Source organism: Sapajus apella, unplaced genomic scaffold (assembly GCF_009761245.1).
Source record: "Sapajus apella isolate SASKATOON/1434 unplaced genomic scaffold, GSC_monkey_1.0 scaffold102, whole genome shotgun sequence".
NCBI lineage: Eukaryota > Metazoa > Chordata > Mammalia > Primates > Cebidae > Sapajus > Sapajus apella.
Window position 1 is genome coordinate 2,806,589 of NW_022437042.1, and position 144,179 is coordinate 2,950,767.

Consider the following 144,179-nt stretch of genomic DNA (forward strand, 5'->3'; position numbering starts at 1 on the left):
CATCCTCTTTCTTTTCTTTAATCTGCATTAGTGATATCTCCATGCCTTCTTTTTTCCCTTTATGACTGTCCTTGATGTGCATTTTCCCCAAATTTCATCTGGATGTGCACTAGGCCAGAAGGAAATGACCACAGAGTGTGCTATCCCCCCTAATCTTCAACCAGGGCTGGCCATCAACTTGCCAGTCCTACAAGTGTAATGACCTCACTTCTAATGGAGTGCACTGAATCAGTGCTTCACCATTCAAATGGTAATTGTTCCCTCTCTCAGATTCTCCAAATGAAAGTCCTACTTTAGCACCCTGTTAGCAGCAAATGGAGAAGTGGTAGCCATCCTTCCCAAAACCTACTCCTTCTCTATTTTCTAGTTTCAATTCATTTTGTTTACAATAACTTTGACTATTTCTTTAAACAATTTTTTATGCAGAAGGTATTTTAACCAGCCCAACCCTCTAAAGGATGTTCTGTGAAGTCCAGCCATTCTACAACACTGTGAGGGGAGCCCTGTAATCTGCTCTTGAGAATCCACCCTGCTCCTTATTTTGATATTCTGTAAGCGGTTCTTAATAAGGATGCCCGCTGAGTAGCACCAAACAAACAAGACCAAAAGAAACCTCCATAACTCCTGGTAAATAAGCCACACAGAACACTTGATTTTCCCTAAATAGAATCTTGAGTGTCTCTTGGATGAAATTTTTTAAATAAAAAATAAAAACAAATCCTTATTTAGCAGATATAACAAAAACCATAAGGAAAGAGTAACCAGCATGCTCAGAACAAGTCCAGCTACCCCCACAAAATAGACTCCACTGCTTTTGATCACAGCCACATTCCTCTGGGACCCTGGAGACTACACTTGCAAAGAGCCACAGGTTTTTGGGGCCTGGTGAGCAAAGGTCAACAGATGACAAATTGTGCGAGGCCCATAGCCCAAAGAGCCAGTTAATAGCTCTCCAACAATGGCCCTTCTGGAGGACACTGGCCCCATTTTTCTCTTGGTCCCATTGTTCTGCCCAGGACCCAGGGTTTCAAGGGCAGGCTCCAGCTGCCTTTGATGACAAGACTCAGTTGTGAGAAACCACAGATGGGAAATGGTGGCATATGCACTCTGGGCCGCACTTACAGAGGCCATTACAGCAGGGATATTCAGCACCCAGCCATCTGACCACTGCAGGAGCAGAGCAGAACCCTGCCTTTAGAACAGCTCTCCAAGCAGCCCCTCTATCACCAACTTATCACTGTGCAGTACTGTGCCTCTGAATCTCTTTTTGTCTCTGCCTCTCCACCCCTAGCCTGATGCCAGATGCCAAGGCAATAGCCACACTTGTGGGGCCAAACCAGGAACCCACATGTTAGTAAAGCAGCTGATTCTTCCAGGTAATATAGATCCAGCTATAAATATGGAGGTCATGAGGAAGGGCACATAGCTGGGCAAGAAATGCAGCAAAGTCCACTTTTCCTTAGGCATGTGGGAATCATATGCTTTGCTGATTGCTGTGACAATTTTTTTTTTTTTTTAAGACAGGGTCTCACTCAGTCACCCAGACTGGAGTGCAGTGGTGTGATCTCAGGTCACTGAAACCTCCACCTCCCAGGCTCAAACAATTTTCCTACCTCAGCTTCTCAAGTAGCCTGGGATTACAGGTGTGTGTCACTATGGCCTGGCTAAATTTTTGTATTTTTATTAGAGACAGGGTTTCACCATGATAGCCAGGCTGGTCTTGAACTCCTGACCTCAAATAATCCACCCACCTCAGCCTCCCAAAGTGCTGGGATTACAGGAGTGAGCCACCATGCCCAGCCTGCTGTGAGGAATTTTTAAAACAATTTTAGATTCGGTTCACTCTGATTCCCAAGTTTCTACTGCTAACTACTATGCACACAGGGAGATCACATTGGTTTTTATTATGAGTGTAAGTCAGGAATTGATTGAAAAGTAATAGATCTGTAATAAACTCTCAGACTGGAATACAAAAATATTTTTATTCCCTTAGAGCCAGACCTGAACCTCAATGAACTAGAACCTTCTTGCCCAGTGTCTTCAAATAACCAGCAATTTTCTCCTGGCTTGCCTCAATCCCTTATAGGAAAAATGAGCTATCTCTTGTTAAATCACAAGAGAGAGGAAAAAAAATTGAAGTGGGGAACATTTTGAGCACATTACATTCAGCACAGTCTTTATTTCTCTGTCTCTGGCACTTGGTCATTGGTTGTCAAATCTGAGTGGGTACTGGAATCATCTGGAGTGCTTGCTTAACAAGAAGAGTCTCAAGTTTATCTTCAGTCATTCAACTGGAACATCAACTAATATCCAGAAAATACCTGCTATGTGCTAGGCACCCTTGTAGGCACTAGAGAGGCAACACTGAAGAAGAAAGCATCCCTGTCCTCAAGAAGCTTATGATTTAGTGAACAAAACAGGCAAGAAAAAAAAAAAGGTAAGAGCAGGCATCCATGGGTGCTATGAAGTAGATACAACATGGATGTGAAATGGAGAGACTAGGGTGGGGTTATGGTTTTAGATATGGTGATCAAGACAGGATTCTTTGGGGAGGTGACATTCTGCTGAGGCCTGAATGGATAGAAAGATCCAACCATGGAAAAGGTGTTATATCAGAAGGACGAGCAAGTGCAGAGACCCTGCTGTGATAAAAACGTGCTTGGTCCATTCAAGTGTAGAAGGACAGACAGGGACAGGTGCAGTGACTCATGCCTGTAATCTTAGCACTTTGGGAGGCCAAGGCGGGAGGATCACTTGATCCCAGGAGTTTGAGACCACCCTGGGCAACAAAGTGAGACCTCATCTTTACAAAATATGAAGAAAATTAACAGGGCATGGTGGTGTATGCCTGTAGTCCCTTCTACTTGGGAGACTGAGACGAGAGGATCGCTTGAGGCCAGGGAGAGCTCCAGCTTGGATGACAGGGTGACAGAGTGAGACCCTGTCTCAAAAAAAAAAAAAAAAAAAAAAGAAAGACCAGAGAGGTCCAAGAAGCTGCATTTTCAACAAGTTCCCTCCTCCCCCAGGTGATTCTGAGATGCAGGCCAGTTTGAAAATCCTTAGACTAGACAGTCATTCAAAACCCTGACCCTGAGGCTTGAAACATCACCCTAATCAGTAAACCTGTGCTAAGTGCTGTTTACTGAAAAGGGAAAGATTTCCAAAAATAACTCCACTAGAAAGTTCCATGGGAGAAGAGATTTTGTTCATGGTGCCTAGAATTATGCCTGGTACACAATAATATCTGATGAGTGAATGAAGGGACCAGTGAATGGCAGCCAGCACCAAAAATCTCCTGATGCTGATGAGTTCATTTTCAAAAAACCAGAATTTTTCTCAAACAAACCTTCATAAAAAGTGAAATAAAAAACTGTTTCTTCTTGCCCACTAGTTGCCTAAGAAAGCATTATGAGAATCTCCTACTTTCTGGGCAGCCATGTCCAGGGTAGTCACTGCGTTCTGAGGTAGGAGCTCAGTCTCACTGTGGAGCCCTGTGGGCTTAGAAGAATCAGAACTGATTGAATCAGCTGAACTCACAATTGGGATCAACCAGCTGTGACCACAGCCAACTGGGCTCCTTGGATGGCCCACATCGGAATTTGTTGATGCCAGATGTCACCTATAGACTGCTGGGAGCCTGGCCTATTCACTCAGGAATCCTGGCCAGGGCTGCTATAGGGCCTGCCCAAGCCTCCTGGAGTCTCTGCATGATCCAATTGGGTAACCAGGGTCTGAGTCATGTTTTGGGGACTCCCACCTGCCCCTTTATGCATCTCTCCCAACACCTCTTACCTCAGGCAGCCAGGACCACGTGGGGCAACTTTAACCTGGACCAGTAGTGGTACCTGGTGCCATACATAGGCAGGGTTGTAAAATCTACACTCCAGATCTCTTCCTCTCCCTGCTGCTTCCTTTCCCAAACAAAGCCTTCCTGTGGAAGCTTCCACTTCTGGAAGGATGGAATAAATGTACTACTTTTCCCCATTCCTCCCACTAAATACAAATAAGAATGCTAGACTGTATATACCTTACATACATTATATACTTTTTAAAAGAGAAAGAAAGAAAATTCAAAGGTGAAGAGAGGGGCCAGACATGTGGGGTCACACCTGTAATCTTAGCATTTTAGGAGGCCAAGGCAGGAGAATCCCTTGAGCCCAGGAGTTTGAGACCAGCCTGGGCAATGAAGGGAGACCCTGTCTCCACAAAGAAAAAAAAAAAGAAGAAGAAAAAGAAAAAAATAATAATTATCCATGTATGGTGGCACACACCTGTAGTCCTAGTTACTCTGGAAGCTGAAGTGGGAGAATGGCTTAAGCCAGGGCAGTCAAGGCTACAGTCAGCTGTGATTGCACCATTGCACTCCAGCCTGGGTGATATTTCAAGGCCCTGTCTCAAAACAGAAACAAATAAAAAACAACAATGACAAAGAAAGGGTGGAGAGAAGAAGGCAGACTAGGGACCTTAGGACATAATGAACAATAGTGATGAATTCCCTGGGTTTTCTTTTCTTCGGGGGTGAGGGGATGGATTTGTATTTGGGTTTCTCACAGTGGTTAGAGTCACTCTGTCTTCAGAACAATCATGGCACAGAAAATGTGTCACCAAGACTGCCCAGAAAAGTCTGACTGAATCTTATTGCTGGTCATATTCACAATATTCACAATAACTGACAAAAGGTAACATTCCTCACACAGGAATATGTTCACATTTGCAAATCTTCCAACTGGCTTAGGACCAAATCTTCCACCAACCGTTTCATCCACCTGGAAAACCAGTCTCAATCACATCTCCCTGGTCCCCTAATGATTCCTTCAATGCCCTATTAAATCTCTCTCTGAGCAGGGTAGCCTCCTATAGTAGAGGCCAGACTGTGACTTGGGAATCAAGCCCAGCTCCCTAGGTTGCAATTTTCTTCTCATGCCTTTTGGGGTAGGATGCTGCAGTGAATCCCACAGTTAACACTCGACCAGTTCCCCACTCTAACTGGGGAAAGAAATGAGAGGGTCAGTATTCATCCATTCGATTGGCTAACTGAAAAAGGATTCATTTTGGTAAAACTTCAATGAGTCATTTGGGATTCTTTAAAACAAGTAGAAGGAAAGGCATCTGACAGCTGTGACATGTTCCAGCCATCTCTGGCCACATGCCAGCTTGCTTGCACCCACTGGACTCAGCAGAGGGAGGCAAGCCCTGTGGTATCTCCAGTGCCTGCAAAACCCCTCCTGGCAATTCTGGGCAGGGCTGATATCTGAGCCACAGCTAGTCCACGCCTGTCATTAAAGATCCAATCAAGCTTCTGTCTGAAATTCTACTTTCTTCTGTTCCGAGTGGTTGTAGACACCCCCAGAGGCTGGTACCAAGGACCAGGAGCAGGCAAAGGAGGCAGACAGGCTCAGAGCATGTTTCTATTTACAGGGAACAGAACACAGGTCTCCATGTGACCACGTAGCAGCATGTAAACTGCAGTGATTCTGAATAAATATTTGTTTGTGGGTGGTGGTGGTGGTGGTGATTTGTTTTAAACTGATCACTTAGAAGAAATACCTTGGTTATCTGTGGTTTTCATGCCTTGTCCCTGCCCCTGCCCCACCCCTTTTGAGTGGGGTGACTCACTTTTCTTTGTAGAGACTCAATGGCACAGGTAGGAGGTGAAGGCAGTCGGCAGGAAGGCCTGCAGGATCCTTGTGCCTGTTGCTGGGCTTCAGGTCACCATTTTGATAGGAAGCTTTGAATGGAGGCAGCAAACCGCTGAAATGAACATTCCCTGCCCAGCCTGGTTCATATGAAGAGTCTGGTTCTTCCCCGAACTCTTGAATGATGACGATATTCAGACAAAGCATTGACGTTATGGAAGAAAGAAAATCCTCTACTTCGAGCGCAGTATCTCTGGCAAACACAGCAGCCTGCAGTTGACAATGCTGCGAATACACGCAAGCACACTGTCAGACATTTGTTCCGTAAGCAGTAAATATGTAAGATCAGTTACCTAGAGACAGCCATCTGTGCTCCAGATGTGTGGTTCATGTGGGGAGAATGCCACTCAAAGTATCTCCACAGGAAAACAGGGCTCAGGCTCACACACAACAGACAGATACACACAGCTCACCCAAAATGTCACTTTGTACAGACTTCACTGTTCAACATGGATTTTGGTTTTGTGGAATCCAAATGCAGACACTCATTTACCTCACAGCCTTGAATTGTCTGCTAGAGGGAGAGAGAGAGAGAGAGAGAGAGAGAGAGAGAGAGATAGATGATAGACAGATAAACACGTGTGTGTGTGTGTGTGTGTGTGTGTGTGTGTGTGTGTGTGTGTGTGTATGAGAGAGAGAGAAAGAGATTTATATAGAGGTACAGAAAGCTGCACCTCTATCCACTGCCACAGCTCAGGGTCTCCTGCTCACAGAGGTTCTAAGACAGCCTCCACTCCAGCCTTCACATAAGACATCACCTTCTGGCTCCACTGCAGCCAGGCTCTTTGGAAAAGAGCCACAAATGTCATTTTCCTGAAGATAATTCTTACCTGCCCACTGGTGAAGGTTTTGTTTTCAGCTGTTGTTTGTTTTTAAAAGAAAAAAAAAAAAGGCTGTATAATCTTTCACACCAGAACCAGTCTGCAGCCAGCCAGAGCCTGCTGAGAAGGGGCCCCTCAGGGATGCACAGAGCACATATCAATCTGGTCACATGGAATTTCACAGATCAACAAGCCCCTACCAACTTATCAGACAACTGTGCAGCAGCTCTCATTCTCCCACAGGAGTAGCTCAATGCTGGCTCTGCAGACACTGTCAGCCACAGGTGACAAACCCAGGCCTCTGTGGGCTTCGTTCTTCACCCTGTGCCAAGATGGGCTGCCTTTCCTGGACCGAGACAGCGACATTCTCTTAAACCAAACTCAGAGCACAAATCCACTCCATCGCCAAGTATCACCTCAGGGCACAGTCCCAGCCTTCTTCCTCTGGGGCTTTGAAAATGTATCTCTCTGACCCAAACAGGTAGGTGAGGTAGGACCTTAAAGTCAGAAAAAAGGGGATGCTGATGGGGTATGAGGAATGAATCACAGAACCACCTTCTCAGCTCTCCACGACACAGTGCCTTTGTAGGGGGAGAGGCATTCACATCCCGAACTGTACCTGGAGATAGAGGAAAATGCAGGAAAGGAGAGGGAAAAAAAGGATTCAAGTGGCTGTACTGCTTTCTGTGAAAGTCATTTAATGCTTCTCTTATGGTTCTCCCCTACCCTGGTTGCTTTGCCAAGTTCTTGGGTGCTGGCCGGGTCTGCTCTCACTTGGGGAGCCACTGCTCTGGGAGTTGGGAGAGTCCTGCTTGTTGATGGTGCTCTGCAGCAGGCGTGCGGGTGGCTGCAGCTGGTGCAGATGCCCAGGCTCTCGAGCCTACTCCTCGAAGGGCTGGCAGAGGCCTTCCTCCTCATCACCAGGGGGTCACTGGGTTTTCTTTCTGCCTAGTATATCTCAGACTTTGGGCTAAAGAAGCCAACAACTGAGAAAGGACAAGAGATGCAGTTAAAAAAAAAAAAAAAAAAGACAAGCCCTATGAAAAGCCTGCTCTCTGTCCCTCTCTAGCCAAAAGACCAGAAAAGGGAGAGACTATAACACAATTTTTAAAAATGCTCCATTTGCTCTATTCTAGCCAAACACAACAGAAGGACTGTGGCCTTAATCCCCACCCATGCCAGCAGAGGCCTAGAGAGGTGCCTAGACTTCCACCCTCATTAAGCTGTAAGACGTGCTCCTACCTCTCACTTCTCACCTCCTACCTCTCACCTGAGGAGGCCTAGTGGAAAATGAGGAATTTTACCGCAGCTCAGCAGTAATAAGGTCTCCCCATATCATGGCGTCAATGGAAGCCACATAAGAATGCAGACCGATGTATAAGGAAGAAATAAAACTGTCCCCATTTGCAAATAGCATGACTATCTACATAAAAAATCCCAAGCAAACTACAAAAAATCTCCTAGAACTAATAAGTGAGTTCAGCAAGACCACAGAATATAAGATCAACAAAGAAAAATCAATTATATTTATGTATATTAGCAATGAATACATGGATACAAAAATTAAAAATACAGTATTATTTACAGTCTTGTAAAAACTGAAAATACTAAAACAAAGCTAACAAAACATGTACAGAATTTGCTTGCTGAAAACTACAAAATGCTGATGAAAGAAATCAAAGATCTAAATAAATGGAGAGAAATACAGGTGTTCATGAATTGGGGATGATTCAACATAAAGATCTCAGTTCTCCCCAAAATTATGTATAAATTTAATGCAGAATCCCATCAAGCTTATTCAAAATATATATGAAGAGACAGAGGAACTAGAATAGACAATACAATTTTGATAAAGGACAAACTGGGAGGAATCATTCTATCTGATTTCAGGACTTACTACATAGCTACAGTAATCAATACAATGTGGTATTAGCAGGGGGATGGACACACTGATTAATGAACAAAATAGAGAAGCCAGAACCAGACCCACACAAATATGCCCAATTGCTTGTTGACAAAGGTGCAAAAGCAATTCAATGTAGAAAAGATGGCCTTTTCAACAAATGGCATTGGGACAAATGGGCATCGATAGGCCAAAAAAGATAACGCAAAATGGGCGATGGATTTAAATACAACATGTAAAACTAGAAGACTTAGAAAAAAACAGGAAAACATTTTCAGGATTCAGGGGTAAGCAAAAGTTCTTAGATGTGACACCAAAACCACAATCCATAAAAGGAAAAATTGATAAGTTGGACTTTATGAAAATAAAACCTTTTTCTCTGTGAAAGACCCTGTTAAGATGAAAAGACTAGGAAAAAAATCCAATAAACAACTAATATCTAGAATATATAAAGAATTATTGCCGGGCGCTGTGGCTCACATCTGTAATCCCAGCACTTTGGGAGGCCGAGGCGGGTGGATCGCCTGAGGTCAGGAGTTCGAGACCAGCCTGGCCAACCTGGGGAAACCCCATCTCTACTAAAAATACAAAAAATAGCTGGGTATGGTGGTGGGCGCCTGTAATCCCAGCTACTCGGAAGGCTGAGGCAGGAGAATCACTTGAACCCAGGTGGCAGAAGTTGCAGTGACCTGAGATTGCACCACTGCAGTGCAGCCTGGGCAATGCAGAGCAAGACTTCGTCCCAAAAAAAAAAGCGGGGGAGACTCTCAAACTTAACAGTAGAAAAGCAATCCAATTAGAAAATGACCAAATGACACGAACATATACACAGATGGCAAATTTGTATATGAAAATAAGTTCGCTAGCCATTAGGGAAATAAAAATTAAAACCACAATGAGATACCTATCAGCAAGGTTAAACTGAAAAAAAACATATAGTGACAACACAAATGCTGGTGAGGATTTAGAGAAACTGAGTCATTCATACACTGCTGGTGGGGATGTCAAATGATACAGCCACTCTGGAAAACAGCTGGGCCATTTGCGCTTTTTGGGGAGAGGGGAAAGTTTAAGAGAATCTTTAATATACAAGTAGATCCTCACAGTAATTTGAAAAATTATGAGACCATATGGAGAACGTTCAGTAATTTCAGATTTACTTTGTAAAAGCACATTGACAAATATTAAATGTTATACTTGCATTTTTTTCTGTAGAGACAGGGTCTCACTATGTTGTCCAGGATGGTTTCAAACCTGTGGCCTCAAGAAATCCTCACACCTCGGCCTCCCAAAGTGCTGAGATTAAATTACAGGTGTGAGTCACCACGCCTGATCAAATGTTATGTTTACATTTCGAACACTGTCATATTAACAAAACAACCAATGTTAAACACTGATCTCTTTTGCCTGACTTGGATTTAGATACTGGGTATTTTATATTTTATAGAAAGAAACTTTCAAAGTTCGTCAATGTATGTACTTATAGTATATATCATTATTCCTCACGAAAATTTTCATGAAATTTAAAATGCTGGTATTAAAGGTTTTTTTTTCTTGACTATTTTAAAACCAGTTTGGATTAACCTTCAGATTTTCAGGGCATGATCAATATGCAAATAGAGAACCCAAGAATGTGTTTTAACACATTTAGGGTAAGTTTGTTTACAGTTGTAAAAAAAATACCTTCAACTTTTAGATATTAAAAAAAAAAAAAGCCCTAAGCAAACATAAAAGTATTTGAGTCGTTACTTTTTAGTAAAAATAATATATCGTGTCAATTTTTAAATCAAATTCTCAAAAGCATTTAAACATTTGTATTTTATAATTGTCAAACAATGCATTTCTGAAGTGGAAGAAGATACAAGTAAGCTCATAGAAACAAAAACTCTCAAATTTTCCAAGTTCAAAAATGAGAAATTTGTAAATTAAGAAATTATTGATGTTTGTTGGAAAATATGCCTTACTTTTACTCTCAGCTGCTTGATGTATAATTAACTGCTTGACATAGAATTAACTGCTTGACATACAATTTAATACTTTAAAAGATTGTATCTAAGTTATTTAATAATATTTATAAAGTATTACTTCTCTCTTTCTCTTTTTTTTTTTTTTTTTTGAGACAGAGTCTCACTCTGTCACCCAGGCTGGAGTGCAATGGCACGATCTCGGCTCACTGCAACCTCCACCTCCCGAGTTCAAGCAATTCTCCTGCCTCTCAGCCTCCTGAGTAGTGGGATTACAGGCACATACCACCATGCCCAGCTAATTTTTGTATTTTTAATAGACAGGGTTTCACCATGTTGGGCAGGCTGGTCTCAAACTCCTAACCTCATGATCCACCCACCTTGGCCTCCCAAAGTGCTGAGATTACAGGCATGAGCCACCACAGCCAGCGAGTATTACTTCTCTGGACAGACATGTTTCACACAACAGTTTTCAACTGCTGAGAGGAATTCACTTGAAAATTTTAACCATAATTTAAGATTGATTAATGAATTAACAATTTATTCAGTAATTTAGATGCAATAAAGACTGATATAAGGAATAATCTGATAATTGCTCATTGTGCAATTCTGCCCATTAATACTGAACTGACAATTTGATAGATATTCCACTCAGTTGAATTACATGATTCATGTGAGAGATTGATAAACAATAAAAAAATAGGTACAATGTTAAGCTTTTTCCTTTTTCTTTTTTTGTTTTAACAGCAGGTCAATTATTTAGGAGGTTGGTTAGTACAATCTAGGAACGTAGCAGAAAAGTACAAAATGTCACATAACACCAGTGCCAGTACTTGTCCCATTATGGTTTTAACTAAGGATATTATTAATTGTTGTGTTGTTTTCTTCTTTAAAACATAAAACAAAGCCATTAACTTGAATTTGAGATATATACACAATACATATGCAACTGTATGCAAAATACTTCTTATGAGTAGCATTACATTTTAAAATACTGAAAACACTACCTGTGCTGATTTGTATTTTGATTTAATAGAACAAGAAGAGAACAACGTTCAACTAAAGAAGGCTATGCTGATAATAAAACTCTTAAAATTCAAAATGTCTTCCTCTCCCTTTGTATTTACCACAGGCTACACAATGTCCTGAGAAGATTCATTATAAGAAAAATGTCAATCACAGCTTTCATAACTTACTTTTGAGGGAACTAATGAGAAAGCAAATTGGAAGGTGAGACTTCATCTGCTTTCAAATAAGTGGTCTTAATTTTTCTTCTTATAGAAAATGCTTACATTGGTTTATTATTAAATATATCTAAACTATTAAATTTCATAGCTTTCATAAAGGTCAGCATATATACCAAGTCTATGAGAAGAAGTGAGCAAAAATCACCTAATCTTAAATGGTGACATATCCATTCAAATCCTACCTTTAATGGAGGTTAGCTTCAAAAAATTGGGAGATTTCTGCTACAGTCATGCATTCTTTATTATCTTGTTAATTAGCAAAAATCAGCAATCCAGTTTTTCTTAAGTCCTCATGTGCTAACATTTTATAGAGTTCTTCTCTAGTTACTGAAATCCTGTCTGTACCGTCCACACAACTATTACAAACTCCGTGTTAGTATAGTAAGCATTCCAGGAAGAAAGAAGAGACTCTTGACCACCAATATTCACAGTAAGAAACATGTATTATTAATCACTATCTCCTTTACATTACTTCCTATTGTATAGGAGTTATGTACAACTTCACTCACAGAAAACTGGAAAAGAATGATAGTTTTCCCTGCGTTATCCAGCCCCACGATAATAACTTTGTGCTCCTGGTGACTGAACAGTCTCCATGTTTGGTAAAGAGAATTCCCACTCTCGGGCAGCAAACCTCCTTCCAGTCCCCCTAGACTGCCTGGCACCCCCATCTCTGGCTAAGTGGGAGGAGAGAGCCATGCTGAAGTCTCTGCCTCTGCTACTGGGGCTCCTCCGCTGACCACCAGAGGCCTTGCTGGGGCTGCCTCAGTGCAATCCCCTGGTTTAAGGATGTAGCCACCGTGTTGTCTGCCATGAGCCTCGAGGGCAACCATCCTCCCCCAGGTGCTCCGGGCAGCTCCACTTAGGCCATTGCTTTAAAAAATTAAACATTCTTCCTAAACCATACAATTACTATATGATCCAGCAATTACACTTCTTGGACATCTCTCCCAGAGAAATGAAAACTTATGTTCACATAAAATCCTGCACACTAATGTTCATAGCAGCTTTATTCATAATAGCTCGGAATGAGACAGGAGAATAAGGTCTGGAGGCAGGGAACGTAAGGCCGTTTCATGCTGACTTCCTATAACAAAATTGAAAGGAAAGCCCTAACTTTTCATGCCTAAGTAAAAAAGGACCAGAGGCTACTCCCTTTGCAAACCCCCACCGGCAGATCCAGATCGGAAATTGAAAGTACCTCTGATTGCTTGCTTTTTGTGGCCAAGTCTTTGTATGCATAGAAGTGCAACTTTCAGTAACTTCACTTTGGCCTCTGGTTGCTTTCCACAACCAATCAGATATTTGCCTAGGACAGTGACCCTTGTAACTTCACTTCAGCCTCTGATTGGTTGAGGAAAGCTTCTGCAACCAATCAGACTAATTGTGGGCTACCACTTCATTTACATGAGGTAAACACCAAGTGGCCAATGGGAAAACCTCTAGAGGGGATTGGGATGTGAGAAGATTCTGTATCTGGGGCTCTCGAGCTGCTGCTCCGAGGCTCCCAAACTGTGGAGTGTACTTTCTTGTCCTTTTTTTTCCTTTTTTTTTTTTTTGGAGATGGAGTTTTGCTCGTCACCCAGGCTGGAGTGCAATGTCGCAATCTCGGCTCACTGCAACCTCGCCTCCCAGGTTCACTCGATTCTCCTGCCTCAGCGTCCCGAGTAGCTACGATTACAGGCACCTGCCACACACCCAGCTAATTTTTGTATTTTTTTTAAAAATAGAGATGGGATGTCACCATGTTGGCCAGGCTAGTCTCGAACGTCTGACCTCAGGTGATCCACCCGCCTTGGCCTCCCAAAGTGCTGGGATTACAGGCGTGAGCCACCGTGCCTGGCCCTGTGGAGTGTACTTTCATTTTCAATAAATCTCTCCTTTCGTTGCTTCATTCTTTCCTTGCTTTGCTGTGCGTTTTGGCCAATTCTTTGTTCAAAATGCCAAGAACCTGGACAACTTGCAGTCAAGACCCTCTACCCGTAACAAAAGCTGAAATCAGCCCAGATGGTCTGAAGCAGGTGAATGGTTAAGCAAACTGTGACACATCCATACCATAGACTACTACTCAACAATTTAAAAATAAAATGTATTGATACATGCAACAACCTGGATGAATTTCCATGGAGTTACGTTGTATGGAAAAGGCCAATCCCAAAAGGTTACATACGGTATGATTCTATTTTTGTAACATTCTTGAAATGACAAAATTATAGAAATGGATATACACCTAGTATGTACCCATGAAAATTAAAAATATATACAGAAGTGGAGAACAGATTAGTAGTTGGCAGAGGTTAAGAGGGGGATTGGTGTGGGAGGGAAGTAGGTGTAGTTATAAAAGGGCAACATGAGAGTTCCTTGTAGTGATGGGATGTTCTGCATCTTAATTGCATTAACATCAATATCCCACTTGTGATAATGTACTATAGTTTTGCATGATATTATCATTGGAGAATACTGAGTAAAGAGTACGTGAAATCTTTCCATATTATTTCCTACAACTGCATGTGAATCTATCTCAAAATAAAAGTGTAATTTAAAAAGAAAAGGCCTTTCAGCTGGGCACAGTGGCTCACGCCTGTAATCCCAGCACTTTGGGAGGCCAAGATGGGAGGATCACTTGAGGTCAGGAGTTCGAGACCACCCTGCCCAACATGGCGAAACCTTGTCTCTAGTAAAAATACAAAAATTAGCTGGGCGTGGTGGCACATACCTGTAATCCCAGCTACTTGGGAGGCTGAGGCAGGAGAATCACTTGAATCTGGGAGGCAGAGGTTGTAGTGAGCTGAGATCGCACCATTGCACTCCAGCCTTGGCAACAAGAGTGAGACTCCATCTTGAAAGAAAGAAAGAAAGAAAGAGAGAGAGAGAGAGAGAGGGAGGGAAGGAAGGAAGGAAGGAAGGAAGGAAGGAAGGAAGGAAGGAAGGAAGGAAGAAAGAAGGAAAGAAAGAAAGAAAAGAAAAAAAATAGAAAAGGCCTTTCTGTTTATCCTCTTCTCTTGGACTTGTTATGATAATCCTTGCTGAGGTGTCAGTGGGTAGTAAAGGCACTGATATTATCCCACCTCTCACTTACATCTCAACAGGGCTTCCTGGAAATTGTAGAAGGCCAACATTTTGTAGAAAAAAAAAAAAACTGCCTTTAATTTAAAATAAAGATACCTTGAGTCCTGGTCTTAATATGCTTTGCAACATTGGGCAAACTGCTTAGCCTCTCTGAGATTTTATTTCATCATCTGTAAAAAACAAACAAAAAAAAAAACTTTGAGGGTTAAGTGAAAACACTTTATAAATTATAAAACAATACACAAAAGGAAGGTCTTCTTCCCTCTGTTCCCCCTTTCCTGCCCTCATTAATTCAGCTTAAAAAAGGGATTGTGTCTTAGGTCTTCTTGCATCCCCACGGCTTAGCTTAAGTCTCTGCTCTGAGGAGGTGTTTCGTAAATGCTGGTTAATGCTGATAATGGTAGGATGCTTAAAGCAAGGGTTTGGCTCTAACAGATTAAACGTGGTTCAGCCCCTAGAGCCCTTCATAGCATCCTACCTAGACAGTGCCCTGCCCTGCGCATAACTTCACTCACAGATATCAAGGGATGGAGAGAGTCAAAGCCCATGGAACTGGCCAGCTGCCATTTTGGGGAACCAGAGAGGTAATGGCTAGAAGAAAAAAGCTTCTCACTTTGACCAAGAACTATCCTACTCATTATCTCCTTTGCTCCTCACCATCCTCCTGAGGCAGACATAGCATAGATCATCCCCATTCTACAGTTTGCAGACACTGAAGCTAAACAGGACTGTGACTTGCCCAAGGTTCACACAGTGAATGAATCAGTGACACAGCTGGCGACAGACTCACCGGCCAGATATTTTCCACAGCACAGATGGTTACCAAATAGAAAAACTAAGACAAAGAAAATGCAGGCCTTTCCTGTCCCAACTCGGAGCCTCTACCCAGAGAATTGTGCCTGGGCCTTGCCAGACCTCTCCACACAACATCCCATCTAAACAAGCTGCTATTGTTGCAGGGCTGCCAGCATTGGGATGCTGCCTGAGACAGCTTCCCTCCTTCCAAGCTCTGAGCTCTCAGTGACCTATTAAAAGGCAGAGAAATCAGTCTGGGATTTGGGTCTCTCCCGAGCAGGTGGTGCCTCTCACAGGTGGCTCTTCAGAGCCTTCCCAGGCACTTCTTCCAACCTCTCCTCAGTGATGACAGCTGGGGGTGGAGTGGGCAGGGAAGCTCACTTCTCATCTGTCTCTGAAGGCCCAGAATGTTCTAAGAGGCTCCCCAGGGTCTAAAGAGAACCAAGTCAGGGCCTCCCTGGAAGGCAGGCTAAGGAGAAGGTAGCAGCTCCCCTCCCTGTGCCCTGGCCAAGGTCTGGGGTCTGGATGCTTTTCCCAGGGACTTTATCTCTCCACTGCTGCATCCACCGGAGCTCCAAGATAAAACTAAAAGGGAAACATGAACATGCAAATGCTGCTTGGGAGGGGTAGTGTCAGAAGCATTTGTTTGGATTAGTTCATCCATTTGCAGGTTGCCAACTTGGAAAGTGGAGAGGAGCTCTGAGGCCAGGATGAGATGAATGGCGGAGGAGCGGGGTTTGAGGTTGCAGTGAGGGCTCCTGAGCATCCAGCCTTTTAGTCAGCAAGGCATTAGGCAATCCCTTACTGAGTGCCTCCCTGTGTCTGGCCCCATGTTGTGTCCCAAGGTCCACGGTTCCTGCCCTCCTATTGCCCTCAATCTAGAATGAGGGGACAGAACTCCCAGAGGAGACATGAGGCAAGAGGTATGAAGACAAGAGCATATACTCAGGCCAGTCAGTTTTGGCTTCCAGTCATCTTGTGGGACCTTCAGCAACTGGCTAGCCATTCATTTGTTCATGCATTCATTCACACACGAACCATTCCTTCACTTAGTAAGTACTCATGGAGTGCTTATTATGTGTTGGGCACTGAAGATACAGCAGTGCCCTTCTGGAGCTTACAGCCTAATGGGGGAAAAGACAAAGGAAGGGAGTGCGGAGGAGGTGGAACTCCTTTAGATAGGGTGTTAAAAGAGGCCTCTCATTACCATGAAGTCACACTTTAAGAGTTACCCCTTAAAGATCCACAGATGCTTTCCAGTGACCACTGCCAAACCTGAAATTGAACAGCATCATGAAGAACCTGCCAACATTTTGCAGACATACAAGACTCAAAAATGGGTCCCTAGCACCTCGTAAAAACCTTCCCCCTTACAAGGCCTCTCACCAGCATACAGGGAGGTTTGAGTAGGCTTGAAGGAGGAAGGGCATTGCAATGGGGCTCTTGTACATCCAGCTGTTCGGTCAGTGTGTAATTTAGTACTTGCTTACTCCCTAAAGCTCCATAAAGTTCCTCCCTGTCTTAAAGGCACAGTAACTTAGCAGCAGTCGGCTTTACTTTCCTTCATTCATGTGTTCAAGAAGAATCTACTGAACATCCACAAAGAGCTGACAATCTGGAGATTCAGGGGTGAACTAGATAGCCATGGCCTCTCTAGGAGCTTACAGTCTAGCCCATGGGAGAGACAGAGATTAATTAATTGCATGAATAACTAATTAATAACAATTGTACTAAGTGCTTTAAAAGAGACTATAATAGGGAGAACATCATTCAATGGAGGCGTCAGGGAAGGTTTTCCTGAGGAGATGACTTCTGCAGCTGAGGCCTGAGGGATAAGCCAGATTTGGCCAGGTGAGGGGGTAGGAGAGGAGGAAGTGTTGACTTACAGACATGTGGAGGAATGCGGAAGTGCAGAGGCCAGATAGTGTGGTACTTTGAAAGAACACACCGGCTGGGGCTGAAGCAGGAAGAGAGACTGAAGATGAGTTCTGGGAAATAGGTAAGGAGGGGCCAGACAGGCAGAGCCTCACATGCCTTGATAAGGACTTGGGTTTCATCATAAGAAATTTGGGGAGTCACTGAAGGGCTTTGGGCAGGAAGCCAAATCAAGTTTGCATTGTGGGGGCAGCATAGTGAAAGCGCAGAGACAGCTGGAAGGCTGCCACAGTCATCCAGGTGGGAGATGATGACAGAAGCTTTGATTGGTGTGGCGTGGTAAAGATGGAGAGCAATGGACAGAGTCCAGACATATATTTAGGAGATGGAATCAACGGAACATTGTGATGGATTGCCTATGGAGCTTCAGGGAAGGGAGGCTTCCTTCCCATTATCTAGAGTGGAGCTGAAGACACATAGGAGAAAATCTTCAAAATCAAGGGCTTGGTAACGACTTGGATGGATGTCACAGACATTATGCTGAGTGAAAAAAGCTGACCTCCAAAGGTTGCATACCATATGATTTCATTTATATAACATTCTTGAAGTGATAAAACTATAGAGATGGAGAACAGATTAGTGGCTATCAGATAAGTGGTATTCTGGCCAGGTGAAGAGAATGAAGTGAATGTGATCACGCCACTGCATGCCATTGTGGGTGACAGAGTGAGACCTTGTCTCAAAGGAAAACAAAAGAGGAAAAGAAAAGAAAGCATTCAATAAAATGTAGCTACTATTAAAACTAGGTACAGCCCCCTGTTTTCAGGAAGCCTCCAGTTCACCCCTGTGGACAGGGAAATAAAGGAACCTGTGCCTAGGGTGACATTCATGAGTCCGGGAGACTCATAGTGTTAAATAGAGTGGATGGGAAAAGAATGGAGAAGGAAAGGGAAACCATGAGGACATTTTAAAGAAAAAAACCAAGTGTAATTAGGCAAATTAGAAGTTGAGATTACAGAAGGAATATCCTTAAAAGTCTTTAAAAGACTGGCCTGCATTTATTGATGTGTTCACAGGTTATTAACCCTTTAACTGAAAACCTGAGGGGCAAATGTCAAGGAAACTTCAGAATTGGAAGCCCCCTTAATGGCACGTCAGTGGAAATAACTGTGTCCTACTAGGGCCATATCACTTCTTTAACAACTCCCTCCTGACCAAAATACACTTTAAAAAAAATAGACTATTTTTAGATATATAGAATAGTTTTAGGTACGTAGCAATACATAGGAATAATATATATAATTATAGAACAGTTTTCCCATAGATTTTCTGTCCTTTAGCTTAAGGCTAGACTCCCTGTTACAATCCTAATCTTACCTAAGTGTAGATTTTCATAGGGGGAGACTACAACATCTCTCACATGAGAGAAAAAGGGAACAGGGAATATGGGTAAGAAGAGGGAGAAGTCTTCTTTTCCTGTATAAGTCTGCCAGGGCCTGTATGGACAACTTATCATGTCAGGTGCATCCTTCACCCTTCTTATTCATTGCTGAGAGTTCGATTCAACAGGGCAGAGCAAGCAGGCCCATGATGATGCAGAGGAGGGGGAGGAAGAGAAAGATGATATGAGCTACCATGTTTCAGGTGTGAGAAACTATGCATGCATTTTCTCTCATTTTCACAGCAAATCTTACAAAGAAGGTAGTACGTTTAGCACTTTTTAAAAGATGTAGAAACAGCTTCAGATAGGTCAAAAAGCTTGGCAGAGCCAGGTTAAGAACCCAGGTCTACTCTTGTCCCAGATGTCCACTTTGAAGGAGACCATAATAGGGAGGACTTCATCCGATGGAGGAGTCAGGAAAGGCCTTGCTGAAGAGGTGTCCAAAGGCCTCTTCTCCGGGCACCCTCTCCTTCCTTAGGAGTCAGCCAGCACTTGCGCCCACACGGCTTTTAGGCTCCCATTTCCCTGGTAACAGGCAGTAAGATGAAGATCACATAAAGAGTCAGAAGGTGATCAAACCCCAATTTGGTCATGTGTTTGGATTCAAATATTCTGTTCCATCAAGTTAGGCACTCCCCCACCCCCACCCCAGAAACTGAGGAGGCCTAAAATCTGCACAGGGTAATTTCAGAGTGCCTATCCCTCCCCTCATCTGCTATACCTGAACTTCCAGCCTTCCTTTAGCCTAGCCCTCTTTTCTCCTATGTGAGGTAGGGACCCACTAGGTCCTCTAAGCTGTCAACATGCAAATCTCTCCAGGAGAGACTGCATGCCATGGTGACCTCACAGTGAACTCCAAGTGAATCCCAAGTAGGATAGAAGTTTTTGATGGATGTGGAGATAAAGAGAGATGGATAAGTTAGAAGGGAGGAAGACCATAATAGAATGAGGACAGAACTGAAGAATGATGTTGGGGAAGGACTGAAATTGAATGTACTTGGTGAATGTTTCAGAAGGGAAAACCAGACCAGTGTCTCCTAAGGTAGCCAAACAACAGGCGTAAAGTCTTGATGCAAAGAAAACCAATAAATGAAACCCAGCACTGAAAAAATGACAAGAAAGAAGAACATTAAGTTAATTGTAGTTGCCTCTGGGTTATGGGAATAATGGATATGTGTGTGTGTGTGCGCACACACAGTAATATAAAATAGTACAGTAATATATACATTAAGAAAGAGAGGCATCCCCTGGCACCCAGAAGCTGGTCTGGTGCCATCAGCTAGGTCTTGGTATTGGTGGCAGCTATTCCTGCACTTACAGCTGGACCATGGTGATTTCCTGTTGAGCATGAACAATCTCACAGAATAGCAACATCAGACAAGGCCACTATCTGACAGCAATCAACCAAGGCAAAAACCAGACCGCACCATAATTATGTCTTAACAAAGACTAAACATGAACATTGTCCAAGCCACATAAATAATCAAATGTCCCCCTCTCCTGGCTAATAAGAGTGATTGTTGCTGCTTTGCTGCTTCTTTGCCAATTGCAGCTTTAGTCTCGCTAGCTTTCTCTCTCTCTGGATACTCTCTACACAAGAATACGTAGTCACAGAATTTGCTCCACTTCCTGATAGCATCCGATTTAGAGCCAACCCCACCTTTCTTAAATCCTCCCAAAATAACAGAACACAAGCCCAAGTCCTATAAATGCTTTCTACTCTCTTCTTGAGATGGCCATGGTTTCCCATAGTGTGTATTATTCCTTGCTGCTGGAGAGTATGGAGTATGTGTGCATGATAGACAGATAGATGATAGATAGATAGATAGATAGATAGATAGATAGATAGATGTATTTCACACAAGCATTTTTTTTCTATATGATTTGGTCTTAGTTTTAAACTCTTCATTTAACATTAAAATGGAGCCTTAGTTTGACTTCTGAAAAGCAGAATGAAGTTAATAGCAAAGGCATGGGATCAACCCAGGTGGACATCGATGGTGGATTGGATAAAGAAAATGTGGTACACATACACCATGGAATACTGTGCAGCCATAAAAAGAATGAAATCCTGTCCTTTGCAGCAACATGGATGGAGCTGGAGGCCATTATCTGAAGCAAACGAACGCAGAAATAGAAAACCAAATACCACATATTCTCACTTAAAAGTAGGAGCTAAGAATTGGGTACACATGGACATAAAGATGGGAACAATAGATACTGGGGAATAAAAGGAGCGGGGAAGGGAGGTGGGAAAGGGTTGAAAGACTACCTATTGGGTACTATGCTCATTATCTGGGTGACAGGTTCAATTGTATTCCAAACTTCAGCATCTTACAATATACCTTTGTAACAAATCTGCACATGTTCCCCTTGAATCTAAAATAAAAGTTGGAAAAAAAGAGTGAAGTCTCATTAATTGAAAGAGCCATAACTAACAATATTTGATGAGTACTGTAACAGGCAGCTGAGATTTACCTTGCCCCAACTATAAAAAATGAAGAGCAAGTTATGAAAATTAATCACCTGAATAAAAGTGGCTGTGAGACAGTTCAGCTAGTTTTAAAGTAGAATCAATTTGCATGCTAATTATGTGCTAATTACTTTATTCATTAACAAAGGTCAAGGAAACCTCTACCTAGTTATATCCTGTTAGGTGTTAGTTTTGGTTACTGTTTTACTTGAAAACAGTCTATAAATCAGACTTCTTACCTTTGTAGCGGGCCTTTACCTATTAAATTATTTTGAAACAGCAAGGCCAACTACCCAACACACACCATCAGAGGTCTCCAGCTGATTCATGGAGCAAAGTCACATTGAGTCAATACAGTTATTCTGGCCATTTCAGCAAAGGAATTTGCCATCTTGTCTCAGTCTATTTGTGCTGCTGTAACAAAATACTTAAGACCTGGTAATTTATAATGAACAGAAATTTATTTTCTCACAGTTCTGGAAGCTGGGAAGTCCAAGATCATGACACCAGCATGGTGTCTGGTAAGGGTATCTTCCCATGGTGTCCTCACAATGTGGAAAAGGCAATCGCCATGTCTTCACATGGCAGGAGAGCAAAAGGGGCAAAAGGCAGCTAGAGCCTCCCTTAAAGCTTTTTTTTTTTTTATTTATTTTTAAAGATGGGGTCTCACCTTGTCACCCAGCCTTGAGTGTAGCATGATCCTCACATTCAAGCAATCTTCACAACTCAGCCCTTCCAAGGAGCTGGAACTGCAGGCACGAACCACCATGCATGGCTAATTTGTTTTATTATATTTTCTGTAGACATGGTGTCTCACTATGTTGCCCAGGCTGGTCTTGAATTTCTGGCCTCAAGTGATCCTCCTGCCTCACACTCCCAAAGCACCAGGGTTATAGGTGTGAGCCACCACACCCACCCAGCCCCTTCAACATCTTTTATAAGGGCCCTAATTCCATTCACCTCCTAAAGGCCCCACCTCACAATATTATCACATTGGGGATTAAGTTTCAATGCATAAATTTGGGGGAACACATTCAGACATTGCACACCTCTTCAACATTCAGGGCAGTTGTGGGCCCTATCTTTCACTCCTCTCTAATCCATGGTTTCTCAACTTTGGTGTTATTATTTTGGGGTGAATAATTCCTTGTTGTGGAGGATTGCTTTTCTGCCAATTACAGCTTTAGCCTCACTAGCTTGCCCTCTCTCTAGATAAGATTTATTGAAATACCTAGTCATAGAATTGACCCTGTTTCCTGATAGCATCCAATCTACAGCAAACCCTAGTTTCCTTAAACCCTCCCAAAATCACAGAACACAAGATCTATATATTACTGTACTATATTATATTCATATGTACACACACATTAACATATATGTATGTGTATATATATATATAATTATATCCATATTCCCATAACCCTAAGTCAATTACAGTTAACTTAATGTTCTTCTTTTTCATTATTTTTTCAGTGCCAGATTTTCATTTACCTAAGGGGCTGTCGCCACAATATTAATATTCATTATAGGATGTTTAGCAGCATCCCTAACCCTCTACCCAATAGATACTAGTAGCACAACCCTCTCCTAGTCATAATAATTAAGATTGCCCCCAGATTTTTCCAAATGTCCCTCAGGGACAAAATAACCCAGTTGAAAATCACTGTTAGAATCCCCCAGTTTTGCTGAGTGACTTGCATTTCTGATCTCTTTTGACCACCCCCCACGGCACCCCCCCCATATGGTTTGTCTGTATCCTCACCCAAATCTCACCTTGAATCAATTGTAATCATCCTCACATGTCAAAGGTGGGACCAGGTGGAGATAATTGAATCATGAGAGCGATTCACCCCCATACTGTTCTCATGGTAGTGAATAAGTCACAAGATCTGATAGTTTTATAAATGGGAGTTCCCTTGCACAACCTCTCTCTTGCCTACCACTATGTAAGATGTGACTCGCTCCTCATTCGCCTTCCTCCATGATTGTGAGACCTCCCCAACTACGTGGAACTGTAAGTCCATTAAAACCTTTCTCCTTTAAAAATTACCCATTCTCAGGTATGTCTTTATTGCAGCGTGAGAACGAACTAATACAACCCCTCCCCACACACACACACATACACACTTACATAAAATAGATAACAGAGAGTCATCTGGAGTCTTGACCCTAGGCTTATTGCTGCCTCCACACAGATGAAAGGGCAGCATACAACCAGGGCACAGTTGGAGAAATGAGGCTCAGATAACCCCCCAATCAGCCTGCTGGAATAGAGGAGGATTTCCAGGTGTCTATCTGTCACTGGTCCCTTTGCCTTTGAGGGGACTCCAGAGGTGCCCCTTGTTTAACCACCTTCCCCCTCTACAATTATAGGAGGGACTCCTTGCCTCCCAGCTGTTTAAGTGCTCAGTGCTAGAAACCTACTCTGTGTTGGCGCTGGGTTAAAGAGATGGGTAAGGCAAACAATCCAGACAATCTCAATACAGTTTGACTGGAAATCTGGGAAAGAAAAGCCCAACGAGGCTGTGGGATCCCCAAGAAGGAGACCTGATCCAGCCTGGAAAGTCAGGAAAGGGGACCTGCAGGAGGTGACATTTAAACCAAGTTATGAAAGAAAAATGAGAATTGGTAAGGCAAAGACTGCACTGGGCTGAGCTGGACAGGGATAGGGTCAGAGAGGGGTTTAGAACACATGGATGAGATAGCAGTGTCTGTGTGTGGAGGGCAGTGGCAACTCCAAGTTGTTGGGTATTTCCCTAGTTTGAACAGAGGCAATGAGAGATGGAGCAGAGTGGTAGGCAGGGGCTTGCTCACAAAAAGGCTTGTATGCCACGGTCAGGGTGGCATTCTTTATCCTGAAGAGTTGCAGGTCTTGAGGAACTCCTAGAAACGTTACTGGATAAGCTCCACTTGGTCATAGTGTATTATTCCTTTTATAAGTTGCTGATAATATACTGTGGGTCCCATCTGATAATATACTGTGGAGCATTTTTGAGTTTATGTTCATGAGGAACATTGGTCTGTAGTTTGACTAATTGACTGACTGATTGCCTGCTTGATTGATTTTTGGACTAGCTTTGTCTCTTTTTGGCATCAGGGTGATGCTGGCCTCATAAGGTGATTTCTATTTTCTGAAAGAAATTATGTAGAACTGCTTTTACTTTTTATTTAAATATTTGTTAGAATTTATCAATGAAGCCATCTGGACCTGGGCTTTTCTTTGTGGAATGTCTTAAATAACTAATCCAATGTCTTTAATAATTATAGAGCTATTTAGGTTATCTAATTCATCTTGGGTAGTTTTAGTAGTTTATGGTTTTCAAAGAATTGGTCCATTTCATCTTTTTTTTTTTTTTTTTTTTTTTTTTGAGACAGAGTCTTACTCTGTTGCCCAGGCTGGAGTGCAGTGGCTCGATCTTGGCTCACTGCAACCTCCGCCTCCTGGGTTCAAGTGATCCTCATGCCTCAGCGTCTCGAGTAGTTGAGATTGCAGATGTGTGCCACCATGCCCGGCTAGTTGTTGTATTTTTTGTAGAGACAGGGTTTCACCATGTTGGCCAGGCTGGTCTCGAACTCCTAGCCTCAAGTGATGCACCTGCCGTGGCCTCCCAAAGTGCTGGGATTACAGGCAACAGCCACGGCATCAGGCCCCCTCCTATTTCATCTTAATTGTCAAATTCATGTGTACAGTTGATGGAAGTACTTCCTTATTATTCCTTAATGTCTTCAGCGCCTGTGTTGGCATCATCTGTTTCATTCCTGGTGCTGATCATTTCTGTCTTTCTTTTTTTCTGTGTCGGTGTTGCTACAGATTTGTTATTTTCATTGATCTTTTCAAAGAAACTGTTTTTGATTTCATTGTTTCTTTCTATTGTTTTTCTATTTTCAATTTCATTGATGTCTGCTCTTTATTATTTCCTTCTTTTTGTTTGCTTTGGGTTTATGTTACTCTGTAGTTTTTTGAGGTAGAAGCTTAGATTATTGATTTGAGATCTTTCTTCTTATATAAGCCTTTAATGCCATTGTAGGGACAGAAAGCGGGTGATCCCTTTTCTCCCCATTTATAAAAGATAATGGCCAATACACCGATAACAAAAAACAGGTTAACAAGGGAAAAGTATAACAAATTTATTGCATGCATACGTGTGCATGGAAGTCATACAAAACATGAACTCAAAGAGGGACCAGATGGTTGAGGCTTAAAGGCCCTCTTCATAGGGGAAAGGGAAATGGATGAATAAATAGGCCCAGTGCTCAGACAACGGTTTGTAAATGATTCTCTTGGGAAGATGAGGGGCAGAACTGCACAGGAACCAAAGTTGTTTTATTACGTGAATAGTCTCCCAGGTAATCTCTGGGAGCAGTCCTTGGATGAATCCATGAAGGTTTGTCTGGGCACGGTGATGACCCTCAGTCTCTTCTCTTCTCCGGTGGTTGATCTTTCCTGGTTATTTAATCAGATCCCTAGGGTGGAGGTCTTAAGACAATTGCATTTCTTTTGGAAAGAAGCTTTCTTAGGCAGATAAGGAAACTCCAGAGAGGGAGAGTCCTTTCCTGCGCTTGGGGAAAAGGGATCAGAGAGAGAGGGAAGTGGGGGGTGGCAAGCAGGGGTTGTTCAGAAAGACCTTGGCTATGAGGCTTATTTCTGAGGCCTTTCAATTTTCAAAGCACTGAGCATGCCAAAGAGCTATGTTCTGGGGAATTTTTTCTGTACCCCAACACTATAAATTTCCATCTCAGCTTTACATTTACCACAACCCACAAATTTGATATGTTGTATTTTCATCTTCATTCAAAATATCTTCTAATTTTCCTTGAATCTTTCTCTTTGACCCATAGGTCACTTAGAATTATGTGGTTTACCTTCCAAGTAGTTGGAGATTTTTTTTTACCTTTCTGTTATTGATTTCTAGCTTGATTCCATTGTAGTCAAAGAACATATTCTGTTATTTCAATTCTTTTAAAAGTTTTTATTTAAATTTGTTGTTGTTGTTGTCGTTGAGACAGAGTCTTGCTCTGTGTCCCAGGTTGGAGTGCATTGGTGCAATCTTCAACTTCTGCTTCCCAGGTTCTAGTGATTCTCCTGCCTCAGCCTCCCAAGTAGCTGGGATTACAGATGTGTGCCACCACCCCCAACTAATTTTTGTATTTTTAGTAGAGATAGGGTTTTGCCATGTTGGCCAGGCTGGCCTTGAACTCCTGACCTCAGGTGATCCGCCTGCCTCGGCCTCCTAATGTGCTGAGATTACACGTGTGAGCCACAGTGCCCGGTCTAAAAAAAATTTTTTAAGATGGGATTTCACTATGTTGCCCAGGCTGGACTTGAATTCCTAGAATCAAGTGATCCTCCTGCCTCAGCCTCCCAGGTAGCTGGGACAAGTAGCTGGGACTATAGCATGTGCCATCATACCTGGTTCTTAATTCTTTTACATTTGTTGAGACTTATTTTATCATTGTTGTGGTTTGGATGTTTGTCCTTTCCAAAATTCATGTTGAAATTTAATTGCCATTGTAACAATATTAAAAGGATTAAAAGGTAAGATTTTAAGAGGTAATGAGATCACAAGGGCTCTCCCCTCATGATGGAATTAATGCCCTTATGAAAGGGCAGGTTTGCCCCCCTCTTGCCTTTTTCCTTTTTGTTCTTCTGCTATGCAAGGAATAGCATTCCTCCCCTCCAGAGGATGCAGTATTCAAGGCACCATTGTGGGATCAGGTCCTTACCAGACACCAAACCTGCCAGTACCTTAATCTTGGACTTCCTAGTATCCAGAACTTTAAGAAATAAACTTCTGTTCTTTATAAATTACTCATTCTCAGATATTTTGTTATAACAGCACAGAACAGCCTACAACAATGACTCAGGCTGTGACTTATCTTGGTGAATGTCCCATGTGCACTTGAAAAGAATGTGTATTTTTCTGTACTGATTAGAGTGTCCTTTCAGTGTCAATTACATCTTACTTGATTGTTGATGATGAGTTCATCTATAACCCTTGCTGACTTTGTCTTAGTCATCTACATTTTTACCCAGATTTAGGGAAATGAAATGCAGCCCTCACTGGATACCTGCTGCTCTGGGGATTGAATGGGAGATGAAAATCTGATTTAAGGAGTACCAAGACAAAAGGTCTTCCTGTGTTCAAATTTCTCTCACACAGAGGTGCAGAATTTGATAGTGTTCGCTGACGTAAAGCTTCTTCTCCGGAAGGAGGCACCTGAGCTTAGATACATTTGGCTGATTACGTCTTTTCCACCCACACAGCAGGATATTGAGATAGGCCTGAAAGAGAGGGTTTTTTTTTTGTTGTTGTTGATTTTTGTTTTGTTTTGTTTTGTTTTGTTTTAGACAGAGTCTCTCTCTGTCACCCAGTACAATTATGCAATTTCGGCTCACTGCAACCTCTGCCTCCTGGATTCAAGCAATTCTCCTGCCTCAGTCTCCCAAGTAGCTGGGATTTCAGGCACCCGCCATCAAGCCTGGGTAATTTTTGTATTTTTGTAGAGATGGGGTTTCACCATGTTGGCTAGGCTGGTCTTGAACTCCTGACCTCAGGTGGTCCGCCCTCCTCGGCCTCCCAAAGTGCTGAAATTACAGGTATGAGCCACCATGCCTGGCCTGCAAGAAAGTTTTGATGGGAGGTGGGGCACAAGCAGGGGAAGCATTACACTGGAGTTTCTATTACAATTGTTTCTATCAAGACTTTGCCTTGAGCCAGCCCCTGGCTCTGTGGGCCTGTGGGAGCCTGGCATGAAGGCCCTCAGAATGCTGGCAGCTCCCATAGGACACATGAGAATAAAGGAAACCTTGATGTTCCTTTACTGATGTGATCCAGGGGCTTGCCCAGGGTTGGTCCTGCCCAGCCCCATGTCCATGCTCATTTGGGCACAGTTCCTATGGGTTGGGAAGCCCATAAGATAATCCATCTGAAAGATGGCATCTTCTTTTCTTTCTTCCCTGGGGCAGTGCCAGTAAAAGCACCATTTCCTAATCACATTTATTTGCTCCAGCACCAAAGAGCAGGCTATCTTCTTCTCCCACCAGCGCCTACACATGGGCCTTGTACACCCCCAAACATGAACCTCCAGTCACAGTCTTCCCTCTGAGCAGTGGGGTGGGGGTGAAGGTGTGACGAATGGGTAGGGGGATGTGTGGAGAACCCCATATTCTCTTAGCTAGATCTTCCTCTCTTCCTTCCTTCCAAATTATGGCTAGAGCACAGGTAGGGACTTCCAAGGGAGCTGTTGGGTGGGGTTGGGTGCAGATGAAAAAGTAATCAAAGACAGTGGTTCTTAATGATCAATGGATCCCAGAACCTTTGAGAAATTTGATAAAATAGTTTTGGACCTTTTTCCCAGAAAAACAATGCCCTTGGGATGCACCCACAGTTACGCCTTCAGTTTTAGGAGTGTTTGTAACCTCCTAAGAAGCAGTCCTTGGGGCCCATTTTAAGAACCTCTGGATTAGAGGAAGTGGCAACCTATCTGTCCCTCTCCCCCTTCAGATGGCAGAAAGCCTCCCTTCTCTCTGACTAACAAAGCATCCCCTCTGTCTTCTTGAATGACCAAGATTACCTCTTATTGTTATATTCAAAGGCAAAAGACAATAGCCAGATAGTAAGGCTGTAGCACTAGCTATTAACCTGGAACTTAATTACCAAAGAATGATTTTTTCTCTTAGTTTTATGTCCTTTAGCCCACATTTGATCTCATTGACTTGTGCTTCCAGTTCCTAGCCATTTGGGCTGTTTGTGGGGGTTGAATTTTCTGGATATTATTATGTCTACAGAGAGAGTGTGTTGACTAGGGTATCTTGGGTGACTGCAGATTTATGCAAAGTGAGATACAGGGAGTAAAGGGTGCCACACGCTTGAACTTGGCTGCAGCACCAAGGGAACTTTAAAAATTTGTAGGTATATTGGGCTTGGAAGGTTTGGTGGGGTGTCTGAATCTCTGTTAATTTTTATTTACCCCACAAGGTAAATAAAAATTATTTATATAGTATGACCCAAGATCAAAACGCATCTTGCATCATTTTATGATGTTACTTAGTTTGTACTTTTAACCTTCTAAACCTCAGGCTCTCTCAACGAAGAAAATTCTTTTGATTGTTTTATCAGGCAAAAGGAACCAGAAAAAATAACTTGGGCTTCCCCCTCTCTCTCATCTGTCAGCCCAGTAGGCATTCTTTCAGGGAGATCCCAAAGACTGTGGCTAAGTCAACTTGATTTGCACATATTTCTTCCCATTGCCATGTCCAAATCATTCATCACGGTTGTCCTATACATGAGGCTGCCGCTCAGGCCCAGACTCCCAAATAGTTGTATGCAAGTAACTCCATCTCCTGAGGCTAGGAGGTACTTCTGAAGGTAACAGAAGAATCCATCTTCCTGCAGATTTACTGGGTATGATGTCAGCTTCCTTCCCATCTATTTCCACCACATGCAGACGTCTGTGCGCTGGTGGCTCTGAAGGATAAACAAGGACTATGGTCAAGTTGAGGGAAGCAGTTGAATACCGTGGTGCCATGAAATGCTGGCCTCAGACCCTAGAGCCAGATAAAGTGTAATGGGATCTGTTTTATAGAGTAGTACAGTAAATAAAACCATTTCAGGACAGGAAGTGAAAACCATACCATCCTGTATCTCATTCAGCTATGCAATTTTTCTTTTAAAATTTTTTATTTTTATTTTTTACTTTTAAAATTATTAGGGTATTTCTATGTTTCAAACCTCATAGAAATGTAGGATATTTCTATGTTTCAAAACTCGAAAGACATTCAGGGAAAAATCTCCTTCCTATGTCTGTTCCCACCCAAGTTCCCTTACCAGAGGCAAGCACTATTATCAGTTCCTTCTACATACTTCCATTGATAGTCTATTTCTTTTTACGTTTTATTACCTCCTCTCCAAGTCTGGATTGAGATTTTGGGGCGGCATTTCTAGTTTGCTTCTGCAAACAGAGAAGTGTTCTTCACTCGTAACAATAGGTCACAGAACAGGTCACAGCCCGCTCTCCAAGGCTTACCATCTTATGAACTGCATTTTAACCATTTTTATTCCATCCCACAAGAACTAATGCTTTGCATCCTTCTCCAGCCCCTGTGAGGGACCCCAAGCTGAGTAAAGCCTTTATCACTGCCCTAAGGAACTTCTTTGTTAGTTGGGGAGACAAGACTACCCATCTGAAGCTAATGACAGGAGCAGATGGAGTGCATTGGGGATTCATGCGACTGGTTTTTTGAAAATCTGAAATGCCAAGAGGAAAAGTTTGGCTTTCATACTGTTGATCTTTTAACTTGGAGGTTAAATGTTTTTGGAGTCAGAGTAAATCTTGGCTTCAATGCTAGCTCTGGTGCTTGATTAATTCTCTTAAGCTCTCTGAGCCCTCCTTTTTTCCTCTGTAATATATAAGGATATCGTTTACTACCATGGATTGGAGGAGATGATAAAGTTGCAGCACCTGGCATAAAATGGGTGCTCAATAAGTGGGTTGATTGTGCTTTTTGCAAGAGAAACTACGCGAAACTTGGGGCCATTAGGACAGCATACATGCATGTGCATTTGTGTCCATTTGTGTGTGGTAGGGAAGTCTATGAGCTCTAAGGCACGTGAGCAAGAAGAGGCAGGGAGAAGGACCAGATGGCAGCTCTACTGATGCATGGCAGCTGATGCTGAATCTGTGTGGTTGAGCTTTCCGGTTGACTGCTAAGGCAGGAATGGGATAGGGTATATTTGACAGCTTCTGGGCATGATCATGACATGCCAAAAGTAATGTCTGACAGGATTCATCTGGGAGTGGTGTGGAGGCTGATATTTAAAGAGGCAGCACTAGAGGTAGGGAGTCCAGTAAGGACGGTCATCAAGGTGATAGATTCTTAAAACTGGTGCCTTGTTGGGTATGAAGGAAATGGATAGTTAAAGGTGGCCATAGAGTTTCCAGCCAGGGGAACTGGATCTGTGACACTGCCTTTAAGAGAAAGAACAAGAGAGGGAGCTCAGTTTGGAGGGGAAAGAAAGGGCAGTCTGTGTCCTGGGGACAGCAAAGCAACTAAATGAAGCACAGCACTCCACTGGAGAAGGTGGCTTGAGACTAATTCCTGCAGATAGAAGGAATGCAACTAAAAAGGTTTCATATTTTAAGGGGATCCTAAGATTGACCAGCTACCCAATTTCCTCATCCTCCAGCATTCTCTCTTTTTTCCTTCTCCAGCATTCTCAACAGAAGAAATCTGCCTTAAAGGAGAGAGGAAGTAGCAGAATGTGACTACGTTGATTTGAGATTAGGTACTGTCTAGATTGCCATGGTAACCAGGACAGGGAACGTGATGCTTTTGCCATCAAGCATATCTTCACGTTCTATTCCTTTATACTGCCTGCTAACTTAGCTACTGAGCAGCTCTGTTTGCCTAGTAGTCTGAATTGGGCAAGGAATAGACCCGGGGCTGTACCCTGACATGCTGTGGAGAGATTCAGAAGGCCTCAGCTACCCGACACTGCACTAACCCTCAGGCCTGTCCCATGATTGCACCATCCCAGGTCTGCCTGGTCACTGGAGCCTAGATTGGGTGACAGAGTGATAATTTTTGTGGTACCAACTTTTCAAGTGCTCATAATTATGGGTATATTCCTAACTCCACTGTCCTGGTGGCCTCTTCTCTTGTGTTTGTTGCCTAGAAAATGATGTAGACAGAAGTGCTCAGAAGACAACATAGAGAGCTCATTACTGGAGCATGACATTCAGATCAAAGAGACTGTGTATTTTCCAGAATAGGCAAATTCATAGAGATGGAAAGCAGATTAGTGGTTGCCAGAGTCTAGGGGAGGAGGAATAAGGAGTGACAGCTAATGGGTACAGGGTTTCCTTTCGGGGTGATGAAAACATTCTGAAATTGGATAGTGATGATAGTGGTTGGCCAACTCCGTGAATATACTAAAAAAACCATAAATTATACAGTTTAAAGGAATGAATTTTATGATATGTGAATTATAGCTCAGTAAAGCTGTTATATAAAAAAATCAGGTAAATTTCTGCATTCGTGTCTCATACAAAGCCCTTAAATATGTATACACACTGGGAGTTGGCTGCATTTTCACTGTCAAATTGCTCTTAAGAGTTGATTATTAGCCTGGTGTGGTAGCTCACACCTGTAATCCCAGCACTTTGGAAGGCTGAGGTGGGCAGATCACCTGAGGTCAGGAGTTCGAGACCAGCCTGGCCAACATGGTGAAACCCCATCTCTACTAACAATACAAAAAATTAGCCAGGCGTAGTGGCACATGCTTGTAATCCCCGCTACTTAGGAGGCTGAGGCAGGAGAATCACTTGAACCTGGGAGGCAGAGGTTGCAGTGAGCCGAAATTGCGCCACTGCACTCCAGCCTGGGTGACAAGAGTGAAACTCCATCTAAAAAAAAGTTGATTATTAATTGCTATATTAATATTAATATATATTATTAATATATTAATTGCTATATTAATATTTTACAATAGCTTTTAAATTTTCTAAATCCTCTTTTGCTCAAACTAAAAAAGCCTAAGGATGGAGTAAAGGAATGTGGATGGAAGGCTATTTTCTCTGATGATAAAGCTATAGGGTGAAAAAAAAAAGATTTCAACTAAATCTACCAAAACAAAACCAAAAGCCCAACAAACTCCATGAAAGTGATTGGTGCACACATTTCAGAGAACCTAAGGCTTCACTGGCCTTGGCAGTGTTTCTGAGGAGCATTGATGTAAGGATGAACTGTGTTCCCCTTATTTTCCTGAGATTCTAGGCGTGAGCATGTCTTTCCTTAACATCTGGCAGACATTTAATTCACCTCCCCAGTTCAAATGAGCTATCAAGGGTGTTCTCAATGTGCAGTCCAGCACACATCTTCATGTACACTGTGGGGAATATGTCCCCTCAGAGCTAAATGAAATTCAGTTCAACAATTGTTTAGCCCCTACTATGCACAAGGCACCATAGAAGAACAAAATAGCTTCAGGCTCTCTTCTTCCCCTCGCTGTGTAATTGCTCTCCAGAACAGTGTTTAGTGGGTGCCAAAATACTCCAGGGAAAGGGAAAGGTGTGATGAGCACACACCAAAATCAGGCTTCACTCCCGTTTAAGACTAGCTGTGCTGCTTTGTCAGGCTGGGAGTCCTGAAACGTTTCTGTGGGATAGTCATGGTAGGATAATAGTTCATAGTCATGCTTGGACACTCTCATAAATTGATATTAATTTATACCCACGAGACGTGTCTGGAAAATCATTTTGACACTGCTGTCAACACTGAGGGCTACCTGTCTCATGAACCTAGAGAACGAATGCAGTGCTGTATTTGCAAAGCCTTCAGACCCTAAAGAGGGCTCTGCCGCAAACTCAATGTGTGGCCTCGGCTAAATCAGCCATCCCCCATTTCTGGTGCATTCTCCTTTCTAAAATGAGGGAAAGGAGTGTGACTAATTTTCATCAAAGGCTCTTTCCAGTTTGGCCATCTTAGAGTTTATGGAACCATAGCTAGTGAAGTGTATCAACTTAGAACAGCAGAGATAGGAGGACGTTAATGCTGAGACCAGGATTAAGAATCAGTGGGATATTTCCAAAGGCCGAGAAAATAGAGGCAGGAAGCAAGAAGGTGTGGCCTGTTCAGTAAGAAGTTTGCATAGGCTGATTTCCATGGAGAAATAGGCGGATGCTGTCTTGGACATTTTTGCCAGCCCTCGATAAAGAAGCAAGCCAGTGGAGATGGGAATCATTTCAGTGATTGGTTAGAAATCTTTCTTAAGCTCATAATGATTACAATAACCCCAGTGAGGTTGACCTTAGAAGTTGTCTGTGTTTAGGACTGTTAAGAGCAAGAAGATTCCTTTGTCCCTCATCAAATGACTTTTTTCCCAGCTTACTATTTGGAAACCAAACCAAAAAAAAAAAAAAATCTCACACTCAACCAACAAATTTCAGTAATATTAACATTGATGGGGAATGCTTACTGTGGGCCAGGCTCTGTGCTAAGAACTTTATTTCCTTCCAATATCTCATTTAATCCTCACAACAACTCTGTGAGATAGGAAATATTACTGTGCCTTTTCTGCAGTTGAGGAAATTGAGGCACTAGTCTGTGCTTAGTGCGTTTGTGGAAACTAGAGGAGACACCGGAAAGTAAGGCATGGGACAGTAGAGTCCCTAAAATCTGGAATAGTTCTATTAACAAAAATCATGTCAGTTACCCAGGACAAAGTCATCAAAAGGATTTGAGGAACCAAGGGAGAGCACAGACCGCTCACTGGTGGAAAGTTTTCATTTTCTTGCTTGAATAAAAATCTTCAATTTTTAGACTGTCCCCAAAAACAGACAGCCATGGCTTATCTCAAAATTTATGTAGTGTGCCTTTAACAGTTTTATCGTGTTTCCTACGATTACCATCTTCTACTCTTTGGAAAACAGAGGGGTGGTATGAGACCTTCTGTCTCTGTACCTTCCTCATATGCCAGGCTTTGCCTTCAACATGAAAAAAAAGGGACACCTTCCCTGGGGAAAGGGGACATGTATTTCCAAAAATGGAAGGAAGAATCTAACTGTGCACCCCCCGGCCTCCCGCCTCCGCTGCGCTAGCCTTAGCCCCAAGCATGGTCACAGCAGATTGCTCATTCTTCAAACGTATCGTGTTCTTTCCATCTCTGTGCTGTTGGACAGGCTGTTCTCAAATCCTCTCAATCTCTTTCCCTTCTCTGTCAAACAAAAACAAATTCAGCCAAGATCCATCTTGGGAGCCCCACTGCCCATGCACCCCACTCCCTGACTCCCGGAAGAGTGGATTTCTTTCCCTTTTCCTTGGCCACTAAGGAGAGCATTCGGGTATGGCATGATATGGTCAGTGCGTGCATGGCAAACCAGCAATTAGGCTGCTCTCTTCAACTGTGTAACCTCTCCAACACACACATATACCACATGTACACATCTTACAGAGTACAATAGAGTATTGCAGTTAAGTGAGTGAACTCGGGATCCGGACAACCTGGGTTTAATTCCAAGCTTTGTCACTAACTAAATGACCCTTGGGAAAGTGCTTGAGCCACTCCCTGACTCAGTCATCTCAACTGTAAAATGGAGATAATAATAACACTCCCCTCAAAGAGTCATTTTAAGGACTAAATGAGATGATATACATGAAGTGCACAGCACAGTGTCTGAAATATAGCAACTGCTCCATCGGTGGTACCTGGTATTATTATTGCACAGAGCTTGGTGCATAGAGGATGCCAAATACATATTTGAGTGGGTATCTGAACACAGTAAGGGAATTTGTTTTTAGGGGATTTACTTAGGGAGCGGTCAGGGACAGCTGGGCTACTCAAGGAAGCTGTTTCCCCTGACCTCATTATTCTCTCACTACACTGTTTTTTCCTTCAGTCCATATATCACAATGTACAGTTATTACACGAGTTTGATTACTTATTTGATGTTGATGTTTCCCAATAAACTAAGTTTCATGATGCCAGGGTCCATGTATGTTTTAACCACCACTATGTCTCCTGTACCTACAACAGTGTCAGGAAGATGGTAGGTGCTCAATTAAAGAATTAAAGAATAAATGAAACTGAGTTAAAGAATAAATAAAGAAGAATTCAGGAGTTACATGGGATGTAGGTGGGCCTGAAGGATGAGTAAGAGTTGAGGGCTGGGTGCGGTGGCTTATGCCTGTAATCCCAGCACTTTGGTAGGCCGAGGTGGGCGGATAGCGAGGTCAAGAGATCAAGACCATCCTGGCCAACATGGTGAAACCCTGTCTCCACTAAAAATACAAAAATTAGCTGGGCATGGTGGCACATGCCTGTAGTCCCAGCTACTCACGAGGCTGAGGCAGGAGAATCGCTTGAACCTGGCAGGCAGAGGTTGCAGTGAGCCTAGATTGCATCGCTGCACTCCAGCTTGGCGACAGAGTGAGACTCTGTCCCAAAAAAAAAAAAAAAAAGAGTTGAGCAGGTAGGCAAGAAAGCTTCTAAATGAAAGGGAATCCTTGGAAACTCCAGCACTTGAGCACTTGGTGGTGAAGGATGCAGGGAAGAGTGTGCAGTAAGTAGATCCCTTGGTCTGGAAGAGCAAGAGACTGCTTCTGTAGCTTTGTTTATATAGGGGAGTCGTGAGAAGACTGGTAGGAGGATGTAGTAAATGGCTTTGAATGCCAGGCTATCAGGGATTCATTCTATTAGCTTAGGCTTTGGCCTCTATTCGCATGCAAATATTCTTGGGGAAAAGTATATATTATCAGCCAAGTATAATTGTGCATAAATTAGTGTACTTGCTCTTTGCCTTAGAAAAAATTTTGCTAAAGGGGAAAGTGATACCAGGAGGCCCTTTCTTTCCCTTCTCTGTCAAACAAGGAGGAGGCCTTGTTCCAGGAGGCCACTGGAAAGAGAAAATAGTGCCCTGAGATAATCAAAAACATACAAACGGTAAAGGGAAGACAAACCTTACCCACCTTCCAATGTTGTGTTGATCCAGAACCTGAACCTCAAACTTCCTATAGTTTGTTTCATCACAAAATGACTCCTCTTTATTTATTTATTTTTTTGACTCTTCTTTATAAAAGGTGCAGACAGGGAGTGTCGGTGTTGTGGAGGTTTTAATCACCGAATAAATAAATCTGTTTACCTGTTATAGGTCTGATGAGTGTTTGAAATTCGTTCATCTGGATTATCTAATTTATTATCATATGGTTTCCTGTGTCATTAAAAAAAACTTGTAAACATCATTTCCGATGGCTGCATGACATTCTATCATATGGCTGTCCTATAATGTAACTATTCTCTTAATGGTTATTCACAAGGCTGACATGAATAATATCTTTGTACCAAAATCTTTATCTGTACTACTAGTATTTCCTTAGGAAAAATTGCTAGATATGACATTTTTAGGACAAAAGACCCAAACTTTTCTTAAGTTTCTTTCATCTTGCCAAATTGCCACCCAGAAAGACCAGAGCAATTTTTCCTCCTCACCAGTACATGAAAGAGCTTTATAATGTTGAGGGTCATGATTTTTAAAACATCTTTGCTGCCAGGCAAAGAAAGACAAATACCACATGTTCTCGCTTATGTGTGGAATCTAAAACAATCTAACTCATAAAGGCAAGAATAGAATGGTGGTTACCAGAGGCTGGGGGTGGCAGTGGGGGCTGAGAATGGGGAGATGTTTGTCAAAAGGTACAAAGTTGCAGTTATGTAACTGCCCTAAGGGTTCTTCCTGCCCACTGCAAAAACAAAATAAATTCAAGACATTGCAGTAAAGAAAGAATTTAATTGACGAGAGAGAGGCGGAAGTGTTGGAGGTTAGGGGTTTTTCACATATAGTTTGGTGGGCAGGGGGATAGGGATGCGGAGTGCAGTTGGATCAGAGATTATTCACAGGGAATCTAAGCTGTCTTCTTGCCTCGAGTTGCTTCTGGGTAGGACCACAGGCGGGATTGACAGGTCCAGGTGGAGCCATCAGTGTCAGACATTTAACAAACCTGAAAAGACGTTTCAAACGGCCAATCTTAAGTTCAGCAATAGGGATGTCATCTGCAGCAGTAACTGGGAAAGTTGCATATCTTGTGACCCCCAGAATAACGGTGGGTAATTGTTTATGTCTGCACTTTAGCAGAATTCAGCCTCCTCTTACCCTCTTAGCCTGGTGGTCTCTCTTTAGCTTTACAAAGGCGGTTGAGTTATGGTGAAAGACGATTATCATTGAAACTATAAACTAAATGTCTCCCAAAGTTAGCTTGGCTTAAGCCTAAGATTAATTAAAAGCAGCTTGAAAGCTAAAGGCAAAAGGGAGGTTGGCCAGATCAGATCTCCAGTCCCCCACCATGCTGCCATAATTTTCTCGCTGATATATTTTTTTGCAAAGGAGGTTTCAGTTGGGAGAAATAAATGGTAACTTATTTCAGTACATGATGTGATTGTTTTATCCCAGATCGCAAATCATCCCTATACCATTTATTGAATAATCCTTCCCTTTCCCATTGAAATGTGATCTTTCCTTTACCTTATAAATTCATATGTATATGTATACATGTGTACATATACACACATATTTTTGCTTTATTTTGTTTCTGTTCTGATCCACTGATCTGTCTCTTCTTGCATCACTGTCACTCTGATTTAAATGTTGCCGTTTTATAATACATTTTGGTAGCATTACCTCTCTGCCTCAAACTTTTATTAGCTATTTAACTTAGTTCACATTTCCAGACAAATATTGCAATCATTTTGCTAAGAGAACCGGTTCCTCCCCAGAGCCTACCTAAGTTACATGTTTTGGGTGCTGCGTAATTCATCTAGTTTGATCATGAGACACACTCATCCTCATAATTAGGAAATGCAAGAACCCAAATAAGCCAGGCTCTAATTGTACCTTTAGCTTTCATACCGTCTTTGGCTCCTAAAGGGAAAAATCAAAAGAGGGAAAATATTTTGTCTACACTTCTCTGAAGAGCTGAAATGAAAAGGAAATCATTTACCATGCCAATCATATTTTTAAAATTTTTTTACAGAACAATTGGAATGTAAATCAATCATTTTCAAAGTATATTTTTCCCTCTGCCCAAAGTGAAATCACTCTCTAAAGTGACAAACATTAGTGTTTTATCTATGTATTTATTTTCATTTCATTACTAACATCATGGAATTACATTTACAAATGCTCTCAGCTTTGTCTCTCTGTCTGTGGAAACATGAATTATTTAGCCTTTTGGAGCCTCTGTTCCCTCAGATGGAAAATGGCAATAATGACCCCATTGTGCAAAATGCCTGGCTCACAGTTGGCCATCAGTAAATGTCGTCTATATTATATAATTACAACAGGTAGTAGAGCATTTTGGTTCAGAGTACAGCATCTGGAGCCAGGCTTCTTTGGTTCAAATCTTATCTTCACCAGTAATGATTTTCTGATCTTGGATAAGTTAGCTAACCTGAATATGCCTTGATTTCTTCTTCTGTAAAATGTGTTAATAAAATTACTTGCTTCATTTGTTGTGAGAAATGAGCTCACTCTGTCAATGAAGAGTCAAACTGTAAAATAACATTTCAAGAGATGTATTCTGAGCTAAATATGAGTGGCCAATGGCCCATGACACAAGCCCCAGGAGATCCTGAGAACATGTGCCCAAGGTGGTTGGGCTACAGTTTGCTTTTATACATTTTAAGGAGACATATCAATTAATTCATGTAAGATGTACATTGGTTCTATCTGGAAAAGTAGGGATAACTGGAAGCAGGGGCAGGGGTGAGGGGGTTGCTTCTAAGTCATAGACGGATTCAAAGATTTCTGATTGGCAATTGGTTGAAGGAGTTATCATCTAAAGACCTGGAATCAATAGAAAGGAATGTCTAGGTTACTATAAGGGATTGCAGAGACCAAAGTTTTGTCATGTAGATGGAGCCTCCAGATAGCAGGATTCAAAGAGAATAGATTGTAAATATTTCTTATCACACTTAAGAGTCTGCTCTCTCAGTCTTTTTTTTTTTTTTTTTTTTTTTTTAGACAGAGTTTTGCTCTTGTTGCCCGGACTAGAGTATAGTGGTGCAGTCTTGGTTCACTGCAACTTCTGCCTCCCAGGTTCAAGTGATTCTCCTGCCTCAGCCTCCCAAGTACCTAGGATTACAGGCATGTGCCACCATAGCCAGCTAATTTTTGGTATTTACTAGAGATGGGATTTTACCATGTTGGTCAGGCTGGTCTCGAACTCCTGACCTCAGGTGATCCACCCACCTCGGCCTCCCAAAGTGCTGGGATTACAGGCATGAGCCACTGTGCCTCTATCAGTCTTAAGGTCTCTATGTTGATATTAATGCTAGTCAGCCGTGCCTGAATTCCAAGAGGGAGAGGGGCATAATGAGGCATGTCTGACATCCACTTCCCATCATGGCCTGAACTAGTTTTCCAAGTTAATTTTGGAACACACTTGGCCAAGGAGCGGGTCCATCAGTTGGTTGGGGGGCGGAGGTCTTAGAATTTTATTTTTGGTTTATGACTCTGTAAAACACATAGAACAGTTTCTGGCATATATGAGGCACTCAAGCTATTCTTGTTGACAGTATCCTTGGTGATGGTGTTTTTGGTGATCTTAATCCTTATTATTTGGGCAATGATACAATCAAGAACGAATTAGCTCATAGCACCATCTAGTGCTTATTTTGGAAAATGCCAAATCTCTTTCCCTTAACAGTCATTTGGTGAGGAGAATTTTTTAAATTCCAATTTTAGGAATACAAAAGGAGCTTGGCAATATCATTATTTCAATTTTTCTCCAGTCCATCTGGGCTTGTATTTATAAATGTTAGGGCTCTTGGTTGCAAACAACAGAAACTGACTCTAGCTGAATTTAGCAAATTATTGGGCATTTCACAGAATCAACAGAAAGGCAGGCAAATCAGGATAAAGAAATTGTCAGGAATCATGGGAGGACCCCAGTCAAGATTTGCCATAGGACCAGCTTGGTTAGTATGTCACTACTGGCAACAGCCACCTTTACCACCTCTACACACCACCACCACCGCAGAACACTGCTACATCTGGACCCCACTGATCTGACATTCTGGTCTGCTAGATGCCATTTCCATGAATGGATTCAAAATGGTCACTTTTTGTATAAACCTCTCAAGATCCAAAGTCTTCAGTGAGAGCCTGGGTCCCCTATGGGCTTCCTAACCACTCAGGGCTTGTGAAGGGGGAATATGTGCTTGCCTTAGTTTCCACACTAGGAGGCCTCAGCCTTGTTTTCCAGGCTCACGATGGAGGAATACCTCAAAAAAGAAGAGCATTTGGACATCCACCTCAAGTAGGGTTGCTGAATAAAGTACAGGATACACAGTTAAGATGGAATTTCAGAAAAACAGTGAACACATTTTTAATGTAAGCATGCCAATATTGCACACAGCATACTTATAGCAAAAACTGGAAAAGATAAAAACGCCTGGTTTAAGTGTGGAGGGCACAGTGAGACAAGTACTCTCGTATGTTACTGGCTGGTATGCCCATTAATATACTCAAGTACATTAAAAATATTCACAACTACTGACCCTCAAATACTGTTTTTAGAAATCTTCATAGCCTATGACCCGAGAGTTGAGTTTTAAGGAGTGTATCCTAAGAAAATGATCAGAAATAGGCAAAATAATTTGTATGCAGAGTGCTCATTGCAGCTACTCTTCATAAAGAAAATTGGAAATAAATCTAACTATGCAAGATAGGAGAATGGTCAAATAAATTGTGGTAAATACATATGATAGCATTATATACAGTCATTAAAATATGTTCATGAAGAATTGTAAATTCATGGAAAACTCTGACAAAGAAATGTTCAGAGATAAGAGCAGGGCAGATAATAGCATATACAACTCACTAACTGTAATTTTAGGCTACTTTAACCTCTTTCTACCTCAGTTTACTCCCCTGTAAAATGGTATTATAATAATAGTAATAATATAAGAATGGAATTTGGAATACTGCCTTGCACATCACAAGTGTTATGTGTTGGCTGGAATGTGTGTGTGTCCATGTGTGCATATGTGTGTGCATGTCTGAGGAGGGGGCAGAGGAGAGAGAGATGGTAGTCAAGGGACTTTTGCAATAATTGTAGCAATCCAAGTCAGTGTTTCCCTGTCTCAGTCACTAGTTTCATGGTTGTTGAGAGTCAGTTTATGGTGGCAGTGGTAGTGGCTCAGCTTCCCTGGGTTGCAGCTATGGTGTTCTATTATTTTGTTTCTTTCTTTTAATTCATCATTGTCTTTACTTTATAGTAAGAAAACTAAGGCATCTCATGAAAAATGAAGTCAATTGTGCAATGCATAATACAGTCAAAGATCTTGACACAGAATTGGTGTCTTAACTATCATTTCTCACCTTTAATCAATAGACAGTATTCCTCTCTAAAGACAATGAAAATTTACTCATATTTAATAAAGTAAAAATAAACATCATTAATGAAACACTGTATCTGTAACTTCTTTACATTCGTTAACACTCAGGAGTAAAAACAATGATAATTTTTTTTTCCCATTTATTTATTTTATTGCATTTTACATTTTGGGGTACATGTGAAGAACATGCAAAATTGTTGCATAGGAACACACGTGGCAGTGTGATTTGCTGCCTTCCTCCCCATCACCTACATCTGGCATTTCTCCCCTTGCTATCTCTCCCCAGCTTCCCACCCCCCACCGTCCCTCCCCTATTTCCCCCCAACTGACCCCAGTGTGTAGTGCTCCCCACCCTGTGTCCATGTGTTCTCATTGTTCAACACCCACCTATGAGTGAGAACATGCGGTGTTTGATCTTCTGCTCTTCTGTCAGTTTGCTGAGAATGATGGTTTCCAGGTTCATCCATCTCAAAATAATAAAAGCTATTTATGACAAACCAACAGCCAATATCATACTGAATGGGCAAAAACTGGAAGCATTCCCCTTGAAATGTGGCACCAGACAAGGATGCCCGCTGTCACCACTGCTATTCAATATAGTATTAGAAGTTCTAGCCAGAGCAATCAGGCAAGAAAAAGAAATAAAGGGTTCAAATAGGAAAGGAGGAAGTCAAATTGTCTCTATTTGCAGACGACATGATTGTATATCTAGAAGACCCCATCGTCTCAGCCCCAAACCTCCTGAAACTGATAAGCAAGTTCAGCAAAGTCTCAGGATACAAAATCAATGTGCAAAAATCACACGCATTCCTATACACCAGTAACAGACTTAAAGAGAGCCAAATCAAGAACAAACTTCCATTCACAATTGCCACAAAGAGAATAAAATACCTAGGAATACAACTAACAAGGAATGTAAAGGACCTCTTCAAGGAGAACTACAAGCCACTGCTCAACGAAATAAGAGAGGACACAAACAGATGGAGAAACATCCCATGTTCATGGTTAGGAAGAATCAATATCGTGAAAATGGCCATACTGCCCAAAGTAATTTACAGATTCAATGCTATCCCCATCAAGCTACCAATGACCTTCTTTGCAGAACTGGAAAAAACCACCTTAAACTTCATATGGAACCAAAAGAGAGCCCGCATAGCCAAGTCAATTCTAAGCAAAAAGAACAAAGCGGGGGGCATCACACTACCAGACTTCAAACTATACTACAAGGCTACAGTAATCAAAACAGCATGGTACTGGTACCAAAACAGAGATATAGACCAATGGAACAGAACAGAGGTCTCGGAGGCAACACAACATATCTACAACCATCTGATCTTTGACAAACCAGTCAAAAACAAGCAATGGGGAAAGGATTCCCTGTTCAATAAATGGTGTTGGGAAAGCTGGCTAGCCATGTGCAGAAAGCAGAAACTGGACCCCTTCCTGACACCTTACACTAAAATTAACTCCAGATGGATTAAAGACTTAAATAATGATAATTTTTGTTATGGCTTCATGTTTCTTTAAAATTTTAACTAAAACAGATGTCTAATTTGGGAAACAATGGCATGGTTTTAAAAAGAATTGTATCTTAGTCATCAAGCTAAAGACTTAGTAAGAAAACAATGACATGGCCACTTGAAGGGTGTCTCAGTCTAATTTTCACCATCTAATCAACCACCCTTAAAGTAATTCCAACAGAAAGTCTAAGAAATTCACCGATCAACTTCCAAAGCACATCAGGGAAGGTGCTAATACAGTGGACATTGAGAACAGTGGCAGAAGAACATCTTATTTAAACTTTTGAGATAATAAAACAATACAGAAGTGGAAACCATTGTGAATTTTTTTTCTTGTTTTGGTTTACAAGATCATTAATACTTTACAAACATCATACATATAGCACACTGTAAGGTTTAAAGAATAAAATAAGCAAGAGAACTCCCTAAAACACTTGAAATAGGAAACACTGCATTGCAATAACATTTTTTTTTTTTTTGAGATGGAGTCTCCCTCTGTCACCCAGGCTGGAGTGCAGTGGCGCAATCTTGGCTCACTACAACCTCCATCTCCCAGGTTCAAGCAATTCTCCTGCCTCAGCCTCCCAAGAAGCTGGGATTACAGGCATGTGCCAACATGTCCAGGCTAAATTTTTGTATTTTTAGTAGAGATGGGCATTCACCATATTGGCCAGGCTGGTTTCGAACTCCTGACCTCAAGTGATCCACCCGCCTCGGCCTCCCAAAGTGCTAGGATTACAGGCGTGAGCCACCACGCATGGCTGTATAATAACTATTATAGGCACAAATTTCCTTAAGTTTCAAGAAAGTTGAAATTCGACCCTCATTATTCACAAGGACTTCAAGTAGGCCAGTTTACAAACAAGCATGAACACCCTACAAATGGCTCTTAATATGGAGTTCTTAGGATAAACGATACTTTGAACAGTCACGTGAATATCGTAAAGATGGCGATTGTATATCACTATCCGGTGAAATTGCTTGCCTTCCTTCATGATCTCTTCCGTTTTTGTTTGTTTGTTTGTTTGTTTTTCTAGCAGACAAAAGATTTTCTAAAAAGTCTGAATCGTCCAAGTCTAGCTCATCACCTGGTAAAAGCTGCAGCATCCCATAAGCAGCTAACAAGGTGATGGGCAGCCACCTTTCCAGTCCTTCTAATGCACGATCCAAACATAATTTGTGCAAGTCAGAGACAGGCAAAGTTTTCAAGTTTTCTCATTTCGTAGAACTGTGGGGTGCCAGCCAAATTTCTTTTGAAAAGAAACTTTCAGTTGCCTCTGATGGAGATCACCACAGGCTGCCCACCACCTCCGTCAAGTCGGGGTAGACTAGCAGCGGCTCGCGCAGGCAGCACAGGAAGAAAGCCGCGTCGAAGAGGCAAGTAGCGCCGCGCGAGAAAGGGGTGAGCCAGACGCTCCAGTGGTGCAGCGCCCAGATGTCGGGCGTGCGGTCGAGGTGCGCGCACAGCCCCAGGAAGTGGCACGGCCAGTGCAAGCGGGCGCGGAAGGCAGCCAGGCCCGGCTGCGGCTCGAGGGCGAGGCCGGGCTCTGATGTGGGGCCGGGCGTGGAGGTCCTGGGAGCTGTTCTATTCTTGCAGCCCACCATCCCAGAGGAGGCTTCCTGAACCCCCGTTTCTGACTGAGTGCAGAGGTTACAGCACCCCTAATGGGCCTATTTAGTGATAGAGTCCTAGTGGTAGTCATTCCTACAGCCTGAGGCTATACCTCGTTCTTCCAGCTCTTCCACTGATTTTTGTAAGCCCTTAATTCCCTGTGTTCCATCCTTTTCTCTTCTAAATGACTAAGCAGTTTCTGTTTCTCACCACTGAACACCGACTAATGCAAGGATGAAATTAAAAGTTCTGTTTAGGGCATGTAAAGATTCTGATGCCTATTGATGTCACGTATGCCTAATGTATACAGATCTGGAGTTCAGGGGTAAGACCAGGGTAAAAAGTTTATTTTTATCTATTTATTTATTTATTTTTATTTAATTTATTTATTTTCTTTTTGAGAAGGAGTCTTGCTCTGTCTCCCATACGGGAGTGCAATGGCGCAATCTCGGCTCACTGAAACCTCCACCTCCCAGGTTCAAGCGATTCTCCTGCCTCAGTCTCCCGAGTAGCTGGGAGTACAGGCACCTGCAACCACGCCTGGCTAATTTTTGTATTTTTAGTAGAGATGAGGTTGCACTATATTAGGTTGATCTTGAACTCCTGACCTCAAGTGATCCACCCATCTCGGCCTCCCAAAGAGCCAGGATTACAGGTGTGAGCCACCGTGCCCGGCCAAAAGTTTATATTTTTTCCTCCTTCCTTTTGTCTTTCATACAAAGTTTAAATATGTGAGTCATAAGTATATGAAAAACATTAGGACTGAATGAAATCACCTAAGGAGAGAATGAGAACAGATGCGGGCCCAGGGCGTATCTGGGGCACTCCAACATCTGTGCGTCTGACAAAGGAGGTGGAAATGGTATGGGAAGCTGAGAAGGAGTAGTCAATAAGAAAGGAGGAAACCCAGCAAAGGATGTAGGATGTATCCCAGAAACCAAGTAAGGAAAGTATTCCAAGGTGTAGTGATCAATTCTGTCAAATGTTGTACTCTGTGTGCAAAGTGCTCTGAGAACAAAGCATTGTAGTTGGTACTCTGAGAGACAGAGTCCAAAGACAAAGTTACAAAAATGTCCAGGGAATCAGAACATAAACAAGAATGGCATTGAAGGGGTGATTCAGGCAAAAGCCCAGTAGAGTGAGTGGAAGACACAATGGGAGGCAAGAATGTGGAGATGATATATATAGACAAACCTTTGTAGAAATTTGGATACACAGGGAACAGAAAATACAGGGAAGTAGCTAGAAGGAAGATTTGGGGTCAGGGGATGGTTTTTTTTTTTGTTTTTTTGAGACAGGGTTTCCCTCCCGTCGCCCAGGCTATAGCATAATGGCACTCTCTTACTTCACTACAACCTACGCCTACCAGGCTCAAGCGATTCTCCTGCCTCAGCCTTCCAAAAAGCTGGGATTACAGGCATGTGCCACCACACCCAGCTAATTTTTGTATTTTTAGTAGAGATGGGTTGTCACCATGTTGGCCAGGCTGGTCTCAAATTCCTGACCCCCAGTCCCAGGGAAGTTGTTTTAAAAGAGAAGAAACAGGCAGGGAGCAGTGACTCACGCCTGTAATCTCAGCACTTTGGGAGGCTGAGGTGGGTGGATCACGAGGTCAAGAGTTTGAGACCCCCTGGCCAACATGGTGAAACCCCATCTCTACTAAATATACAAAAATTAACCCGGTGTGGTGTGGACTATGGGTTTGGTGGCACACACCTGTAGTCCCAGCTACTTGGGAGGCTGAGGCAGGAGAATAGCCTGAACCCGGGAGGCAGAGATTGCAGCGAGCCGAGATCACACCATTGCACTCCAGCCTGGGTAACAGAATGAGACTCTGTCTCAAAAAAAAAGAAGAAGAAGAAGCAACACTCAAGCATGTTTATCTGCTCATAAGTATGATCAAGGGGAGAAGAGATAAACTGTGGGAGCCAGGGTTTTGAGAATTAGGTAAACAGATGCAGAGTTCAAGGGGAAGGCCCTTGATAGGAGTAAAGACACTCTGCAGGGTACCAAGAAGGAAAACAGAGAATACAACTACAGGTAGGGTTTGATGGGTTTGGCGTCAGGGAGAAGATAGTTTACATCTAATTGCTTCTATTTTCTTAATGAAATGAAATGCAATATCATCAGCTGAGAGTGAGAATAGAGAGGAGACACAGAAGGTTTGTAGACAGTGAAAACGGCGTCATAGAGTCATCACAGGGAATGAGAGTGGGAGAGAAAATCGATCTCGACTATGTAGTATAATTCTTGTACAGCATAGTTCACTTGTAACTTTTGGTGAAAAATTTTCGGGTGAGCTCTTCCTCATTCATATCCCCAGGTTGCCACTGAGCTGCTATCTGTCACTGTATATTAGATTGCATTTTCTAGACATTTATCTAAATGGAGTCATACATTTTTGTCCCTAATTATTTCATATTTTAATGTTGTTGTGGATGTTATTGTCTCTTTCTTCATTTTGATTCCTGATTGTTCATTGCTACCAAATATTTAGAATATAGAAATAAAATTGATATTTATATGTCAATCTCATATCCTTTAGCCTTGCTAACTTACTTATTAGTTCTAGAAATTTATTTGTAGAATTCGTTGGCTTTTCTACATAGATGATTATGTCATCTGTGAATAAAACAGTTTTGATTCTTTTCCAAAGTACTTTTTTCATGTGAGACCAGCGAGTAGAGTACAGTTAGGGTATCGGGGAGTAGAGTGCAGTTAGGGAATGGGGGAACAGTTGGGTTTACCCAGAGTTGGGCTTTTGAAAAGGTCTAGTGTATGACCAAGAGAGGGTGGCTAATGTGGGGTAGAGGAAAACGTGGTTGGAGGTGAAGAAAGTCAAGGAATTGGAAGGTCATGGTGTGGGATGAGTCATCCACATTGATTAAAGTCACTAAAAATGATGGACCAGCATCAGCTTAGAGAGGACAACTGAGTCTGGAGGGAAAGTCTTCCTCAGTCGAATTTACACACCTATAGGCTTCTGGGGAGTAATGGGTGCAGGTGTGTGGACCAGGGCATGGATCCTGGACACTCTGGGACACTGCCTCCCAACCACTATATGTGTCCAGGCTTGGGAGATACAGCTGATCCACACTCCACTCTTCCTCACCCTCAGAGACCTTCACTCTCAGTTCAGCTCAAAGCTCTCAATAACCTAGAGACTTTTTGGAAACAAGGTGCTCTCTACTCTCTTGCTAGCATAAGTAAAGCTCAGATCTCCTTGTCACAAAGCACTGGCCATCCTCTGTGGCGAGAGTAAGATAAATTTTGTTTAGTGATGAACTTATAGCAGAAAAAAAACAGAAGACAATTCATTTTCAATTAGATTATCTTGCCATACCAAAAAAAGAAAAATCAAGGAAAGGATAATTCCCACATATTAACCCTAGATATTTCTGGTTGATGGGAAAGTGGGATCGCACCTGTATACATGCAAAGGGATGGAGTGTGTGTGTGTGTGTGTGTGTGTGTGTGTGTGTGTGTGTGTGGTGTGGGGCACTCACAAGCACAGGGAAATAGGGGAATGTCTTTGACACCTCACTGCCTGCCACTTCTTTGATGGTCTTTACTATTTTATTTATTATTTATTTACTATTTTATTTAAGTCTTCTGTCCCAGGGCTGCTCATACCCTCATATTTTCCTCAAGCTAGAGAGGATGTCGACTGTGTGTTCTATGGAGCAAAGTTCTCTCTACTTCCATCCCTATTCACCAATTGCTCTGGTGACAATGGCTATGAAAGGGTTAAAAAAATTTGCCCTTACTCTTGCTTTAGCAAACCAGTGTTTCCTAGGCAACATAATGCCTGTACTTCTCCTGTTCCTTCCTGTTTCCAAAAGCCCCTATGGAGGGAATGGTGAAAATATTAGCCTTGGCTAACACTCAAGCTCTTGCTGTTTCCCTCTCTCTCCCCATTCTGCTCCCCTTACAGTTGACCTTGCCTCCTACTTCATGGAAAACATTGAAGCTGTCAGATTTGAACTCCCTCTCCCTCTCCTCTTAAAGTTAAAGGAGAAGCTATGATCCTTCCACCTGTTCTTTCAATTTCATCGTCTCCTGACTCATTCCATGCCAGGGGGTTGATTAACACCCACTCTGGGCAGGGTGTGGTGGCTTACGCCTGTAACCCCAGCACTTTGGGAGACCAAGGTGGTGGATCGTTTGAGGTCAAGAGTTCAAGACCAGCCTGGTGAACATGGGGAAAACTCGTCTCTACTAAAAAATTTACGAAAATCAGCTGGTCGTGGTGGTGGGCGCCTGTAATCGCAGCTACTCTGGAGGCTGAGGCAGGAGAATCACTTAAATCTGGGAGGCAGAGGTTACAGTAAGCCAAGATTGCATCACTGCACTTCAGCCTGAGCAACAAGAGCAAAACTCCATCTCAAAAAAAAAAAAAAAAAAAAATTACCCATTCTGTCCTGTACTTTCAACCTGTAAGCATTACTACCTATCATGCTGCAACTGAAGTCTATAACAGCTTTCAGAAGAATGAAAATCAAACCAGGAAATCCAATTTCCCATTTTCCCTACCTCCTCTTCCTTAGTCAAGCTTATCAAACTTCATGTTTGAGGCTGGGTGCGGTAGCTCATGCCTGTAATCTTAGCACTTTGGAGGCTGAGGCGGGCAGATCACGAGGTCAGTAGTTCGAAACCAGCCTGACCAATATGGTGAAACCCCCATCTCTACTAAAAATGCAAAAAAAAAAAAAAAAAAAAAAAGCCAGGCATGGTGGCACACACCTGTAGAACCAGCTACTCAGGAGGCCGAGGCAGGAGAATCGCTTGAACCTGGAAGGCGGAGATTGCAGTGAGCTGAGATCAATGTCAATGCACTCCAACCTGGGTGACAGAGTGAGACTCCATCTCAAAAAAAAAAAACAAAAAAACACCTTCTTATTTGAGAGGTAGATCTCCTCAATCCTCATGTTCCACTCACTCCTTAGGTCACTGGAACCAGACTTCCACCCTTCTCATGCTACACTAAAAGGAGTCTGGCATAGGGAACCCAGGACTTCCTAACTGCCTAGTCCAACTTACACCTTAATTTTCATCTTTGTTGATCCACTTACAGCCCTCGGCATTCTGAAGCTCTCCCTCCTGGAAACCCTCCCTCCTCCCTTTGTTTCTATTGGACTACACTATTCTGCCATTTTCCTACCACTTGTGGGTTTTATTCTCAATCTCCTTTCTCTTCCTCAACTTATTCCTACAATATTAATCTTCCCCAAGACTCTCTCTTGGCCCTATTTTTCCCTCTGCAACCTCCCTATAAATGCCAGGCCAGTAATATAAGTAAGTAATGTGAGTCCAGTTGCTGTGTGGCAATACGTATATGCCAGAATTCACAAAGAAATGTGTTCTTGCCCCGTATTTATTTTGAAATAGTAACCCTGTTCTCTTTCATTTTCTACTTTTGATAGAGTCATAGGTACAAAAAAAATTTGATTATCCACTTAATTCTGCTTTAATGAAAACAGAGCAATTGTGATAAAAGACAACTGATACTTGTTCTCAGCATTGGGGATACAGCAGGGAGAAGTGGGGCTTCTTTAGGTGTACCTGCTAAAGGAGGCAGCTGCTAATCTGAGATATAATGCCAAATCTTCTCGGGTTTTTTTTTTTGTTGTTGTTGTTGTTCATTTTTGTTTTTTTGAGACAGAATCTTGCTCTGTTGCCCAGGCTGGAGTGCAGTGGCACAATCTCGGCTCACTGCCACCTCCACCTCCTGGATTTAAACAATTTTCGTATCTCAGCCTCCCAAGTAGCTGGGATTACCAGTGTGTATCACCACACCTGGCTAATTTTTTGTATTTTTAGTAAAGACAGGGTTTCAATGTTGTTAGCCAGACTGGTTTCAAACTCCTGGCCTCAAGTGATCTGCCCACCTTGGCCTCCCAAAATGATCTTTTCTTTTTTTTTTTTTTTCTTTTTTGAGACGGAGTTTCGCTCTTGTTACCCAGGCTGGAGTGCAATGGCGCAATCTTGGCTCACCGCAACCTCCACCTCCTGGGTTCAGGCAATTCTCCTGCCTCAGCCTCCTGAGTAGCTGGGATTACAGGCACGCGCCACCATGCCCAGCTGATTTTTTGTATTTTTAGTAGAGACGGGGTTTCACCATGTTGACCAGGATGGTCTCGATCTCTTGACCTTGTGATCCACCTGCCTCGGCCTCCCAAAGTGCTGGGATTACAGGTGTGAGCCACTGTGCCTGGCCGATCTTTTCATTTTTTAAGAGAAGATTTTTATGTCAGAAATACAGGTTTTATGTAAAAATCTGTTGATTAAGTGTTTATGTCTAATATTTTAAAAATTAAAATAATGTGAGGGTCAAACAAACATGTGTTCGAGCCAGCTGTAGTCGCCAAGGTTAACAGTCTTCAACCTTGGCTTAGAACATTGTACAATGAGCCTTGAAGAGAGAGAGAGAGGCCTCTGCCCTATACTCTCCTTGGAATCTAATTCGATGCCAGTGGTTTCAACTACCACCCATAGGCTGATACCTCATCTTTACCCCTCCAGTCCAGACCTCCATCCTGAGCCCCAAACCCAAATATCCAACGGAACATATTAGTGGATATCCCCACCAGAATGTTCCTTATGCCCGTGCTTTTCAAACATGAATATGCATGTGACTCATCTGGGGATTTGATAAAATAGAGATTCTGATTCAGTATGTCTGGGATACTGCCCAAGATCGTGCATTTCCAACAAGCTCCCAGTGGGTGCCAAAGCTGCTGGTTTATGAACCACACTTTAAGACACAACCCCCATTTGCATACAATGTCCTTTCTGCAAGTTTGCCACTCTCGCTATATATCATCTCTTGATCAATGATATGACATCCACTCAAGCAAAAATTTGGGGCATAAGTCAGATGTAGAAGGAATAGGAGAAATAGAGGAGGAATCCAAAGCCCTGTGCCATCCAATTCCTTAACATTTATCAATCTATCCTTGCATTTATGTTCTCACTATCCCAACATTGATTTAAACCTTCATTTTCTCCTGTGGTAAGGCTGGTGTCCCTGCTCCAGTCTACCCCACCAATTGCAACTTCCGTGCTCCTGTGAGCATGATACTTTAAAAAAGCAAAATGATCTCATGTAAAGCATGGGCTCTGGGGCCAGACTGCTGAGTTTAAATCCCAGCACTGCCTCTTACTAATTGTGTGATTTTGAACAAGTAGCTTAACCTTTCTATGTGTTCGTCTTCTCATCTATGAAAAGAGGATGATAATAGAATCTCACTTGTGAGATGAATGAGATTTGAAAGCAGGAAGGGGAGTGACCCATGATAATATCTGGGGAAGAGCATTCCAGACAAATGGAATCAAATATAAAGTGTGCATAGCACTCAGTAAATACACATTAGCTTTGACATTGGTCATATCATTCCTAGCTTCATTATGGTTGGGAGTGTTGAGGGTAAGAAGGAAGTAGCAAGGGATAATGCTGGACAAGTAGGCTGAGGCCAGATCATGGAAGATTGGGTTTCCTGAGAAAGAGACTCTGCAATGGAGTTTACTCTGTAGAAAACTGACTGAAGGGAGCTCTTGGGATCTACACCTGAAGTGTAAGACGAGGAAATAGGATTGGGCAGAGGGAGAAGCTGAGCTTCAGTGCAGTCACAATGCAGCTTCCATCAATCCCACAGGGAGCTCTGAGACTGGTATGACTCCTCAGAGTTGTCCTTAGATGGGGAAAGGCAGACAGGACCTTATATCCCTGTATTGGCCATTCATTACCTGCAGGCTGCACTAAGAAGGATTTGTGACTTTGGGCTAGAAAGCTCTCTTCAGCCCAATGCAATCTCAGGAAGAGGATTTCGTTGCAAGCTGTCAGTCACCAACACTTTCAGCAGTTGGGGACTTTGGAGAATGAGTGCATGGGTCCTGAAGTGGGGGAGGGAGGTAAAATCTGGGTAGGTATCATACCACAGTTGGGTAAACCATGCCAAGGACTCGATTTCACTGAAAATGGGAAGTGATTAGAGGGTTTTCCTAAAATGGGACATGCTATTTAGCACCTCTGTACCTTTGTTCACAGAATGCTTTTTTTTTTTTTTTTTTTTTGAGACAGGGTCTCACTCTATTGCCCAGGCTGAAGTGCAGTGGCACGATCCTGACTCACTGCAGCCTTGACCTCCTGGACTCAGGTGATCCTCCCATGTAGCTGAGACTACAAGCATGTACCACACAGCTAGCTAATTTTTTGCGTTTTTTTGTAGACACAGGGTATCACAATGTTGCCTAGGGTGGTCTCGAACTCCTAAGCTCAAGCAGTCAAGCAGCTTTGGCCTCCCAAAGCACTGGGATTATAGGTGTGAGCCACCGTGCCCGGCCCCAGATTGCTTCTTCTATGTCAGTGTTTCTGACCTGGATTGGAATCACCTGGGGTGCCTGTTCACCTGTTAGAATGCAGGTAAAATAGCTTAATAGTAAACAGCCAAGGTTTGAACCAGACTGACTGTATTTGAATTCTTACATTCCACTTGCTAGCTGTGTGACAGTAGACAAGTTCCTTAACTTTTCTATAACTGTTTCCTCAGCAGTGAAATGGGATAATATAACCAACTGCCTCACAGTGGTTTTTTGTTTTTGTTGTTTTGTTTTTTACGGAATCTCACTCTGTCTCCCAGGCCGGAGTGCAGTGGTGCAATCTTGGCTCACTACCACCTCCACTTCCTGGGTTCAAGTGATTCTTTGCCTCAGCCTCCTGAGTAGCTGGGATTACAGGCGCCCACCACCACGCCCGACTAATTTTTGTATTTTTAGTAGAGACGGGGTTTCACCATCTTGGCCAGGCTGATCTTGAACTCCTGAATTTGTGATCCACCCGCCTCGGCCTTCCAAAGTGCTGGGATTACAGGCGTGAGCCACTGTGCCCGGCCTGCCTCACAGTGTTTTAGGAACAGTACTCAAGATAATCTACAAAAGGGTTTAGAACATTTCCTGGTAAGTAGTAAGTGCTCAAATAATGTCAGCTATTACTAAAGAGTCTCAGGCTTTCCCGTAGACCTGCTAGATTAGAATCTTTGGGGGCTGGTCTTAGGAATAGACATTTTAATAAGTACCCTCCTCCTGTCCAGATTATTCTGCTCCTCACTAAAGTGTAAGAACTACTGGTTCCCTGGAAAAGTTATCCCCTTCCTTGTTCACCTTGTGGAATTTTTTTCTTTTTTTCTTTTTTGTTTTACTGATAGCCTTAACTGGTGCCATGAACATTTTTAAGACTCAGCTCAATATCATTTCCTGTATGAAACCTTCCTAGATCACACCTCCCACCATCCCTCGCCCACCTCCCCCTTACCATGTGGAGACCTCAACTGCAGCATCTGTAACCTTTTGACTGTCTCCCCTTGCTAGACTGTGAGCTCCTTCTTTGAGGGAAAGGACTTTGTATCCCTAGGCCCACCACAGAGTTTAGCATGGAGCTAGAGCTCAATCAAGGCTGGTTGAGTGGATGTAGATGGGCAGGTCCCTTTCGGGTCTCCAGTCTCTAAAATTGGAAATGTGGATCCATATTCTGTCACTCAAAACATAGTTGGCAACTGTAGAATTTTGTTTTCTAGTCTTTAAAGGTTTAAACTTCTTATTGCTTGTTACAATAATCAAAGGAGTCTATACTCACTGCATAAAGAGGATAGCAAAAATTACCTACTATCTCACAATCCAGAGATAACTCTGAACTTTTCAGTGCACTTCCTACAGATTTTTTTTTTCTGTGCATGAGTATTTAACATAATGGGTTTCCATACTCAAACTCAATTCCACAAATATTTACTGAGCACCTATTATATGCCAGGCACTATTCTAAGTACAAGGATTACAGCAGTGAAGAAAAAAGCCTCTGTTCTTGTGTACCTTATGTTCAAGTTGGAAGAGATTTTAAAAATGAGAAATGATGCTGTATAATTAAGAAGCAGTAAATGCAATGGGGGAAAATAAGCAGGGAAGGAGGATGAGGAGTAGGAAGAGGGTGGTGTGAGATTTGAAAGCAGTGAGGGAATGACCCATGAGAATGGCTGAGGAAGGACATTCCAGAAAAATGGAATGACAAGTACAGAAGCCCTGAATTGGAAATATACCTGCTTGTTCAAAGGGCAGCAAGGAGGCACTGTAGCTGGAGTAGAGTGACCAGGGAAGAAAGTGGTGAGATCCTAACGTTTTAAGGGTAAGAGTGGGTAGAGTAGTGCAGATCCTGTAGGGCCTTGTAGGTGCTATAAGGACTTGAGCATTTACGCTGAGTGAGAGGGGGAGCATCTCTGGATACTCAAGCTGTCATGTATCATGCTTTGTGATTCTTCTACACAAATCTCTGTTCACATCTCTAAACACTTCCCAGGGGAAATTCCTAGAAGTTAAATTTCTTGGCCACAGGCTAAGAATAGTTTGAGGCTTTTATTGCATATTACCAAAGGGCTTTCTAGGAAGTGTAGACCCACTTACAACATAATTAAGTTCAACACATATTTATTGCATGCCTATTATGTGCCAGATATGGTCTAGGGGCTTGAAATACATTGGTGAACAAAACGAATCTTGCATTCTAGCAATTTCACTCTTGCCAATTGTGTCAGAGTGCTTGTTTTGCTCTGTGCTTGCCAACACCAAGTATTACCATTCTTAAAAACTCCAAGAAACAAAAGAGAAAAAAGCACTTTCCAGTCATTTGGATGATGAGAAATGGTGCATTGTTATTATGTTCCATTGGATTTATTTGCTTCCTAGTGAGGCTGAATTATTTCCCAAACATTTTCTAGCTAATCAGACCATTGTTCTATTTTTCTTTAAAAGCTCTTTAAAACCTTTGAAAATAATTAAAAGGAGACAGAAGTTTGAAAACACTAAAAGACTTAACATGTATCTCGGGAAATAAGTAGCCCTTGGGTCAAGTACATCGGCTTTAGGAATTGATTTGGAGCCAAAGAGCATATTAAGGCAACTCTCATGTTCTGAAGGGGGCTTTTCATTCAGGAGTACTCTTGCTTATTTCCAGATAACTTGAGAACTGCCACCCTGAAGGAGGCCATTCCACCCAGCACTGATTCTGACATGAACCTCAATGATGGGATGCTTTTCTTCAATAATCTCTACATCCCAATGTTAGCTAATCGCCCACTTTATTGAACATCAAATCTGGTTTGCAAGCATTTATATTTTTAAACTGTATCACTTCTTGAGGTCTTAAGTTGCACAAGTTTTCTACCCTCCATGTGAAGCAGGACTTCCTTTAATCCATTATTCTCCAAGGGGACATGGCGTTGTAGCAGAAGGGACACTGGACTATGATAAATGAGAATTGTAAATCCCCCACATCTCTCCATGAAAACACTTTCCCCAGATTTAATAGTGGTTACCTTTGAGAAAAGAGAATCAAGAGTGAGGAAATGTGCTTCAGTTATCTTCTACATTTTCCCATAGTTTCAATTTTCTAACTTTAGACAAATATTACTTTGAAAAAACATTCCAGCAGGGATTATCTGGGTGGGGAGCTAATGGCTTGGTTTTTGTTTTGTTTTACTCTGTGTCTCTCTTTATTAGAAAAAAAAGATAAAATTTTTATTATGTAAAATTTACCCCAGTTTTATTAAACAAAATGTGTGTGTGTGTGTGTGTGTGTGTGTGTGTGTGTGTGTGTGTTGCATATGTCTGCAAGAACATAAGCCAAACAGCTAATGTATGGGCCTGATGTAAGTACTGTTTGGGGAACTGGGAGAGGGAAAAAGGAGTTTCATTCTTTACTTCATACACTCACGGTTTAAGTTTGTTATCATGAACATGTATTATCACTCTACATTTTTTTCAGAAAATAAATAATAAACCAATTTTCCCTCTGGGGTTAAAAGTGACATCTGCCCATTGTGGAAAATGTAGAAAGGTATAAAGAAGAAACTAACAATTGCAAGTTAACATTTTAAGATGTTTCCTTTCACACTTATTTTTATGAATTTTTTGACATAGTTGAGCTCATACTGGATATAATTTTGTATCCTGTTTTTCCCTCAAGATTAAAACACAAGCATTTTGCCATGTCATGATTGGTGTGGGAGAGGAATGATTGGGCTGGTGGCACGGGATTAAAATAATTTACCAAGACAGTTTTAGTTAAAGGAAGGTAGATTGATGAGAGAAAGTAGGAAAATATGTTGCCAGAGAGACAACAGGCAGACTGCAAGAGAGAAGCCGACTGCCAGGAGACAAAGGCTTGAAGGAAATTTTATAGGATGGTGTTTATGCTGTCTGTTGAAGAGGTCTTTGTGTAATATTGAAAACGACAAGGTTGCAATGAGCTAACTTACAGGTGCCTGGTGATAGTTGGGCACGGGAAGGTTGTGAGTTATTTACGCAAGAAGGCTGTGTCCTGGATCATGAAGAAAGGGAGATTTGTAGCTTATTTTCTTTTTCTTTTTGCTATTTCATACTCCCACCAGCCTGATTCCCTTTCCCTAATTAGCACTCCACAATGATGATATTTGAATGGTCTTTTAATGGTTTTGTCACAATTCAAGTGGATTAATTAGTCATTTTATTTGAAGTCGGACATTTAGGTTGTTTCCAGTTTTTCTGTATTAAAAATGAATCTCTGCTGAGCATCTTAGTAAAGAAATCTTTGTCTATATTTCTGCTTCCTTGGGATGGATTCCTAAAAATGGAATTACTGGGCCAAAGAGCAGATTTGTAGACGTGGGATTAATGGATAGAAAATATTTTTATGAATAATAAAAGGTTGTACCCAAAAGTGTATGAGAGTCTCACCACTCTCTTGCCAATACTGTGTTATCCTTTTTTTCCCTTTTATCTTTCCTGCAGAAAAGTAGTAGGTGACAGTGGCATCTCCATGCTTTTCTTTTTATTACTAATGAGACTGAACATTTTTCATATGCGCATTCACCACTGGCATGCTCTCTTTTGTGAACTACCTGTTTCTATTTTTGCCCATTTATTGACTAGAATCTTGTAGATTTTCTCATCAATCCAAATGAGCTCTCAAGAAATATTAATCTGCTGTCGTATTAGTTGCAAATGAAAATATTTTTCATAAGTATTAGCTTTCTAATTTTTTTTGGCCATACATGTTAAAAGAGATAGATTCTAACTACAGCCAAGGGCCCTCAGTTTGAGCCTGTTTCCCGTGATTAAATCGAAGAGTTTTGACAAAAGATCTTGAGGGGCTGTTTCAGCGAATCCCAAATTTAGCTCTGAGAAAAATGCGTGGGCCCGATACAAAGGTTGTTTGTATCACTTTATAATGATTTAAGAAGATGTGGGGGGCAGGGATGGAAGCAGTTTTTTGCCAGAAATTTTTAGAATTCTGAGGTAAGAAGCCAGTCTTTACTCAAGTCTCTTGCGTGTTGGGAGGAGGAGTAAATTATGTGCAAGCCAACAGAAGGCTTCGTGGAAAAGTACTGCTCTGGGCGGCAGATGTGTGCAGGGCTTGGTTTTAATTATTTGTTTCCCTCTCTATCCTTTCTTCTGCTCCCCTCCCCCTGCCACCAGAAGAAGGGCCAAATTAGGACGAGGCAACCCCTTCCTCCTCGGAGGCCAGCTTCTGTGCAGCTTGTTAGCACATCAAAGGCCGGATGAAATACCTAGGAAAGGAAGGGACCAGGCCTAGGATCCTTACAAACTCCCGCCTTTGCCTGGGCTCCAGCTCAGGGTTATTGTGACTGTTAAGGGTAGCCTGACGGAGTTCAAGTAGAAGAACGCTGCCAAACAAAGGAACTTTGCACATTATTCTGAGGAGGAATAAAAGAGCAGCAAGAGAACGTTGCTTGCTGATGCCTGGTGACTGAGCAAATCAATAATTGCAAAAGGGTTTTTCGGAGAACAAACCCAAAGTTAACTGGGCGATCCGATTCGTTTTCGCAGATAACAGGGAGAGATTTGCACTGACTTTAGCTGTCCCGGGGGAGTCGGTCCCACAGCATCTGGGAGAGAATTGGGGAAGGGCCGTCAAGGCGAGCGAACGGGGGTTTCCGAGGTGAAAATGAGTCATGTAGGGCTCTGAGATAGAAAATGGAGTTCCAAGGAGTTTCCTGTCTCCTAAGACAGCCTTGAGGGCCTGGGAACGGCCGGGGGAAGATGAGGGGCTGTGGAATGGAAGCAAGGAAAAGACTGCAGCAAGAGAAATGGAGTCGGTGTCTGGCGCGCATCAGGTGGCGGAGGGGCGCTCGCACAGAGCCGGGCAAAGCGGAGGCCCTCCCAGCGGGTCGGTCTGCGAGGAGGAAAAAAGGGGTGCCGAGGGGGGCAGCGCGTACGTCGCGCTCAGTTAGAGGATGGCGGGAGAATGGCGTGAGGCTCGGCTGGGGCCTCCCAGGTAGAACTGAGGCGGGCACCGCACTGCCGCAGGGCAGCGGCGCCGGACTCCAGAGGCTTTGTGGGGGACCTGAGGGCGGCCCAGCGGAACCGAGCAGGGCGGGGCGCTTAGGTGGCCTCGGGGGGAGGCGGGGCTTGGAGGCTCCGCCCCTCCGGCCCCGCCTCCTCCCCAGCTAGTCTTAGGCCGCCGCCGAACCCCGCGCGCCACTCGTTCGCTCAGAGGGAGGAGAAAGCGGCGAGTTCCGGAGCCCTGCCTAGCCCGGCCCAACCTTTGCTCCAGAGATCATGGCTGCCGAGGATGTGGTAGCGACGGGCGCCGACCCGAGCGAGCTGGAGAACGGCGGGCTGCTGCACGAGATTTTCACGTCGCCGCTCAACCTGCTGCTGCTTGGCCTCTGCATCTTCCTGCTCTACAAGATCGTGCGCGGGGACCAGCCGGCGGCCAGCGGCGATAGCGACGACGACGAGCCGCCCCCGCTGCCCCGCCTTAAGCGGCGCGACTTCACCCCCGCGGAGCTGCGGCGCTTCGACGGCGTCCAGGACCCGCGCATACTGATGGCCATCAACGGCAAGGTGTTCGACGTGACCAAAGGCCGCAAGTTCTATGGGCCCGGTACGTCGGCCAGCTAGGGGGCCGCGGAGACAAAAGAAGGGGGCCCCCGGCACGGGGCTGGGTGGGAGAGAGGCGAGGCGGGAGCTGGGCGCCCCTGAGCGGAGGGAGGAATGGCGGCGAGCTAGGGAAGGCGGGCAGTCGGAGAGCTGGGAGGCTACCGGGGCGGACAGGGGATAAGAGGCGCTTTAGAGGGGCTGCGGGCCAGTCGGGGACGCAGATCCCCGGCCGGCGCTGACAGCGCTGGGAGGGGGTTGGAGAAAGAAGGCTGAGGCGCTTAAGCTGGGGGTGGGTGGGACCGCAAAGCTCGAAGGCGTTGTGGGGGGAGCACATCAAAGCCAAGGCTTTTGGGGGAGTTTCCGAAGGTCCTGGGCTTGAGGATTCCTGGTAGGAGGAGGGGGTACTGTCGGGTTCTAGGAGGGGAAATAGGGAGAGATGAGGAGAGGGCGGGAGTGAGAGAAGGGCCAGAGCTAGAGAAGACTGGAAGGCCAGTGCCGCCGGGAGTAGATTCCGAATGTGAGTGTGTGGGAGAAAACGCAGAAATAGGATTAACAGCAGGTAAAAAAAAGCATTGTGCCTGGTGGATAGTGATGTGTGTGCACTCGCGAAGTGTGCATGCGCGGTGTGTGCGTGTTTAGTGTATGTGATTTATCAGGGGTGTGTGTATGGTGTGTGTGCACGCGCACTTGAAATGTGTCATGCGTCAGGTATGTGTGTGGCATGTGTTTGGTATGTGTGCGCTTGTGCTGTGTGTGGGCAGATGGGGAAATGCTGGAAGGTGAACAAGGAGGAAGGGGACTGTTTGAGAGAGGAATAAAGGCTGAACGTGGTGGACAATGGTAACATGGCAAGCTTTTAAGGTAATATGGTATTTAGTCTGTAGCAGAAGAGAAAGGATTAGAAGCCAAAAAAAAAAAAAAAAAATTAAAATGGAGGGAGGGAGAAGTGGGAGGATACCGAGAAACAAAAGGAGTAGAGCTATGAAGACTGCTGGGTGGGGGGAATCAGAGGGAAATGAAGAACGGACAACTGCTGCACTGCTGAGCTGTCGGAGGAGGCAGGCCTGATGGGTTCCTTAGAGGTGAGGTTTTTGCAAACCTGGTTGCGTATCAGAATCACCTGATGCATCTGAGGAAAAATACAGATTCCCAGTCTAACCGCAGCTGAGTTAGAGATGCAGATGAGTCTCAGGATGGTCCTGGAGTCTGCATTTTAACATGTTTCCCCTGGTGAATTTGAAAAGCAGCCAGGCTTGCAAAGTCCTGCTTTATAGAATACTTGGGGAGGAGGAAGAAGAGGTTTTTGATCCTCCAATATGGACGCTAAACAGGGATCTTAGAGGGTGTCCACATCAACGGTGCTCATTCCCCACTGGCCTGAGAGAGGGAAGAGTACAGAAGGCAGTACACAGGTGAAACTCGGGCATTCATGTTAATCTCCCAGTCCAACTGATCAAAATAAGATGTGTTAAGGGTAAGGAATTCACTCATTTAGTTTTTTTCTTGCAGACATTTATTTTTTTAGAGACAAATTTATTTTTTAGAGATGGGATCTTGCTCCTGTGTTGCCCAGGCTGGTCTCAAACTCCTGGGCTCAAGCGATCCTTTCACCTCCAACTCCCAAAGTGCTGGGATTATAGGCATGAGCCACCACACTGAGCCTGTGGATATTTTAGAATACCTGCTTTCTGTAGGCATGTAACTGTCAAAATAATTTGAAAACCAAACCACACATATTATTTGTCACTTAGAGTAGCGCACATAGATGCTTTATCAATAAACATAATCATGTAAATACCTGTTAATATTAAACACAACCATAAGGCAGTGAAAACATGTGCATGAGGCATCATCATGACTGTAGTTTGCAGAGTCATTGAGAGGAATGTCAGCCTGCACACAGAGCACAAAACTAGGAGTCAGGGAACCTGCGTTCTAGTCCTGATTGGGTCATGACTAGTTGAGTGACCTTGTCGAAAGCATTGTTCTCTCTGAGCCTTAGTTTTCTCTCTGAAAAGTAATAAAGATCGCCTATTGTGAGATCTCTGTCTATCTTGCACTGTCATTCAGTGAGCCCATGACTACGTGACATCATGGTAGGAAGTGATGCTTCATGTTGTAAAGGATTCCTAAAAATCAGTCATTCTAGTGCCTGTTAACTCTGTGCAAGGTACTGTTGTAGATATGGGAATATAGCAGTGTGCAAAACAGACACAAATTTCTTCTTGCATCCTAGTGAATATACATTGAGCTGAATAATATGTATTTTTTAAAGACTTTTAATGTTCCCACTAGACCTTGTTTAAATATTCTGTGAGGTTTGCTTGGTAAAGACTCACTCTACCAAGCCAGTGACCATAATTTCTGAAATGGTGAGCTTCAAACCATTATGTTTGCCTATTCTCAAGTACTAGGTGCTGCCATTTCCACTAGATGTATACATTTAAGAAAAATGTGGGAATTTTTTTACCTTTTCTAGTGGATATGGCAGCATGTAATGATGATTAAAAATAAGCATTTTTCTTTGGAATTTTAATTGCATTTAAAAGTCATAAAATTTACCTGATTTGTAAAAAATTTCTGAGTGTATTGAAGTTTCAGGTGACCAGGCCATATTGAAACTTGACCTATTCTCATATTTGGCACAGTGTTTACCTACAAACTTTTTAATGTCAGGGCTGCTATTCAATCTGCCTTGGGGGAAATAACACATTGTTTAAAGTACACTGGATTCTCTTCATGTAATTGTGCAATATTTAAATAAGTCTAAATATCCACTTTGTGTACCTACGGAATGATTCTCTGCTCTGTTAGACAAAAGTTCAGTATAATATCACAAATAATAGCATTCTGAGTTTTATAGAGTTATTTTGCAGTATTGACTCAGCCTCTTTTCCATTAAGATTTTAGTATTTTCAGTCTTCTCAAGCCTACCAAAAACAGATAATAAAGACTGATCTCTGTGTTATCTCTTATTTATTGACAGTGAAGGTTACGTAATGTGGATAGATTTTTGAACCACTGATACTCTTATAAAATGATTCTCTGCAGATGCCATGAGTTAATGTTTAATTGAACCTTACAACCAAAGATCTCTATAAGATACCTTTGATTCTTTAAAACAGATCAGAATATATTTATAAGGAAATGTGTTTTCATGTACACATCAGTGCGTATTATCTTAAGAAACCATAACTCACATTGGTGTAGCCCCAAGTGCCTAGAACAGTCAGGCTCCCAGTTCAGTGTTCTAAAGTTGAATTCTAACCCATGGACTCAGTATTATCTTATATGATTCCCTACTACCACTTCCCAAGAGATCACTAACCACGTATGACTTTTACTAGCTGTTTGAAAACCACAGGTGACTGACACAAATGTATAGCAGTTTAATTTAGTTATTTAAAAGTTTAATGACAACAGGTCTTTCTGTGTCTCCTACATAATGATCGAAATATCAGCATCACTATGGTTTCTGAATGGAATTTGATATTCAAATATGGGGCTATGTTGATGAATAGGGAAGCCATTTTCTGTGTATAAATCACAGAGAAATCGATGGTCTAATAAAGAATTGATCTTTTTTGTTTTGTTTTGTTTTTGAAGAGGGTCCGTACGGGGTCTTTGCTGGAAGAGATGCGTCCAGGGGCCTTGCCACATTTTGCCTGGATAAGGAAGCACTGAAGGATGAGTATGATGACCTTTCTGACCTCACTGCTGCCCAGCAGGAGACTCTGAGTGACTGGGAGTCTCAGTTCACTTGTAAGCATTTTTAAAATTGTACCTGGGTCAAATTTCTACCGGTAATGGGGATTCATGGCAGGACAATAGTTATTACTAAGCAACCTAAAACTCGGTGCATTTTGATAGGCTCCTTAATCTTGGACGGATCAAGTTCATGGCTTGAAGTAATTGTAGCAGTGCTGAGTCACTTGCTATGATTGCATACCAGTTTTTAGCTAGTTCTCTATGGAAACTTGGGTTTCTGGTTTTGATTTTTAAAATTTTGAGAGATTTGCATAGATTCCACATGAGGATTTGGTGCTTGGTGTGTCAGGGAAAGGACAGTGGCCATCTTGGCTACAGAAAGGGATTTTCATAAGCCCTCTCTTGTAGAGCTTGCTGTTTAAAAGCAGCCCACATCTCTGTTGAAGAATGGGAGACTTGTATTCTGTGAAACAGCTTCTCTTTGAATCTAATTGAGCCTAACTATAGGCCTCATCTACAAATGATGCTTATAATGTGCCCAGCAACAATGGTGTCTGCATTTTTAAAAAGAAAGTAAAAAGCAGATGCTTATTTCTGGCTTATGCTATGGGCCTAGGTCCTTGGAGAAAAGTAGGAATGAGGGGTTAAGTTCGGATTTGGAGAATTCAGGAATTGGCTTCTGTCAAATCTATTTAATTATCACTCCAGCAATATTTCACTGCCAAAAATTTGAATAAGAGTCTTTCCCAGATTTTATGAAATAGTATATAAAGACTACAAGCATTTATTTGAAGATTTTTCATTTAAAATATAGTTTTCTATGTGTGTTCTTTATAATCAGTTAAATATTACATGCTCTCTTGGCTATGTCCAACCATTTTGTTTGAAAATAATGCTGACTTCAGAGAGAGTTCTGGATTAATAATTAGCCAGATGTGTCTCTGCCTTTGAGTTTGGGTCTCAAGCAGGCTAAGTATAACTTCCAAGTCTAGAGGCAAATCTTTATACTTTGGAAAACATAGTTCAGTTACCTAATATAGTCCCTAATTTTTGGCATCATAAGGATGCCTTTGTAATTAGTTTTCTATGTGAAACCAATGAATTGTAGCGTCTAACTTACAAAGCTCTGTTTTCTAGGGTTTGTCTTCATCAATGGGAGAGAAGGTGTGATTTTTTTTTCCCACTTTAAGGCTGGCCCCAGTTGCTGTTTTGACACCTCAGCTACACTCAAAGCTGGTGTGGATTCCCCTTAAGGCAGGTTTCCCAGGCACCACCCGGCTTTTATTTGTCTTGTACAGTTCTAGTTGTTCCTGATGGTTATTTCACACAAAAGCAGCTTTAGTTACCTGGTTAGACAGGTTGGTTACTCCTCTAATTCCTACTCATATTCAGGAATAGGAGACTCTTGGCTTCGGATATTCAGATGATCGACCCTGCATTAGTTTGGCTACAGTGATATGGAGGTTTGCTGATGCCATCTCAAGTCTTTTGCATTCTGGTTTGCACCCTTACATCTGTTTTCTCTAACACCTCCAGTCATATCCTGGCTCCTTTACCACTTCCTTTAGCCACCCATAGGTTTTTCTCTGTGCTGGGAAAAACATTCTGTCTCCTGTTATCCTCTTCATCTATGAGACTATTTTTCCTTCCCTTCACTGTCAAACAAACTTCTTGTAAGTTTTTATCGCTAACTACTGCTTCATTTCCTCTCTACACCTCCTTCCTCCCTACGATATGGCTTCTATCCCCACAATAGGATTGAACTTTCTTTTTGAAAGATTTCTGGGGAAACCTTTTTTTTTTTTTCTTGCCAATCCTGACTTCACTTGTCCCATTCCATGTTGTAGATCTCCTGTCACGTGACCCTCCAGAATGGCTCCCTCCACAGAGTGCCCATTTTGGTCTATGGGAGCTCGTTTTCACTTAATTAACTCATTCTTCCAGTTTTCTTGCAAAGTACACATCCTTCCCTTTCCATTCCCCTGGACACCACCCTGTTCCTGGCTCTGGTTCCTTTGCACCTGGATCTGCACGCTAGCCTCCAGATCATCCTGTTCCCAGTCTCTCCTTACTGAAATCTGCCCTATACATCACATTGATACTATTGTTAAAGCACTATTTTACTTTGTCATTCCTTCGCTTATAAACCTTCAGTGCCCTTTGCCACCAGTAAGTCCAAACTCCTCAGGCTGGCTTTTCAGATCTTTCATAACATTTCCCCACACTACTTAGCCAATCTTATCTTCTACTAACTTATAAATGTTAACTCTACTCCTGCCAACTTGGTCTCTTTATTGCTTCCCAGATATGTTGTCTCACCTGCATGCATTTGTACATGGTATTTTAATTTTCTGGAACTTGCTCCCTAAATCCTTTACATTTTTCCAAAATATATCCTCCTTCCATGAAGTGTTCTATAACCCTTCTAACAAACTTATAACATGCCCTTGTTCTTCTAAGCATTCTCTACACACAAACGATTCATTTCGATATTACCTTACACACTCTTGCCAGACATTGCCACCTGTTTTATGTGTCTGGCTTCTGTACAAAACGAATTCCCTGTTGGCAAGGACGGTGGTATAAACCACCTCTGTATCCTTCAAGAAGCCCAACAGATTGCTGAGTATATTGTAGGCCTCTAATAAATGCTTTAAATTGAAATGTGGTAATGATGTTTTAGAAAGAATGAGAATGACCGTTTGTGTTTTCTTCTACCTCCAGTCAAGTATCATCACGTGGGCAAACTGCTGAAGGAGGGGGAGGAGCCCACTGTGTACTCAGATGAGGAAGAACCAAAAGATGAGAGTGCTCGGAAAAATGATTAAAGCATTCAGTGGAAGTATATCTATTTTTGTATTTTGCAAAATCATTTGTAACAGTCCACTCTGTCTTTAAAACATAGTGATTACAATATTTAGAAAAGTTTTAAACACTTGCTATACGTTTTTAAATTAACATCACTAGTGACACTAATAAAATTAACTTCGTCTTAGAATGCATGATGTGTTTGTGTGTCACAAATCCAGGAAGTGAACTGAAGTGCTGTAATACACATGTTAATACTGTTTTTCTTCTACTTGTAGTTAGTACAGGATGAATTTAAACGTGTTTTTCCTGAGAGACAAGGAAGACTTGGGTATTTCCCAAAAAGGTAAAAATCTGAAATGTGCACCGAGAGCAAAGGATCAACTTTTAGTCATGATGTTCTCTAAAGACAGCAAATCCTTTTTTTCTCTCAATTGACTTAACTGCATGATTTCTGTTTTATCTACCTCTAAAGCAAATCTGCAGTGTTCCAAAGACTTTGGTATTGATTAAAAAGCTGCCCAGCAACAAAATGAAATCTCAAAACAGAGCTCAGCTGCAAAAAAGCATATTTACTGTGTTTCTGGACTGCATTGTTGTCCTTGCCCTCACATAGACACTCAGACACCATCACACACACAGTAGTATATAGTTAGCATTAAAATAGGATCTGAACAGTCAAAAGAAAGCTTTGGTAAAAAGCTTGCTGGCCTAAAAACCTAAATATATGATGAAGATTGTAGGACTGTCTTCTCAAGCCTCATGTTCATGGTGAGGCAATGGTTATTTGGTTATTTTACTCAACTGGTTATTCTCATGTGAAAATGAGAGAGGGACATACAGAATAGGAACAGGTGTTTGCTCTCCTAAGAGCATTCATGCACACCCCTGAACCACAAGGAAACAGTACAGTCAACTAGCCAAGTCGTTTTTAAAGTAAAACATATTCATAAGGTAACATTTGTTGTTGTTATAAAACTACACCCACTGCAAAAGTAGTAGTCAAGTGTCTCAGTCTTTGATATTGCTCTTTTGGTTAACACTATGCTTAAGTAGACTATACAGTTGTATGAATTTGTAAAAGTATTATGTGAACAACTAGTGAGATTTCAAACTCTTGTAATTGTAGTTAAATAGTCGTTGTATTTTCTTGTGAACTGTGTTTAATGATTTTCCCTCAAATCAGAAAACAAAATGATGTGCTTTGGTCAGTTAATAAAAATGGTTTTACCCACTATAGTGTGGTGACTTATTTAAATTATTTAAAAAACTTTATTCTAGGGAATCTGATTCAGTCATTTTACTGTGGCCTAAAATCCAGTTTTACTTTTGAGTGCAGCGTTTTTGTATTCCAAAAGCAGCAGCAAAATTTTATGGAGACCTTATACCACAAACCAAATGCCAGCTTGTCCTATTAAGAAATAGTGAATTGAAGTGTTTTTTTTTTGTGACTTGTCAAAATTTTGCCTAAATCAGAACTTTCTAAACTGTAAATGGCAGACCTCCACCTTGAAGTCTATAGCAAGGTTCTTAAGAAGTAATGTTACTGAAGGCATTGTCATTGCCAAGTGCCAAGGAAGGGTTTTGGGTTTTTTTTTATGTTAATGTATTGTCTGATCAGGAAAGTATCAGGAATCCTTATAGTAACAAAGTTAATTCACCTCATGTCAAAAGAAGGATAACAGATTTGCATATGCAGTCAGTTGTATAAATGAAGACAACTTATTAGTGTTTTGTCATTTTAATGTTAACATTGGTAGAGTTTTCTTACAAGAGATACACTCCCTGAACCAAAGAAATTTCCATTTTTCATGTTATCAAACCACATTGCATGTACTTGTGAGGTGTTTTTTTTTTTTTTTTAATGTGCTTTTCTTTCCCCACTGGGTTTCATTCACCAAATGTTTGAGTGCCTGTTTTGTACCATGTAACTTGCTATGCCTTATGCTTTGGAGAAGGAGTTGGAGAGAGAAGTTGGGCCCACCTTTGCAGCCTAAAATCTCATGTGCATGTGAAGATTAGACTACTCATTTTGCAAAATTAAACAGGCTTGTCTGCTGCCAAGAGGAAAATACCTAGAGCAAGCTTGTCCAACCCATGGCCCATGGGCTGCATGTGGCCCAGGACAGCTTTGAATGCAGCCTAACACAAATTTGTAAACTTTCTTAAAACATGAGAAATTTTTTTTTTTTTTTTTTTTTGCTCATCAGCTGTTGTTAGTATATTTTATGTGTGGCCCAAGACAATTCTTCCAATGTGATCCAGGGAAGCAAAGAGATTGGACACCCCTGATCTAGAGCTTCATTAAAGCTTCACTCCCAATAACCTGATTCTCCTCCATTCCGAGCTGAATCAACATTGTATTGGTTACTTGTAAATGAATACTACTGTAAGGCAGGACTTTGATCTAAACATTTCTCAAATCCAGCTAGCATATACATAAGCCATATTCATGTAAAAGGCACTGCCATTCAAGAAGATGGTGGTGTCCAGGGGTAGTTGTTAAACCACCACATGTCCAGTGAAGGAGGGAGGTGTTAACATCTGGTTTGCTCCCCACCTGCTCTCATCCTACCAGCTGCAGAGACTTACAGTACCAGCATCTGTGGTTCATAAGCAGCATTCACTATTATGTTTTCAGTATCTGCCTATCTGGCTTCCCTGCATAATGTAACATTCACCTTGCTTCAGAGGGCCAAATTTATGCAAATCCTAGATCAAGAACAAGCATCCATACATTTCTTGCTGTTTCAGAAAGAGCTCTTTGAACCTGACAAAGACCCTTTCAGCTCTAAAGTGCCCAGATTTTACTCCAAGGTACAGCTGCCTTTGTTGTAATACTTAGAGGCAGTTTGCTATGTATTTCACATGAAAATAGAGTTAACTCTTGAATGGTCAAAGACTGATTATTGAGGACTCTAGCTTCTCTGACTAGACTCCCCATCACAAACCCACAATTATTTTTTGATACTGTATAACTTTAACACTTCCACCTGGGGCCGAAGGAATCAGATGAAATTCCATGGAGTCAATTTTGCTACCTCTTATTAGCACTGATAAAATGTGCTGTCCCATGAACTCTGACAATGTCAGTTTCCACAAAATGGGAAAAGTTGCATAGAAATGATACTAAAATTAGGCATCTATATTTCCACAGAAAATGTTATTGTGGATATGCAAGATGCTAGCCAATACATGTGATAAATGAACAAAGAATATTCACTTTTATTTTTAATATATCTGAAAATTAAATATGTATTATTTCTCTAACAATGCAAATGAGAAAAGAGATCAGCAATATTAGTGCAAAACAGCATACTGTAAGTAGAAACTTTCCCCCAAACTTTCTACCAGCATTTATTTAAAAATAAATATTTTAAACAGTTTGCAACAAGTAAAAATATGTTTATTTGGTTCTTATTTTCAAAATTACCAGGTTACATGGCTTTCTACCTGAGAAATTTAAACACATTGAAAACACATTGACATATTTTTAGCTTTTTTACATTACTACCAGCAGCCCATACATGAAAATACCTACTTAAAACACAAAGTTTAAAGTTCACATCCCTATGAACTTTAGGGCACAGGGACATAGAATAGGACATAAAAGAAGATGCGAGAAAATACTTTTGCACCACTTAGCAAAACAAAGAATAACACCTTTAATTAAGAAGGTGGTTATAATATTTTAGTTCTGTTTTGCTCCTAAGCCAATCAATTAAAAAGTACAGGATGTCATCTTCCTCATTTAAGGCCTACACATCAAAAAAGTTGGCTCGAATTTAGAATATATCACCATAAGACATATAAAAATCTAGGGTTATACAGAATGTAAACATAAAACCAGTATTTTTACTTTCTTCTAAGTCCCAGGATGATTTAACAAACAAGACAAAAATGTTATATAGAAATGACTTAGCACCGGTTTTATTACACATAAAAATTGCACATCATGTAACCTACAATTTATTTTTATGTCTGACTACTGAGCAGCAAACTGTTTTCACGTCTAAAAACTCTACAATGAAAAGTCAAGTGACAGAAGAGAGATAGCTTTCAAAACAAGCATAGCTGTTTCTCATTACAATCTTGTAATATTCTTTAATGGCATGAAACATGAAAAATTAAGAGGCAGGTTTCTGTCAAAGGAAAATAATACCTGGTTTACTGAAAGTTGCCTGACAAAATACAAGCTGTTAGTAGTTTAAAAGGCTACTCTGTACAGTACTTTGAATATTAACAATCAAGGCACTTGCCCCATGAGCGATGTTTTTCAGATTTCACAAGCCAAATCTAGTTTTGATGGAAGAGTCACTGGCTTGAAAGTGAAACAACACAAGGAAGCCAATACATCATCCACTGGTTATTAATAATAAACATCATCTGCTATGGTATATTCATTTCTGAGTTCTTGCATGTACTAACAGCTCTGATTAGAAGACATCGATGAAACTGTGGCTCTTCCTTAAGATAAATAAGACTTTGTAGCCCTTTCACATACCAGGTTGCTCAAGAGGCTGGTTATGAGTACACATTGTGATATTCTGGGCAACCACAATGACTGGCATTCTACCTGGATATTCCAGCTGGTACTTTTCTACATAATATCAGATGAAGAGTGTTTGAATGAATCATGTCATATCAAAGTTTTGCCCTTTACTGCTTCTGTGGATTAAAAATCACTTTTTCCTGTTGCTGACAGTCTCTAATGTCATTAATGCCTTCAATTACCAAGTCAGGCATAGTTTCGTTGGAGAAAAAAAAAAGGTAATCTATTGCCCCTGGGGTCCTAAATGCAAGGTAAGGCAGAATGAATCAGCTGAGCTTTCTATGGAACCTGCACTGCACTAAGATGTAAGTCTTCCAGAATCCATAAAATATCTCAATTTAAAAATATTTATGAAGTCAAAAACTAGTAGGTAAAAGGATCAATTGCTTAAGAGTTTACAAATTCTACACATATACATTTTTCCCCAGGTACAAAACTATAGGCTTTTCTCTTGACTCTAAAAACTCCATGGCATTACTGAGGATTGAGAAGAGAGGCATTTGTTACTGCTTAATAAAGTTCAGTTTGGATTTGACCAGATTCTTGCTTTAGTGATTCTTTAGAATGGAAAATTACAGAAAAACAGCTAGAACTCAGATCAAATCCTATCCAAAGACCACTTTACTTTTGGACTTAAGTAATGTGACCAATAAATACTTAGGTGGTGGTGTTTAAAAAAAAATAAAGTTCAGTTTGGGGGATATTCAATGACTTTTTACAAACTGCGGTCACCAAGCCCTGAGTGAAAGGATTACATAACCTCAAATAGAATACTGTCACATCCCCTCTTTTCAAGTGACATGACTAGTGCCTCACAATTTTTTAATATTTTCTTTTGCAAATTCCACTGGTTATATCATTTCAATCCTGCTGTTTTTCTAAAATGGAAAGCCATGGTCTTCTTAAAAAAAACAAAAACAAAAAAACAAAAAAAAAACCAACCCTGCTAATGGATTTAAATACTATCCACTTAAACCTCAAAGGACAATCTGGACCACTTTTATATTCTTATTCTAAGACTTTGTCTTGAAAAAGACAACTCTTTGTGTATTTAATTGTAGTAATAAAATCAATTTTCTTTTGGTAGGTGCTCATGCAACTCTTTAATGTCATGAAGAAATCTATGTTCTGCTATCTCTTTTATCTACAATTATTTCTAAATAAAACTCAGGAAAGTTTGTTGCTGCATATGGTGTTTCTGACCAAATCAAAGAACATGTAAAAAGATCGTTCTTCATACACTGTTGTCGTCTTTGGAGATAAATGATACTAAATGATGATGTTATAATAGCTAAGAAACCACAGAGGGCCATCTCAACCCCTCTCAATGTTAATCTGCTCCTTGACTGGCACAGAATTAAATTTTTAGTTGAACTGTAGAAATGTCTGTCCTTGGATCAAGCAGCATTTAAAAGCTTCAGCAGAGTCAAATAGAAAACATTATTTCTCTTGCCAAAATTTAAAGCATAGGTCAAAATGGCTCCAGGTGTGTTGGCAAGCTTTGGAAATATAAAACACCCAGGTTTTGAAGCTTTTAAATGCTGCTCTCTTGCTCTGTAGTTGTTAATTATATGGCTATATTTGGTTTTAAATTTTCTTCTTGTAACATGTTTATTGTGAAAAAGGATACTCTTGACCTAAGTGGCCATCAAAAAACTTAAAATTTAAAGGACCAGTATAGTTATTTCCTGAATAGCTTCCATAGTCAAAATACTCTTGATCATTATGTCTGCTATAATTAGAATTGAACTTGAAATAGTTAGCTCCTCTAAACTTTCTTGCATTCTGGTTATATTCTGACTTCCAAGGAGTCCTTCTTCTGCGAAAATCACCAAAATAGAAAGAGCTAGCACTTATTGATGATGCTACAGGCACCTGAAAGGGCCCGTAGTTCACTTGCTGGTCAAACATACTATCACTAAACCTCATCCTCTTTCTTGTAACATCCTCTAATAGATAATAGGAACAGGGTTCCTGGTAGTAGCCTTCATCAAACGAGTATTTAGGGGCTAGCTGTTTTTTCATTTGGCCATTGTTGTTTTCATGTCTAATGAAATTACTTTCACCCCTATGCCATGAAAATCTCCATCTTGGTTCATACCTAAACTTCCTGCCTGGGGTCCTAAACTTGTAATTAGAGTATTTTTCCTCACCATCACGCTTCCACTTTGAAAAACAGGTCTGCTGACTTGACCATGTATCTTGTTTGCAAGTGATCATTTTGTCAGTATAAAGAGGTTCTTTTTCTGAGAAACTATTAAATGTGGCCACAGATGTCTCCTCCTCTTTGTTTATGCTAAGGGTTTCACTGAAGCATTCAGAATCACTACTAATATCCTCTAAGAAATCTGTCAACTGTAAACCTAAGCCTGTTGACCTCTGGGGTGGAGACACTTGGCTTTTCCTTGTGGATTTGGAATATTCAATATGGTAAGTTTGAGTCTTTTCTAACAGACAGCTGTTTCCATCAGTTGGGGACAGCTGATCACCAGCTTCATGGGCTGTCTCCTGGTAATGAGTATTAAACCCATTAGCACATTCTCTAGCATAATCCACATTTCCTTGTTTATGCTCACGATCCTGAGTACAAATCTTTGATGAGTAATCATCTTCTTGAACCTGTTTTTCCCTTTCCAGGTTTTCCACTTGGCTCGAATTGATTGAGTGGTGCCTACACTTTCTCAAACTAATCTGAAATCCATCTCCCTTAGCCTGGACATCCCTCTGCCACTGACGTGTGCCTGCTGCAGGACTTGTCTCTAGGCAGATACGAGTATATTGTGGAGCTTCATAATAATTGAAAAGATAGTCAAAAAATGCATCTGTTTCATAGATCTTAAGTTTTCTGCCATCGCCTCTCCCAGATAATCTGGAACGAGATTCACTAGAACCGTGGTGGTCTTTATTTTCAAGAGGCTGACCTTTAATTATCGTAATCTCCAAGGAGTTACGCTCAAAAAACAAACTGTATTCATATTCATCATCACCTAATAATGTTCCAGTTCTCTGTTCTCTAGGTGAACACCTTAAATTTTCTTCCCTAAGGCAGTGGGAAGATTTATGTAAGTGATCCCTAGTTATTTTCTTCATTTTTTGTTTTTGTTTATTGTCTGACTTGGCAACCTGGTATTTTGATATTTCCTCTTGATTTTGAAGATGCAGAGTGTTTAGCTGTTCTTCCTCCAGAGTTTCCAGTGTGTTCACTGGAGAATCATTAGTTTTGGTGCCTATGTCGTCTACCTCCTGTGGGTTAAACTGTGTGGATCCCTTCAAAGAAAAAGATTTAAAATCTCACATGAAAAACTAAACAGATTAAAAAATTCCAAAGAAAATTGTACTTTCTGACATTGTTCTGAAGAGACTTCTAATATCTGGGATAGATCCAAATGAGAAACAATATTGCAATGAGGAAATAGAAGGCAACATTAAATGTCTTAGTCTAATAAGAACTGTTTTGAGTAGGTCTATGCCAATGCTTATGTGAGAAGGCACACTTTACATAGCCTTAAAAGCACATGACTCTTTTTTCATTTGTTCAAAAATCAATGAGCCTGCTGTTCCAGGTATTGTGCTAGGAGCCAGAGATACAAAGAGGAATAAGAAATGATCTATAGCCCTCCCAGAAAATCCCAATACAAGAAAAGACTGATAGGTGAAATATATATCTAAAAGGGTCAACCAGCATAAAAGATAAACTGCCTTTCTTTTTCTACCAGCTTCTTACTATGGACTGCAAGTAAGGCTGTCTCTAAGTTTCCCTCCCACCTCCCTGTGCTCAGTAAGAAGCAAGGCAGCAAGTAGCAAATGTGGCCGTGACTATGGTTCTATCTGTAGTCATGTCTGCGGTGCTATCTGCTCTACATAACCACAGAGCAGGTGAAAGGTGCTGCCCACAGGCCCCACTCTGCTGGAGGCTTTGTACTGTGCTCCCACTGACACCTGACACACATCAGAGCACAGTGCCTATACACTACCTGGGATTAGAACCTGAGACTGCATAATGGGTATAAGTATTTATGGGGCCAAGAATCAGACACCATGCACATTGAAAGAGATAAATTCTTTAGGAGGAGTCACCCTCAGAGATTATTAAGGAAAATAAAGAGATCCAGCTAGTCTTATTATCAATGTAAATGTGAGGTTTTTCTGATCCTGATTTCACTAAGTTTGATTGTTCACACAAATGAGAAAGAGGTCAAAATTGCAAATACACATAAAATTAACTCTACGTAATCCTAACGGCATTTACTATTCATACTTTAAAACACTGGATATAGATTTTTAAATTAACACTTTGGTAGCTTTTCTGGCTTTTAATCCAGGACATCTGCAGAATCTAGCTATCTTTAGGAGGTCAGGAAGGGGAAGAAACACCTTCCAAAAATGAAACTCTCCAAACGTAACAATTGCTCTGTGAGGTAAGACATTCCTTATCAAATAGTTTAAGACAAGACTATCATGAGCTTGTTACAAGGCTCAAGATTCTTCCAAAGCTACTGCAGATGAGTGGACAAGTAAAGTTAATTGAAGACTACAAACCTAACACCCACTCCCATCCATTTCTTTCCCCCTGGCATTTTTCTGTTACATCCATTAGGAACTTAGAAAAGTCTATACGCTAGCTAAATGCTCTGGGTAATACTGTCCTGAAGTTTAGAAAAGAGAGAGAGAGAGAAAGATAGAGAGAGAGAGAGAGAGAGAGAGAGAAAGAGAGAGAGAGTGTGTGTGTCAAATGGAAGAGGTGGGATGCAACTCCTTAGATAATGTGGATATCCCTTTTGTAAATCTACTACCAGGTTGTTAGAGGTCAGCCTATTTAAAATAAACCTCAGTGGAAGCAGTGAGTCTTCCATGGAGTGAATTTTCAATTGGCCACTGCTCAAATGCAAAGGTAATGTCTCAGAACAGTGAGAACCTACCAAACTTGAAGAAAAATTCGGCAACAGCCTTCCTGAAATTTTCCTCAGGAGTACCAGTAGGAACCGAAGTACCTCAACTCACCTCTGAGCCACTAGGTACTTCCTCTCCTCCCACTCCTCCGAAGAGTCTGGCTCTTGAGGTGCTTCAGCTTTGGTTTTGGGCTTCTGTTTCCATTGCCAATCACCTTTTTTCTGGACAATGAATAAGATTAAGCCACTCAGAAGGTATTTATCAGGCATTTGATCTCCTCCTCCCTCCCTCCTGCTGCCAAGGAAGAACAGATCATCTCAGCTTCCAGGAATCCACCACTGCTAACCCCAGGACCTGACATAGACAATTTATGATAAAAAACAAAACGAAACACTGTTAAGCGTCAGTCAAGGGGAAAGACACATCATTTTCTTAGTCAAATAGAAGCTGTAAAGGAGGTCTTCTGCAGAGATAAGAGTATCAAAGAAAGAAGGCTACAGAATTCAATGGAGGGGTCTTTAGCCCCTACATTCTCAAACCACATGCAGGGATCACAGGATCTAGCTTTCATGGTGACTATTTCCTTTTTCTTGTGAATAAAACCTATGAGTTGGTTTCACACAGACAAATAAAGATGAGTCAAAGTACTCGGAAAATCTTCCGGGTAAGAACTGATCCTTGGTACATATTACTTAACACAGCACACTATCAGAAAAACATACTGGCTTATAAGAATACGGGCTTTTTTCCTGCTGTTTTCTGAAAATTAAAACTGTCTCAGTTAGGCCCTTACGGGAACATGGAGAAAGGGAAAGAAGGGATAATTACCTAAGTCAGAACTTAGCCAAAAGTCAGAGGGTTATTTAAATTGGATATTCAACCTGGATTGAGGGGGAATAGATATATTGATTAGGCTCAAGTGCTGGCCAACTTTCACAAACATGACCTCAAGTAATTCCTATCACCCCACCGGTCAAAAAAGTAAGGGACACATGGAAGGGTATTCTTTATCTCCCTTTTTTTTTTTTTTTTTTTTTTTTGAGACAGAGTCTTGCTCTGTCACCCAAGTTAGAGTGCAGTGGCACGATCATAGATCACTATAGCCTCAGACTCCTGGACTTAAGTGATCCTCCTGCCTCACCCTCTTGAGTAGCTGGGACTACAGGCATGTGCCACTACAGATGGCTAATTTTTATTTTTTGTAATGTTTGTAGAGACAGGGTTTTCCCATGTTGTCCAGGCTGGTCTTGAACTCCTGGCCTCAAGTGATCCTCCCATCTCAACCTCCCAAAGTGCTGGGATTACAGGCATGAGCCTGCCTATCTCCTTTTCGGAATGCCTACAATTTACATGAAAGAATAAAAGAATAAACATGCATGAGGAAGGGCCAGGAAGTAAAATTAACTTTCAAAGCTTTGTAGTTTTGGCTCATCTGTACTCAACTGGCAGCCTTTGGCAATCCAATAGCTCCTTCTAGACTCAAACTCCTTAATTGGACATCAATGATAAACTTAAAGAAATAAATACAAAGAGGCTGGGTATGGTGGCTCACACCTGTAATCCCAGCACTTTGGGAGGCTGAGGTAGGCAGATCACCTGAGATCAGGAGTTCGAGACCAGCCTGGCCAACATGGTGAAACTCTGTCTCTACTAAAAATACAAAAATTTCTCCCGGCTGCATCTACAGGCCCACCTCCTGCCTCAAAAAAAAAAAAAAAAAAATACAAAAATTATCTGAGCATAGTGGCATATGCCTGTAGTCCCAGCTACTTGGGAGGCTGAGGCAGGAGAATTACTTGAACCTGGGAGGCGGAGGTTGCAGTGAGCTGAGATCGTGCCACTGTACTCCAGCCTGGGCAACAGAGTGAGACTGCATCTCAAAAGGAAAAAAAAAGAAAAAGAAAAGAAAAAAAAAAGAAATAATATGGAGGCTCTTTAAATTCAGAGACAGAATTTAGGCCAACAAGAAAAATACTCCCAATCAATCCATGCCTTCTTGCATACAAGTTAGCTTGTTTATTGACCATTTTATAGAAGAAATTCCATCCCAGACCTAAATTCTTAAAAATTTTAAATTAGTAGGCTAGGTAGTTTTGATAATATTTGGTAAATTGGTAAAATTCTGAATTTGTTAGGCTAGAATTTTCACTATCAAAGTTTATGGTCCTTTTTTTTCTTAATCATTTCTTTCCAGACATCTTAATTTATCTAGTTCTTTTATTCCTCATCATCTGTCCTCCCTGACAACCATATTTTTTGAAGTCTCTTGTTTCTTTCTTTTTTTTTTTTTTTTTTTTGAGACAGAGTCTTGCTCTCTCACGAGGCTGAAGTACAGTTGTGCAATCTCAGCTCACTGCAACCTCCACCTCCCGGGTTCAAGCGATTCTCCTGCCTAAGCCTCCCAAGCAGATGGGACCACAGGTGCATACCACCATACCCAGCTAATTTTTTGTACTTTAGTAGAGAGAGGGTTTCACTATGTTGGCCAGGATGGTCTTGATCTCCTGACTTCGTGATCTGTCCGCCTCGGCCTCCCAAAGTGCTGGGATTATAGGCGTGAGCCACCATGCCCGGCCCAAGTCTCTTATTTTCAACAGTTTTGCTATTTTGGTTTTGTAACAGCACAGTTGAAAGACTGCAGCCTTCAATGACATTTTCCAATCTGCTCCAATTCTTGCCCCCTAGCTCAATGTTATCTACCAAGTCTAGCCATTCACCCAAAAGAATTAATCCATATATCAAAAGAAAAAAAATTGTCATTAAATTTGGTCTACACACCTTTCAGCTACTTCTTCTTCTCTTTTCTTTTTTCCTTTCTTCTTCTTGTTCTTGAAATTTTAGCCTTTCCTGACTTCTCCTCCTTATAGGTCCTTCACTGAAGTGCTTGGTCGTATCAGACGTAACCTGCTCCAAAACAATTCAAAGTTTCATTAGAAAAGTTTGCCAGCTGGCTGGGTATGCCCCAGGTCAGAGAGATAAAACTAAGAAAGTGCATGGTAATTCAAAATCAATTGAATTTAAAACGTCTTCTCTGCATCCCAGTACTCATATTCCTACTGCTTCTCAGCCACCAGCCAAACAGTCCTTGTAGTCTTGAGGATTTTCTTTGGCAGAACCCTTGAATAAGTATACCAAATCATCACCTTAACTTTATACAGTTTTGCTTGTCAATCGTATCTCAATAAAGCTGTTTTTTGTTTTCTAGAGATGGGGTCTTGCTGTGTTGCCCAGGCTAGAGTACAATGGCTATTCACAGGCACAATCCCACAACTGACCAGCATGGGAGTTTTGACCTGCTCCGTTTCTGACCTGGGCCAGTTCACCCCTCCTTAGGCAACCTGGTGGTCCCCCGCTCCCAGGAGGTAACCTTATTGATGCCAAACTTAGTGTGAACACCCGATCGGCATAGCGCACTACAGCCCAGAATTCCTGGGCTCAAGCGATCCTCCCACCTCAGCCTCCCGAGTAGCTGGGACTACAGGCACACAACACCGTGCCCGGCAATAAAGCTGTTAAAAAAAAAAAAAAAAAAAACCCTGAGCAGCTTACCTAAATATCAAATCATCCCCTTAACTTTATACAGTTTTACTTGTCAATCGTACCTCAATAAAGCTGTTTTTTAAAAAACCTGAGGTCATAGGCAGCATCACAGTGCCATCATAGGGACAGGCTAAGAAATGTCAGTATATTACCTCTGGTTCCTTAAAAAGATCAAATGAGTTAATGTATTTTTTTTTTTAATCATCAGAAACAAAAATAGAAGTGTGTGTGGTGCAGGGGGAGCAAAGATGCACAAAAAGTAACCTGATGAGAGAGAAGATCTATCATGATTAACAACTTTTCAAATCTTGAAATAAAGTGAAAATTAGATTGAGATAGACTTGCCTACAAAATAAAAGCAAGCAGAAGTAGCTACTTACATATGTATGAGAATGGTAAGCAACAAATTCATGATCATGGTTAGCTCTGAGGGGAGGGAAGGGGATGTGACCGGGAATGAGTACCACTTCCTGCTGTTCAGTGTTTGGCTACAATTTTCTTGTAATTTGGTTAACCAAAAAACAAGAAAATTATAGCCAGACACTGGATGGCGGGAGGTGGTCTCTCATCTTGTGGTAATGTTTTATTATTTATTTATTTATTCTTGTTTGTTTTTTTTTTAAGATAGATTCTCACTCTGTCACTCAGGTTGGAGTGCAGTGGCGTGATCTCGGCTCACTGCAACCTCTGTTGCCCGGCTCAAGCAAACTTCCAGCCTCAGCCTCCCAAGTAGCTGGGACCACAGGCAAAAGCCACCATGCCTGGCTCATTTTTATATTTTTTATAGAGACAGGGTTTTGCTATGTTGCCCAGGCTGGTCTCAAACTCCTGAGTTCAAAATGATCCACCTGCCTCGAACTCCCAAAGTGCTAGGATTACAGGAGCGAGCTACCACATCCAGCCTAATTTTTTATTTTTTCAGCTGAGCGGTGGTATACAGGTGATCATGATATTATCTGCTATATCATTTGTCTGACTGAATAGCTCATAATTTAAAAATACACATTTTAACATAACTAGCTACATATACACACATGTACATACACACATGCACACACTCTCTCTCTCTCTCTCTCATACACTGGAAGCTGAAAGTCCAAATTCATGCTAAAGACTTATTCAGAGAAAAAGGAGGGTGTTGTTGCATCTTTTCCACTGCTGGGTTAAGACTTCAAGAAGGAGATGACCAAAGCATGCAGACATCAACAAGATGATATTATGAAGTAGACAGGCTGATTTTGAAAGTAAAGGATCCAAGTTTGTTAGGATTATGTTTTAGCAGTTTACCTGAGAGACATCCTGAAAATATAAGTTGTGACCCAGAAATAAAGAGGGAAAAAACTGCTCTCCATGTGTTTTTTGTCTTGTTTTTGTTGTTGTTGGGTTTTTGTTTGTTTGTTTTGAGACAGTCTCACTCTGTCGTTCAGGCTGGCATGCATTGGCATGATCTCAGCTCACTGCAACCTCCACCTCCCAGGTTCAAGTGATTCTTGTGCCTTAGCCTCCCAGGTAACTGCGATTACAGGTGCGTGCCACCACTCCTGGATAATTTTTGTATCTTTAATAGAGATGGGGTTTTGCCATATTGGCCAGTCTGGTCTTGAACTCCTGACTTCAAGCGATCCACCCGCCTCGGCCTCCCAAAGTACTGGGATTACAGGCATGAGCCACCGCACCCGGCCTCCACGTGGTTTCAAACTGCATGTATTCCTCTCTTCCTCTCTCTCAGCAACTTGTAAAATGCAGTAAGCATATGAGATAATTCCATAGGGCCCATGAAGAATTCTTTAATGCCCTCAAGTATTTGGGACAGAGCCTCAGATTATAAGAACAATCACTTTAAAGTCACAGCTGGCAGCATGACTGATAGCACAAGAATGGGTGTTCAGAATTGTTTTTCTTCCTAAACATCCATTTGTTAATAATAATAAAAGTCTTTATACATTAGCTATTGATCAGAGCCTAGTAGGGTCTAAGAAAATTTATCCTAGATGCTTCCTTCCAGCTTTTACTCAGGATTACCTGAACAGTGGAAAATAAAAGAAACTCTGGCTGCTTCTTACCTTAATGTTACATGCCAGAGCTTTCCCATCATCTCTTTTAAGCATCAGTTTCATTCCTCGAAGGGACTCCATGGCTTTTACAAAGTCAGTTGCCTCTTGGTACTGTATGAAGGCCTCAAATGTCTACAAGCCAAAGCTAAAACCCCCAAATCTCCCATCAGTCATCACTTCTCTGTAGAAGTCAAGCACAGGGATATCCAAATTCTTGATGTTCCCAAAACTTTCAAAGACTACCTGAAGGATCTCTTCACATGGCTTCTCCTCGCTAGAATCTTTAGGTACAAACCATTTACAGGGCAAGCCTTCAAAATATATGGAATCTGGGCTCTTCTCATTGTCCTGCTCTTCAGCGCCATCACTCAACAAGGCCTCTTTTTCCTTGGGGAAGTGCTCCCACTCTCCCTGGGCATCTATAGCCACTATTTTTAAGTCTTTTTAAAAACCATTTAGCTTGATGATCTTCCCACGTAACTTTGCCTTCAGGATCTGAACCAAACTTCGGGTTTCAACCTCACTCTCAAATTCGATGAAGTCCCTTGTTCTCTTGGAGAGCCGATCCGTGGTGAACTGGTCAGGGAAAATCAGGCTCTTCAGCAGGTCAAGAACTTCCCAGTTAGAGAAGGGCTTCATAGGTTCTAGACTCCCTGGGACCAATATGTTGATCATCAATTTTGCTATGGGCTTGAGGTAGAGGTGCTGAGCTGCACAGAGCTCTGTCGCCTCAGAGTTATCATACACCACTGTGATTGTCATGGTGTCCTCAGACCACCTTAGAGAGCGAAAGAGAAAATTTTGATACAGATGGAATAATGCACAGATTTGAATTGTGAAAGGGTGCTGGCATTGCTGGAGTTAGGACAAATTGGTAAGGAAAACTATACTACAAGTAGAATTAAAATAATATCTTCTGATTCCTGGAACTAACAAGTTATTTCAGCAGGGCTGCAGAATATAATGTTAATACTAAAAAGTCAATAGCCTTCCTATATAGCAGCAACGAGCAAGTAGAATTTGAAATTTAAAACTCAGTATCATTTACATTAGCACAAAAAAAAAAACAATGAGATACTTAGCTAGAAATCTAACAAAATATGTATAAGATCTATACAAGGAAAAGAATAACTAAATATGTGGTCCACAAATAAGAAGACTCAAGATGTCAGTTCTTGCCAACTTGATCAACAGATTCAATGCAATCTCAATAAAAATCCCAGCAAGTTATCTTGTGGATACTGGCAAACTGATTCTAAAGTTTATATGGAGAGGCAAAAGACCCAGAATAGCTAGCTCAATATGGAAGGAGAAGAACAAAGTTGGGGAACTGACACAATCCAACTTCAAGACTTTCTATAAAGCTATAGTAATCAAGATAGTGGTTTGGCAAAAGAAAAGATAAATATATCAACAGAACAGAATAGAAAGCCCAGATAGATGCACATAAATATAGTCAACTGAGCTTTGAAAAAAAGGAGCAAAGACAATATAACAGAGCAAAAAAAACAGTCTTTTAAAAAATTGGTTCTGGAACATTTAGACAACCACAAGACCTTGGGTATGGCAATGACTTTTTAGATGTAACATCAAAGGCACCTTCTAGAAAAGAAATAATTGATAAGCTGGATTTCATTAAAATTTAAAGCTTCTGCCCTGCAAAAGACACTGTTAAGAGAATAAAAATATAAGACACACACTGGGAGAAAATATTTGCAAAAGATATGTCAGATAGAGAATGGTTATCCAAAATATGCAAAAAACTCTTAAAACTCAAACAATAAGAGTACAATCTGATTTAAAATTGAGCCAAAGCCCTAACAGATACCTCCCCAAAGAAGATATACCAGATGGCAAAAAAGCATAGGAAAAGATGTTTCACATCAAATGTCATCAGGAAAATGCAAATTAAAACAACAATGAGATACCACCACACACCCATTAAAATGTCCAAAATCCAGTACACTGACCACACCAAATGAGGTCTCCTTAAGGAAGAAGCATCACAATGAGCATGTGGTACAATGAATGCTCTCATTCATTGCTGGTAGGAATGCAAAATGGTACAGTCATTTTGGAAGACAATTTGGCGGTTTCTTACAAAACATACTCTTGCCATATGATCTAGCAATACACACTCCTTGGTATTTCTCCAAAGGAATTGAAAATTTATGTCCAAACAAAAACTTGCATATAATGTTTATAGCAGTTTTATTCATAATTGCCAAAACCTGGAAGCAACCAAGATGTTCTTCAGTAGGCGAATGAATAAATAAACCGTGGTACATAGAGACTATAGATTATTATTCAGCTCCAAAAAGAAATGAGCTATCAAGCCATGAAAAGATACAGAAGAAATTTAAGTGCATCTTCCTAAGTGAAAGAAGCCAATCTGAAAAGGCAACATACTATGATTCCTACTTTGTAACATTTTGGAAAAGGCAAAACTATGGAGACAGTAAAAAGATTAGTGGCTGCCATGAGTTAGAGGGGAGACAAGGATGAATAGGCTAAGCACAGAGGATTTTTAGGGCAGTGGAGCTATGCTGTATGATACTGTAATAATGGATACATGTCATTATACATTTGTCTAAAACAACAGGATGTTCAACACCAAGACTGAACCCTAATGTAATCTATGGACTTTGCGTTATGATGATGTGTCAATGTAGGTTCACTGATTGTCACACTTATAACCACTCTGGTGGGAGATGTTAATAATGGGTGAGGCTAAGCATGTGTAGGAGCAGGGGGTATAGGGGACCCTTCTACCTTCCACTCAATTTTCTTTTTTTCTGAGATGGAGTCTCGCTCTGTCGCCCAGGCTGGAGTGCAGTGACATGATCTCGGCTCACTGCAACCTCCAGCTCCCAGGTTCGAGTGATTCTCCTGCCTCAGCCTCCCAAGTAGCTGGGATTACAGGCATGCACCACCATGCCTGGCTAATTTTGTATTTTTAGTAGAGATGGGGTTTACCATGTTAGCCAGGCTGGTCTAGAAGTTCTGACCTCAGGTGACCCACCCACCTCAGCCTCCCAAAGGGCTGGGATTACAAGCATAAGTCACCATGCCAGGCCCCTTCTGCTCAATTTTCTTGTAAATCCAAAACTTCTCTAAAAAACAAAGCCTATTAAAAATAATATCTGTTCTAGAAGGGAAAAATAATAATATATATTTATTTAATAATATTTGTTTAAATTTTTTGGAGTTTTCAAAGAGTATATACTGTGTCTCAGTTTCCTTAATCATAAAATAGAGGTAATAAGATTTGGGAAAGGATTAAATGAGTGAGTACAGGTGAAATCCTTAGAATGTGCCCAGAAGTTCTCAATAAACATAAGCTAAGATATTATTTATTAGTGGTAGTATTCTTACTTTATCTTATTTGATTTATGAAGCAAACTGTGAGTAAGCATTTGCATGCCTATTTTACAGAGGAGGGAATCCAGACAGATTTAGGAAAATTAAATGACTTGCCCATATATTGAGACACCAAGATTCCAAATCTCTAACCTATTGTACAATTGATCTTAAATGTAAAGTCCCACTAAAAACCTGCTGGGGATGGTACAGAAACAGGGCCAGGGTGACATATTAATGAACATGCATTAAACTGATAGTTCTAATCCACACACCTGACTTAGCATCCCTTGTCCAGGTTGGTTTCCAAGTCTAAAATGGGCATATCTACTCTTATTCCTCCCGTCTGTTGACTTTAACTAAATTGATCTCTAAGTTAAAGTTAGGAGGAGACAGCCTTTTCTAATGAGTGACAAAGTGAATTTGCCCTATACTTTGGGAATGGAAAAAAACCCCAAAACATGAGTGCTTGCTGGTACTTGATATTAACAAACTCTTTGAAGCTGTCCTAAGGAGAACAAGATCACTAATGCTGGGAATTAGAGATTTAAGCTTCTATTTGCTTACTTTAAATACCACTTCCCAATAAAGGAGTTTTTTTTTCTGAGTGGACATATTCAGACTCTATGTTGCCAGAATTTCTCATTAATGTCAACTTTGGGGAAATTTAGACCCAAACATATATGGCCAGATGATGGAAATCCTAATACAAAATTTACTGTGAAATCTTGGCTAATTTTATAGGTACAGAATTATTTAATAACTAACCCTAAAGGACAATCCAAGTTAACTTCCTTTAGAAGACAAGGTTTGTATAGACTGATTTTATAAAAGGTCATTAAAAGCAGTAACTAAGATACGTTCCAGAAACCCTTATGACAGCAACACTGAAATGAGATGATATGAGAATAAACATATTTTCTTTCTCCAAAAGCATTTAAATAGCAAAATGGAAAAAGTCCAGTTAGTTGGCTGTAATTTGCAATAAGAGTCAACACTAAGCCCCCTCTAGGAGAAAAATTAATGGGATATTCAATTAAGATATAATGAACTCTAAAATTTATCTATAATCATTAGGTATTCATTTACATAACCTAATTTAAAGCAACAGTTTTTTAAAAACATTCCAGAAAATAAACACCCAAAACAGAGTTACTCTCTTCAAAGTAATCAAGTTTGTCAAGCTCTCCATTTGCTCCAGCAATGCTGCCTCTGTTTAAAAACACTGTAGAATGCTTCTCTTGGATTGATTTCAAAGCCTGGGTGACATTTGTTTAAGTAGCATCATGGAGGCCAATTTCTAAATTCCTTTATTATGGATTTGACATTTAGAAATTATCACAAATTATGTAGAATCAAAAATGTTAGATAAAATGGATGACTATAAAGAACTGATTTTCCCAAGAAGACCCAATTGTTTTTGAAAATAAAATAAAATAAAATGACCTCTTTAAAAATCTTCACAACTTAAATTCCTGTTTCCCAAGGACAAAAAAAAGACAACAACTGAGGCATTTGTTCTTCTCATATCTTTCATAGTTGTTTACAGGCTTTCGATCTTAAAATTGAATGTCAATAAATATTTTATCTTAAATTACTCTCCCAAAACAGAGGGCTAATTCTCCAATTCTACTTCTAAAAAATATTGAGGACCTAGTGTGAACCAAGAAGCTTTTTATATATGTCATGGCTTCATTGCTATAGCAATGTCATTGGCAACTTCTTTTAGGTCACTAATAATTTAACTAGCATAGTGACTGGTACACAGGTGCACAACAACCAACTCCCGTTGTAATGCTTCTTCCTTAAGGAGACCTCAAGTTGAAAACTAATAAAAAAATATAGGAGTAAAAGGAGGAGGAAGAGGAGGAGGAGAAGAAGGGAAAGAGAGGAAGGGAGTAATTTTTATATATTTAGGGAATACAAGTACAGATTGCTTACATGCATATATTGTGTAGTGGTGAAATCTGGGCTTTTAGTGTACCCATCACCTGAATACTGTACATTGTACCTAACCGGTAATTTTTCAATCCTCACCTCCCTCCCACCCTCCCACCTTTTGGAAGTAGCAAGGGAGGTAGAAAGCCAGACAGTGGATCTGTATTTACTAACAGAAAAGGATGCCTATGATACTTTTTAGAGAAAAAAATAAAAAGTGACAGAATAATAAAGTAAAATATGATATTGCTCTTGTAAAAGAATACAAACACACATGGCCATGCACACAAACATATAATATATGTCTGGAAGAATATACATTAAATTGTTAACAATATTTTCCCTAGAAAATGGATTGGGACTATAGGAAAAGAATAAACTTTCCCTTTTTATTAAATGCTTTGTACATTTCCTTTTATAAATTTTATTTTTATATATTTAGGGAGTACATGTGCAGATTTCTTATATGCATATATTGTGTAGTGGTGAAATCTGAGCTTTTAGTACACCCATCACCTGAATAGTGTACACTGTACCCAATGGGTAATTTTTCAATCTTCACCTTCCTCCCATCCTCCCACCTTTTGGAGTCTCCAATCTATTATTCCACTCTATATGCCCATATTGTACATTTCTTAATGCTTCAATTTTTGATGTCTATAATAAGAATGTATTAATTTTATACTTTATTTAATTAAAAAGAGGAACTTCAAATTAAAAGGAAGCAATTTATAACTGCTGACACAAACTTGTCCAGAAAAGGATCTAAAAAAAGATTATAAAAAGGAAGCAATTTATAACTGCTGACACAAACTTGTCCAGAAAAGGATAAAAAAAAAAAAAGATGACTACAATAGCAACTCCCTTCACCCACCAAAAGCACCCCTCTGTCTGCCATCACTGTAAATGCCTATAGGCATCTGAATCCATAGTCAAAGTTTGTGTAAGTCATGATGGAAGCCAGGGAGATCAGAATAGGACTTTGAATTTTACAGGCTCACTTGGCAACTACAATGCTAGTGACCCCATGGGCTGCAGAACTTATTTTTTTAGAACTGCTTTATTGAGGCAAAATTGATACATAATAAACTATACATTTCATAACATAAACTACACATGAATCAAAACTATATATTTTGATAAATTTTGACACATGTATACATACCTATGAAACTATCAGTACAATCAAGGTAGCCAAAATATCCATTGTCCCTCCACATTTCCTGATGACCCTTTGTAATCCTTTCTCTACCCTCAGTAATCACTGTTCTAGCTGGAAAATGTTTTGTCTTGAGACAGGGCCTTAAGTCACCCAGGCTAGAGTGTAGTGGTACAATCAAGGCTCACTGCAGCTTCAACTTCCTGGGCTTAAGCTATCCTCCCACCTCAGCCTCCTGGGTAGCTGGGACTACAGGAATGTGCCAATATGCCCAGCTAATTTTTTATTTTGGTAGCGACGGGTCTCCCTATGTTGCTGAGGCTGGTCTCAAACTCCTGGGTTCAAGCAATCCTCTCATTTCTCTTACCTCAAGCTCCCAAAGTGCTGGGATTACAGGTGTGTGCCACCACTCCTGGCTTAGCCGCAGAGTATTTAACTCATAAATGATAATTTATAACACAACAAAAGCAGATTTTTTGGAAAAAACCAGGCCAGGCCTGGTGGCTCACACCTGTAATCCCAGCACTTTGGGAGGCTGAGGCAGACAGATCACCTGAGGTCAGGAGTTCAAGACCAGCCTAGCCAACATGGTGAAACCCCATCTCTACTAAAAATACAAAAATAAGCCAGGCATGATGGCGGGCGCCTGTAATCCCAGCTACTCCAGAGGCTGAGGCAGGAGAATCACTTGAACTCAGGAGGCAGAGGAGGTTGCAGTGAGCCAAGATCGTGTCACTGCACTCTGGCCTGGGCGACAGAGTGAGACTCCGTCTCAAAAAAAAAATAAGTTTGTGGTTTTCTCCCCCACACAATCTTTGTTTTTAACCCTGTTTAAGCCAATTAAACATTCAAAAATATAATCTATGCATAGTTATTATACTATATAGTTACTATATGCATATTTATATATTCATCAAAATATGCATACCAAAATGGGTATAGTATAATATCTATAGTATAACCAAAATGGGTGGCATCACTAAGATCAAGTTATTAGGCTATGACTTAAAACTTATTATTATTATTATTTTTTTTTTTGAGATGGAGTCTCCCTCTGTCACCCAGGCTAGAGTGCAGTGGCCCAATCTTGGCTCACTGCAACCTCTACCTCCCAGGTTCAAGAAATTCTCCTATCTCAGCCTCCTGAGCAGCTGGGATTACAGGTGCCTGCCATCATGCCCAGCTAATTTTTGCCTTTTTAGTGGAGACTACCATTGACCAGGCTGGTCTCGAACTCCTGACCTCAGGTAATCCGCCTGCCTTGGCCTCTTAAAGTGCTGGGATTACAGGCGTGAGCCACTGCGCCCAGCCAAAACTGATTCTTTAGAACAACCTAATTTGTCTCTAATTTCCCTTTTAATAAGCCTGTGCTTCAATTGACAGTAATGGTCAATTGAATTGACAGAATTCATTAATATTCCCATCATTTTCACCACTCACTATTATATGCATAGATTAATTTATTAAACAAAGTTTTAGGAGCCTAGATAAACTAAGCCTTGATGGCATGAAATGCCATAGTCATGACCTTTACAAATTATCAAAAAGTCAAATTTTAATAAATATTTTTACTATTCCCATATTCTATTGTGTTCCACCATGACCTCCCCAAACCTCCTCACCCACATATACACATTTTTCTTTTAGCCTTATGATTAAAAGCAAGACTACTGAGATGGCTTATTCTTTAATATCTCTGCATAGGCAAATGGGAGCTCCTCTAACCTTAAAAATTATAGTTATTTAATAATGTTTACACAGTGTGCATTCTAGCAGTAGCTTGTGTACATAGCTTTACTAAAACATTTCACTCAACATGTTCCCAGTGCCAAAACATTTATAGAAGATTCTCAAAGAACATGGTCACCTCATCTTCCTTGCCTCTATCTCTCACAGCAAAGCTGATTGAATAACAGTAGGATAAGGGAATAGAGAAAAGGAAACAGACTGGAGATGTTCTCACAAGCCTAAAATGTTTGTTTTAACTAGCTGTGAAACCTCAATAAATTCTGCACAGTCTGCATCCTAAGACACTCCAATATCCTCCCATTTCAGGAAATACTTGAGAGATTCACCTAATACATCTCAGGATTTTTAGATCAGAAATATAACTTGAAACTTTAAAAGCACTTGAGTCATCAGCAAAGTATCCACCTATTCATTCTCTCGTTTGTTCTCTCATAAATATTTGCTGTCACAGTGTGAGAAAGGCCATTTGAATGAGGTACTTTTAAAAAAACAGTTGAAAAAATAGGACCACCTATGCAATCAATATCCTCTTTCAAAGTAGCTTTTTGCTGCCTTTCCTTTTTCCCCAGGCTTTTGAACCTTAGTCATTTTGAAAACATTCAAGATGTATACAATTATACAATATATTAGGGAAGTAGTAGGGAAGCCAGAATTTATTTGGGTCAAATTAATCTAGCCAATTTTCAATTATCTGGCTACTACAGAATCCCAGTAAGTCTTGACCAAATAAAAATATTCCATGGTTCTTCAGTCAAGAGGCCATGCATGGATGTTCAAGTATTCTGACACGTCATTAGCCCAAACAACATTTTTAAAACTGAGGCTGACCATATGCTCTAATCTTGAGTAACTTAAAAATCATATCATTAAAATGAGTAGCACTCAGTTTTGCAATAATAAGAATATAGCCAATATACGACCTGACAAATGACCAAATTCCCAAATTAAAATGGTCTGGGCTTATGGGGGCACTGGAGGCTTTCTGGACAGAATGGAAGGGACTTTCGGAGATCCATAGCCATTCGGCAATGATAAATTTGCAAATATTAGAGTGCTACTGAAAGAGAATCTTTTCTCCCACCATTCAAAGAAAATCGGCTCTAAGGTAGAGTTTAGTATGTGGGATTTTGATCCTGAAATGAAGAAAGCTAGATTCATATTAACTTATCTCTGAGCAACCTAATTTCCTGTTTTCTTTTCCTCATGTTAAAAGATCATCCTAAAGTTTCCTTTATGTGAGGTTTGTGAAAGCAAAGTGTTCTGAGTGTTTCTGAGGCTGATAGAAAATAAATTAGTCCAAAGAAAAGTCTTGTGTTGGCCTTTCTGTGCAAATGTATTCTCATAACTAACTCTAAGCTAGTGTGTATAGGAGTCATTCCAAGATAACAAGGGAAGAGCTTTTTTTAAAAATCTGCACAGAGCAGTCAGTAGACCTATCTGACCAGTATTTTGGTCTTTTGCCCCTTTTTCACCAGGAACATTTTTGTTGAAGAACACTTCTCTCCAGACACCTCCACCAGGAATACTGCTTTATATCTTGGATTAATAAACAATTCTATTGAAGAAGACTCACTGCTTTCTCTTCTCATGAAAAAAAAAAAAGCTATCAGGGAATTAAAGGAATGTGGCTGAGTATCTTCCATACTTTTGCCTCAATCACTGAATAATCAGAGTATTATTTGTGGGAAATGCATATCATGAAGTTGCCAGTGTTTTGCTTCTCAGTTATATTTCCACAATCTGAAAATTACCAGCAAAATTCCTGCCCACCAGTCGCCACCTACAGGTCAAAAGCAACCTTCACACAGGCCCCTGCTCTGCACTACTAAAGTTTTTGAGAGCAACAGTATTTCCCAACCTTTTTAAAATCCCAAGGTAAACCTATTTCAATACAAGTTCTACAGAATAGGATATTACCCAATATCTCGTGCTGAAAATGTGATCAAGGGAAGAAAGATTGGAGAAGCCACAATTCACTTCTTCACAGTTGACCAAAACGAAGTTATGGCATCCTAACCAGGGAACACTGCCAGAGAGAAACAGGTACAAAGTCAAAAGTGGATGAAATCATTTTAAAAAATAAGACAACTGTGTATTAACAATATTCAGCATGAACGGCGTGTAAGATTTACACCATTGTACTTATATGCCATCATGATCTGATTTTTGCACCTGTTTTATTAACAATTCCAGATATTGATATGGTCAACACAATTAATCATTTTTAATGTCTATAAAGAGTTTCTCTAGAAATTCTGTACAATTACAATGTGCCAGTATAAATTAAAGATTGTTAAAAAGAAATTCTATATAGAAAAAAATTCTATAGAAACTCTATGGAGACTTACTATATATTTAGTTGGATATTCTCCCTCCATGGGGATTTGTGTCTTCAGTTATTTTTGAAAGAGCATAACTCTTTCCAAAAGAGTACTACCACTACTCTATACTACTATTATGAGAATGAGTGCTACCATGGAAATCTTTGTATAATTTTTTTTTAAAACAGAGTCTCACTCTGTAGCACAGGCTGGAGTGTAGGAGTGCAATCTCGGCTCACTGCAGCCTCTGCCTCCCGGGTTCAAGTGATTCTCCTGCCTCAGTCTCACGAGTAGCTGGAATTACAGACCTATGCCTACATGCTTGGGTAATTTTTTTTTTTTTTTTTTTTTTTTTTTTTTTTTGTGGAGACGGGGTTTCACCATGTTGGCCAGGCTTGTCTAGAACTCCTGACCTCAAGTGATCCACCCACCTTGGCCTCCCAACATGCTGGGATTACAAGTGTGAACCACCATTCCAGATCTTATGTAAATATTTTTTAAAGTCAATTTAAGGCCAGCCGTGGTGGCTCACACCTGTAATCCCAGCACTTTGGGAGGCAGAGGCGGGTGGATCACAAGGAGGTCAGGAGTTCGAGACCAGACTGGCCAGGTTGGGGAAATCCTGTCTACACACACACACACACACACACACACACACACACACACAATACAAAAATTAGCCAGGCATGGTGGTGCACACCTGTAATCCCAGCTACTCACGAGGCTGAGGTAGGAAACTGTTTGAACCCAGGAGGTGGAGGTTGCAGTGAGCCGAAGTGGTGCCACTGCACTCCAGCCTGGACAACAGAGCGAGACTCTGTCTCAAAAAAATTTTTTTTTAAATAGAAAAAATAAAAGCCAATGTATTAGTCCATCAGCAGCATTAACATACTTGATTCCCTTGCAGTCCTGATCACATTGGATCATTATCATTTTTATTTCTGCTACCTCTATTAGTATTAAATAACAACTTAAAGCAATTTTACTTTGCATTTAGTTTTATGTAGGCTGAAGTTCCAGCCAATCTTTATATTGATATTGAACTGCCTATTCAATGTCTCCAGTTGAATGTATCATTGGCATCTCAATTGAACAAGTGCATCAGAGCCCTTAATTTGCATCTCCTAAACTTGTCCTCCACCTCACACTTGCTCCCTTGACCCCAGTGATTCCCAGCTCCCTAAATAGAGCCACCCTGCACCTAGGTGCTTAGGCTCAAAACCTAGGAGTTAATCCTTCCAAAAGTCTTTTTGATTCTACCTTTACCACAAATCTCCATCTTCACTGCTACCCCCCAGGTCCAGGCCACTGTCATCTCTCACCTGGACTGCTGCAACAGTCTCCTAACTGGTCCCTTTTCTTCCATCCTTTCCCTTACAGAGTCTACACAACACCCAATGCCATATTTTTAAAAACCTAAATCAGATCACATCACTCCTCTGTTCGAAACCCTCCAGCAGCATCCCATCATGCTTCGAATGAAATCCAAACTACTTACCTTCAAAACATGTCCCCTGCCCACCTCTTTCAACTCAATTTTGTACCCTTCTCCCCTATTGCCCTTGTTCTCTCCATCCCAGCACCCCTGGCCTTTTTACTATCCCTCAAATGCATCAGGTTCACTCCTGAGGCCTTTGCTCTTGTGGTTCTCTCTGCCTGAAGGGCTCTCCCCCAAGATTTTCTCATGGCTGGCTCCTTCTCTTTGCTCTGACTTGAATGTCACCTCCTCAGAGAAGCGTGCCCTGAACACTCTCTGAAGTAGCACAGTTTCCACCCCTGTAACTTGGTAGCCTATCACCCCATTTTATTTTCACTGTAACACAGAAACTATCCTATCATCTTGTGTCATTGTTAACCTTTTTAAAAAAAATCTGCATCTTTCTGGTTCACCATTATACCTTCAGAGCCTAGAACAGTGCCTAATACATAGCAGGAACTTAATAATGCTAAATCTTACGTAAAACAGAGACTTTGCTCAATAACTACATTTAAAAGATGTTACTTCCATACTTAAAATACTAATAACAGGACCTAAAGACCCATAGTGAAATGATAATGCAGACTTGCTTTTCTTTCGGACGCCTAGACCTATTAACATTAATCAGTGAACATTGAGATTAATTTAGGTGTACTTACCAAGCACCTTTAAGACACTTTGGAGGCTACAGTGAAGATTCACCCTCAAACAACTGAGTCTAGAAAGAGAAGAAAGAGAAAGAAATTGAGACAATTAACTGGAATCTAAGGAAAAAAATGGTGAATGTCAGGAGAGACTTTTGGTATTCTGGGCTACAGACAAGCAATAATGGTTTTAACATTCCTTCTCATGAAATGAGTGCTAAAATTCCTGAGAATAGGCTCCAGTCATGTTTAAGTGTATCAGTGTTGCTCCCTTCAAGGGTGTTGGGACATGCATAAAAATGGTTGTAGCTGTCACAATCACTAGCATAGGGAGGATACCACTGCCATTTGGTAAGCAGCGGCCAGCCATGCTAACTGCCCTGCAGTTCTTAAACAGACCTGCACGACAAAGAACTCCCTGCCTCAAATGCCAACACAGAGTGGCTTATATCTGCCCATCTAAAACATATGGAGTGCTTTCCAAGACTCCAGATTTTTTTGATTTTTTTTTTTTTTTTTTGAGACAGAGTCTCGCTCTGTTGCCCAGGCTGGAGTACAGTGGTACGATCTCGGCTCACTGCAACCTCCGCCTCCCAGGTTCAAGTGATTCTCCTGCCTCAGCCTCGTGAGTGGCTGGGATTACAGGTGTGCATCACCACGCCCAGCTAATTTTTTGTATTTTTAGTAGAGATGGCGTTTCACCATGTTGGTCAGGCTGGTCTTGAACTCCTGACCTCGTGATCTGCCCACCTCAGCCTCCAAAAGTGCTGGGATTACAGGCGTGAGCCACTGCGCCCAGCTCAGATTAATATTTTTAACATGCTATCTTTTAGGTAGTCACTTCTGAGTTGTTTTCATTTTCCCCGACTTTTTAAAATCATTTTGACCCAGATCCTATACAAATCAACTATTCAGCAAATAGAATACCTGACTGCAAGTAAAGGATGAAGAACAGCGAGGCCCACCAGAATGTCTCTTTGGGGCCCTAGCAGAGCAGACTTTCAGCCCCAGGCCCAAGGAAAGCTACCATCTATGGATCATGTTCCACAATGAGCTCCGCAGCATTCCTATGTGTTAAGATTATTCCCCCTTCGCAGAGACAGTTCCACTGCATGTCTGACAATTTCCTAATTACACAATAAGACAAGAAGCTAATCCTGAATGTGAAACTTTACAGGTGGGGGCTTGTTTCCCTTGAGCAGGGGCCTAGGGCCTACAGGATCAGGTAGGTCCTGGGCACGGGGGCCAGGGACTGGGTAGGACCGTGGGAAAACAGAGCACCCCGCCCCCTGCTAAAGAAGTCAGTTCTGCACAGCTTTGCCCTCTGCAGGTGAAATGCAGACCAGGCCCTCCAGCATTTCAAGATAAGCTGGAAATCCTGATTTTTATTGAGCTCTTTTGCTTTTTCAATATCGACCACTAATTCAATTGCTTTTTCAAATCCTATGCAGGCTGCAGCACACCCACCTAGGGCTGAGTTTGACCCAGGGCCCCTAGCACGCTCCTTCTGCATCATGAACCCAGGAGTCTATTTGGTTGCATGTGTCTGCTACTCACTAGGGGTTCAGGAAATTCAAAAACAACAGCTAAATGTGCTATTATTGGGGAAGGTTCTCAAGAAAGGATGAGAGAGGCACATGCTGGTCACACCAGGTGACTCATACTGCCTTTATCATGCTCTTCCTTGCTCAAAAATTCTCAACATACCCCATTTCTTACTGCTTCAGATCAGTTTCCCTTCAAGGCTCTCCAAAACATGACCCTACCCTACTTTGCCAGCCCTATTTTCATCACACCCCTGTGTCCATCCCCCATTCCAGTTGGGCCAGTCTTCCTTGAGTTCCTTTAAAGATGTTGATGCCCTAATCCAAATATTTCCTCTCCTCATCTAAAGCCTACTCACCCTTCAAAACCTTGCTCCATTTCACCTCTTTTATGCAACATTCTCTGAGACAGTAAAAACCAAAATTCTTTTGAGTTCAAGGTCTGGTGTCAAGCAGATCTGGGTTCAAATCCTGCCTCTGCCACGGACTAGCTTGGCAAGATCCTTGGGCATGCTACCTAACCGCTTTGAGCTTCAGAAGATGAAAATAGTGCCTATCTTACAGGTGGGATTAAATAAAATGATGTGCCTAGGCGCAGTGGCTCACCCCTGTAATCCCAGCAGTTTAGAAGGCTGAGGCAGGTGGATCATTTGAGGTCAGGAATTCGAGACCACCCTAGCCAACATGGTGAAACTCCGTCTCTACCAAAAATACAAAAAGTAGCTGGCTCTTGTGACGTGTACCTGTAATCCCAGCTACTCAGGAGGCTGAGGCAGGAGGATCACTTGAACCTGGGAGACGGAAGCTGCAGTGAGCCAAGATCGTGCCACTGCACTCCAGCCTGGGCAACAAGAGCAAAACTCCGTCTCTAAAATAAAATAAATGGGCACAGGGGCTCACGCCTGTAATCGCAACACTTTGGGAGGCTGAGGCGGGAGGATCACTTGAGGTTAGGAGTTGGAGACCACCCTGGTCAACATGGTGAAACTCTGCCTCTACCAAAAATACAAAAATTATCCAGGTATAGTGGCGTGCACCTGCAATCCCAGCTACTCAGAAGGCTGAGGCAGGAGAATCACTTGAACCTGGGAGACAGAGGCTGCAGTGGGCTGAGACTGTGACACTGCACTCCAGCCTGGGCAACAAGAGTAAAACTCCATCTCAAAGAAAATAAATAAATAAAAATAAATAATAAAATAAAATAAAATGATGAAAGTAAAGTACTTAACTTCCAGTAAGTGTTCAGTAAATGCTCATTATTATGACTACTCAATTTTCACTGACCTTCCTCCTCTTCTGGAAGTGTTCCAGCCCTTAGGCTGTCTCTTCGGAACAAAGGGCTGCTGGATTCCAGGATGTCCACATTTGCTCTGACTGTGCCCCAGGCATTAGCCCGCCTCAGCCCACAGCTTGGTTTTATAGCTTCTTAAAGTACTAGGAGCATGTTGGATATAACATAGAACCCACGGACCCAAGTGTACACTGAATCAGAGAGTTGGACAACTACCAGTGCCCTGGCTCAGAAATAACTCAGCAAAAGTCTGTCTCTAGCAAAGGCAGGAATGCATGCTGGGAAGATAAACCTGTAGCCAGTCTCAGTGGCAGAGAGCTGCTTCACTGTTTAAAATATAAGTCTCTCTCACACACACACGCATCACCACCACCACCACCATTATCACCTCCATGTTCTCTAACCTCTATACCTCACCTTTCTTACTGAGGGTGGAGATGACACATAAAGCCAGCAAAGGCCACTCTCTTCATGTGAACGCATGATGGGAACTTGGACAAACAGCCCGCACTGCAGGTATAATCTTTGACTGGGACTAAATGGAAAGCCACTACAGAAGCCAACATGGACTCTGCAGGCCATGTCCCCCTCCCACCTAGTGTTACTCCACCTCAAATCAGCCCTATCCATCCTAATGCGTGTGGCAGTGGGGATCCTCTGGGCGCCTTTGCCAGCAGGCGTATTCCACTAGTCACTTTCCTCCGTATTCCACAAGGTTGAAGCAAAAAATGCCTTCATGGAAGTTACCCCATGCTTCAGGTTACTACATGCTTTGAAGGCCTCCCCTGGCCTCTCTCCCCTCCCCCCAAAAAAAACGAGCACAGAAAAATGTGAGTGCTGGAATGTCACATGCTTCAGAAGGCAAACAAACAACCAGAATTTGAGAGAGTTACGGGGCAACTCGGGTCTCTTGTGAAGCCCCTCCCCAACATATTTTTCCAAAGAACGATTTTCTCAGCATGAAGAGTGAGGCATACCAATTGCACTCCACAAGTTTACACTGTCAAAAGCCTGAGATTCCAAAGTTAGATCAGAGGTAGGCAGGAAAACGGGGCAAAATGGGTATGACGTTTGAGATCACGTTCTCAGTCTAGAAAAGACACCAAGAACAGGCCCAAGGGGTAACCAGTTTCCCATGCTGACACCCAGCGTTCCAATACACGTTGATTACCCCTCAGCAGCAATAAAAGTTCTCCCTCCTGTAATGGTCGACTTTAAATAAAAACACGAAAAGCAAGAGACCAAAAGGCGGCACGGGTCCCAAGGACCACGACTAAGATGTCCTCGAGTGCGGGTATGGCAGGCATGTCCGACAGCATGGGCCTCCCCAACTGTATTCTTTCCTCACGTCTCTGCCCACCAACCCAACAGGACGTCGCATCCCGACAGCCTTGTGGATGAGCAGATCACAGTCAGATTCAAACCGTCTTCATCCACCCGCGCTGGAAACCTCAAGCTGAGACTCAGTCTCTTGAGAAGTTCCTAAAGCCAAGGACGAGGGTCATCAAGGGGGCGGCGGCGGCAGAGCCCTGCTAATGACGGGCCCTTGGCAGGTGAGGGCACCTTCAGTTAACATTGGCGGGATGTCACTGCCAACGTGCCCCTGAGGAATGCCTCGACCTTGGCGGGAACAGCGGCCTGGTGTGCCCCCTGAGGAAGCGCAGCGGGGTCTGAGGTGAGAGCAGGGTGGGCCTGGCAGAGCGTAGGCGTTACTCTGGAAAACGCGACTCTGCGGGGACAAGCGGGCCAACTCAGGGCTCTGGGGCAGCCCCTCCCCAGTCCCCACCGAGGGCTCAGGGTGTCTCTGTCCGAGAGGCACCCACTGCTCGGGCAGGCCCGGGCGGCCAGCTGGCCGCGACCTAGCGGAACGTGGCTACCTTCTCTGAGGACCGAGTGGAGGGCATTTACCGGGGACCGTTTCCTCAGGAACCGTTACGTCTCTACTCTGGGATCCACTGAGATAACCGGACCGCTGCCGCCGCCGCTGCCGCCGACCCCGACGCCGCCGTCTTCGCCTCCCTCCAGCCGCCTCAGTCGTAACCGTCAACAGTCCACGTCGCCCCGTGCGACTGTCGCTCGCGAGGCCAGCTGTAGAATGGCTCGCGTCGAACTCCCTGCGCGCAGAAGCGTCCTCGCCGTATCTAAGCGAACCACGTAGGCGCACGACCCCGTGCCAACGCCCCGCGAGGCCCTCGACCCCCTGGGGCGAGCTCGCCTCAGCGGCGTACCGGCTCGTGACTACGGCTTCTCCTGCCCGCGCGCGGGCTGCGCTCTATGGGCTCCGCCGCGCTCGCAGCCCGCCCTCACCTTGCAGGCTGGACCAATGATGGACTCGTCCCACCCCGTGATTTCCCCAGGGCCAACCACCTTCTGGGGAAGCCCTTCAAGTAACCCCACCCCCTCATGCTGCAAAGGCCAAGCCAGAGTTTATCCCAATGCGCCTCTGCTCCCGAAGATTTCGAGGCTTTGCGCGGGCTGCCCACCCCCAGGCCCCACGAAGTTAGTGCTTTAGGGGCTGAAACTCAGCTGGCTTACCAACCCCCACCCGACCTATTTCCTTCGAATAAACAAGTATATAACTAACGAGGGAGGTGATATTGTTCACCTCATCCATTAAGTGGGATTCCTGAGAAGTGGCCACCCGTTTGGCCAAATTTACACATCACAGAGTGAGCAAGAACCACAAAGGCCATCGACTGACTATCCCCTCCCTGTTTTTTCCATTTCTGGGGCCTGCTCTCGGAGGCTCCACGGACTCACTGGCTCCACGGACCACCCCATTCGGGTCTCCGACCTCCTGGCTTGAGGGTGAGTGAAAACGGTCCTCTGGTCACTTCTGCCCCTTTGAGAACATGCAAAGCCAGCCTTGTCTCTCCTGCCCATGGTGGTCCAACAATTTGAACACAATTCCAGACACGTTCCTCCAGGCTCTTTTGCTCTAAAGACCTGGATTCAAGGCTCTTTTCTGAATTTAATTCCTTTATATCTCTTGAAAGTGAAAGGCAGGAACTGAGTCTGTCCTTTACACCTCACCCCACCCCACCCTACTCCTGAGTATAGACCCTTCTGCACAGAGGAGACCAGGATGGACACGTCTCTTGTATAGACGTTTGGCTTCTCTGGTGGAGCTCCTTCAGGTAGCATTCACTTTCTTGACTTCCATAAAACAAGGCCCATTCTATAGAATATAGTTTTAATATATAATTAAAACTACAAAATATAGCTTAATGTGGTTATAATATTTTGAGTTATTCTTTAAAATAAAATCAAATATAACAATATTTTGTATCATTTAATCTCTTATATTCCATCCAATATAAAACAAATCTCTATACATTGAGACAGTATACATAATCATTTCAGTTAAATTGACCTGAAAAATTAATAGCTATTCCTTATTGTGTTAGGCACCATGAAAATGGTTTTACATATACAAACTGTATAAAGGTATTTAGTACTAACTAAAAAAAACTATGACAGAAATTCCATTTTGGTCCCCATTTTTTAAATGAGGGAACTGAGGCATAGAAAGTTTAAGCTACATGCCTAACATGAGCAACTAAGAAACAAGAGCTGAGATTCGAACCTGAGCAATTTAGTTTCTAGATGCTATGCAGCTAATCATTACGTTAATTTGTATTTTAGGCTATCCAGTGCTCCAAATGGGATATATTAAAGTAATAACAAAGGAAAAAATGCTTCACTTATCATCTAAAGCTTGTTGTTGTTGTTGAATCTTAATAATTTTGTGCCTTAATTACTTTAGTGAAATATTTTCTTGTCTAATGCTATTGGTAAAAAGTAAAACGGAATTCAGCTTATCAATAAGTTACATTTCTGTTAGTATATTTCCAGAGCTTTTGTTTCAAACAATATACATGAAGATGTATATCATTTATTTCATTTTTGGGCATAAGCAACAACAATGAAAAATAAAAACAAAAATAGAAATAACACCAACAAAACTGACTTGAAAACCTATTACTACCAATGTCTGGGGAAAAAAAATCATGGTTCAAAATCTATTTATTCCCACTTATTAGGTTTGTAACACAGCTTGGGCAAGTGACTTCATTTTCTGGGCCACTATTTTCTCATTTGCGAAATGAGAATAATCCTTTGCAATGTTATTTTGAGCGTTGGTATTTGGAACACCTAACCCAGAGACTGGCACATTGTGAGCATTTAATAAATGTCAGTGACATTATTCTTCAATTTCATCTTTTAATCAACAGCCTTTCCTAAAGTGAGACAAAACCCTTGAATTTACCAGTTACACAAAGAGATTATCAGAAAAATTAGTCTATATTTTTAAGATTTACACAAAATATTTAGCAACAACTACACTGTTATGCTATCATTTGATATGTATTTTCAAAATACAATGTCACTCTAAGTGATGTAATCAGCAAACAGAACAGAGAGAAATCTAAAAAGAATTCTAATCCTAGTTGTTACTCTTATAATAATTCTTTATTACTTAAATTATATTTAGAAAAGCCTTACCAAAACCAAAATTCGATAAACATCTACATTTTCATGTAAGTTAAATACATCATAAGTGTAAGACACCATTAAAATTTAGAAAAATAAAACTTAAAGAACACTAAGCAATATGGCTTAAAATTTCCTCTAATATTGCAAAATAAAGATAAAAAGGGCTTAAGCAATTTCTTTTATTTGATGTGGCTTTTTCTTGGAGAATATAAATTTGATAGCACATACCCAATTATATTATTATGGCCCATATTCATACACAGGACAGAAAATTATCATTTGTTTTCTAACCAAGTGACAACAGAATCAAAATATTAGAAAGAAAACAAATTTTTAACTTTTGCTGTCATAAATCCTTTATAACTCCCAAATCAGTGATGTCTGTTTACTATCGAGTTTTAAGGTGGTAAAAAAAAAAAAATCCAAGCAAATTATTGAAGTGTTCAATAATTTGAAATACTGCCATCCTATTCTAGACTTTTGGAAATCAACACTAGAAATGAATCAGGTAGCAAGGGATTCATATACTGTAAGCTTCCTTCTAAATCTGAACAAAATATGTGTTATACAGCACTAGAAAACTGTAACATAGTATTGATTTACTATGTTACTGATAGCACTGAAAAAACAACTTACCTAAGAAACAACAAAAAGTGCAGTCTCCAGATGTCCTCTGTTTTCTTTCTTTGTTCATTTTTGAGACACAGTATAGCTCAGTTACCCAGGCTCGAGTGCAGTGGTGCAATCTCCGCTCACTACAACCTCTGCCTCCCAGGTTCAAGCAATTGTACTGTCTCAGCCTCCTGAGTAGCTGGGATTACAGACCACCACTCTCGGCTATTTTTTTTTTTTTATTTCCTTTTTTTTTTTGTATTTTTAGTAGAGACAGGGTTTCACTATGTTGGCCAGGCTGGTCTCATACTCAAGTGATTTGCCTGCCTCGGCTTCCCAAAGTTCTGGGGCGTGAGCTACTGTGCCTGGCCTGTTGTGCTTTGGAGAAATCATTAGCCCTGGGTACAACCTTAAGGCACAGAATTGTATTGAAAGCCGTGAAGCCCATTCAGTTCATTTGACCTTTTAAAACTATTTGTGGAAATTTCTGCCCAGTGCAGTGGCTCACACCTATAATCCCAGCACTTTGGGGGATTGAAGCGGGCAGATCACTTGAAGTCAGGAGTTTGAGACCAGCCTGGCCAACATGGCAAAACCATGTCTCAACCAAAAAATACAAAATTTATCTGGGAATTGTGATGCACACCTGTGCTCTCAACTACTCGGGTGGTCCCAGCTATTCAGGAGGCTGAGGCAGGAGAATCACTTGAACCCAGGAGACAGAGGTTGCAGTGAGCTGACATCATACCCCTGACTCACTCTGGACAACAGAGTGAGACTCTGTCTCAAAAAAAAAAAAAAAAAAAAAAAAAGGCCAGGCACGGTGACTCACACCTGTAATCCAAGCACTTTGGGAGGCTGAGGCGGGTGGATCACTTGTAGTCAGGAGTTCAAGACCAGCCTGGCCAACATGGTGGAACTCCATGTCTACTAAAAAATACAAAAATCAGCTGGCCGTGGTGGCACATGCCTATAATTCCAGCTTCTCAGGAGGCTGAGGCAGGAGAATCGCTTGAACCCAGGAGGCAGGTGTTGCAGTGAGTCAAGATCTCACAACTGTACAACCTGGGTAACAGAGCGATACTCCATATAAAAAAAAAAAAAAGACGATTTGTGGAAATTTTAGTTTACTTTATTTATGTCAATGTGGAATGTAACTCTGTTATCTTTATTTTTAAAAATTGGTTAAATCAATGAATGTAACAGAAACTAGTAGAAAACATATTATTTTGAAACAAGGCAGCTCATTTATTTGAGCTTTCAATTCTTTTGGATATATACCCAGAAGTGAAATTTCTGGATCATATGACATCTCTGTGTTTTTGTTTTTGTTTTGAGGAACCTCCATACTGTTTTCTATAGCAGCTGCACCATTTTACAGTCCCACCAACAGTAGACAAAACTTCTAATTTCTCCACATCCTTGCCAATGCTTACTTTCTGTTTATTTTTATAGTAGCTATTCTAATCAATGTAAGGTGATTTTTTCCTTATTTTTAGCAGCTACGTAGTGTTTCATAGTATGAAAAATCCCCTATCAAGGAATATTTGTTTGAGCCTGATCTTTAGCTATTTCAAACAATACTGCAATGAACATCCACATATGAGTATCTTTATATACATGTTGAGTACCTTTTGGAAGATAATTGTGAGGACAAAGGATATGTACATTTTTGTAACTTTCTATTGTGAAATAATTTCAGACTTACAGAGAAGTTGCAGGAACACATGTCTTTCCCCAATTGTTAACAGTTTGTCAATTTGTTTTATTATATTCTCTATATATATATGCAGATTTTTTCTGAGTCATTTGGGAGTAAAGTTTAGCTATGATGTCCATTTAACTTTAAATACTTCCATATGTATTTCTTGGAACAAAATATTTCTCTTTCTGTCCTAGATGCATTTATGAAAAAAGAAAAACTTCTCTTACACGAGCACAGTGCAAATAGTAACATCAGGAAGTTAATATTGATAAAGTTCTATTATCTACCCTGCAGCCTTACTCACAATCCAGTTGTGCAGATAATGTTATCTGTAGCAACAAGAAATTTGGGGGAGGGGGTCTGGGATGTAATTCAGGGTCATATATTGCATTCTTCATTTAAATCTAGCCTTTCATCTTGAAAGAGTTCTTCAGACTGTCTTTGACTTTCATGATCATGACATTCTTTTCATTATTTTTTTATTAGTACTACTACTATTATTTTAAAGTGATCACAAACTTATAGAAAAGTTGGAAGTGTAATACAGACTGATCTGGGTTTGTCTGTTTGTTTGTTTCCTGAACCATTTGAAAGTGATTTGCCACCCTGATGCGCCATTTCCCTGAATAATTTAGTGTCTACCTTTTTTTTTTATTTTAACTGACAAGGATACTTTCCTATCTAACCATGAATAAAACAACCATTAAAATCAGGAAACTTACATTATTAGATAACTAACATTGAATCCCCAGGTACCATTTAAGTTTCATCAGTTGTCTCAAAATGGTCTATTACAGGCCAGGCGTGGTGGCTCACGCCAGCACTTTGGGAGGCTGAGGAGGGCGGATCACGAGGTCAGGAGATCGAGACCATTCTGGCCAACCTGGCGAAATCCCACCTCTACTAAAAATACAAAAATTAGCTGAGCGTGGTGGCACGTGCCTGCAGTCCCAGCTACTCGGAAGGCTGAGGCAGGAGAATTGCTTGAACCCAGGAGGTGGAGGTTGCAGTGAGCCAAGATTGTGCCATGGCACTCCAGCCTAGGTGACAGAGCATGACTCAGTCTCAAAAAAAAAAAAAGATCTATTGCAGCAAAAGGATTCAGTTCAGAATCATGCAGTGCTTTTAGTTGTCATGTGTCCCTCATCTCCTTCAGTCTGGAAGAGCTCCTTGGTCTTTTGTTGACTTTTAAGACTTAGGCACTTTTGGAGACTACAGGCTAGTTATTTTGGAGAATATCCCTCACATTGAGTTTATCTGATGTTTCCCAATGATTAAATTTAGGTTACTCATCTTTGTCAGGGCTATCACAGAAGTGATGCTAGGCTCTAATTGCATTCTGTCAAGTGGAGCATAATTTCAGTGTGTCTTATTACTACTAATGATAGTCATTTTAATCTCTTGACTAAGGTGGTATGTGCCAGATTTCTCTACTGTGAAGTTATTCTTTGTAATTAATACATATCTTCTGGGGAAGTACTTGGAAACTGTGTAAATATTCCATTCCTTGTCAAACTTTCAATTTATTCATTAATTTATTTATACCAGTATAGACTTATGGTTTCCTATTTTAGTCAATGGATTGAATCCATTACTATCATTGTTTACTTTGATGCTCAAATTGTCCTAGATTTGGTCACTGGGAGCCCCTTTAAGCTGGTTTCTATGTCCCTTTGACATGTCTCCATCATTCTTCAAGCACCTCCTTACTTTCTGGCACACAATATTCCTGACTCATCTTGTACTTTCTCTTCTGCAGTCCCAAAATCAGCCTAGAGAAGCCCTAATTCCTCTTAGTAGAAATGGTATCTGGAAGCCATATCTGAGCACTAGGTGTATATATTGCTGTTGGTGTGTTGCTGCTCCCTGAGCCTCTCAGAGGCCTCGCTTAAACACTTACATACACACACACACAGACATTTTTATCTATCCACCCATCCATCATTAATCTAACCATGAGTTTACTCTGATATATCCAATCTAACACCACAGAGTTCATTCTAGTTTACTTTCTTTCTGCATTTGTAATAATTTATGACAATGAGAAGATAGCTTCCATCATTCTTAATATATTTACTCATGTTTATCAATACTCCTTTAAGTAACTATGCCAGGAATTTTCTAAGATGGCCCTTGGTGATCCCTGCCTCCTGGTATTTAAGCACTTGTGGAATCACCTCCCCTGGAGTGTGACCTGGATTTAGTGAATCACTTCTAATGACAGAATACAGCAGAAGTTATTCGATGTTACTTCCAAGATTCAGTTATAAGATGACTCTGGCTTCTAGTGTCTCTCTCTCTCTCTCTCCCCCTCCCCACCCCCTTAGCTCTACCCACTCCTCCCTCTCTCTCTCGCCCTCCCATCCTCCCTCTCACTGGCTGAGGGAAGCTTGCTGCCCTATGGAGAGAGCCACATGAGAAGAAGCTGAGGAATGCTTCTGGCCACAGCCATTAAGCAACTGAGGTCTTCAGTCAACAATGCTTGAAGAAATAAACCCTGCTAACAACCACATGAGTGTGCTTGGAAGCAGAGCTTCCCTCAGTTGAAGCTTCAGATTTTAGCTTTGTGAGAGACTCTGAGCCAGAGGCACCCAGCTAAGCCATGTACAGATTCCTGCCACATAAAAACTGAGATACTAGATGTGTATTGTATTAAGCTGATGAGTTTTGGGGTAAATTGTCACACATAAGAAGATACACTTGGCTGGGTGCAGTGGCTCATGCCTGTAATCCCAGCACTTTGGGAGGCCAAGGCAGGTAGATTGCTTGAGCTTAGGAGCTTGAGACCAGCCTGAGCAACATGGTGAAACCCCGTCTCTACCAAAAATACAATAATTAGCTGGGCTGGTGGCATGTACCTGTGGTCCCAGCTACTCAGGAGGGTTAGGTGGAAGGATCACTTGAGACTGGGAGGCATGGGATTACAGGCATGCACCAGCACGCCCCGCTAATTTTTGTACTTTTAGTAGAGACAGGGTTTCACCATGTTGGCCAGCCTGGTTTGAACTCCTGACCTCAGGTGATCTGCCCGCCTTGGCCTCCCAAAGTGCTGGGATTACAGGCGTAAGCCACCATGCCTGGCCTCCCTCTCCATTTTCTTTCTCCTCTCACAGGGTGCTGCTGGTTGGCTTTTCCTTCACTAATTCTAGGTCTCCTCTCAATGAAATGTCAAATGATCCAATTTAAAAAAATAATCAGTTGGGTTTCCCTGAACTGGCATATCTAAATAGGGATCATTTCCACCTTAAAAATGCAAATCTTCTCTTTCACGCTCACTGACAGGGACTTATATCCTTGGTCAGTGGGTTGTAATATAGAGAACTATAAAGAGGGAAAAAAGGAAGCATTTATAGGAATATGCTTTCCAACAGCTTGTGACAAGGATGGACATTTAAACTGTAGACCTATAGGAACTTTTCCAAAAAGGGTTACTTTGCTCTTTGTTAAGTTCCAGATTCATAAAAATCTACCTGAGAAGGGGTCATTTCTTTCTTAGACCATTTTTTTAGCTTTCAGGTTATAATCTGTGCTCATATGTGTATTTATTCTACCTGGAGCTCAAGCTATTCTGGGTCCATGTCTCTCTGTCTCTTAGGGTAATGTTTATACTTAATATTTATAAGGCACTTTATGCGACTGTCTTAACTCATCCAGTCTATATCAACAGCATTAGGAGTTTGCTATTTCTGCCCCTATTTAACATAAGAGGGAAAACTGAACCCCTAAGGGGATGATTTACCCAAGGTCACATAGCCAGTTAGTGACAAAACTGGGACTGAAACTCAGGTCTTCTGACTCCAGCCCCAGAAATCTTTTTTTTTTTTTTTTTAGACAGAATCTCCCTCTGTCACTTAGGCTAGAGTGCAATGGTATGATCTCGGCTTACTGCAACCTCCACCTCCTGGGTTCAAGCAATTCTCCTGCCTCAGCCTCCAAGTAGCTGGGATTACAGGTGGTGCCTGCCACCATGCCCAGCTAATTTTTATATTTTTAGTAGAGACAGGGTTTCACCATGTTGGCCATGCTGGTCTCAAACTTCTAACCTCAAGTGATCTGCCCGCTTCAGCCTCCCAAAGTGCTGAGATTACAGGTGTGAGCCACCGAGCCCAGCCCAGAAATCTTTCCACTCTATTCTACTACTTCTCTGGGTTCTTCTCTTTCAAAGAAGTATTCTTGAAGGCTTAAGTTCCCCTTCCAAATTGGAGCCTGAATATGTTGAAACCCCTGCCCAGGCCTGCCTAGCAGACTATATTTAGCCAGGCCAAATCAGCTTTTCAGAAGTGAATTGTGCTTGAATTTCTCTGCAGCTCTTTATTGCATCATCAAAATAGTATTTTTTTAAGTCTTGGGGATATTAAGATTATTAATCTTACTGAAAAAATAGCAATAAATTGATATATTAAGCAAAAAAGAAAATCTAACACCTTCATCACTATGTTGAAAACTGGTTTTGCTGTTAAGTGGTCAAGTTTAATTTAAGACGGTAAACCAGATGCCGTTGAAATAAATTAAACGTCTCCAAAGGTGACTGGTTAAATAAATAGCAGCACAAGGAAATACTATATAGATGTTTGAAAAGAATGAGGCAGATCAGGTTGGGCGCTGTGGCTCACACCTGTAATCCCAGCACTTTGGGAAGCTGAGGTGGGCAGATCACTTGAGGTCAGGAGTTTGAGACCAGCCTGACCAACATGGTGAAACCTCTTCTCTACCAAAAATATAAAAAATTATCTGGGTGTGGTGGTGCACACCTGTAATCCCAGCTACTCAGGAGGCTGAGGCAGGAGAATCGCTTGAACCCGGGAGGCAGAGGTTGCAGTGAGCCAACATCATGTCACTGTACTCTAGCCTGGGCGACAGAACAAGACCCTGTCTCAAAAAGAAAAAAAAAGAATGAGGCAGATAACTATGTGCTGATAAGGAGTGCTTTCCTAGCTACATTGTTAAGTAAATACAAATACAAATAAAAAACAGTGTGAACAGTATCTGTCATATGTAAAATACATTCATAAACACACACATATATGTATATATATACACATATATATACATGAATTTGTATGTGGATAGAATAATAGAATTTCTCTGGAGGGATATTCTCTGGAGAAATTGAAATGAAATAGTGGATACTTCTGTAGAGAGTAAATGGGTGACAAAGGTGGGGAAGAAATATACTTTTCGCTGTCTGTCCCTTTACATCATTTTTTCATATTATTTGTATTTTTACCAAGGGCCAGTATTGCCTGTTAAAAATGATTTTAGTTGTATAGTGCTTTAAAATTTTTAAACAATTTTATTATGTAATTTTATTGAATCTATATGCAATCCAAAGTAGTAAGTATTATGCCTTTCTCATAGAGACCTTCAAACTGGTCCCAACCTCCACCCTACTTTTCAGCTTCGCCTTTCTTCACTCCCGGCATGCTTCAGCCCATCTCAGAGAAGACTGATCTCCACTTTTCCTCTCTTCTTGCTAGCATGGCCTCCAGCTCCACTCTCTTACTCGCTTCTAATTAATGTAACTAGGCATTGTGTTCCATAATTACAGGGCTTGTCAGTGAAATCAATAGTTACCTCCTATGCAACAATGACATTTTAGCTCCATCAATTTCCCTGGAGCCCAGGAGCTTCTCTGAACCAACAAAACTCCCAAGATTATTAACATATCCCTTTGCTCTCACTCATCTTCATGCATGTGTATAAATCAGCCGATTCTCAATTCACATGATTTTATACACCTTACCGATGATTATTTGGTGATAAAATGACAATCAAATTTTATATTTTAATGGCTTTATTGAGGTGTAATTTATATACCACAAAATCCACCATTATACATGTACAGTTGTATGATTTTTAGCAAATGTAAAGAGTTGTACAACCTCAAATGCATATTTTTTCATGATAATCTTAAGAATCCAACTTAAAATAACCTAGATCATAATAGGTTTCTGATATAACTCAGTTTCTTTCCTCTGACTTCAACTCTCCAGTGTGTTCCCTGCCTTATTTTTTGATGGAAGACTTCTAATGAGAGTGTTTCCTTAAAACCATAGCATGTGAGACTTGAAAAGGCCCTTAGAAATCAACTTGAGATAGGAAACTTAGATCCAGATAGGATATGTGATTTACCCAGAGACATGTAACAGGTTAATGACAGAGTCAGAACTAAAACCCAGGATTTTTTTTTTTTTTTTTTTTTTTTTTTTGAGACAGAGTCTCTCTCTGTCACCCAGGCTGGAGTACAGTGGTACAATCACGACTCACTGCAACCTCTGCCTCCCGAACCAATTCTCCTGCCTCAGCCTCCCAAGTAGCTGAGATTACAGGCATGTGCCACCACACCTGACAATTTTTGTATTTTTAGTAGAGATGGGGTTTCACCATGTTGGCCAGACTGATTTTGAACTCTTGACCTCAAGCGATCTGCCTGCCTCAGCCTCCCAAAATGCTAGAATTACAGGCATGAGCCACCGAGCCCAGCCAAACTCAGGATTCTTATTCCAAACCCCATCAACTCCCCATGACAATACTGAGCCTCTTCTCTCAAGCATTGCTAATGTCCTGGAAATCAGCGAATCAACCATCATTAATCAATTTGCCTGGCTAAATCTCAAGATTTGATGATGGAAAAAGGGCTTGGCTTGGGGGTGGGTCTAGAGAACAGGTAGGAGATGTAAACTCTTCCTTCACATTCCTTCTGGATGAATTTCTTTCTTAGTATTTAGAAAAACTAACCAAGAAGATAGGTTCCTTTCTGTAAAGAAGGACCTTATGATTATTAGTCAATAGTACCTATCATTATTATTACTTTTATTATTATTGTATTTTCTCCAGTGTATGTTAGCAAGATGTGAAGGTGGTATAAAACTGTAGCAGAGAAACCACATAGGCATTGCTTCCTGCTTTTGCCTGAAACTGTGCTAAAATTAGCCCCTAACCCACAGATTTGAACCAGGGAAAGCAACGTAGCTTCTTATCTTGTTTTTCTAGTAATCAGTCTGTAAGTTAAACAACTGATGATGAGAGAAATGAATTTTATAAATTTATGTGATGATAATTTAAAATGTTCTCTGTCACCAACTATAGTGTTATTTGGTGTCACCATAGTAGGAGGGACCAGGCCAACAACAATTTTGAAATGCTGAATATGGCATTCTGAACTTAATGAGAAAACTCCAAAATACTCAGATTGACATGGAATCATTGTCAACTACTTTTACATTTTTTATTAGAAATTATACCTCCATTTTGGGAACAACACCAGAAAAAAAAAGAAAAAGAAAAAAATCGTATCTCCTCCTTAAAAACCATCTTTCCCCCCAGTAATTCCAATTCTAAGAATATATCCTAAGAAAAAGCAGAGATTTATGTACAAAGAAATTCTTCACTTTTTTCCTTTTACTTTTTTTTTTTTTTTAGAGAAATGTCTCACTCTGTTGCCCAGGCTGCGGTGTAGTGGAGTGATCCTAGCTCACTGTGACCTCAAACTCCTGGGCTCAAGAGATCCTCCCACCTCAGCCTCCTGAATAGCTGGAACTACAGGCACTGTCACCATGCCTGGCTAATTTTGAAAAAATGTTTTTGGGTAGCCACAGCGTCTTGCTATGTTACCCACCTCAGCTTCCCAAAGTGTTGAGATTATAGGCATGAGCCACACACCTGGCCACCATCACAATTTTTATAACAGTAAAACATTGAAAATAATTAGAAACAATTGAGGGTGCTTAAATAAAATATAATAACTCCATTAAAGGGAATTGTATGCAGCCATGAAAAATCACTCTTTCAAAAAATCATCTTTTCAAAACATTTTTTTCATTTGTAACAGTTTTCTGAGATAATTTGTATGCCATAAAATTCATTCATTTAAAGTGTAAAATTTGAAGGTTTTTGGTACATTTACAGTTATTAAACTATCACCACAATCTAATTTTAGAACATTTTTATCACCCCAGAAGAGAATTTGTACCCCTTAGCAGTCACTCCTCATACTCTAAACCTATAAATTGATAAGAAAAATACAGATGACCCCAAAGAAGATTGGACAAAGGAAAGTAAGTCACAGAAGGAGACATGCAAATGGATATAAATATTAAAATATATTTATATTTAAAAATGATAAAGGAAATAGAAATCAACACAGCAAGATACCATTTTTCTAATTACTATTTTAATCAGCAAAAATGAGAAGCACTGGTAACATCCACTACTGGTAAGCATTGGGGAAACAGGCTTTCTCATACATAGTTGTTAAGATTATGGGCTGGGTGCAATGGTTCATGCCTGTAATCCCAGCACTTTGGGAGACTGAAGTGAATGGATTACTTGAGGCCAGGAGGTTGAGACCAGCCTGGGCAACGTGGTGAAACCCCATCTCTACCAAAAATACAAAAATTAACCAGGCATGGTGGCACAAGCCCATAATCCCTGCTACTTGGGAGACTGAGGCAGGAGAATCTCTTGAAACCTGGGAGGGAGAAGTTGCAGTAAGCCAAGATTGCGCCACTGCACTCCAGCCTGGGCACAGAGTAAGACCCTGCTACACACACACACAAAGAGTATGAATTGTTAAAATCTTTTTGGAAAATAATCCAGCACCGTTTAACTTTTTTAAAGCACATACACTTTGGTAATCTATCCTATAGAAATTAAAATACCGGGATGTAAAGATAGATGTACAAAACCACAGGGATAGCAAGTTACAGAGCTGTGTGTATAGTATGATAGCATGTTTATGCCAGTAACTGTTCTTGGCATAAAAAATGCATGCCTGCTTTCGGTCTTGCCAAAAACCCTATGAATGCAGACAATATTCTTACTCTCCAGAGGGGAAGCTGGGGCTCAGAGAAATGAAGCAATGTATTTAAAGTCTTACACAGTTACCAAATGGCAGAGCCAGCATTCCTATCCAGTTCCACCTGGTCCCCCAAACCAAGATATCTTCCAAGAATAACTTTCTGGTTAGAGTACCTGAAACTCCCTCAGTAGAGGTGGGACTAATCTTTCAGGATGTCATTTTTAAGAGTGCAAAGTAAACTCATGTCTCAATGAAAGGGATAGAAGTTTGTAATGCTGGAATTTGGTGAGACAGTAGTTAGTAGTAGAAAAGGGTTGTGGGGAACATGAAAAACTCAGTAAATAAAATTCATTTATTCATTCATCTAACAAATATTTATTAGCATTTACTATGTGACAGGTACTGTTTAAAGCATTGGAGGATTCATCAATGAATAAAACAGAGAAAAATCCCTTCCCTTGGAAATTTACATGGGGGCGGGGGCTGAAGCAGACAATAAACAAATTACAAATAAAAATAACGTGAGATGGTGAAGAGTGTTATAAAGGGATATCCTTATAAGCTCACATAGTTGTTAGTGGAATTTGCTTCCTTGCAGCTGTAGAATTCATGAAAACTTGCTTCTTTTAGGCTAATGAGAGAGTATATCTGTGATCTCTAGACTTCCTTTTAAAGAGCTAACCTGAGCCCGGTGCAGTGGCTCATGCCTGTAATCTTAGCACTTTGGGAAGCTAAGGCAGGTGGATCACAAGGTCAGGAGATCGAGACCATCCTAGCCAACATGGTGAAACCCTGTCTCTACTAAAATACAAAAAATTAGCCGGGCATGATGGCGCACGCCTGTATTCCCAGCTGCTTGGGAGGCTGAGGCAGGGGAAATGCTTGAACGGGGGAGGTGGAGGTTGCAGTGAGCCAAGATCATGCCACTACACTCCAGCCTGGTGACAGAGCTAGACTCCAGGAGAAACAAACAAACAAAAAAAACACCTCACCTGATTAAGTCAGGCTTGCCCTGGATAATTTTCCATTTGATTAGCTCACAGTTAACTTATAATTAGGGACCTTAATTACATCTACAAAAATTTCTTTACCTTTACCACGTAACAATCTAATCACCAGAGTGACATCCGTCATATTCACAGGTTTCACCCTCACTCAAAGGAAGGGGATTATACATGGCATGTACATCAGGGGGCAGGAATCATGGTGCCCATATTAAAATTCTGTCTACCCTGACATCTAAGAGCAGATGTCAATTAAGCAGTTGGGTATATGAGTCTGGAGCTCAGGGCTGAGGTCTGAACTGGAGATGTATGTTATGATGTCATCAACACATAGATGGTATTTAAAGCTATGAGATTATAAGGTGCCTCCAAAAAAAGTAGTATTAATAGATAAGAGATCTGAGGTATGAACCCTGGAGAACACAATGTTTAGAGGTTGGGGAGTTGAAAAGGAAACAACAATAGAGACAGAGAAGCAGGAGCCAGTGAGGTAGGAGGCAAACCAGGAGAGTATCTTGTCCTGGAAGCCAGGTGAAGAAGGTGTTTCAAGGAGGTGGAGTGATCAACTATGTCAGGTGCTCCTGCTTGGTCATGTAAGATGATGATGACAGGACAGTCCATTGAATTTAGTAACATAACAGTGGTCCTGACAAAAGCAGTTTATGTGGAGTGGTTGGGGTGATGACCTAATTTGAATTTGTTCAAGAGAGAAAGAGGAGAGAAATTGGAGTTGGCAAGTGTAGACAATTCTTTCAAAGAACTTGGCTATAAACAGGAGTAGAGAAATGAGTGCATTAGCTAGAACAAAAAGTGGAGTCAAGAGGATTTTTTATTATGGAAGAAAAACATGCTTATATGCTGATGGGAATTGCCCAGTAAGAGGGAAAATTTGATTATGTATATGAGGGAGGGAGCTTGCTGGAGCAATGACCTCGAAGCAGCAAGAAAGAATGGGATCCAGAGTACCAGTGGAAGGGTTGTACAGATAGGTCATCCACAGAAATGTGATGGAAGGCAGAGTTTAGGCAAAAATGCAGGTAGATAGATAGATGCGTTTTGAGGGTCTGTGGCAATTGTCCTCTGATACTCTTATTTTTAGGGTGAACTGAAAGTGTCTCCTGCATTCTCCCACGCTGCCTGAAGTGTTAGCATGAGATTACTTTCAGGTGTTCCCCCAAAACATGCACGGTTTATGTACCACTCGTACCACTTAAGAGGGGATTTTCGTAGTTTTGTGTTTAACATTTATTAGAAGAAGGTAACTAGCACACCTAATACATAATTTCGCAGATATAATCGCAATTTTAAAATGTAAACAAAAGAAAATGGTTAGCTAACATACAGAAGAGCTTGAAGGGACATAGCAAAACTCTTAGTCAGCTTGTGAATAACTGGCCTTTGAAAGAATATATTAAGGCATCAGATCTGTTGGAGTCCCTCTTTAAGAGCAGACATCTCTGAGATAACACATTTAGCCAGCTCCATTCCTGAAATTCTACTGTGAATGAGACGGAGATATCTCAAGACTGAAAGGAACCCCCCAGGATCTGCTAGTTTACATTTAAGGATAGAGAACTCTATACCACTGAAGACTGAGACAGTTCCTTTCATCCTGAGGGACTTCTGACTAAAAGCAAAACAAATACAACAAATTGAAAAACCAAAAGTTTCTTAGGTAACCATACAGTGAATATAAACAGAAGATGCCACAGGGAAAGGAGTCTGTAGATGATTAAGAAAAAGGGCTTCTCCAGGATAGAAAGAGGAAATTGTGATAGCCAGAATAATGAATCCTTAAAGATCTCTATGTCTTAATGCCCCGGAACCTGTGACTATGTTACCTTACATGGCAAAAAGAACTTTGCAGATGTGATTAATTAGGGATCCTGAGATGGGAAGATTATCCTGGATTATCCAGATGGTCCCAACATAATCACAGGGGTCCCTATAAGAGGGAGACGAGAGGTTCAAAGTCAGGGAAGATGTGATGACAGAAGCAAAGGTTGCAGTGATATGCTCTGAAGATGGAGAAAAGAGTCACAAGCAAGAAATTCAGATGGCCTCTGGAAGTTGGAAAAGGCAAGAAAACAAATAGTCCCTTAGAACCTCTAGAAGGAACACAGTCCTGCTGTGATATGGTTTGACTCTGTGTCTCTAGTCAAATCTCATGCTGAATTGTAATCCCCAGTGTTAGGGGAGGGACCTGGTGGAAGGTGATTGGATCATAGGGGTGGATTTCTGCCTTGCTGTTCTCATGATACTGAGTTCTGACGAGATCTGGTGTTTATAACTGTGTAGCACCTCCCCTTTCGCTGTCTCTCCTGTCACCATATGAAGATGTGCTTGCTTCCCCTTCACCTTTCGCTGTGATTATAAGCTTCCTGAGGTCTACCCAGCCATGGCTCCTGTACAGCCTGCAGAACTGTGAATCAATTAAACCTCTCTTCTTTATAAAGTCTCAGGTAGTTCTTTATAGTAATGTGAGAATGAACTAATACATGCTAACACCTTGATTGTAAAACTTTTGGCCTCCAGAACTGTGGGATAGGAAGTCTGTATTGTTTTAAGCCACTAAATTTGTGTTAGTTTATTAGAGGAAATTGATACAGACCTGATGGCAACTTAGAATGTGAGCTTTGAAAAAGCTCTCTGGCAAAACTTCATGTCTGGCCTGTTGATTCCTGGAAGATGGAAGTGAAACAGATCTGAATTCATAGCATATTTTCTTTCTTTTTTTTTTCTTTTTTTGTGTGTCATACAATGAATGCTTCAAAACATAGCATATTTTCTATATTGTTCTTGTGGCTCTTGGCATATGTTTCTCTGTATTAATATTAGTTGTCTTCCTATTAGATGTACATTACTTGTGGGTAGATTCAGTCAGCATATAGCACAGGACCTGCAAATGCTGTTAATTCATTCCTTTTTATGGCTGCATAGTATTCCATCATATATATGTATATATATGATAGAATATATATATATATATATATATATATATATATATACACTATAGTTTCTTTATCCACTCGTTGATTGATGGGCATTTGGGTTGGTTCGACGATTTTGCAATTGTGAATTGTGCTGCTATAAACATGCATGTGCAACTGTCTTTTTCGAATAATGATTTCTTTTCCTCTGGGTAGATACCCAGTAGTGGGATTGCTGGATCCAATGGCAGTTCTACTTTTAGTTCTTTAAGGAATCTCCACACTGTTTTCCATAGTGGCTGTACTAGTTTACATTCCCACCAGCAGTGTAGAAGTTTTCCCTGTTCACCACATCCACGCCAACATCTACTGTTTTTTTTTTATTTTTTTATTATGGCCATTCTTGCAGGAGTAAGGTAGTATCGCATTGTGGATTTGATTTGCATTTCCCTGATTATTAGTGATGTTGAGCATTTTTTCATATGTTTGTTGGCCATTTGTATATTTTCTTTTCAGAATTGTCTACTTATCATTATAGTTTTTTATTGTTTTTCTAGCCTCTATTTCATTTATTTCTGCTCTGATCTTTGTTATTTCCTTCCTTCTACTGACTTTGGGGCTAGTTTGCTAGCCAAAAGTTTTACAGTCAAGGTGTCAGCATGTATTACTTCATTCTCATATTGCTATAAAGAATTACCTGAGACTTTATAAAGAAGAGAGGTTTAATTTACTCACAGTTCTGCAGGCTGTACAGGAGCCATGGCTGGGTAGACCTCAGGAAACTTATATTCATGGTGAAAGGTGAAGGGGAAGGAAACTAGTTTCTAGTTTTCTAGTTCCTTAAGGTGTAACATTAGGTTGTTTATTTGAGATCTTTATTCTTTGCTGATATAGATGTTTATTGCAATAAACTTCCCCCTTAGAACTGCCTTTGCTGTACTCCACAAGTTTTGGTCAAGTTTGTTTGTCTCAATATATTTTTAAATTTCCCATTTACTTTCTCCTTTGACCCACTGGATGTTCATGAGCATGTTGTTTACATTCCATGTATTAATAAATTTTCCAAAATTCCTCCTTTGGTTAATTTCTAGTTTTATAACACCATGGCAAAAAAGACACTTGATATGATCTCAATTTTCTCAAGCTTGTTAAGACTTGGTTTGTGGCCTAACATGTGATCTCTCCTGGAGAATGTTCCATGTGCACCTGTGTATATCTGCTGCTGGAGTCTATGTTCTTGGGTACCAGCCTGGTGCCTGAGGCCAGGGGTGCTAACTTGGATTAGGGTGGGTTTAAAGTCTGGGCCTATGTGGGCTAACCTGACCCTGGGTTGGCCTGAGACTTGGAGGCCTGGAGCCTAAGGCCATAGGGGCCAGCCTGAGGCTGAGTGGGCCTGATCCAGTATCTTCAGGGGCCAGCCTAGAGACTGGATCCGTCTGTGGGTACTGGCATGATGACTAGGGCTATAGGGGCTAGCCCAGTGCTGGGGGTGGTCTGGAGCCCAGGGCTGTGAGGCTGGCCTATCCCTGGAGCAGGCTTAGAGTCTAAGTCTGTGGCTGACCTGGTTCTGGGGCAGGCCTAGTGCTGGGTCTAGTCTGAGGTCTGGGTCTGCTGGGGTTGACCAATTCTACCAGGCAGGCCTGGAGTTTGGGGCTGTGGGATCCTACCTGGCACCAGGGTGGGCTTAGAGCACAGTCTGCGGGAACCAGTCTGAGTCTGGGGACATGGGGGTCTGTTTCATGCTGTGTTGTACTGGAATGCTCCTAGTTTTAGGGTCCAAGGTAAAATCCTGTGTTCACTTTTCTCTCCTCCTCCCACATGGAGAATCTCTCTCCTCACACTGTGCTGCTTGAGATAGAGGGAAAGATGACATGGATAATGTAAAATTGTCCTTTCTACCCTCTTTATATGTATTTTCTTTATTTCTATGCTACACCTAGATGCAATAATCTCTCACCTGGTTTCCTTAGCTAATGTGAAAGTATTTTTGCATGTGGATAATTGTTCAGTTGATGATTCTGTGTGGGAGATGAGTACTAGAAAGTCCTATTCTGATATCTTGCTCTGGCCATGTTTTTTAATCCACCTTGCCCATCCCTGTCTGTCTCTTAGTTGTTATATTTAGAGTGTTTACATTTAATGTAATTATTGATACGTTAGAGCTTAAGCCTGCCATTTAGTTTTTAAAATTCTGTTTGTTCTTTCTGTTTTTCATTTTTTATTTCTTTTTATTGCCTTCCTGTGGGTTACTTGAATATTTTTTTAGAAATCCATTCTGATTTATCTGTAGTTGTGTTTTGGGTATGTTTCTTTGTTTGTTTTTAGTGATTGCTCTGTGTATTATATTATATATATACAACTTATGACCATCTACTGGTGTCATCAATTTACCAGTTTGTGTGAAGTGTAAGAACCTTGCCTCCCTTTACATTTCTTTTTCCTCTCCCATTTATAATTGCCTTAAATATTTTCTGTACATAAATTTAGAACCACGTCAGACAGGACACAATTATGGCTTCAACTCTCAAGCTAATTTAGAAAACTCAAGTGGAAAATCCATTTTATTTACCCATATTTTTGCTTACTGTTTTCCTTCCTTCCTTCCTGATATTCCAAGGTTTCTTCCATCATCTCCTTTCTGTTTAAAGCAATTCCATTAGCCATTCCTTAATGGCTGGTCTGCTGCTAACAAATTCTTAGTTTTCCTTTATCTGAGCATGTGTTAATTTTCCCTCCATTCCTGAAGGATGCTTTTGCTAGGTATAGCATGCTGGCTTGACAGTTCTTTTCTTTCAGCACTTTAAAAATATTGTGCCACTTTCTTCTGCCTTCCATGGCATCTGATGTGAAATCTTGTATCATTCAAATAGTTTTCCCCCTATAGGTAAGGTGTCATTTTTTTCCAGCTGTTTTCAGAAATTTTTTTCTTTGTCTTTAGCTTTCAGAAGTTTAATTATGATATGTCATCATGGATTTCTTTGGGTATATCCTGTTTGAGATTTGCTTGGCTTCATGAATCTGTAGGTTTATGTCTCTTGCCAAACTTGGGAAGTTTTCAGTCATTATTTCTTTTCTTTTCTTTTTCTTTTTCTTTTTTCTTTTCTTTTTTTTTTTTTTTTTTTGAGAAGAAGTCTTGCTCTGTTGCCCAGGCTTGAGTGCAGTGGTGAGATCTCGGCTCACTGCAACCTCTGCCTCCAGGGTTCAAGCAATTCTCCTGCCTCAGCCTCCCGAGTAGCTGGGACTACAGGCGCATGCCACCACGCCTGGCTAATTTTTGTATTTTTAGTAGAGACAGGGTTTCACCATGATGGCCAGGCTGGTCTCGATCTCCTGTTCTCGTGACTCACCTGCCTCGGCCTCCCAAAGTGCTAGGATTACAGGCGTGAGCCACCGCTCCCAACCTTCAGTCATTATTTCTTTGAGTACTTTTCAATCCCAACTCTCTTTCTGCTCTCCTGTGACAACATAAACATTAGTCCTTTTGTTATATTCTCACAGGTCTCTGAGGTTTGTTTATTTTTTAAAATCTATTTTCTCTCTCTGTTGCTCAGATTGGATAATTTCTGTTGTTCTATCTTCCAGTTCATTGATTGTTCCCCTTTGTCACAACCATTCTGCTATTAAGCCTATCCACTAACTTTTCTATGTAGTGATTGTATTTTTTAGCTTTGAAATATCTATTTTGCTTTTCTTTATATTTTCTATTTCTTTGATGATACTATTTTTTCATTTGTTTCAAGCGTGTTCCCATTTTCTTGTTGAATCATTTTTATCATGGTGGCTTTAAAATATTTGTCAGATAATTCTAACACTTCTGCGTTCTCAGTGTTGGTATCTATTAAGGGATGTTTCCCCAAATAAAAGGACATGTTGATTTAATGCCAGTTCCTGTGAATGTGACTTTATTTGGGCATAGGATCTTCATAGATGTAATCAAGTTAAGATGAAGTCATTAGCATGGGTCCTGATCCAATATGACCAATGTCTTTATTGACATCAGAAGAAGAATGAGTATATGTAAAGGTAATTGAGACACAGAGACATAGTGAAAATGCTATGTGATGACAGAAGAGAGACTGGAGTGATATAGCTGTGAGCCAAGGAATGCCAAGGATTGATGGCCACTACTGAAAACTTGAGAGAGTCAAGGAAGAATTCTTCACTGTAGGTTTCAGAGATAGCATGATTTCTAGGCCCAGAATTGTGAAACAATACATTCTGTTGTTTTCAAGCCACCCAGTTTGTGGCACTTTGTTATAGACACCTTCAGAAACTGATATAGCATCTATTCATTGTCTTTATTCAATCAGTTTGAGATTTTCCTGGTTCTTGGTATGATGAATTATTTTGTATTGAAACCTTGACATTCTGGGCATACTATAAGAGCCTGGATCTTATTTAAACTTTCTGTTTTTGCTAGCTTCTTATGACACTGTGCTGTTGGGGAAAATAGATGCGCCCACGTTACTCCCAGGTGGTAGTGAAAGTCCAGGTTACACCCTTGGCCTCCTTTCATACCTGAGGAGGGGCTGCTGAGTGGGGGTAGGAGTTCAAGCTCCCAATTCAGGCTCCACTGATACCTGGTGGAGAGGTATAGGAAGGATTCTTAATGTTCTCCACGTGGCTTCTACTGACATAAGTGGAGGAGACTCTGTTACTCCTGGGAAGTGGCTAAAGTCCTGACTCTCTTCTAGGCCTCCTCTGACAGCACCTGGCAGGAGGGTTAGGAGGCCTTCTTATATAATCTCATGTGGGTGGAAGTCTAGGCTCCCCACTAGGTCTTTGCTGGTATGGATAGAGGTGTTGCTGCAATTTTTCTGTACTGTTTGGCTAGAGCAGAGTAGTCATTGCCAGACTGCTTTGTTTTGGTCTTTAGGCTACAGGACACAGATTTTCCCTGGGGCCTTTTTTGTCGCACTCATTGACATTTCTGGATTACCAGCCTCTGCAGTTCTGGGTTGCTGCCTTCTTTAGCCCAGGTCTAGGATATATGAGGCAAAATTTTAAAAGTATAAATAAATAACCACCCAAGAAACTCACCACTATATCATTTCTTGGGTCCCAAGATTCTTAGGTGGTCTGCCTTCTCTTCACCTTTCAGAGTCTTCTTATTTTTGTTTTATATACAATGACAAGAGTTTTAGTTATACTTAGTGGGAAAATAGCAAAAAGTATGTGTCCTCCAGTTTCCCAAAATCAGAAGTCCTAAACTTTAAAAAATATTTAATTAAAACAATATAGATCAAAGTTAAAATATTTTCACACTCTTAGTCTCATTCAGAATCAAGAAAATGGGTAGCCTTAGGGTATGGGGCTCCTGTCTCTAAGGAAATATTACCTTGGCTTTACTATCCCTTAAGCAATTGGGAAACTCTAAATATACACTTTTTAAAAAGCCGCTTGTGTTTTGAGCTGCTTGTGCTCATTCCTATTCTTCAGTTTGTTTGTTTGTTTTTTTTCCAAATTGAGCCTGCAGTGTACCTTCCTCAGCTTATCCTGAAATAATTTAAGACATAGATTACTATGTCCAGATCTAGACCTGCTGAATGAGAGCCCAGGATTGGAGATTTGGAACCTATATTTTAACAATCATCTCCTGCTCCCAAGGTGTGAGAATCACTGATTTTAGCCATTGATAAAATTGCTGAGGTAGATCAGGCCAATAATAAAGACTTGTAACAAGCCTGGAGACTGTCCTTTGAGAGCTATTAATCGTTATCAGGGCCCTTCGGACACACTTGGTCAACCAGCTACTAATCCCCCTAATTATTCTCACAGTGAGTCCTTATTGTGCTACTTTGCAAATATCATAAAAATCCTCAGGTAGTGCTTTGCCAAATTTCACTTGTTCTCTCTTTCTGCTATACTGCCCTGACCTTGCATTGTAGTGAACCTATTAAAGATAATGAAACTGGTTTGACAGGTTTCGTTCCCAGTGAAATCACATGGGATCCAGTGAACATAAACCATCCTTTTCAAATAATCTACTTTAGATTGTCTCCTGGAATCAACATCAAGCTTGTTGATCTGTCCATTTTCATTTCCTCTATTATTTCCTTTTTGAAATCCATGATCACATTTGCCCATCTTCAGGCTTCTAACAACCCCCCTGCATATTCTCCAAATTGATGAAAATAAAATTATCCCCAAGAATGGTTTAGAGGTCTCATTTGCAAGTTCTTCCAATATGCTGAGAGATATAATTTGTCCAGACACCTGAACCTGGTTAAAGCAATGAAATACTCTTTTGACAGCCATTTTACATTCCCTGGATTTTTCTTCTTTTATCAATATTTGGTCTAAACTCTTGCTATTCAAAGTGTGGTTTGATGACCAACAGAAGCATTACCTGGGAGCCTGTTAGAAGTGCAAATTATTATGCTCCACCCAGACCTACCAAATCACAATCTCATTTTAACAAAATCCCTAGGGGATATATATGCATATTAAAGTTCGAAAATCACTGGCCTAGATTGTGCAGAATGCAAATTTCTCCTTGACAAAAAAGTATAGGTGCAAAGTGAGAACAGAGTAGTTCTCTATCTTTATCATCATCAGTATGTCAATATCAATTGTACCCCTTTCTCAATTGTCTTCTTGCTGTTAACAAAACTTTGTAAAAATTATTTATGTTGCTCTTACCATTTCTTGAAAGCCTCTGGTCTATATCTGGTGTTTGGCCTTCTGAACACTGTTTATGTAGGTCTATACCAACCTCCTGCATTTATCATTGGTTTTTCTGAGGGTCCTTTCCAAATTTAACCTGCGAAGAACTAAAAGTAAAGGACCTTTCCTGGTCAAGAATCAACAAGTCATAGTAATTCTCTGTATAGGGAATCTATTGGAGTCCAGGAAATAGATTACTCAGAGGAATTGCCTTATGCCTCTCTCTCTGCATAGAAATCTCAACCCTAAATTATCAAAAGGATCCCTAAGACTGGCCTCTGGAGGATACTGTTACTTATTCCAGAAAAGTAGACTATTTTGCCTTTTGCTCTTAGTAATTTGTATATGCCTATTAAGTAAGCACCTGTGTAATAGTAAAACCACACCCTACTTTGAGGTGCCCCAACCCATACCTCTTTTTTTTTTCTTTCTTTCTTTTTTTTTTTTTTTTTTTTTTTTTTTGAGACAGAGTTTTTCTCTTGTTGCTCAGGCTGGCATGGAACAGTGTGATCTTGGCTCACCACCACCTCCACCTCCCGGGTCCAAGCGATTCTCCTGCCTCAGCCTCCTGAGTAGCTGGGATTACAGATGTATGCCACCATGCCTGACTAATTTTGTATTTTTAGTAGAGACTGGGTTTCACCATGTTGGTCAAGCTGGTCTCAAACTCCTGAACTTAGGTGATCCACCTGCCTCAGCCTCCCAAAGTGCTGGGATTATAGGCGTGGGCCACCATGCCCAACCCATACCACTTATTTCTGGGAGTCCCACCATGTTTCTCCTATGCTGTTCCAGTTTCAACTTCCCCATGTCGTCTACGTGCAAGGTTACCTGTAGAAATCTAACTGCTTCGTGTCCATCATGAAATGCCAGTGTACATGCTAGCAGTGCTTTCTATCTCTCCTCCCGAAGTTTTCAATCTTTGAGATGCCCAAATGGTTTTGGATTCAAAGGGTGTCCTCCCCAACTCTGTGCCATACTCTGTCACTGGGGCTTTGAAACAGCTCAGCTTTTGCTCAGTCTCTCAAAATCTCCCTTAGACAGTTCCAGCAATGTGTTGTGCTCATTTGTTTAATCATGCAAGTTAAAGGTCTAGAAAGGGAATCGATGCCATATTATCGCCTTAGAGCTCCTCTTATCCTCTTCTAGCCCTTCTCACAACCAAAAACTCTTGTCTTATCTCATGGTTACAAAGCAAATGACACCACATATGTGAGTGAATACAAATGTCAACATTTCTCTTACTTCAACCCCCTACCCCACTGGCCCTAACCCTGTTCCTCTATGAATCCTCCCCAGAAAACACTTATGAAGATGCCTTCAGGCTAAGGAGCCAAGGAAAATTTTCTTGGGTACTGTACACAATACCCTCAAATTGTTCTATTGTACTTAGATCCTATGTTTGGCATTTAAGGCCACCAACTCATTCTGCTTTGGCTGGAACTTTCAGGAAAACATCTTGTTTCAGGAACCCCATCAGTCCTGGGAAACTAGAATGGTTGGATATCTGAGCCCATATTGCTCACAGTATTGTCAGTGCCTGAACATTAATTTTAAACAAAATAGGGCATAATATGTGGAGTACAGATAAATGGTCTCTAGCTTTTAAGTACTTTTCTTTTGAACTTGGACTGCCGTAGTATTCAAAATTCCATTAAAAATAATTACTCTAGGGCCAGGTGTGGTGGCTTACACCTGTATTCCCAGCACTTTGGGAGGCCAAGGTGGGAGGATTGCTTGAGCCCATTCAAGACCAGCCTGAGCAACAGAGTGAGACCCTGTCTCTATAAAAACAATAGTCCTGGCTACTTGAGAGGCCGAGGCAAGAGAATAGCTTGAGCCCAGGAGTTCGAGGTTGCAGTGAGCTGTGATGGCCCCACTATGCTACAGCCTGGGTGACAGAACTAGACCCTGTCTCAAAAAAATTAAAAAGTAATTATTCTGAGTTTGAGGCATTCATCTTTTGGGATTTATTGCTAAAACACAAATAGTTCTGGCAGATATGACATTCAGTTATTACCAATTATTAATATCTGATGGAATATAACAGAGCAGCTAATAGACAGAAAAGGCATGAGAGAATAGGATATGGGAAAAATAAGTTTTGAGAGAGGGTGCAACAGGTTACAGAAGGCTGCCAGGCTTGAGTAGAGTATAACATCTCCCCTGCCCAAGTGTTGGGCAAGTCAAGTAGTGATTCTCTGAACAAAAGCACACAAATAGATAAACTTAGACCTCTGTGGAAACACCTCACCTTAGAATGTATTTGTAAAGTCTCAACCCAGACCTGACCTACAACCAACACCAAATAAAATTAAACTTCTGACACTCCACCTGGTAAATGATTTAGATCCTGAATGATTTTACCTTTTCCTGCATCACCCTATCACCCTCTATTTTATGACTTCTTTCTGTAGCCTCTCTATTTCTTTCAGTTTAGAGATAGGCATCATCCTTCTTGTCCCAAATATGGCCCAACTTGTTAGGCACAATTTGCATTCACTCTTTAGGTCAGTCTTATTTTGGGCACTAACAGGGAACAGCATCCCTAGGCTTCACAGTACTGATTGGTTTGCCCTACAGAAAAGAGCTTGCCCTTTCACACCAGAAATCATTGGTTCTAGGAGCATCTCTATTATTACTGCCAGGTCAGGAATATTTAGCAGATACTATGGCAATATTCACCTAGGACCAGCCCCTCAAGATAAGCCCATCGAAATAAATAAGTCATTGTTTCCTTACTTATGTGAAAAAAAAAATTCAATCAACCAATTAATCAATCATGGTAACAAGAGGTACCCTTTACTGAGCATAGATTCTGGGTCAGGGAGTGTTCAGAGAGCTTTATGTGATGACCATGAAGGACTCACCCTCTAGGATGTCGGGACCATTACTATAGGTAAAGAAACAGAGGAGTTAAGCTACTTATTCCAGGTCACAGAGTTATAGTAGAATTTACATCCAGGCTTTTCTGGCTTTGGACCCCTAAAACTTTTTTTTTACTTGCAATTTTTTTTTTTTTTTGAGACGGGGTCTTGCTGTGTCACCTAGGCTACAGTGCACTGGTACAGTCATAGCTCACTGCAAGCTTGAATTCCTAGGCTCAAGCAATCGTTCCACCTCAGCCTCCCAAGTAGCAGGGACTACAGGTATGTGCCACTATGCTCATATAATTATTTTTTAGTAGAGACAGGGTCTTGCTATGTTGCCCAGGCTGGTCTTGAACCCCTGGGCTCAAGAGATCCTCTTGACTTGGCCACTGAACCCAGCCCAATTTTATTATAAAAAATTTTTTTTGAGATGGAGTCTCGCTCTGTTGCCCAGGCTAGAATGCAATGGTGTAATCTTGGCGTACTGCAAGCTCCACCTCCCAGGTTCAAGTGATTCTCTTGCCTCAGCTTCCCAAGTAGCTGGGACTACAGGCGCACACCACCAGGCCTGGCTAATTTTTGTATTTTTAGTAGAGACGGGGTTTCACCATGTTGGCTAGGATGGTCTTGATCTCCTGACCTGGTAATCTGCCCATCTTGGCCTCCCAAAGTGCTGGGATTACAGGCGTGAGCCACCGTGCCCGGCCCTATTATGAAAAATTTTAAACACATACAAAAGTCGAGCAATCGTCACAAAAACTGCCATGTATTTATCATCTAGCTTGAACAACTATCAATCCCAGAACAACCTTGTTGCATCTATATCCATACTTAACCGCTCTTCCTCTGAATATTTTGAAGCAAATCCTAGATGTTATATTATTTTATCCATAAATATTTCCATATATTTCTCTAAATGATAAGGACTCTTTTTTAAAGCATAACGACAATAAAGTTAACACACCTGAAATGTTGACAATCATTCCTTAATATCATCAAAGATCCAACAGTATTCAAATGTCCCTGAGGAGGCTGGGCGTGGTGGCTCACGCCTGTAATCTTAATACTTTGGGAGACTGAGGCAGGCAGATCACTTGAAGTCAGGAGTTCGAGACCAGCCTGGTCAACATGGTGAAACTTCGTCTCTACTAAAAATACAAAAATTAGTTGGGCATGGTGGCAGGCATCTGTAATCCCAGCTACTTGGGAGGCCAAGACAGGGGACTCCCTTGAACTGGGAGGCAGAGGTTGCAGTGAGCCCAGATTGCACCACTGCACTCCAGCCTGGGCGACAGAGTGAGACTCTGTTTCAAAAACAAAAACAAAAAAATGTTCCTGAGACTTTCACACAGTTTTGGGTCATATAAGCATCCAAATAAGATCCACATATCACAATTGGTTGATATGTCTTTTAAGTCTTTTTCGTCTATAGGTTCCTCCACTCTTTCTTTTTTTCCCATTAGTAAAGATACTAATTTTTCCTGTAGAGTTTCCCACTTTCTATGGATTTTAACTGATTGCATCCTAGTAATACCTTTCAAGTAAACTGGTAGATCTAGGGGCTTGTTCAGATTGAGGTTTGATTTTTTAGCAAGACAACTTTTTAAGTGATGCTGTGTACTTTCATCAGAAGTACATAATAACTGGTTGTCTCTCTTCTTGTGATGCTGGCAGCCATTGATGACCATTGCCTAGTCCATTATTTTGTTAGGAATTGCCAAATGGCAATATTCTATCATTCTATCTTCACTCATTAACTGGAACACTCCTATGCAAAGAAACTTCCCATCAACGAGTTTTTACTACCCTGTGGTACAACTGTATAGAAAGACTGCAGTGACAACCTTGCTGATAGATCTCCATATGCACCTGTGAAAGAAAAATAAATCTTGGGGCCCCAAAATCACTAGGCGAAAGGAAAAAGTCAAGCTGGGAACTGCTTAGGTCAAACCCGCCTCCCATTCTATTCAAAGTCACTCCTCAGCTCACTGAGATCAATGCATATCTGATTGCCTCCTTTGGAGAGGCTAATCAGAAACTCACAAGAATGCAACCATTTGTCTCTTACCTACCTATGGAAGCCCCCTTCCCACTTCAAGTTGTCTCACCTTTCTGGACCAAACCAATGTTCATCTTACATATATTGATTGATGTCTCATGTCTCCCTAAATATGTAAAACCAAACTGTCCTCTGACCACCTTAGGCACATGTCATCAGGACCTCCTGAGGCTGTGTCATGGGTGCATGTCCTCAACCTTGGAAAAATAAACTTTCTAAATTATCTGAGACCTGTCTCAAATATTCATTGTTCAAATTTTGGTAATTACAAAGGTATTCTGAGTGGAGGTACCCCTGATCTTTGACAAATTTCCTATTGGTGCTTGGTACCAGCATGAGCAACTTTATGGCTCAAACCAATAGGACAATTTGCTGAGGTCTGGGAGCACCCCTTCCAGAGAGTCCCTGATATCCCTAAATTTGGCTGAGATGTAAAGTTTATTTTGCTATACAATTCCCTTTTTTGGAGTTGTACTTGCTTCTAACAAGGAAGGCAAGATTTCCTGCTTCCATGATGAAGGAAAGCAAGTAACTCCTTTATAGAATTTAAGCTCACTCCCAACAGGAAAGATGAGTTTGAGTTTTTTGCCTGCTTCTAGGATAGTACAGAGCAGTCTTCAGCCTGAGACCCAACCCCAGGTAAGTTAACAACCAGCTGGTCTTAATTTCTCCTTACCATTAGAGCACTCAGTGGTCATATTTTTGGGATTTTGTTGTTGTTTGTTCTGGTCTTTCTCCCATCAGATTTGACCAACTCTACCTGACTTGGTCAAATCTGAGTGAGAATTCCAAATTATGGGTAACAAAGCCTCTCTAATTTGGCTAAAATTCCTCGCAGATGCAAAAGAGGAAAAAACAAAACAAAAAGCCATGCGCTTGGATTTTGTGTTTGCTTCCTGTCTTAAAAACACATGTTCTTTCGTTTACTTTTCTTCCACTCTATAACTCCTTCCCCCATGCCATCTGCAGTACTAAAAAATCTAGAGAAGGCTTCCAATGACTTGAGCCCCTTTCAAGAATTTCTGAACAAAGACACCGCTCACCCCTTTGGGGGTGTTCTGTTTTCCATGTGGAGTTTCAAGAGTCATGGACAGATTCTTCTTAGGTCTAAAGCTCTGTTTTCCTGTATTGCACTACCTGACCCTTTTGGCTATGGGAGTACCAGAAATGACCTTGTACTGTAAGAGAACTTGACCTTGGCATGTGTAATGCTAGATGAGAGCTACAAAATTAGGGGTGGCTGAGCACAGTTTACGGGAAGTGGTCTTGGCTGTTTTTTTTCTCCTAGGAAGTTGTTATTTGAGCATCCTAATTCTAGCTCAGAGGTGCATCCTAAAGGATCTTCTCTATTGCTTTTTCTCCCAAAATTAATCTCGATTCAGCTTGTCTGTGTGCATTTGTGTAAGGAACTGAACTGTTGTTTTCATAGATAAATGAGGGACTGAGTTTTCTCAGCTCTGAAGAGAAAGGGCATTTTGGTCCTCCCAGCCAAAAGGCGCCTCCGGGTAGCTGGGGGCGTGGAAGTGTCTGAGGGATTGACCCCGCACAACGTGCAGTGGACCTATAGGGAAATCCCCAACAAAAATTAATTTTTTAAAAAAAGGTTTATCCAGGAAATGTTTATTATGTAAGGGCTAATCACCTAGTGTTTTGAGCCCTCTCAGAGGTCATAGACCTCTGGAGAGAGAAACTGAGCCATGTAAGGAGGTGGAAACAACTCAGTGGTGACACACTGTGGAGTCCTGCCCACAAGCAGCACACATTGATCCTCCACACAAAGCCCCTAGGCCACAGCTCAGTTCCTCCTTTTAGGAAAAAATAGTGGGAAACAACCGAAGGATGAGGAGAAAACAAGGAGAATGACATCCTTGTGAGAACTCTGTAGGTTTAATGGCACCTCTGCTTGCCAGAGTTTATGTAAAATGGAAGTAATATGATCTTTTTGCACATTTACATTAAGGAAAAAGATCCCTAAGCTTGACCTGCAAACTTAGAGTTCTTAAGTCCTCTTTTTCTCAATTTTCTTTTCTGCCTGCTTTAAATCTGTTGTTATTTTTCTATTAAGATAAAAACCACTGTTTGGATCTAACACAGTTTTTTTGTTTGTTTTGTTTTGTTTTTTGCAAGCCAGTGAATTTGTATTTACTTCATGGCTAAAGTTCTGAAGTAAAAGCTACGGGATCTCTGTGTGTGTGTGTGTGTGTGTGTGTCAGTGTGTGTGTGTCTTTTAAAGGCCTTTATAATTTCTATAAATTTATGTTTGTCAATTAAATCCATTTTTAATTTTCCTCTAATACACCAGAATTTTTCTCTCCATACCTTATGATGTATATTTTGCTATTTGATCTTCACCTGAGTTGTTTCCTTTAATATGCAAATTTAAGGCTATTTAGCTGGCAACTGCTCATGGTAGTGAAACAGGTTATCAAGATTTTGAAAGTCTAAGATAGGGAAAAATAAAAGGCTTTTATGAAGCTATAAGATGTACTTCTATCAGCATGCCTAATATATCTATGTATTTATGTACCTAATGTTTCACTACTGAAAATATATGAACGAGTTCTAATTAACTGGCTTAATAAAAGCACTTGAATCAAATACTTTATCAGGAAAAAACAAAAGACTAGTCAAATGTTTTTTCAAGTTTACGTAATTTAAGTAAAATCTTCAATAAATAAGCTAGCTTTTAAATTATTGGTAAAGCAATATTAAAAATGTCTTAAGAATTGCCAGCATACATTTTTGTTTGCATTTATTAATCAAGCAATTTATACTTATCCCTGCCAAATACTATAAGGTATCAAAATTTGGCATAGGGGTTACAAAACCATAAACCTAATCCAAAACAGAATGATCTTTGTTGTGTAATCTTTAATAATAAATCAGACATTGATATTAGCTTAATGAGAGCAGCAACATCTTGAATTTAGTAAGATTACCATAACTTCTAATCTTCTGGCTTTACACAGTCCAGTACACAGGCAGTAAGGTTTGTTTTGGGAAGAAACAAGCTGTTTCAAAGCCAAACTGTATGCTAAGTTCCTCCCAAAGTTAGTTTGGCCTATGCCCAGGAATGAACAAGGGAAGCTTGGAGGTTAGAAGCAAGTTGGAGTCAGTTAGGTCAGATCTTTTTCATTGTCTCAGTTAAAATTTTGCAATGGCGGTTCCGTAATTTTAAATGATGACTATTGGAGTTTCTCTCTCTCTCTCTCTCTCTCTCTCTCTCTCTCTCTCTCTCTCTGTGTGTGTGTGTGTGTGTGTGTGTGTGTGTGTGTGATGGAGTCTCATTCTGTTGCCCAGGCTGGAGTGCAATGGCACGATCTCCGCTTACTGCAACCTCCACCTCCCAGGTTCAAGCAATTCTCTGCCTCAGCCTCCCAAGTAGCTGGGATTACAGGCGCCTGCCACCACACCTGGCTAATTTTTGTATTTTTAGTAGAGACAGGATTTCACCATCTTGGCCAGGCTGAACTCCTGACCTCATGATCCACCCGTGTCGGCCTCCCAAAGTGCTGAGATTACAAGCGTGAGCCACCGGCCATTATTGTAGTTTTCGTAAATAATCTAGGTAAACAATTAAAATAAAATAATTAGGTAAATGTAATGAGATGAATACTTGTAGACAAACTGATAATAATTTAGGCTCTAAAGTTATATTAAATAATAGATATTTAAAATACTAAAAATACAAAAATTAGCCGGATGCGGTGGCATGTGCTTGTAATTCTAGCTACTTGGGAGGTTGAGGTGGGAGAATAGCTTGAACCTGGGAGTCAGAAGTTGCAGTGAGCCGAGATTGCATCACTGCAGTCCAGCCTGGGCAACAAAGCAAGACTGTATCTCAAAAAAGATTTTATTAGGGCTTAAAAAAAAGATTTTATTAGGGCTTAAAAGTTTTTATTAGGGCTTAAAATAAAGTCTCTTCTCTCAAAGAATGAAGGTTTTTGTCTTTTTTTGAAATCCTTGAGTTATCAGTTTGATCAAATGAGTGACTTATTTTACAATGACCTGTGATATCAAGTGTTTTAAACCTTTGATATTTGACGATTTCCAAAATCAAATTATAAATTATGTATTTTTCTAATCTAATCCTTTAAGATATTGAGTTTCCTAAAGTCCAAAAATGACGTAATTTGGCCTATTTGGTATAAAAATCATACAGGAAACATTGTCAAGTATGAAATGGTGTTTGGTTTTCTTTGGGCTACATTTACATAAATATGTTATTGGTATGTGTTCCAAAATTATGGGAAACTCCTATAATTCTGATATGACTTACTGTACATTATTAGTAATAATTATAATTGTTACCTTAAATTATTGTGTGCCACAGAGGCAACAAATTTTCATGTCCACTGTGTCTTTGACTATGGCTGCCCTAAAACTTTTTGTCCTCCATGGACAATTTTTGTCTTGTTTTCATCCTCTTTAGAAGGTGGTTTTATAATCAGCTATAAAACTCTAACAGGTGCTCTTGAATACAAGTTTCTAAAAAAACTTTGAAGATTGTGACATCAGAATAAAAGAAAAACTTTCAGGACTCATGGAGAACTGAAATGTTCATGAATATCAAGCAGAATAGGAATTAACTACGTGGAATGAACTAATAGAAGAATGAAGTAATCTTTTTGACTTTTTGCTTAAAACATTACTGATCCTTTGTTTTGTTTTTTCAGAGTCAAGGAAACTTTTCTTTTGAGTTAATGACAGCTTAAACAATTTAGTATACTCTTATGAATAAAATTTAGAACATATTTCTGTCTACCTGATTTCTCCAGAATTTGGAAACTGTAAGTGCTCTTAACTTATGACAATACAGTTATTTGCATAAGTGCAATAAGAATCTGTTTTCATTTATAACAGCACACAATTGGAGAAACTGGTTATTTTATTAAAGCTTTAACTAAAATGGTGTGCTTTCCTTTAAGGAATCAAACTTGACTTATGGAGCCAATAAAAGCCCCATTGGAAAACTGGCCTTATAATTTGTCTACACAGTCCCTGTACAGGGTTCCTAACCTGTGGTAAGTAAACAATGTCAGTTTCTGACAGGCCCAGGAGCCCCAAGTTTATCTTGGAACCTCAAGAGGGGAGGAATTCACCAAATTCATAGTGTTATTTTTTTTTTGAAACAGTCTTATTCTGTTGCCCAGGCTGGAGTGTAGTAGTATGATCTTGGCTCACTGCAATCTCTGCTTCCCAAGTCCAAGTGATTCATGTGTCTCAGCCTCCCAAGTAGCTGGGATTGCAGGCATGTGCCACCACACCCTACTAACTTTTTTGTATTTTTTGCAGAGACAGAATTTCACCATGTTGACCTCAAATGATCCACCTGCCTTGGCCTTCCAAATTGTTGGGATTACAGACATGAGCCACTGTACATGGTCCCAACTCATAGGTATTTGATGGTACAAATCCATGGTTGGGCTAGGCTTTAAAAAAGTCATATATAAGATTCTTTCTATGGAACAAAGTTCCATCAAAGCCAATTTAACAGCCTATTTAAAAAACTAATAATTCTTGCTGCACTGTATACAAATAATCAGGCCAAGTATAATAAAGCAAATCAGTCCTACCATGATTTGCCTTTAGTTAAGATGGCAAACTGGAGAGAGAAAAATTATGTTTCAAAAACTACAGTGTACCTGTTGTTAGATTCTAGTCTTACCTAATGTTTTTCAGTTTTTATTATTTTCTACAGTTTGGACCAAATTCTAATTTTTCTTGGTTACAAGTCTTCAAAATAATGTTTTCAATTTTTTCCTATTTTTCCTAATTTGGAGTCACTGAAAACTAAGCTGTGCTTTCATAAAGCCCTGTGAACTGAAGCTAGACAACTTAAACTTGAGAAGAAAATAACAGCAACCTATTTACATATATAAACCACTTTCATATCTGCCTACTGATGTATAGACTTCAGAGTAATATGGCCTATACCCCAGGATTGTTCTTTTGTTTGTTGTTGTTTTTATTATTATTTTTTTGAGACGGAGTCTCACTCTGCCGCCCAGGCTAGAGTGCAGTGGTGCTATCTCAGCTCACTGCAGCCTCTGCTCCTGGGTTCAAGCAATCCTCCTGCCTCAGCCTCCTGAGTAGCGGGACTACAGGCACTCACCACCACACCCAGCTAATATTATGTGTTTTTAATAGAGACGGGGTTTCACCATATTGATCAGGCTGGTCTTAAACTCCTGACCTCAGGTGATCTGCCCGCCTTAGCCTCCCAAAGTGCTGGGATTTTAGGCCTCAGTCACAGCGCCCGGCCTGTTGTTGTTTCTCTCCCTTCCTCTCCCTATTTTGTCTTCATAGGACCTGAAACCTCCCAACTTGCTAAAAATGAACTTTCCTAATAATTCGGGACCTAACCATCTAGAAATAAACCAACCTAGCCGTGAGAGATCAGATGAAACCTGAGACCAGAGACTCATTTTCTTCTGAAATGCTTTCTCCAAAAGATTTTTAAAAAGAAAAGGGGGGAAATGTGAAATGAAAATAAATCTTGGGGTCCCAAAATCACAAAACTAAAGGGAAAAATCAAGCTGGGAACTGCTTAGGTCAAACCTGCCTCCCATTCTATTCAAAGTCACTCCTCTACTCACTGAGATAAATGCATATCTGATTGTCTCCTTTGGAGAGGCTAATCAGAAACTTAAAAGAATGCAACCATTTGTCTCTTATCTATCTATGACCTGAAAGCATCCTCCTGACTTCAAGTTGTCCCACCTTTGCTTCAAGTTGTCCCCCATTTTTGGACCAAACCAATGTTCATCTTACATATGTTGATTGATGTCTCATATCTTCCTAAAATATATAAAACCAGACTGTGCTGTGACCACCTTGTGCATATGTCATCAGGACCTCCTGGGGCTCTGTCATGGGTGCATGTCTTCAACCTTGGCAAAAGAAACTTTCTAAATTAACTGAGACTTGTCTCAGATATTTGGGGTTCACATAACTCAGGCTTGGGCTTCCAATGTTTAAAATCACACCTTGAGTCTTCCTTTCCCATGCCTTCCATGCTAGTGTGTCTGGATCCAGCCTCAACAACAGTAAAATTTGGGAGAAAAGCTTAAAAATATATAGAATATCCATCTAGGAGGCCAGCATCCATTTATATGGAATTCCAGAAAGAAAGCAAAAACAAGAGAGGGAAAGAGGTAATTTTAAAAACAGAAAAAAAATGTCTCATAACTGAAGAAAGATTTCAGTTTGAAAGATCACTGAATTAAGATGAAAGAAAAAGCCTCACACCTAAACACAGCCTTATGAAATTCTAAAATATCAAGAATAAAGGGAAGATACTTAAAGCTTCTGGAAAGAGGAGAAAAATTATGTACAAAGAAATGGAAATCTTCATTAGCAGCAGTAGGTGCAAACAAAACAAAGCAAAAGAAGCAAAATAATACCTGCGAATGTTGAGGGAAAATGACCTTGAACCTAGAATTCTATATTAGTCAAATATAAGAATAAAAATAAAAAGACATGTTTAGGCATAACAGAACTCAGAAATTTTACACCTCCAGCCCTCTTTTCTGAAAAAAATTACTTGAAAATATACTCTAACAATCAAAAAAAAAAAGAGATCCAAGAAAGAGAAAGACCTGGAATCTAAGAAACAGAGATGATAACCCAGGAATGCAATGAAAAAAAAAAATCCTAAAATGGTGGCTGTGAAGGAGGGAGGCATAGAAAGAGTGGGCATATGTCAGAGCGTTTAACAAGTAGTCTATGCAAACAAGTGGAAGGTATCAGTAATATGGTGACAATGGCACCTATATCTTCTGCCAAAAAATAATTAGAAATTCTAAGAAAGGAAAACTTCCTCATAAAGTCCTGATCCATATATAAAGCAATCTAAAATGTGACATAACTAAGCAAGTGGATTGTAAGGAAAGAGAAACCATTTGAACTGGAAATTTGTACTATTTCCCTTCAAGTGGCCTAGGTATAGGGATATAGGATCACATCTCCTTCAGTGATCAAATCACACTTTCTGTTTTCTGCAGCTAATAATATTTACAAAATTATAATTTTGTAAATGATGTTTATTGCCTTTCAGAATCAACCTATAGACAAAGCATGAAAGACAAATATAGAATGGAATGTAAATATGAAAATGCTTTAAACTTTAACAATGAAAAGTACTCAAATGACCAAGAGTTGGGAGTAATTTCTTCAGTTGACAGAGTAAGCCTCAAGAAGTAAGTATAAATGGAAGCTTAAGTACGTTATGCAAAGTGTTAAAGGTAAACAATTGAGGAACTAACAAAAAAGAGAAAAGGAAAGAGGAAAGTCAATACTACTTAAAGGAAATAAATCAAGATTTCATAGTAAAAGCATCTTATTAAGAATTATGGAAATAGGCAGGGCATGGTGGTTCATGCCTGTAATTCCAGCACTTTGGGAGGCCAAAGCAGGCGGATCACGAGGTCAGGAGATCAAGACCGTCCTGGCCAACATGGCGAAACACCGCCTCTACTAAACATACAAAAATTAGCCGGGCATGGTGGTGCACACCTGTAGTCCCAGCTACTCATCAGGCTGAGGCAGGAGAATTGCTTGAACCTGGGAGGTGGAAGCTGCAATGAGCCAAGATTGCACCACTGCACTCCAGCCTGGCGACAGAGCAAGACTCTATCTAAAAAAAGAGAAAAAAACAACAGACAAAAAAAAAATTCCAGAAATGGTCAAAAGAGGCTCAAAGATATCAAATCATACTCTGATTAGTAAGACTGAGGATAAGAGCAGGAAGAATCTTCATACTTTTAATTTTGTAACCTCCCATATGGCTATTCCAGTCAGTCATTCATTTCTTCAGCAAATACTTACAGAATGTTACTATTGTACCAGGCATGATTCAAACCACAGGGATACAGGGATAGATGAGGCAGAGAAGGTTCCTGTCCTCAAGGAACTCATATTCCAGTGGGCAAAGGTATACAATAAACGAGTAAATATTTTCCCCAAAAACATAGGTATAAATATTAAGTGCAATGAAAATTATAAAACAAAGTGATAATAACTTGAATGATCAGGGAAGGCCTCTCTGAAGAAATAAAATTTGAGCTAAGATACTTTTTTATATGAGAAAGGTATAGGATCATAATCCCTTTCTTCCAAGGAGGTTCTGTGGCCCCTATCAAATTTATATACTTCCTCCCCAGAAACCAGCTTAACAAACCAAGGAGAGGAGCCTTTCTCAATCCACAAGAAAATCTTGTTGTACCCTTAGCTCAGAACAAGGATTACCTACCTACCTCAGATTTACCAAGAGAGCCTTTCCAAGTTATTGTTCCCAGAATAAGGAAGGCATGCTGCAAAGTGACTTGCTGGAAGACATTCAAGTAGCACCCTTCTTTCCCTAATGATTCCCTAACCTGTGTCCAGCAGCACCAGGAAGAGATCCAGGCTCATCTCAAGGCGGGCATCTCCAGAGAAGCACAGTGAAGGGAGACCTACTACATAGGCAGAACTGCCTGTTCATCCCTGACAGCAAAGCCCTGTATGTAAGTCCTAAGTCTGTGCTACAATGATATTGTAGCTCATTACCAATGCTCTTTTGCAAAACACAGCATGAAGAACCTTCACTTACTCCACATCCTATACTACACAGAGGCATGTTTTTGGCTACAGTGGGGAAAAGGCTAAAAGAGCTCAGTAGAGCTACCCTACCCTCCCTCAACCACCAAGTGTTACTAGGAGACGTTCCTTACGTTCTTCACCGACTCTCTGCCAACTGTGGTCATAGCATAATAATCATTGAAGTCAACACCTTCATGAGAACAGCCCACTTTCTTTCTTCAGCTGGACCACTTTCTGCCCCAGTTATCTCCACCTTATTCTTCAGAGACAAAATTGTTCCACCTCTAAGACAGCCTACCCTGCAACATCTGATGGGGAGCCCAATTTGTGCAAAGTTTCTATAGAGCGCACTTCTGATCCACCATGTCTAAATCCACTTGTCCATTGCCCACAACAATCAAACTGAACAGCAGCCAGATAGAACACAGATTTTGGAGGAGACTTCTGGTTGTCATTCACCTTCAACTAATAAGATAACTGGGTCACACACCTCCCAAATGCTAAACTTGCTTACCGTACTCTGCACCCATCTATTAGAGCACCCCTTTTCACAGTTATTGCAGCTTTCTTTCTCATACCAACCAGCTACATCACAATCTTTTGCTTTCGGTCAACAGATGTCAATTGCCTATTATGCACCAGATACTGTGCTGGATGTGAGGGTCATGGCTGCCCATAGGCCATGCTGTGCCTGCATGCAAATTTGAAAAAGGCTCTCCAGATGGACCCCTCTGCACCAGGTTGCATGAACAGGTGAGTACAGTGAAGGCTGGATTTCAATCCTTACCCTCTCAACCAGATGCCCTTGTACAGTGAGCAATTGTACCCAGCAGGCCTATGGGGATTCAACAATAAGAGTCTTGTCACTAACTGGAAGCATTCTAGATTCCCCCAGGAGGGCCAAAGGGACATCTGCATTTTCCAAATATTTTATCTAGCTCTCCTACTAAAGTGTCTGCTCCATTTGCTGCTATTACGTACTCAGGAACCATTCCCAGGGCCCAGTTACATTTCTGGAGATTATGAACCCTGTCACCTTTGCCTTCAGCTTCCCCTTTTTCATGTATACACACTCATCTTTTATCATCCTTACTAGACTCAGCTGGCCTCAACTCCACCCAGCACCTCACTGTGTACCTTATACCCACAGGATCCAATGTTGCACAATAAGAAACCGAAAAGACACAATACGGGGAATTTTGGAGCAAGCCACTACCTCCAGTACTGATCTTACCTCACCCCATTTAGCAGGGAGGATGTGAAAGGCAGGAGGGGACATATCCAATCCTGCTCTTTCTTAGGCTGATCAAATCACCCCCAAATAGATGGCCAACCTCTATTGAGAGTGGCCTTCACATCCCTCTGCCTTGGCCAAACACTGTGTTCTTTGTACCTCATCCCCAGATTGAGCCAGCTGAAGCAAAACCCAGTGAAGACCACCTTTACCATTTTCAAATCGAATACATAAAACCCCAGTCTACAGCATCTGCCTTCCCCTTTCCCGCCACCATAGAGGAACACTGGCAGATAGGTAACTTATTAAGAGGCCTCAGTGAAGTGGTCTCCCCCAGAGAAAGGGCAGGTTTGACCCAAAACAAATTCCAGATCTCTGCTTAGAACCACAGGAAGAAATGCTAAAACCAAACCAAGCAAAACAACAGAAACCCCAGCAGTCTTTTATCTACTCTAAATCTAAGTGATTTCAAAAGTGTGTCCATCATAAAAGGATCCCTAGGGGTTTGCTTGTACTAGAGGAGCATAAACATTTACATTGCCTTTTTTTCTATTGACAGGACAGTGAGAGGGAAGGGCCTCATCTGGCAACTTAAAGCAATACCATGTAATCATTCCAAAGCCAGTTCTTTGGGTATATAAGTAGCTGCCCTTGCAGGAGCCTTAAGGTACTAGGAGCTCAGCCTCCTGAATCAAACGATCTCTCAGCTCTACCACTTATAATTTGAACTATAAGAAGCCATATGGTATTACAGAAAGTACAGAGGCTCTGGACACTTGGCTGCCAAGTTTAAAACCCTGCTATGCAACTTACCAACTATGTGACCTTTATGATATCCTGTGCCTCAGTTTCCTCATCTTTAAGATGATAGTTATATTCACTGTAACATCACAGGACTCTTATGAGGCTCAAATGAGACCATCCACAATCTCACCTATAGTAAGTGCTCACTAAATCTTAGTGATTATTATTCCATTCTGAGTCTATTTCTCATTCCTTGAAAATGAGAAGGGAAATAAAGGGAAAGGGGTACTGCTCTGTGTAATCATATGAGGCAACATCACCCCTGTGAGCTGGGGAAGTTGAGAGGAGGTTTCTTTTCTTCCATGTGGATTTAGACAGCATTCTCTCTGAGAATCTGTTGTTTAGCCTGAAGAGATAAACGTGCATATCTGTGTTTCATCCAACTGTCACGCACTGGATATCAGGAAAAAAAAAAGCATTTATCTCTCTGTGACTCCTACTGATGGGGACCTCTGGAAAGGGATAACACTTGGAATGCCAGAGCCTTCCCTAACCTGTCCTGTTGGAAGGCTCAGAGCCATATACCAGGTTGTATAACTAAAATGTGGGCTAATGGCCTGCTAGGGGAGACAGAGGTGGGACCTGGGGCAAAACCAAGCCCTGCGAGTAGGGAATGGGTGGAGCTTCATTTGGAGGGTTAAAAAAGAGGAATAAGGTGAAGCTGAATTCAAGGAAGAGGGGTATGAGGGTTCTCTCTGTGATGGGCCTCTCTAGTGATTTTCTCTTGGTCTACAGACATGGACATGGGCAGTAGATTATTTTTTATAAGTCCCCATACTTGAAATTCCTTTCAGTTATTCCCAGGCCTTCTGCAAAATCTGTACAACCCTGGTGGTGATGTTGGGAAGTACACATGAGAGGACAGTATAGGAACGTGTGGTATCCCGTCATTCACTCACCACTGTCTGTTTATCCTTCTTCAAAGGGGACTTAGTGCTGGATTTCTGGAGGAGATCAACAGAAAATTGAGTGTTGGTCCATGGAACAGTAGAGAAGAGTAGCTGCCAGATGAATGGCTCAGGGAGGGATGTGGGCCTAACCCTCTAATTTGTGATGTGTATACTAGAAGAAAATGACTGGTAAAGGAGGAACAGCAGAATGACATTGGAGCTACTGTGTATCTTTGGGTGTGTTACTTAACATCCTGGTGCCTCAGTTTCCTCATCTGAAAAATGAGGATGATGATAATACCTAGCACATAAGATTGCTATGAGGATGAAATTAGTTAACATTTTCAAAATATTTCAGTGACCAACACACGTTAACCATATTAGAAGTGTTTGTTAAATAAAATTAAAGTTCAGCTGACAGAAATGTGGAGTGACTGATAAATGATATATTGAAAATGCAAAGCTGGAAAGTAAGAATTTTTCTTCCTCTTCAGAGGAAAGACAAGTATTCTGGCCACTAGAATGTGTACTCCAGTATGGATCGGGGTTCGGGGCTCCACTGCTTTCCACGTTAAGCTTGTTTTCCCACAGGGTACCTGACTCCACCATAGTCTAATGCAGATTTGTTCCCCACCCAGCCAGAATACAAAGCAAGAAGGTGATTTCAACCCCAAGTGAAGAAGAATTTCCTTCTTGAAATACCCTTGCACATTTGTACAAAAATGCATCAATAAGGGTGTTCACTGCAGTATGTCTTATAATAGTGAAAAACAGGAGCCAATTGAAATGATAGGGACTGGCCAACTGATAAAGATTAAACCAAAAAAAATGAACAAAAGAGGTACATCTATGTGGAGTGCACTGATAGGTTGCCAAAATATACTGTTTCATGAAGAAAACAGAAGCAGAATAGTATGAATAAATGTCATCTTGTTACCAGTGGAGGGTGTCCAGGTTCTTGGCATTTTGAACAAAGAACTGGACAAAACTCAAAAAAACAAAGCAAGGAAAGAATGAAGCAACAAAAGTTGAGATTTATTGAAAACGAAAGTCACTCCAGAGCAGGCTGAGTAGGGGCTCAAGAGCCCTGGATACAGAATCTTCTGTGGTCCAAATACCCCCTAGAAGTTTCCCATTGGCCACTTGGTATTCACCTCATGTAAATGAAGTGGTGGCCTGTAATCAGTATGATTCCAATCAGAGGCTGAAGTGAAATTACAAAGTTACCCTACTATGCAAAAAGCAACCAATCAGAGATACTTTCAATTTCCCATCTGTGGTGCAGAAAAAGGTGGGGATTTGCAAAGGAAGTAGACTCTGGTCCTTCTGCTACTTAGGCATGGAAAGTTAGCGTTTTCCTTTCAATTTAGTTCTAGGAAGCCAGTGTGAAACAGCCTTAGGTTCCCTACCTCTACATCCTATTCTCCTGCCTCTATCATCTCATCTGTGAGGTGTGTGTGTGTGTGTGTGTGTGTGTGTGTAAAAGGGATATACACACACAGAAACACACACACACACACACACACACACACACACACACACACACACACCATGTGCTTATATAAACAGCAAAAACTTCTGGGTGGATAAACAAGAAAATGTAAGTGGTTACCCCTGTGGAATGGAGCTGGGGATGAGGATGGGAAAGGAGATTTCACTTGAATTTTGGGGGTTATTTCTATTTTGAATTATGTTCACAATAAAACTAGTTGGGTTTTTTTTGTTTGTTTGTTTTTTCTGATTAAGCAATGAATGTTTATTCTTTTTTTCATATTTTAACTTTTGATTTGGAAATAATTTCAGACTTATTAAAAAGTTGCAAAAACAGTACGAAGAATTCAAATATCTGCCCCCCACCAGCTTCCCAAATGTTAACAACATCTTATATAACCACATGCAATTATCAAAGTCAGGAAATTAACATCGATATGACACTATTGACTAATCTAGAGACCTTATGCAGAAATTGTCAGTTGGCCCACTACTGCTGTTTTTCTGGTCTAAGATCCAATCCAGGATCCCACATTATATTTAGCTATTACATTTCCTCAGTCTCCTGCAGTCTGGTACAGCTCCTCAATCTGTCTTTGTTTCTCATGACCTCCACGCTTTTGAAAAGTAACAGCTAGTTCTTCCGCAGAATGTCTCTCAATTTAGGTTTGTCTCATGTTTTCTTATGACTAAGTACAGGTTATGTATTTGGGAAAAGAAAACCACAGAATTAATGCAAGGCCCTTTTCGCTGCATCCTATTAGGAGGCACACAATGTAAATGTCTAATTACTGGTTATGTTAACTTTGACCGCTTGGTTAAGGGGTGTCTGTTGGGTTGCTCCACTGTAAATTTATTCCTTTTCGTTTCTGAATTAGTTTATAGTTTGTGGGCAGATCGTTTGAGACTATAGGAATATCCTGTTTCTCCTCATACTTTGCCCACTAATCCTTTGATGATCTCTTGCCTAACACAATTATTACTGTGATATTTGTCAAATGGTGATTTTCTATTTCCATCATTCCTTCTGCATTATTAATTGGCATTCTACTGTAAGAAAGTGCTTTCCCTTCTCCCTATGTATGAGTTCAATTATTTATTTATGTAACTATGGACTTGCCAACAGAATGTATTGCCATACTTTTTAATTTTTGCTTATCTGATGGGGGGAAATGATATCCTGGTGTTGTTTGAATTTGCATTTACCTAATTATATGTGAGGTTACAAGGTTAAGGGGCTATTTACAGATGATAGACAGATAATTTTCTGTTCATGTATTCCTCCATTTTTCTATTGAGTTTTGGAGACCTATGCCCATCAATTTGGAAGCATTATTTGTGTAGTCACAATTCTAGCCCCTTTATCTGTGATACATATTGCATATATTCACTTCCAGTTTTTCAGTTGTTTTTTGATGTTATGATGAGGCTTTTTGCCATGGAATTTTTTAATGTAGTCAAATTTATCAATTTTTTTATTGCCTCTAGCTTTCAAGTCATGAGTAAAGAGCCTTTCCCTACACCAAGGGTGAAGGGGAATTTGTTCATATTAATTTGTTCATATTTTCTTCTTCTTCTTCTTCTTTTTTTTTTTTTTTTTTTTGAAACAGGGTCTCACTCTGTCACCCAATCTCAGTTCACTGCAACCTCCAGCCCCCAGGCTCAGGTGATCTTCCCAACTCAGCCTCCCAAGTAGCTGGGACCACAGGCACAGGTGCGCATCACCACTCCCGGCTATTGTGTGTGTGTGTGTGTGTGTGTGTGT

General features: G+C 41.0%; 2 protein-coding genes, 1 long non-coding RNA gene and 1 pseudogene across 3 annotated transcripts; 1 reads left to right on the plus strand and 3 right to left on the minus strand.

Moving 5' to 3' along the window:
* Positions 1-44,525: 44,525 nt before the first annotated feature.
* On the minus strand, positions 44,526-45,300 carry LOC116536574 (annotated as a pseudogene).
* Positions 45,301-59,796: 14,496 nt separating this feature from the next.
* PGRMC1 (progesterone receptor membrane component 1) lies at positions 59,797-67,987 on the plus strand. Its single transcript, XM_032258355.1, has 3 exons — positions 59,797-60,239; positions 63,842-63,997; positions 66,668-67,987. Exons 1-3 carry the CDS (start codon positions 59,912-59,914, stop codon positions 66,769-66,771), a joined length of 588 nt encoding a protein of 195 aa, XP_032114246.1. The 5' UTR covers positions 59,797-59,911; the 3' UTR covers positions 66,772-67,987.
* Positions 67,988-70,135: 2,148 nt separating this feature from the next.
* On the minus strand, positions 70,136-76,589 carry LOC116536605 (A-kinase anchor protein 17B). Its single transcript, XM_032258354.1, has 2 exons — positions 76,305-76,589; positions 70,136-74,570 (listed from the first exon to the last, which is right to left on the minus strand). The coding sequence occupies exon 2, from the start codon at positions 74,391-74,393 to the stop codon at positions 72,915-72,917; it is 1,479 nt and encodes a 492-aa protein (XP_032114245.1). The 5' UTR covers positions 74,394-74,570; positions 76,305-76,589; the 3' UTR covers positions 70,136-72,914.
* Positions 76,590-91,396: 14,807 nt separating this feature from the next.
* Positions 91,397-99,439, minus strand: LOC116536562. The gene is made up of 3 exons (XR_004262710.1): positions 99,179-99,439; positions 94,451-94,509; positions 91,397-92,019 (listed from the first exon to the last, which is right to left on the minus strand). It is a non-coding gene; the product is annotated as an uncharacterized LOC116536562 (long non-coding RNA).
* Between the last annotated feature and the right edge of the window lie 44,740 nt (positions 99,440-144,179).

What these genes read in the sequence shown, in the direction of transcription:
- LOC116536605 (XM_032258354.1), bottom strand. Translation starts at nt 74,393, where the DNA reads ATGAAGAAAATAACTAGGGATCACTTACATAAATCTTCCCACTGCCTT.
- PGRMC1 (XM_032258355.1), top strand. Translation starts at nt 59,912, where the DNA reads ATGGCTGCCGAGGATGTGGTAGCGACGGGCGCCGACCCGAGCGAGCTG. An exon ending in CCGCAAGTTCTATGGGCCCG is followed by an intron (nt 60,240 to 63,841) that starts GTACGTCGGCCA and finishes TTGTTTTTGAAG; the next exon opens with AGGGTCCGTACGGGGTCTTT. An exon ending in CTGGGAGTCTCAGTTCACTT is followed by an intron (nt 63,998 to 66,667) that starts GTAAGCATTTTT and finishes TTCTACCTCCAG; the next exon opens with TCAAGTATCATCACGTGGGC.